General features: G+C 41.7%; 1 long non-coding RNA gene across 1 annotated transcript; it reads right to left on the bottom strand.

The window, feature by feature from the left end:
• Positions 1–54,015: 54,015 nt before the first annotated feature.
• Positions 54,016–119,178, bottom strand: LOC142602272 (uncharacterized). Its single transcript, XR_012835936.1, has 3 exons — positions 119,084–119,178; positions 68,973–69,059; positions 54,016–54,052 (listed from the first exon to the last, which is right to left on the bottom strand). It is a non-coding gene; the product is annotated as an uncharacterized LOC142602272 (long non-coding RNA).
• Positions 119,179–144,179: the final 25,001 nt, after the last annotated feature.

Raw genomic sequence — 144,179 nt, 5'->3', positions numbered from 1 at the left:
TTTTAAGCAAGTAACCCACCCCCCTTTGCTAAAGCATTTTGAAAACTCTAGGTGCCACATCCTTTTTGGGAGATACAAAAGAAAAGGAGAGGATCTGACGTGAGTTGCAGGAGACATTGGAAGGAAATGGGAGACTGTAACAAAATATTCAGTGAAATTAAGGGATTGGAAGGGAGGGAAAATTGCTTCTGAATTTCATGTGGAAAAATGCAAATGCTGAGATGAGTTAGCCTGCAAAATAATGTGACAGGAAAAGTGATGGGGGCACCAGAGCTTGAGACGTTTAAATTACTTTGGATAAAGCACTGGGGTATGGAATATAAAGAGCAGTTGCAAGTGTGCCGCATGTAACTTAACAGCTCATCTCCCTCTCCTCAGGGCCTAGTTCCTCACTGCCCAAGGACAGGCAGGGTCCTTCTGGCCCCAGGACAAGTTTCCAGCGCTGCACTATTCCCTGACACAGCCACGGGTCTGCAGGCAGACGGGGAGGATGGGGAGAGAGACAGGCTTGCCCTGCTGATTCACCTCTAAAGGGTGTTTCTTACCCCAGCACTGGCCACTGCATGCACCAAACAGGATGGAGAGCAGTGCCACTGCTGTAGGACAGAGCAGGGAAGAGCCCAGGAGGACGTTCTACAAACATGCAATGTTCCCTTTTGTCTCTGTATGGGCAGTTAAACCACTTCTGACCCCCATCTGGCTCCCTATCACAAGGGTTTCTCTGTGCTCACCACCCTCTGCTCTGTCCCAGGACAAACCTCAGGCTCAGGAGCCACTGACACATACAGAGCATCTGTCTTGTGAGTCCCTCTCCTCTGCAGAAGATATGGCTGGTTTGCCTTCCCAGCAAGGGCAAAAAGACCCAACCCCAGAGCCTGGCAGCTGTCTGCTTGTGAGTGATTAGCCCAATAAGAAGAAAATCCATAACAAGAAAATGAGGGCAAGCTCTCAAGCTCTGGTTATAGCTTGTCCCTACTGCTCGTGTCTTGGATGATTTGTGTTGTGTTACAGAGATCTTTGTGCTCCTTCCCTCATCCCAAGGGCCACCAGCACAATAAAAGGATGCCGAGTCCCTTGCTTTCTGTAACTGGAGACTTTGAACCAAATCCCACTGGCCATAGACTAGTCAAACTCCTAGTGACTTCAATGAGAGACAGGCTTGTTTCTTCACTGCAAAATCTTGCTCGCTGGTAAGGAAGCCTGATGCAGTAAGTGGTCGGGGTCATGGTAGATATTGTAACATATTCAGAGAGATGTGGGTAATCTGCAGGTATAATTCTAAGCTACAAATAGTTACAGATGCTTTCCGGACTCCATCAAAGTTTTATCCATTCCCATTTTATTCTCAGCATCAGTCTGATAATAGCCTATTGGCGTCTCTATCCATTACTTCTCACTCTGCAGGAAGATAGTGGTGCATTTGAAAATAAATAAATGGTTTCAAAAAAACTGCTTTCCTATTCTTCACCTGGAAAATAAAAGCAGAGTGAGAAACAGAGCACAACCTCCATGACTGCAGTACATTAGAATTGCTAGTAAATGTTCAGAAGGCAGGAGAGGGTAAATTAAAGTGGTATGTGAAACCCACACCCCAGCCCCTTTTTCAGCGTATAACCTGAATGGGGATGAATGCAATTTATCATGTGGCTATTGTGCTGATAAGAAGAAAATGTCTTGTAATATTGCAGCTGAGGGAACCCCTTTTTGGAAGTCTTTACACACCAGGCAGACAGACCTGCTTAATCTGCAAAGACTGAGGAAGCCAGGCCAGCATCACAGTAGAAAGAACTACTCCTGTTCTTTTTGTGAGATGACTTCAAACCACCTTTGTGGGAGCATGTAATAGCAGGACTTACTGTGCTTAGATTCTCAGCAATGTGTTATAGCCCCCGCAATGCTCCACAGCCAAGGAACATCTGCGTGGCACTCAGCTGATCCCAAATCTTTTAAGTAGAAAGTAATTCTGGCTCTTTCCTTGGTATCTTTGCTGCATTTTCTGGACTTTAAAAGGGACCTGATGGTCAAATTGCCTCAGACTCCCCAAACCTGAAAGTCAGTCCTTTTCCAGACTCTATTCTTACTGATTCTGAGTTGCCCTGTTTGGATGACATGCGTTAATGCAAGCATATGGACACCTCAAGACCTCTTTGCTTTAGCTAGTACAAGAAAACAGAGCTCTTACCAGAATAATGTGTGTTTCTATATATTTCACTTCCTCACTTTCCTAGCCATCACAAGGCGTGCCATGACCGTTTTCTGCGTATTAGATTAGATTTCTACAAGGGATCAAGGAACCCACTCCATTCTGAACAGGACCATATGACTGTTCTTTCAACTGACCTTCCTTGCTCAGACCTTCTCAGGCATGGCTAGTGAGAGAGCATTTTTAACCTCCAATCTCTATAGTCACAGCATTCCCTGACAAGCCTTAGCAAGTGGTTAAAATCTCTCAGTATCTGATTCATTGTTTAGTTTCTTCTCACTCCGCCAGGAGTCTAGACTTGAATGAATGGTTCATCTTGAGTTGAGGTATTTTGTTGTCAAGCAGGCTTCATTTTAATGGATGACTATCAAAGTTTATCATCCTCATTGCTAGCTTTGCACTAGCCCTACTCTAGCAATGTAAAAATGTCTCCTTTCTCTCTAGTTTTGGCTCAAATGGGAGGCAAATGAAAGCCAAGAGAAAAGCAAAAGCTCCACATTCCCTTAGAGAGTTTTTTAAAAAAACAAGGATCCACATAGTGAGTTCCCACTATCAAAGAGAATTCAGAAACCAAGCCCAGAAACATTCTCCAAATTGCCACACAGTGCTTCAAAGGTCTTTGCAGCAATTAAAGTACTGATTTGATGTAAGATATTAGACAATTTGTTTTAATATGCTCATTCTGGGAAGTGGTTCCATGATTCCCAACACCACCATGGAAACAGGATCTTCTGAACTACTATTATTTGATAAGACTTGAAAAGGCGCTGTTCTTGGTGGTCTTGTTTTTTGCATCAATGATCTCATACTTTCCACAAGTTACCTGTGTCTTTGACTCCTTCAGTCCCTCATATGGGAGGTCGCAAGCCACGTGTTTGTGAGAAATGACAAGAGCAGAGAAGGAAGCCTGTTGCTTCTGCAAGGTTGTATAAGACCCCAGCCTCTGGAATGAAGCTCTGCATCCTTTGGGATGTTGTACTGCAATAAATTTTATTGCAAAAGACATTAGGTAAAGAACAGTGAATTGCAAACAACTAACTTTCACTTAGAAGAAACTACGAGAAGCTTAGACATGCCCAGCTCCAACCTGAGCTTTGCTGCAACCCAAGACCATGCAGTGCGGACAACCCATATCACCAAGTTTGACACGATGTGGTGCAACAGACTGAGGTGGAAAACAGCAAAAATTAACATTGTCTTTTCCAAGCACAGTCTTGGATAGCTGTAACTTTTGCAACTCATCTCTCTGCTCAGAAGAGCAGCCACATGCAAAATAAAAATTTTGGCTGGGGAGGGTATGAGCTTTAAATCCCTAATGGTAGGAGCCAATGACAAAACAGAGTCTTAATGCATTCTTTTCACAACAGTGAACCTAAAGTAAGCCAGTCAGCATGTGGTAAAGAACAGTGCACTGACTGTGGTTAGAGAGATGTTTTCGCCTTCTCAACACAGACTTTCAACTGTTGAATGCAGACTGCCTTCTCCTTCCTCGTCCCTCCTCAACAGATTGAGGGGCTGATGGAACTCAGTGCCTCATGATCCACACTGAGAGATCATAGACAAATATGCTCCTGCCCAAACAGCAATCAGCTGTTCAAAAAACAGGTAAAATTTGTTCTCCACGACAAGGGTCTCAAGGGTCAAGAGAAGGGTCTGTGCTCCAAAGGGTCAAGAGATGCCATGACTATGCTCTTCAAGTCACTCGTAAGGAGAAAATGTCAACTATTACAGGGTTTTTCATTTTGATGAAATTAAAAAAAAAAAAATTAAAATCCAGAAAAACCTTTTTTTTTAATGCCAAGAAAACAAAACTGTAACTGTCAGCAACTTCAATTTTCTGATTCTTCCCCTCTCACTAGCTACAGATAGAAATGCAATGACTTTGACTCATTTACAGCTATTCCTTGAGGGACTTAGCAAGAAGTGACTTCTACAGAATCCTACAGACTGACACTCCAGATCTCTCATTTGCTTTGAGCCACAGACAAATTCAAATCTGGATTTGCTGCTCCTGCAGAATGGTGGGAACTAAGCTTGATATGGTGTATCCATGACCGGAAGTGCACAGTAAGATCCAGACATCCAGAAGACCACATCCAATGGATCCAAATCATCCCCCCTTTCCTACACACATAATCAATTCCTTAAACTGTATGTCCTTTATTTTATATATACTGTCATCTTCTACCACATCTCTTGCGTGCATTTTCAAGTGAGTAATCATTTTATCTATTCAGGAAGCACAACCACGCCTCCAGTCATCATCATCAGCTCACACCACATGAACACACAACCCTTGAGCATTATGAGTTCAGTGGTACCTGGTATTCATGGTCAAATACTGTAATTCCTGCATGGTTTCTGTAGGATTTCAGCAACATCAAATGACCTTGAAGCCCATCGCTCTACCCAAACACCACTGAAGAGCAATGCTGTGTGGAAGACTGTCAATCAGAGTTGAAGATACTATTTGATTGATTTCAACTCATAATTCTCCTGATAGGCTTTAGGAGGTTTCCCTCTCTGGTTTTGGTCACACCAGTTCTCATTCACTGATTAATTTTCTGTCGGATGCCGTGCCTTGAAGATTGGTTAGCTGCTGTTGAGTGGCAGGTCATTAATCACAGGACAAAGCCAATTGCTCTTTTAAAGGAAATTCATGCATTGTTTTTGGATGCAAAATAAAGTCATATTCCTCCAATGGCCACATCTGAATCTGTCATGTCATCAATAATGACAGGCTTCTGAAATGTCATTCTTTGCAATGGTATTCCCTTGAGGAAGAAAAGCAAGAAGGGAAATTTACTTGATTCTGCTTTTTTCAATTTTATTTTTTTTTTAACTTTTCTTTCTGACAGGTTTTCTTGTGCCTTTTTCCACAGTAACACTAACAAACCCCCGCTAATTGCTGAAATTACCTATGTTGTTTTCTTTACTACAGCTCAGGCAGCTGACACAGGAAGAGCTGGCTCTGCAATGTCTGACATCATGTGTGAAAAGAGAAAATAGAAAGAAAAGCACCAACTATTGAGAGTCAAAGTAGCTCTTGTTCCAACATGTTCACTGATCTGCTAGGTTCACACATCTGGTTGGGTTGAGAAATGTGGGGTGGCAAGTAAGCTTCATTCAGCATTTTTATGTTTATTTTAGGGAGCTACCTTCTTTTTGTTTTTATCTCCAAAAAACACCTAGAGACAGTCCTCAAGATGGGATTTTTTCATTTCTCTGCAATACAGTGTAAGAAATACTGCAAAGGGCTAACTCTGGGTGGAGGAACCAAGCAGAGAAGACACCTATACTAGATGTTACAAACCAGCTTACTGGTGGGACACAAAAAGCTTAATAAACAAGTTTAAACCCTTCAGCCTTTTCACTTGGAAAGGGAAACCTGAGCTTCTGACCCGAGAAGGTCTTGTAGCTCTATGAGCTACCTTGGGGTTTTGCATCACTGATGTGTGAACATATTGGGCTATGAACTTTAGGAGATCAGCAGTTGAGCTGTTCCTGCAACAAGACCAAGCAAAGAACAGCTACAGGGGAGATGCGGGTCTGGGAAACCCTACAGACAGCCCAAAGCAGACTATTCACACCTCTGAATGACAGTCCTGAGACTGAAATAATTTCAAGATGCAGTAGGGAATCAGGAAATGATTAATAATTCTTTTTCTATAGGTCTTCTCTCTTTTTTCACTACTTTTTAAGCTTTGCAGAAGTTATTTAATACCAATGCAAAATAAATTTAGGGGAAAAAGTTTTAGCATTAAATTAACTTTTCATTGCATTTTAGCATTTTTAATCCAGCAGACAAAAAAAATCATTATTTTCTTAAATTTAATTAATTTACTAAACTCCTCATGGTTCATTGAATTCAATCCTGTATCTGCGATCTTTCTGGGTCCATTAAGCTCCTGGGGTTCAACTTCATCTCTTCTAACTCATAAAAATCTCATCAAAATGGAAATAAAATGCAATTTTGAACTTGCTAATGAAGGGAAAAAATGTTAACTTTCCAGTGCTGTTGAATTAATGGATTATCTTTGCCAGCCCATTTTAAAGGGGAAAACTTTCGCACTGGGGCAAACTTATAAAAGTGGGAATAATTGCACAAAGTGGCATTAGATGTGCCAGTATTTTTCACTGCTTTACTCTGCTACTACTAAAGATATTACTGCAGTAAGATTTCTTTCCCCTGAGCTTGCTTTGTCTTCTATCCAAGCAAGATGGATATTAATGTTCTTATAGCATATCACATATTATTATTAACTGCAGAAATAGTCCTAGATGTCAAATGCTCATTATGGTTTTAGTTCAGTAAAACAGAGAATCACCTGCAAAATTTTAAGCCTGGGAAGTAATCATAGGTTATTTGTTTGGAGCAAAGGGGTTTGAGGGATGGAGAGTGAAAGTGGGCTTTAATTACTTAAAAAAGCAATTAAAACATGGGTGGGTGACCTTTGGTTTTGGTATTTTTACAGATCAGGTGTTGGTTTATCACCAAATAACATTTTTGATTCCTTCATATGTAGTCTTACAATTTAAGCTTGGTTTGATATCATCTTCTGATCTTAAATCAGGGTACAGTAACAAACATTTGGAGACTGCTAAGTTCCACTCCAGAAGTATCTCCTTTCAATGCTGTAAGAAACAGTTTGGGGTTCTTCTAATCCTCAAGTATATAAAGGAGAACTCACATCTGGAAATCATGGAAGTAGTCATATTTTTCCTAGAATTTTTTTTTTTTTAAATTGACCCTTCTAACACAAGACTTCATCTTATCTTGTCTCGTTTGTTACCTTTTCTTGAAAGGTAATTTGTATATGTTGGCTGTATTTTTTTCTTTCCCCATAATTTTGTACTGTTTTGCCTCCTTTTAGTCATAATATTTTTCAAGATCATTTCCCCTAAGAAATAACTGGGAAAAGAGGATCTTGGAAAACACCAATAATTTAAAAAATATTTTTCTAAGCCTTCAGAAGTAGGAGGAGGATGTGGAAGAATTGAGAAAAGCATTGAAAGCAGGATAAAAGAAAAGAAACTTAAAGTGACTTGCTTATCTCTTTGAAATGAAAACTAATTCAGAATTCCACAAGGAAAAAAAAAAAGTAATTTCTCAAACATTTCTAACATAGTGCAATATGCATTTATAAATTGATATATATATTGCTCAAGAAATAAGTGCTCACTACATTTTTACTATCGTTATCATCATTATTATTATATGCATAACTGAATCATGCTCACGCACCAAGCCAGACTAGGTTAATGCCTGTGCAAATCATGCACAAGCAGTGATTGGATCAATGAGTTTTTCACATTAATAGCACTTAATTACCATCCTCTAAACACAAAACCTAAATGACAGATGAGCAAGTCTTTAGTAATAACACTGATTATATTTCAGACAGACAAGCAGTTGATCTAATGACCCTAGATCTGTGGTTTTGTCCCCTCCCCATGTTCCTCCTCCTGGAGAAATCACATATGGCTGAATGATGGCTTGGTAGGGTGTGGATGCTGTTCTCTGATGCATTTATCTGTATTTGGTTCTCAGAAAAGGAGATTTTAATCTTCTGCATGTTGGATACAGACAGTTATGGCTTCTTTGGGCGATTGTCAGGATTTCCTGCTTTGGAGAAGCACATCTGAGTGCTGCACAGGATCCCTCCAACTGGCTCACTCTGCCCTGTGCCAACACTGACGAAATGGTCCCAGTGGAGGTGTTAATGTATGAGCCTAAATCTCTATGCTTTTCCAAGGTGGCTGATTTCTGTGCTCTCTTCAACCCATTTGTGACTGTCAGTTAATCAGCTAGCCAGGTTTCCCACCTACATGCATGGGTGCTTTGCCACACTAAGAAAGCTTTGGAAGTTCAGCTCTGCAATAAACATCCAAAAGCTGAACTGTAGCCCTTAGATATGCAAAACAGAGACCACAAACTCTGCAGGAAGAAGTTTCTCCCAACATTTTTAGAATTGACATTTGTGCTGGATGACTGAATTGCAGAGAAAAAGAAAGGACGCCTGAGAGCGCTTCAAAGTCTCCCCCTACTCTGTCACTACTTCTCCGCTGCCCATCAGACCTGTGTGCACTTACCCAGTTCTCAGAGACCTCAGCAATGGAAAAAATCATCATTCTCCCCACACAATTATTTCCAGTGCATAACTGCCTTACTGTAAAAAAGCTTTTCTTAGTGTATAACATAAAAACCTCTTGCTACAATTTAAGCCCATACCTCTTGTCCTTTTCACAACGAATGGGGAAAACAATTTTCTCCCTTCCTCCATGTAGCAGACGGTTACATGCATGCCTACCTTTGGCTATCTCTTCCCTAGGCTAATCACACTCTGTTTCTTTAAACTTTCCTGGCAGTGGCTTTCAAGTTTACAGTGCTCTAGGCTCTTGACTTCTGCACCACCTGAAATGTGCTGACCAGACTTAAGTCCTGGCATCCCAGTGAGGCTTTATTTTCCTTTAACAAAGGATGGTTATGTCAAACAGCCTGCAAGAAACCTTCCTAGTCTATATCCTGGAATCAGATCTGCATTATTTGCATGCCTGAAATTGCTTTATTCCTTACCTTATCTACTCTCACTGTTCTTCTCCCTAGAAATACTACCTGGCTAACTTGTTTCTCCTTTATGTTTGCGCCACAGATTATCCCTGTCAGGCAGATCACCTTACACTCACCTTGTTGAATTGCATGCTGTTTCCTTTCCCAAATCATGTTTCCATCTTGGTTCTCCAGCACATTTGCAGTCTCTCCTCGTTCAGCTTAATAGTCATATTTTTATTCCAACACCCAACCTGTTAAAAATGCAGAGTAGTTTCAGGACAGCAGCTTGTGGAATCCCTTTTAATAAACCCTTCCATTTTAACTACACATAGCTAATCCCCCTCTATGGTTTTCTAATCTTTTTCGTTTGCAGTACAATACTTTCACCCAGTCCACTCTTTCCTAGCCTGTTTACCCATGCTCTGCTCAAGATTTCTTTGAGCAAGCCAAGGGAACCAAACCCACAGCTCCACATACTTATTGCAGTATCATCACTGTTCACCCATCTCATTTAAGTGTGAGAAATCTAGCCCCCTCAGACTGATCTTTAAATCTTCAGTGTCATCACAAAATGGAAATATCTTCCAGTACCAACTAGCTGTTAATTAGTCACTGGTGTTAATATCATTGTTATTGTTATTAAAGCTAATGCCAAGAAGATAAGTTCCACCTGAGGAGTGGATGATTTAACAGCTACTAGCCAGCAAGCACTTGTTGTTTATTGACTTCCAGTTCTCCCAGCTAGTTATATACCATCATCTCTGCAAAGGGTCTGCTAAGGATTTTTATAAAGAAAGTTCTTGTCCGAAACAGGTTGACCCAGCCTGGCTTTTAGTACTCTGATTTAAATGTTAAGGTTAATTTTAGATTATTAACATTCAGTCTCCCTTTCACATTTTTCTCTCTTACCTAGAATATGAGGGAATAGTCTAATTGGACCCAGCCTCTATCACCTCTATTGCTATAATCTCTTTCCTGATGTTACTCTTTCTATACTTTTACATAAGGCAGAGGAAAATTAGCAGATTTTCCAGGAGCAGTCCAATTAATAGTGATGGATTCTGCTCCCTCCACTCACAATGGGAAGTCTTTCACATTACTTAAGTATCTGAATGCACCTGGTACAGAACAGAGATGTGTGCTAGTCCCAGCACTGTGACAGAGTACCCCAGGTATGTCATTTCAAAAGCAGGTGCTCCTTTCATGTGCTTTGTCTCTCTGTGTTATCTCTCACCCTGTGTTTGTACAGCATCTTACACGGTGAGTCCCAGATTGGCTCAGGATAGAAGTGCAAACAATGAACAGTAGGAGAAGGAGATACAGTAGAGTTGCCTGTGATTTAGCAAAGGTGGTGCAACAAAACTCCAGGTTACTTATGGATGTACAACTCTTTCCTTTCCAAATTGGTGTCTGTGGGAAATCCATCCCTTTTCACCTGATGTAGATCCTCCAGCCTGGGTTCAGTCCACATAACCTGCCACTTGGCTGAGCATTATAAGCAGCCTAGACATATTCTGCAACCAGCATAGAAAACAGAATCCATCATAGGACTACCTCAAGCCTACATGGGTTCTCCATGGTTGCCTGCTTCTCCCATTGAGTATAGACACAGGGGTGATCTCACTATCATGTTAAATACTGACAGATAAATCAAATGAATCTAGATCATTTTCTTTTGTTTGCTGCCTGTCCAGAAAGGGGGTGTAACCAGTGGAAATAAAATAAACTGAATGCTCCGATAATCTCTTCTAAATAGAGAAGATTCAGCTGAGATTACCTGGCTATGTCATTACCTAATGTGAGTTAAAACTAAAGGTAATGGGGATGCAGGAAAATAGCTGTGACATAGAGAGGCGATCTGGAGGAGCAGCACTTCCTGGCATGCTCTGTGTTGCAATCCCTGCAGCTACTGCCAACCTGGCAACACGTGCTGGTTGCTTCTTTAATCCTGGTTCTTGGAGTCCAATGAATATTCGGGATCTCAGCTATTGTGTTTTAAAGCACTGTTCTAGTCTGAATGAATGAAAAAATAATCTGGCAACAATGATATGAAAGCAATTTCAAGATTCAAAACTTAGGAGTAGAAGAATCTCCTAAGTATTCAGCTTTTAGAAACCTTCATATCTGAAGATGATCCTGAGTAGCAGGGAACAGCTAATTCATGATTTCAGAATACTTGTTGTCAATACTATCAGTTTGAGGAGTGGTTCAGTGCCCAAACTCCCCATCCAAACACTGTGTTGCAATAGGAGCAGTCAGAAAAAATGCTTCTAAAAAGCAGGTATAAAGATACTTCGTTTGCTGTTTCACCCCTGCTTTGATCACACATAAATTCTTTTTGTCCCTATGGAAAGCCCATAAGTACCAGGCATTCATTTCTCCATAGATTTGCTCAGAATAACTCAGTAATATCCATTTACTTCTATTTCATACCATTTTTTCATTCTCTCATTTCTTTTTCTTTTTTTCGGACTACAATTTTCCTCAGAACATGAGTATTTTGGGAAATAATTAAATTTTCCTAATTTACTGCCATTAGTTTGTCAAAATTCTTATTCACAGACACACATATTCACACACACATACTCCTGTCGACCACTGTAATTTTGTTGGGTTTGTAGTTTTTACTTTAGTAACTGAAGAAGTGTGTTAAAATTACCTCTATCCCACTGGGGTCCCATTGTTTGCCTCATGGAGACTTTATTCAGCTGGTGAATGATTGCAATTAACTTGTGCCCTAATTATTAAATGATTCACTGACATAATTATGTGTTTTATGTTGAGCTACTGATAAACTGATAATTAATAATGCTGCTTAGACAGATAAATCACTTTTTCCAAAAGAATTGTTTGCTACATTTGTACTTTTGGTCGTAATTAATATTCCATTGGACTTGGAAGCAAGCTGTGCACTGTTGATTTGAAAAAGACTCTGTTTTTGCTGGGGGTTATCATGCTCTCTGCAGAAAGCAGACTTCTCTATCTTTTAGAGGGTGGCACTTGGATTCCAGCATCCCAGCTCTGATGCTGCCCCTGAAGGGAACACCCTGGATGAGCCCTGCTGCAGGGGAAGTTCCCCCCTGAAATGGGGTTCCTTTAGGGCAGCTTGAGCTACCCAGCACTGCCAGGCAAGAGACTCCTCAGCCTCATGGCTAGTTCCCTGCCCAAATTCAGTCCCCGTGGCTCAGAAAGTCAGGAGGTTGGCAGTGGCTTGGGGCTGTGCTTCCCAGAGGTCTGCATTCCCCTTTTATGACATTACTGGGGCAACTGGTACCACAGAGGGCAGCTGCCGTCCCCTACCCTTACAGAGCCTCCAAGTCTGCAGTCACCACCTCACTCCCCAACATACCTTGAAACACCAGCATTGGAGCTGGGAAGGTGGATACTTTCTCCCTTCTTGTGCACCTACCCATAAAGAAGCAATGTCTAGCCCAAAACATTATTCGTGACTCAAGTCATCATTTCTACCAGCCCACAGTAATGTCCCAAAATACAAGGCAGGCAAGCTGTCCCTGCAGAGCCTGGGTCAGTTGAACCTTGTACCACTGCACAAGCTATTTATCACAAAAAGCTTTCTTTCAAGTTAATTCATGATGTGTCTTGATGTACTGTCTTTCAAAACCAGGACTATAACTATAAGGAAAATCACTCTGGCAAGTGTATAATGCTGTGTTAAAATACATTACCTTAAATCATATTCTCTTACACGCAGCACTGCAATATTTGAATACATTAAATTTCTGTAGCCTCAGTTTGGTAGCCTTCGCTTTGGAGAAGGAAGATTGCACAAGTTTCCCTGCTAATTCTCTTAACAGGCAATATTTGTCATTGTGGCTCATATCCACATGGGATGAAAAGACACCTTTAGCCCCTTAAAATCAGAAACTAAAGCCACAATATTTACCCTGTTCCTGTGCAACAGAAGTAAAAACTCAATAGCCAACACAAAAGCTGTGTGTCTCTTTCCTAAAACGGCAGGGAGCAGAGGTCAAAGAACTTGCCCAAAGACAAAAGAAAGATCTGTGGCAGAACCAGAAATCAGCTAAACTCTCCCGGGCAATACACTCGTGCTTTCCCCACATGAGAAGAGTTGCTGCAAATGCTTTTAGTCTCTCCTATTTGGGGATTAGTTTTCTTATTACTCCTGCGAGAGGTCTTATATAAGGACAAAGAAGACAGATTGATATTGAAAAGTTTGCCTCCTAAGTGAATAAAATCGTTTAAATTTGATGACTATATTTAGACATTTATTTGAACATTTGAATGACCTCATCTTTCAGATTTATGGCATGGCAAGGACAGACAGATAGAAATACAGACTGAAAAATGAAACAGAAAAGTAGTGATACATAGCTTATCACAGCCAAATTTCCAGATGTTTCTTGAAATTTGACACATAGATTATTTTTTTTCCTGGAAAAACTTGATGGTCTGCAAACAGCTTTCCCAGCCTATGGAATTTTTTACAAAACAAAAATGTTTCCCATTCCAGTTTTGGATGAAAATTTAACATTTCAAAACCTCTACATATGGAAATCCTGAGAAGAAATCTATTAGTGGATTCATATCTCTACACTATACTGATTACATTTCAGCATTTTGGCTCTGAAAATGTTTCTCAGGTCAGAAAATTCACAAATGAAATACTTTCACCATTTCAAAAAATTTTCTATAAAATATTTCAAGGCAGAATAATTATTAAAACTCCCTACCTGCTTCAGACAAATCAAGATGTTTGTGTAGAAAACAAAATCATGGTTTCCTGAGAAAAATTTTCCTTCCATCTCTGTTGGAGACCAACACTAAAACCGCTTAGAAATGTGTAGGGCAGCCAGCACTGATGGGAGCAAAGAGGTTGGCCTCGGAGATGCACAAGCAGCTCTTTCATTTTTAAATTAATTCTGATACAAATTGAAATGTTTGACCCGATTAAGTTCCTCCTGCTCAGCACCTCCCAGCTGCACTGCAAGCTGGGGAACTGTGAAAGATGAATGGTGTTCACCAAAGTGAACAAAGACTCTTCTGCTTAGACAGAGCTCCTAATCCTATGGTCTGATGGTTTCTGAGACCTTCAGATCCTATGACTATAACCAGGCAATTCTGCTAACAGTGAGAGTTGTACAATTTGGCCCAGAGCGAGAAACAGTACATGTTGGTTGTACAATGTGACTGACAATGCTGCTGTAGGAACTTTAATATCGTAAATTTTTTTGTGTTTCTTGGCTGTTTTTAATGTTAACTGTGCAATCTTAATAGAATTGTAATGAACTCCTTTCCTAGACTGCATTTGCAATGCTGTGCTACTAAATCTTTATTTCACACCTTATTACAGCCCTTACTGCATGAGGCTGACCAAAGTCATCAAGCACGAAGTGGTACTATTGTGCAGACAGCGCAGCTTAGCAAAAATTGCCTAAATAGTAGGGCTGATGGTGAGTGCATTACAATACCTGCTTTAGAACAAAAAAAAAAACCCAAACAAACCCTGCCTCATTCTTGTATCTGCTGATATTTCTAAAAGGCTAATAGTTATGAACTGCATTTCCAAGCAAAGTGTGAAATTTTTCTTGTCCCCTCTGGTAGGTGCCTCTATCAGACACCATCACCACAGAAGCCCAGTAGGTTTTTGTCTTGATCGCTGTTTGCAGGTAACTCGTGGAGCCAAACCAACCCTCTCAAGGTCCCCTTCTGCATCCACGTATCTTTCCAGGCCTGAGGACAGTGGCGACACTCTGGACTGTGGGGATCAGGAGTGGTAGGCTGGCACCAAACTCAACAGGGTAATGAGAAGACCAGCAAGTCTGGCACAAGTCTAGAAGATGACTGGTGTCTTTTTTCTTGTTCTCTGTCTCTGGCTGCACAGTCCTACTCTCAACACTGTGCTACAACTGGTATTCACATATGTGGCTGTGCGGTAGGATGCTTAAAGGACTTAATGGAAAACTAAGGAGAGGAGAAGAAGAAGTGTTCTAGCTTTGAAGGATAACTGCCCAGTCACGAGTATCAATGACAGCTACAACAGGAGGAGGCTGGACTGTGCATCCAAGGCCAAAGGGACCAGCACAGCAATGACTTGGGTGTAGACAGGGGGAGCAGCCATGGGACTCTATCCTTCACAATGGTACCCTACTCCTAGAAATACTATTAAACTCTTCAATTTCAGGGGCTTTAAAGGGAGGAGGTGGTGCTTAAAACTTATTGGAGACCTTATTATTAAGCCTAAACCACTGAGGAGTGTTACTTTAAAAGTACTCCCTCCCAAGCATGCTGCTTTAGAAAACTCCTACAGATATCAATGCTACTGCTTCTGCCTGATAATAAGAACTGCCTGCATGTGCTTGGGTCAAATTATACCCTGCTAGATCCAGTGGGCATTTCTAAGGTGCATCAGGGCTGGATTTCCCATGTCAATAGTCAATGCACAACTTTGGGTACAGGTTCCCATACAATTGCATGAGACAATTTATTGTCTCTTTGTAATGTCTCCCCTCTCTCCTCATCAAATATGAATGTTATACATATCATATCCAGGCACTAAATATTTGCAGTTGGAAATTCTGAGTTTCTAAATGCCTGAGATACCCCAGGGAACCCCACAGAAGGAATCTGGGTGGCGCTGACACTGCAACAGCACAGGACTAATCCCATGGAAGAACGTAGAAATGGCCAAGGCAGAGCATAGAGCTGAACAGCATTGACAGAAGATGGGAATTCACATTCATTAGCAATGTGTCATAAATATAGTAATTTCTGATCTGCCTCCCTTTTGCCCCGTGAGACGGTAAAATGTGAATGAAAAGCAACTCTCATGTTCAATTAAAATTTTAAAGAGATACCATTGGGTATTGCTGGTGCAAAAATGAAGTTTTAGTTAAAAAGTAAAAAAACATGAAGGAAAAAATAAATTTTAAAATGTCTCATAAGGATATAAATGTGCCCTCTGTTCATTTTAGTACTTGGAAGAGAGCAGAATTCAATGCTGGTTTCTATGTTATTCTTCTTTTTAAAATTGAATCTTTTATAAGATGTAGATCCAAACACAACCCACTGCAGGTAAAAATGAGTTCTGAAAAATGAAAGTGGTCTGAAAATAAAAGTGTTGAATTTGATATTGGGAGCGGAAAAAACCCATTATACTAGACAAGTTCTATTTTTTCAGTGTAGAAATGAGCCCAGGTAGATTTTGGATATTTTCTACTTTTTCTGGGATTTCTGTGTATCCGGCCAGTACAATAGTTTTAACAGATCTGATCCACATTCAGAAAATTCTAGGCAGGCTCATAATATCTTTGTAAATCAGCTGTAAGCTGGATCTGTAGCAAGTATCACACTGTTGGGAAGTGCTGAACAGACATACTGTATTCATGCTGACAAGCTATTCAGTTCACACACAGTAAATCCAGCTGAAAGCTCTGGATAGATTGCACATGCTCTCGATAACCAGGACAAAATGATGGAAATTGTCCAGTAGCATCTCTAATTTAGAACTAGAGATTCTAGCAACGTATGGTAGAGGTTATTTGTGATTTTTGGCATTTTCTGTAGAACCCTTGTTTCTGACCATCAAGTCACTGTAGTTTATCAGAAAGAAAAAGAAAGCAAGCTTGAAAAGTAAAGGAAAATTTAAAAAAAAAAAAAAAAGCCACAAACACACCTTTCTTCTTGAAATAAAATCTGACTTTTAAGTCACTAATGATCTTTTACTGCTTGGAGTTGTCAAAGCCCTGCCTTCTTTCCCCCAGTTTGACACCGTCTGCATGGCTGCTTTACAGGCAAGTGCTATCTTTAAAGGCTTTTTACATCTGTAGAAAATCTTGGATTTTTAGCATCTAAAAAAGTCTCTGTGGTGATGGATGAGTGGACCACCCACAGGTGAAGAGATCAAAGATCCATGATAATTGCAATTTAGCAACAAAGGACAAAACAGAGGGACAGGAAACTTTGTGAAATGAGAATAAAAGGAAACATATAAAGGGGCTAGTTAATATCTAGTTTCCTAGGTTTCTAATGAGTCAACTTGGTGCAGGATGATGAATTACCTGCCAGCTTTGACGCTACAGATAGAATGGCATCACTCTGAACAGATATTCATCCATGACAGGGAAGAGAAAAGGTGATTCTTCTTAGGAAACAGTTCATTGCCACTTCCAAAAGCAGCATTGCTGTGGATATAAACCTGGGAAAGCTGATTTGTGTTTCACTATAGCAAAGGCAACCCTCCTTTTCAAGCTTTGGAACAGCAACAAAGCAGTGACTTTTGTACCGAGACATCAAGGAGACTAATGCAAGACATTTCCATTACTAGCCTGGAAAGAGCCTCAACAGAGCGATACCTTGAGGGAAGAGTGGATTTGGGGATGAGCGATGCTGCGTTACTGCATGACACAGCCCATGCAAATCTCAGCAGTGTGTTTTTCTCGTGTGTTGACACTGAGCCCAAACTTTCCACATTGTATCTCCATTCACTTTAAACAGCTGTTTGATGCTTCTCACAGGCAAAAGTCCTGATCAGAAGGTCTCTGGGAAGTTACCCGTGAAAATCACATCCTCAGAGTATAGCTCCCAGTCACTTGTTAGAGTCAGTGGCCCAGATATGACTGCAAGCATATTTCCAATCATCCAACTTCACAAGGCAGTAACAAAACCTATCTACGCTACTCCAAAACTACTACTCCAAAACTTCAGCCTTGATATGGCAGAGCCAGACTCTAATCTTGTTGGTACAAATATCACAAATGTTACTCTGCTTTCAAGGTACTCATAAACTAGCCCTTTACTCTTATTTCTCCCTACATTCCTTAACCTCGGACTCATTTTTTTCAGTTCAATGCCTTCAGGGTGAATGCTTGATCCTCTTTTTTTTACTTCTTTTTCTCCAGTATTTCTCTAACGACCTACCCAGAAGAAGAACGAGGGCTAAAATGTTTATGTATGCAGATGAAACTGTTCTTCTAGTTGCTGTTAATGATGTTTGCTTCCATTTCTAATACCCTCTCTCCCAAAATGACATATATGATCACCAGGCTTAATAATATTCATCTCAATCTTAATAAAACTCTACTAGGCTTTCTGTCTGCTAGCACATTTAATCCTTCTAATACCTTTAATGCACCTGACCCTGTCAATTCAACCTGGGTGTGAGCAGATTCTGGTTTTGAATTTATGTACGTCTTTGATAAATTTATTCTCTAGATACTTAAAAATACTCCCCTACTTTAGTAAACACACTGGTGATTAGACTGCAAATAGAATTAAGTTGTTCTCAGCAGCTGGTGTTGGGCAAAAGAGAGAGATGTGGATATCTGGATGAGTCCACTTATTATTTTGATTTAATCTGATCATGAGCTTGCCCACACACATTAGGAAGTAATGTCTGTCTCCCACGATTTTGCTTGGGATAATTATGCTCTTAGGCTTTGTCAGGCCACTTGATGTCTAAGATTCAGCAATTTGCCTCTCTTCCCTACAAAACAACCTGGAGAGATGCTGGAATTATCCAAAGGTTTTTCTTCATGTTTGTTCTATGGTTGGAGGAAGTTCAGGCTCCCACAAAATAAAATCTTTCTGAACACAGAAAGGCTGAGTGAGTACTACTTTTCATGGCGTCTTTCAGAGACATTGAAATGTTCAATCTTAATATATGGCATCTGCGAGCTGTGTGGTACCAACCTACCCTACAACGTCTAGGAGTCTGCAGATGCGTTTCAGAGTAATGCATGGCTGGCAGTTATGGGATACCCGAGAAGGCATCAAGGCTTCTCTTTTTCTTAAACTCATCCTGCAGACTCAGAAACCAGCACAGTTAAATTTGCCACATGAGGAGACAGTTTTATGACATTACAGCTGATCCTGCTTTGAGAAGGAGGTTGGACTAGATGACCTACTGAGGTCCTTTCCAACTTAAAATATCCTTTAATACTAAAGCCAAAAGGGATTAGCTAACAACTTTTGAGCACTGATATTTTGACAATTCTGGAATAATTTCTTAATTTTTAAATATATGTACTATATTCATACATACACATACACACAAGTATGCAGGACATATGATCAGTGTTGTCACAGCAAACGGATAGAATAAAACTTGTCAAGTGTTCAAGCACAATGGCACATGAGGGGGAAAAAGGAGAAAAATTGAAACTGCTGTGAAAGGGAGGTTGTGGCAAAGCAATTGGGATTCTTGCCTCACAAGTGACAGGCAGGCAAGATTATGAGAGGAGGCTGGAAGAAATTAGGAAAGAGGTTGCAATGGAAGAAGATCAAAGATTACTTTGTGCCCAGCTGTTCTGGAGCAACACAAAGGGCTCTGTGTAACTGAGATGTTAATATGACTGTTTAAGCATATTAGTGTTCCAAAATTTTTTTCGAGCATAATTATAACTTCTCTTCCACCAAAAAATTCTGCCCAAAATAGGTCATCTTTCTCTTCTTGGACTACAGAAAAGCTTGTCCTGGACAGGCATTTGTGAATTCATGGCTTTGAAAATGAAGGAAAACTTGCCATTACCTATTGAGAATTCATTTCTACTTGTCTGGCTTTGTGACCTACACTCAGGCTTGCCAAGGATCTTTCTTTTGATGTTAAGGGGGTTTGTAAGCATTTTGCTTCACTTCTCTTTGTTTAGACTGACAGGGAATATAAAGTGGTTTTAAGTGCAGCGTAGCTGCAAGACCATCTCCATTTTTGTATCAGGTATATTTTTCCAGTGCACTGTGAATTGGCTTCACCCACATCCAGCTCCATGTTGTGCCACCTTTGTCAATTTTGTATTCAACAGGCACAAAGACAAACGAAGATTTAATGATCCAACCCAAAATGTTAATACCTGTTTCTTTCTCTCACACAAGCTCCATCTATGTTTGAAATCTGGATGGTTTTCACCTAAAAAGAGCAGAAGATGGAGGTCAACTGACCGGAAAGCAGTACATCAGCTGTAGGTTGCTTGGGACAGCATAACTGGCAACCCAGAAGGCTTTTTAAATTAAAACTCATTTTCTAAAAAATTATTTTCCATGCCATGTATTAAATAAATTAGTTGGACATCTGATAACTTGCTCAGGTCTGAGGCTGTGAAGAGATCAGCATGGACACACTAGTGAGAAAAGAATAAATGCAGTATCACACTAGCCTCATCCTGGCTTCCCAGAGGATACAGAAGAGTTGAATTCATCCCTCTTTCCCTTGTGTCTAACACCGCTTTATTAAATAGAATTTAAATCAGCAACTTTTACCCACTCCAAGAAGGAACGGTCACGTTAGTCCTTAATTAAGAGGCTCACTATAGTTACAATAATCACACTCATTTTAGCAGGCAGCCCAGTTGGAATAAAACAAAAGTCCTGAGCAACAAGATACAGACAATACTGAAGTGAGAATGTGCAGTAAATTTGGGAGAATTGATAGCCTCTGGAGGGGGAAGAGTCAGATTTTTTGAGTGGAACCTCTCTGTCATAGTAATATGAGCTTAAATTAATTTATTTGTGCAGTCCTGACATTATAGTTGCTGTAGTACAGATTAGATGAAAACAACACCATCTCTAGATTAATTTTTTTTTTCTTTCAGCAATTTATTAAGCTGTAAACCCTGAACATTTTAATAAAAATACAGAAGTAGAAAAGAAAACTCTGTGTGGTTCATATTTTATTCAACAACATTGCTGAATAAGAGACATCCCCTTTAGGGCAAAAAAATGCCACTTCCATTTCATACTGTACTTATTTCTCTAATATCTCCTAAATGATTATTTGCCAAGAAGCATATTATGGGACCATTATTTTTCCTTCTACCTCCCAGCACAAAAGCTGTTTCTGCTTCTCAGCAATAAGAGATCAGCTGCCTCTTCCCAACTTTTCTTTTTCTTTTCTTTTCTTTTGTGTGTGTGTGTGTGTGTGTGTGCGCGCGCACCTACTGGAAAATTCATTGCTGCATTATAAACAGCAATTCTACTTGCCAAGCAAGATGCTCTGCAACCTTAGCATAGTGCTCTTTAAGAACAGCATCCCCAGAGGAGTGACTTTACAGGTTATGAGTAACATCCACAGAAATGGCAACAGATATCCCTGTCCCATCCTTTTTATGTATTATTCATAAGGTTCTAGATTTGTCATGATAATTTATTGGGTAAATCACAGACTCCTCTCACTCATACTCTGTGGACCTCGAGGAGAATAATAGCAAGTTGTGGACATTGTACAACATGTATTAAATTTTTAAGTGCCACCCTAACGTGCAGGGAATATGCACTGGAGTTTCTCTCCTTAAAGACAATCCAGATACGAATGAGAAGAGATTCTGCATGTCAGGAAGAATTTATTCTGATTTTGTAATGTGAATATTCATCTGGCGGAAAACAAACTGAAATCCACGAAGGCACCAGAGGAACTAGCAGTTGATAACTTTCCTTTGCTATTAGACTGGGGTGTAGCTGAATCATGGTAGGGAAATGCATCAGATCCCATTTTCAATTCACCAAATCATCAAGAACTGATTTTTCCTAAAAACTGAGGTGCCTTTGAACTGAGCATGTAAATCCCTTGTGCTCTCTTGAACTTCCTTGGCCACATTAAACTGAAATACAAGTTAAAAACTTCAACAGTTCAGAAAAGTACAACTGGATAATATACATATTTTTATCTCAAAAATAAGAAAACAGAAAGAAAACTGCTTGCAAAAAGAAAAGGAAAACATACATATATTGATGAAACATACATACATATGAAATGGAGTGATATTATAAATTAATATACCTCCAGTGCTTTCAGGTCTTGGACCCTAACTCATTTACACTTGTTTTGTGCCCTGTGACTTTAGAGGCAGTAACTGCATGGTGTGAATGCATCAGTTCTCTGTCCACCTCTTGGATGCCACATGCGGTTCCAACACCTGTTGGAAGGGCCACAGAGAAGGGCCAAGAGTGGAGATACACAGATACTTAGGGGTTTGGAGTAGCTTCTTCAGGAAACCAGATTAATAATCTGGGACTCTTCAGCCTGGGAAAAGATGACTCAGGAGAATATAGTAAAGGTCTGTAAGATCACAAGTGACACAGACAAGACAAATAGCAAATAATGTATTTGGTATTTACCAGCACATGACAACCAAGGAAACAATCAGGCAGCAGTTTCAGAGCAAACAGAAGAAAGAGCTTTCTCAGTCAGTACATATTTGCAGTGTGAATATCATTGCAGTTAAAATGTAAATAGATTCAAAAAGAAATTAGTCAAATTCAGGGAGGAGAGGCCCATCAGGAGCTATTGATACTGATGATCAGCTAAATACCCCAACTCAAGAAGTCTTACAGTACATTTTTCTGGATGCTGAATATATGTATCAGAGGAAGGCGTATATATTCCAGTACAAGAATTAAGGAGCTTCAAATTAAACTAGAAGACAAGCTCAAAACAAGTGTGTAGTTCCTCTAGGAGTGTGTCATCAGGCTGTGAAACTAGGGTGTTACAGATGCAAACAGTTTAATTGGGTTCAAGGGGAGACCAGAAAAACTAATGAAAGGCAGGTTGATTGAGGTTTACCATTAGGAGGTCACTGATCTATAAATGCTCGAATAATATTCAATGTAATTGTCATACAAACTTCCTCTATTGTTACTCACTCCTGCTACCACCACTACTGAAGACAGACCCTGTAGGATTTGACCCCACACAGCTGCTCAGATGCTAGGAGTGGCTGTGGGTCTGCAGTGCAGTGAGCGGTGGTGGGGTTGTTGGATTGGGTACTGAGAGGGTTTAAGTGGAGTTGAATTCAGTTCTCAACCCACCAAAGCCTGTATGCACATCATCCCTGTAAGTCAGTTCTCTGCACACAGGATGAAATTGCACGTTGCTCCTGGTCATCGAGAAAACCTTCAACAAAATGAGGCACAGAGTTGCTGCAGAGCTCATTGCCATAGACACAAAACGATAGATAGGGCAGCTTTTAGGAATTAAATACATCATAAAGGCAAGTAATTAAGACAATATAGTCTCTATACAGTCTAGGATTGGATCCATAAAAGTATTTGGCCTCCTAACTCTCAGTACTACCTCAGTAGTTAGGATCCTAAATACCTCTGTACATGACAACCTGGCAGCGCTGGTAAATAAAAAAATCTAGATAAACAATCAGAAGGGTGGGAACAAAACAAAATAAAACAAAATTAATTAAAAAAAATCCCAGTATTAAGTAAGTACAGCAACCTGGGTGTTTCCTAATCAGTGGGTTTTTCCTGTGCTATTTATCTAGGAGTTACTTTGGCTACACTTGTTTGCCACAGATGATATAGCTCCATCTCTGCAGCATGCTGTGGCCAGCCAGGAGGAAAAGAATGTGGTCTGGTAAATGGCAAAAGCAATAAATATATCTGTCTGATAAAGATCAATTCTGTTTTGGCAGACTTGGGCACATCCTACTAAGTGATTATTTCATTGTACTGCTCAGCAGTGAATATTCCAGGAACAGAAAGCTCAAGATTGACAAACAATGCTCTGATTCTCCTCCCCACACAATCTCTCCGACAAGTGAGACAGTGAAGCACGGAGGAGGCCACTAAATATTTGTAATGCAACAGTGCTACTGAGAAACAGGAAGAGAAAAAGGAAACAGGGAGACATGTTCTTGCATCTGTCATCAGGCTTCCATCCTGTTTTTTTCTGGGAAAATGGACCAGAGCAGATCTCTTGGGGCTAGCTATCACAAGTCATGGAGCTGGTTGTGGTTTCCCACATAGTCCTGCTTTGCTTGGTTCTACTCCACATTGTGGGCATCTTAGCTTCTGCCAAATGCCAGCCTGAGGATCTACCAACCCCTCTAGAACAGATGGTCCCACAGATGGTCTTTGCTGTCCCAGATCAATGAACTGGCACTCATCAGCTTTTCCAAGAACAGGGTTTTCTCCTCAGATTCTTCACGCAGGAGGTGCTTGGCCCATAGCAGTATAGCACAAACCCCACACCAGCTTCTCTGTGGGAATAACCTGAATGCATACACTGGCTGGGAAGTGGATATTATCTTTTTCATTCACAAGGCCTACATATTCACCAGGGAGGTCTTTGTCCTTAAGCTGAGAAATTATTCATGTACCAAATATTTGGAAATTAAGCCACACCACAATGGCAGGAGTTAGCTCACCAGCTTGCAGATGGCGTGATATCCCCACCATCTCCCGCTCACAACAAATCAAAGCATTTCTATTTTTTTAATACCTGTGAGCTCAGACACGACTAAGAAAAAAGTGCAGAAGTTTATAACCATACACTGAAATATCGTCACCTTAAATATTCCTTCTAAGTTTTAGCATTCTTTAGCATTTTTCTCATTCTCACATCAAGATGTTCTTGTGAAAATGGAAACATTGCCTTCTGGTTTCCCAGATAGTCCGGGTGTCACTTGTGAAGCACAGTATCTTTCCAATACTTGTGTGTTTGCAAGGGAAGTGAGTATATTTTTAAGGCACATCTGACATCAGTAGATGAGAGAAAGTTAGTTCTGCAGTTCATTAGTCCAAACAGCAGCTCTTCTGTGCACAAAAGGTTTTGTGGGGTTTTTTTTTCCCCCTTAGCCAAATTGCCATGCCCTGTATATATGTTCACGTGTAAAATCTGTGAAAGGTAATTACTTTCCAAGAGTGCTATCAAGGCTCAGGCACTTTCCTCAGCGCATAAATCTGAGGCAGCCACACATCTCTCCAAACTTGAGGAGGCTGCTTGAAGAAATATAAAAACTCTGAATTTCTTTTTTCTTATTTAAACACCTGTGATTTCCTCATAGAGGCAGTGAGTGCAGAAGCCCCACATAAATGGTTTGTAATGCAGTTCTGAATCAAGCCCTTAAGGATTATTAAAGTAATCCATCTTAATTATAGTGAAAACCTGTTACTGGCCTTACATAAGAATGCTTCATTTATAATTTCCACTTAGGTCTGCTTCCCTCCCTCTCACGTTTCCCTCTCTCCCCTGCAGTATTTTTCCTTTATCTGCCTTTGAACAGAATTACCTGACACCTTTGAAAAGTGATAGAATATTCTTAGGGTGGCAGGATGACCCTGTAATTAAGGCAGAGGTCTAAGGAAAGCAACACTTTATGCTTTCTTCCTAGTTATGTCTTCAGCCAAGTGTCCTTGCTTTAGAAGCAACTTTCTGGTCATCCTTCCAGTCCCAGCCAAGATCAGAGATGAATGAAATGAAATACCATAAAGGCTCATCTCTGGCCCAGTCTAAATGCTTTTATCTATCTGTCCTATCATTTACATTACCTGTGCTATCAGTGCTAATAAACTACAGCTTCCTCAAAGGGAGGATGTGTCTCTTAAAGTCTGGTTAATGCAATGAGATCCCCAAAAGGAAGAGCAAATTCTTATTCTGTGCAAGAAGAATGATTAGAGAGCTGAGACTATATTTTGATAAAGGCTTCTGAAGATATACATCCCAAGTGTCTCTGTTGACACCACATTATTATTTGCATTCATTCTTGAGTGAGGTTTTATGTTCTGTGCGGAATAACTGAGATGCCACTTTAGGTTGTGTTTTTGGGCCTGCCACAGGTTCCTTGGGTCATGCCATGCCCAACACTTGCACCTCAGCTACAAAATCTGGGCATAAAATGCTTACTGCCATACACCTCCTTCTCCAGGCAACAAGCCTGTACCCAGAGGCATCCGACATTTTGCAAACATAAAGTGACACCTAAGTAGAAGCATATGCAAACTTTTACTCAAACAGTTTTAAATGCAGAAGCTTTTGGCAAGCCGTGGTTCATTTCTCCTGTTTATAAAATGATGAGCAAGATAACTCAGCTGTCCCTCAGAGTCTGAGTCATCACCAATACAATGTCATGAACAGGATCTCCTAGATGGGTCTGAATCACTGCTGCATTCAGCTGCCCTTTTACTACTCTGGAGAACTCGTAGCCGAACCCCACCTCTTTTCAAACCTATGTGACTGAGGGAATCCTTTTTCCTTTTCCACTGCCTCAGCCAGACCACAGCACAATCAAGTGGCTTGCTACCAGTCTTCACCTCTGTCATCTCAGAGCAGTCTCCTTATCTTTTTGTTACCTTTTGGGTCCTAAACTCTTGGAAGGATTTCATTGCTATCTTTTCTACCTTTTACCTCTCTGTAGCTTCAATAAAAGACTTGCATTTAATCGCTCTAAGACAGCAGAATAGGATCAAGCACAGCAGAGCATCTCGCAGCCAAAAGGTATTTCTTGTTCAGGGACCTCACTGCTGGCAATGCTGAGTGTGCAGCTTCAGCCACAGAACGGAAAGCTTTGGTCATTTGGTTCTCGTGGTTTAAGGTGGTCTCTGAGTTGTTCAACAGACATGTGCTACGTAGCTTTAAAAATGAAAAAAAAAAAAAAGTAAACTATGAGCTCTTCTTTTTTCAGTTTTACACTTATACAAAATAACAAGCGAGGAATTGCAATGCTCACAGACAGCTCAGCTGACCACAAGGGAATCTGATTCTTGACAATTCAGGTGACCTCATGAAACACTCATTTCTTCCAGTCAATTGCAACATTTACATTATTTATATTAATTTCTGTTTTAATTAAAGTTAAGTCATCTATTATCCCTTTATCATGTACAGCAGAGACCTGATCCAAAATGCTTTTTGGGTAAAGGGACTTTCTTTTCCCATCTTCTCTTGAGGTTTTTTTTGCAGGGGAGTGCTTATGTGCTGTATCGAAAAAATAAATAATCTCCATTTTACGCACACAATGCTTGGGAAAACAGGAATACAAAACTAATCCCCTGGGGTTAGCTGAGAATGTTGCTACACATAAATGTCTACCTTGCATAATTTCTGGTCATATTGCAGTCAATATTAGTATGGAGACATCAAGGTTGTATGCCTTGCCTCATCTATGTGGGAAAGGGAAACCTAGTCTGTGGCAAATCCAGCTACAGATCAACATTTCCAAGATTAAAATTTAATTGAGTCAATTATTCTTCTCTTGCTCTCCCATGGAAGAAAAGGTTAAGCTAAATTTAAATAAGCCATGTTGATCTCTACATTATTCATTCAGTCACTGATATATCACTGTCTTGATAATTTATGGGTTCTAAAAACTACCTAGGTGTTCACTGCCCATCCCAACATCTTGGGGAATCATCAATTAAGATGTCCCTTGGTTCCAAATTAATTTCAACTGTGAAACATTTGTAGGAATTGATCAAAATTACTATTCAGTCATTTTTTCACACGGAGCTCTCTGACCTCACCTCATGGTATCAACTTTCTTACTGTGGTGATGTGGATGTCTCCAAGCTGAAGCTCCTCAAATTGAAAACCCACTATTAATTCTAGCAGTGATTTAATACTGGTGCATTTGTAAGTCTACCTTTTTATGTTAGCTTTACATAAAATCTCCTTTCTTTGGGAATGTATGACATTTTGCCTTTTGTTTTTAAGTGCATTTTAAGCAGTATTTTCAAAAACGCATTTTGTTGGCATTTTCATTGGCATCCCACCTACTTTAAGGTGTTTTTAAGGTAAAGGGAGAGAAATTGTCTTCCTAATGATAATCACATCTCTCCTTTGACCACAAAGGGAACATAGACAAGCAACTTTGACCAGAACAGCAGTGCAAAATGCAGTCTCCAACAGCAAAAATACAAAAGATAATTTATAAAGCTGATGTTGTAATCCTTGCAGCAAGCAACACTACATTAAATAGAGGATAAAGTTTCCTCAAACAAATAAAAGACTAATATTTTGATGTGACTTTGGCAGTTGGAAGCTGAAGACCAATTGCCTTCCAGTGGTACCAGGACTTCCAAGGACTCCCTTTGTAGATCTGTCTGAATGTTATTGTGCTTTGTGTTGTAAGATCTAAGCAATATGAATAACTAAGTCCCATTTTCAAGGATGATCTTGGTACTAGGAAAATGTTTTGTTTCATTGAACTGTGGTCCTCAAAACCTAGCTTTTTGGTCATTCTCCTAACATGCACCCTCATGATGCAAAGGGAAATCATATTCCTTACTGCACTGTTCATAGCCTCACAACTGCCAGTGTAGCCAAACCCTCCTTTTACACACTCTTTCATTGGTAAAATAGAGAAAATAAAGAAAACAATGAGAGATATAAAAGATCCACCCAGCACCAGGCAGTCATAATAATGTATTTCCTCTATCACACATCCTACAATGAAATGATTGTTAAAATCAATGACCCGTGCACAGATACTTATCATTTCACCCACAAGAGTTATAGAGGGGGTGGAAGAGGGAGGAAATAGACAGAGGAAGGTATTTTTGGAAGAGTGTGAGGCACATCTCCTCTAGTACGTCTTAATGACAGGTCAAGATCTGCAAACAACCTTCCATTGCTCCTGCTGAGTTTGTCATCCATAGACTAAACAAAGGCAACAGCAACCTTTAAAAGCAAAAGAAGAAGAGGCCATCAGATTTGTGATGGAAAGCAGCACTGAAACTCTCATGAGCTCACTGAGCATACAGAAGCATGTCAGTCATTGTCAGATGCCAAAAAAATTAAAAAGGACACAAAATCAAAGTAAATTACTTAACAATGCAAGTCTTTTAATGACTTACTGGTCATTTACAGTGACATACCAGTGTAAGTCGTTTACAACCAGTAAGTGGGAAGCAGTGGGAAGTAGTGGTTCTGAGCTCTGTAAATCAGTTACACTGCCTGTTAAACCACAGGAGTGCCCAGATTACTACTAATGAAGCTCAGGATCACTACTTCCCAGTGCTAGTGGTTTGTCCAGCTAGAAATTAGAAAGGGAGATATCCTTGAATGACCTAAAAGGCAAGGGGAGAAAGAGAAGTGTCCCTACCCACCAAGATCAAGGTATTATTTGCTCTCAGCTAAGAGGACACTTTCTGGAAGTCACAGGCACCACCTTGCCCCATCCCACCTTGGGATTCAGTGCGTGATGCCATCCATGAGGTCTGACTTGCTGGAAGGGGAGGACACTGCTGTCAGAGTGGATAGCTTTTCCAGCCAGCAGCCAAAATTGTACATCTGGTATGGGCTTCAGAGGTAGTCACTGCAGGGTGGAGAGAGGAAGGAAGAGGAATTTGCCCTTACTGTGCCACGCACTGAATTGCAAAGGCATATGTCTTTACTTGAAGAGCAAAGAGTCTCTCTTCTGCTCTCTGCCCTGCTTTGCAAAAACTTCACACACACAAAGAGAAAAGCCAAATTGCAACGTGCTCAGCTACTCTGCTGTGTTCAAGGTGTTAATAAATAATTGACAGTGGCTCCCAGAACAGACAATGTCACCATTGGCCCCCATCAAGTAGGAGACATTTGGGAAGTTTTTGTTTATGTTCTTTTTGTGTGTTTGATTCGATTTTCTCCTATCCTTCCCCCTCCAGTTGCCCTAAAGCTATAAGAATAATATAAGATCTGTCTCATCCAGTATCTGTGACAGGTACAGCTCTGCACGCATGGCCGTGAGGAAGCAAGAGGTCTCCGAGTCTCCTGCAGCTGGCTGACTAGCATGAATTAACTCCATCTCCATTGCCAGGCATTTCAGATCCAAGAGAATTGCTGCTCAGTAGGATCCAGGCTGCCCTTTTCCCCCTCCTCTTTGGTTATTTATGGGCTTTATTTTCCTATGTACTCTGTGCTGCAGCACTTTGAGGTGGTAGTGGGGGGACATGAGAGCTGCCTCCCTGGGTCAGCACTGGCATACAGGATCCTTCTGCTGTTCAGCACCATTCTACATCCGATACCACACTTCGTGAACTGATCAGACCCTTTAAAAAACCCTTATCCCAAATCCCTCTTTCAGGTTTTCCTTTGCTCACCCGTTTACAACAGCAAAGGATATTGTGAGGGCAGGGTGATCTGTGACCAGTACTTTCTGGGAGCAGGATGGTACTGGTTTGGTATAGACTGAAGAATATGTCAGCTTGTTCAGAAAAGGCAAAAAGGGCTCCAGATTGTTGCAGCCTAAAACAGGCTGATATTAGGATCACAGATTTTATCCTGGTTCTCTCCTTGTATTCAAACATGTGTGGTTATGTTTGCGCCCTGCATGGCTCCTTGAGCATTAGTGCAATGCAATAAATCACAAACAGCATCCCAGTCCAATGACTGGTCCAAGAGCTACTCACCTACTTTGTCTTACCTGTCCCTCAAACTGGTACAGTTCCTATCAGGGGAATTAGGTGTCTCTGTCTGGTGCAATGGGGCTGTTCAAGTCACCAGAAAAGCAGATGGTGTTTAGTACTTCACGTGAAACATCCAGTGCCTCCAAACTGGGGCTTTTGGGGTGTCTGGAGACCCCCCGGAACCCACAGTCAAAAGAAAAACCAAAGATGGGTGCAGTCAGGCATCTGGACTTGTTCCGCCAGAGAAGCCCCTTCAGCTAAGTTGAATCTCCAGAAAGTTTTCAGGGTCTTAAGTGAGTCTGTCGCTAGGCTGAGCACTGCAGATGCCCCTTGACATTTCAGGCTTTCTCTGCGGTGACAGGCACGTGTGTTTGAGGAAAGCTCAGGTGCAGAGGGATGGCCAGTTGTTCCTGACACAACTGCGCTGTTTTTTCAGTCTCCATTTGCTAATGGAATCTGAGAGCAAAAAAGACGTGGATAGTTCTTCATTAAAGTCATCTGCTCTCTCTGTCTGTTTATTTCCATTTTTAAAAGGCCACCTTCATAACTCAGAGCAGCCTGCCCTCCTTGCTGTTACCAAAGAGAATTTCAAGCAGGCTTAGACTTTATCCTGTTTCCAGACTAATAGATCCTCGATTTCAAAACACCACTCTGCACTCTGCAGGACACGGGGAAAAACTGCAGCAAGGGGATGCTCTATAGGAAGAAAAGATTCATGCTTTCCAGAAGCGTAAATACTCAGCACACAGGCTACAACTTTTGGCTTTCCTCAACTTAGCCCAAGATATTTTATTGCAAATTTATGATTGCATCTTGAGTACGAAGGGTAGCTTCTTGACCTCCTTTATTTTTTTTTCCCCCCAGCTGACAGATATCTGCCCATATCTTTTGCTTCTGTGTCTGATTTAAAGTTGTCTTTGCCAGTCAAATTTAGTATTTGCTCATTCCAAGACAGCTGAAAGTAAGGTCAGGTGTGGGAAAGCAGACTTGAGTTATGTTGTGCAGCTTGTATCTGCATGACTCCTGCCAAGGATGCAGGGTAGTTATACTGTTCGCTTCCCTTGGCGTCTTTCGCAACTCTGCATAAAAGAATACAGCCCCAGGTTTTGCAGTCAGCTCAGCAGAAATTTCCTGAGCCAAAGGTTGGATGCTTATCTCTCTGTTAACAGCCTTGGATGTATGAATGTGTCAAACTGTTTGGGGGTTTTGACCCCTTCCTAATTGGTCATACTTGTAGCAGATGCAATTAGTGTTTCACAGCTGAGCTCTATGCTCTTCTGTAGCTTTGTTTTACCACTGCTGCTTCACTCCTCCACTGGATGCTCTTGTGTCTTGGTGAGTTCCTTGTTCTTCTTCAGGCTTCTCATGATGAGATGTCTCTGTCAAAGGTCCAACTCGGTCTCCTCAGTTCTGCATTTTGGTCTTTCCTTTCAGCTCCAGACAATGAGGAAGGGTCTGGCTCTCCCCAGAATGGAAATATGCAGAGAATTTCCCCATGTGGAAGGAAGAATTATTCCAAAGAAAGAGCAAAATTCAACCCCATAGACAAAAGATCACAATAGCCTGGGAAGATACATTAGAAAAAATGGGACCCCCTGGATGGGTTAGGACATGGATGGATTCCCTTCTGGGAGACCTCCTTCACCATCAGCAGTGTCCAAGGTGTCTCAGGTTCTCCTTGTGCAGTAGCAATAGCTATTGGCTCTGAGCAAAGCCAACTGCAGGACTGCTCCTCTTTTGACAGCCCTCACAATGTGCTGCCAACTGCCATTGCCAAGTGACCCGGCATCATTCCCACCTTCACAAGACACTAAGCATGGTGCTATGGCCCCAACCCCAGCAACCTATGTCAAAATCAGATGGGGTGCATGGCTGATCCACCTACAGCTTTCTGCTCCGTGCCAGTATGGCTGGGTGTAACCAAACTGTATAATGCCTGTAAGAGCAATTTTTTGGTGGCAGATGGCTCTGGTAGCCAGGACGGCTTTCTTAGAAAGTGCTTGGTTCTTTCTGTAGAAATACTGCAAGTTAAATTCCAACTGAAGCAGGCAGTTTGTATGGAAAAATGAGCACTCCTAATTTGGGACCAAAAATATATATACCTGGGAACAGTGTGTTGTCATGGAAGGTGTTAGGGAATCTAAGCCAGAGAGCAAACTCCTACAGACATCTTCCATTAAAGGACCAAGCACAAATATAATATTTTTTCTTTTAATTTTTTTTCTTCTGTTCAGCACTAGTTGATTCCTTACAACATACCCAGGTATTTTTCACATATTTGTGGCAGGGTATTTTGGTCCCAACCCATCTCTACTAAGCAGATGAGAGAATAACCCTTCAATTTTCTGCTTTACAGTCACTATAAGGAAACTCATAATTCAGCCTTCATGTACAGCAAAGTTCTGATGAGATTTAATGGAATTGTAAGTTCTCTTTACGTACATACTGGGAACCAATGGCAAGGCTGTGAATTCATTTGCTGAGGGACATTTACAATCCCTCCCCACAAAATAAAGACAGAATGTTTCATGCTTTTTTGGCAGAAGTCTGATGCTTACTTCAGCAAAATGTGAATAAATAATATGAGAAGCATAATTTCTTTTAGACCTCTTGCAATCCTTAATGTATATATTATCTATATATATCTATTATATATTTTAAACCATCCTGGTTAATTTCCTGAGAAATGTATACGTGTTGCAAACGTGTAAATCAGCAGGTATTGACTGTAAGAAGGCTAGAGAAAGTTCTTGCTCAGCCCTCAGAATCTGTTTCCTACATGAGGACCACAAAGCTGAAATGTTTAACCAGCCATGACCTGCATAGCCAAGGAACTCATTTTAGTAAGCATTTTTACAGAGTGTCCTTCTGTTTCATCCTTTACAAAACCTACCCCCCTGTTGAAGAAGTTTGGAGCTTTGAAGATTTGGGTTTGCTAAAAGAATTTTGGCAATAAAATTAAAATCAAAGCAGTTCCTCGCTCTTTCCCAGTTAATTTACAGTTATGAAATTGTGCGATGTGGCATTTTTCCCATGCATGTGTTGTGGTGGAGGCAGAGTTCAGACATGCCGCTAATCCTGAGTAAATGGCCTGAATCATGCAAAGATATGAAGAGATACACTTTGCTCAATGGATAAGGTTAGATAAATGCATAAATCTGTGCCAGATCATCGCTGGTGGGGTTCAATCAATATAGATTCATAAACAAATTAACCCTCCTTGTCTGGAGGGCCTGGTTTGCTACCAGTGCAATTTTGAACTTTAGTGTGTACTGAAATCACAGCAGCGTAAAACCAGCAGAACAGAATGATATCTCAGGCCTGGTTTGCTCTCATCTCCTTCCTATGAAAGTATATTAATAAGCAATTTGTCTTATCCCACAAAGCATTCAGGGGCAAAGCATGAGATTAGACCAAGAAGGATGATAAATTACCGAAAGATCTGCAAGCTATGTTTGTGAAGATTAAAAAAGATGCTGTTATTTAATGTTATGTGCTAACCTCATGACCTATGTTTGGTATGCATGCTTCGGTCTTTCCATGGGGGGGTATTTACTACACGGCTATCTGTAATAGCTTTCTTTAACATTAAATTGGCCCTCCACCCACATTCTGAATTCCTAATCTATTTCATTAGCACTTCATCTCTAATCATTTCAAAGAAATAAAGTGTACTGAGTGATCACCATATGTTTAAAACCACCTCAGTGAGAATGAAATTCAGCAGGAATTTTCTTGAAAGTTTCTAAAATGTTCAGCATCAGTTTTTTTTCTGACGGGAATATAGTGCTTGAGTGATAGGAGAGCAAAAGGTCCATTTGCTGCATGGTCCAAGTGACAGGTTCTAAGTGAGAAGAGGTGGGAGGTGAAGCTGATGTTAATGAAGTATATCTGGTGGTAATGTGACCCCAGAGCACATGCTGTTGTCTGACATGACAGCTAAGGGAAATCTTCATCTCCATCCTGCTGTTGAAGGACAGAATCACGGAGAGATGCAGCTCTCCTGCCACTGGTTTTGGTGGGAGCACAGAAACACACCATACCTTCCAGTATATATTGGTTGTCTCCACTCTGGGGGATCCTCTGGGCTCTTCGGGGCAATCTGATTTTGCCTGCACTGAAGACAAGGGACATGACACAAGGTCACCCCAGCCTTAGTTCACACTTAGGTGCCCTGCTGGGGGGGAGGCACAACATGGAGCACAGCCCATACGGGAGCTATCAGAGAGGCAGTGTGGTCAGCTGGAGGAAGAAGCAGCTGGGACAGCATCGCAAGAGTGGGAACACAGTTTAACCAAGCTGCCTTGGATGATAGTGAGGGAGCATGCGAGAGCAGAACGCAGATCTCAACCCCCCGGGCAGTGTCTGAAGGGCAATCCCCACAGCATGGGCTGGCCCCATCAGCGGTGGCAAGGAGCAGAGTTTGCAGCTCCAAAAGACCCACTGAACTTCCTAACACTGCCGAGCTGGAAGAAGTCTTTTTATCCAAGGCTAACACAACCCGTTAGCAAAAGGTTCAAATGTAGTGCAGCGATTGCCTGCATTGCTCACTCACTATTGCTTTTTTGTGTGCCTATTCAGGGTTGCCAAGCCAGCCGCGTTCCAGAGAGGGGAGATGTGCAGAAAAGCGGGGATTTAACATCACATTAAGAAGCTATTTACTGAAACTGTGAGATGCCGACTGAAACTTGGCATGAAGCAAAACTGACTGCATCTCATTGCCCAAATGCTCAGACTAATAATGGTGTTTATCTGTTGAGTACAATGCAAATTTGTAGTGCAGGGGACAGCAGAGGCCTAAAGTACAGGGTGTTCTGCAGCAAACTCAAGCTGTATTCAAGGCTTCAGATTTGTGAAGCGGTTTGCTGCAATTGCTGGGATATAATAGTCCTATTAATCAAAGCCTGAAAAATCTTCCTTTTTTGCTTAGTCTCAAAACTTTCTGAGAAGCATAAACAAAAATAGTGAGAATGGTACAGGGTCATATTTATTGTGACTAGTATTATTATTTCAATCATCATTACTATTATTATTTCCCTCTACCCAGGATTCAGACTGAAACTAAAGCATCATATTTGAATGTTATCAACCTCTTCAGTATTTTAGAGGTGCCCATTAATGCTGGTTTTGTAAGGATGCTTATCCCACAATAAAACTAATTTCTAATTGACATCATGCTTCTTTAATATTCCCTCTGGCCTTCTGCCCTCCTGGGATCCCAGTGTGCTGCAAATAATTTCATGTTCCAGATTTTCTTCAGCTCCTGCTACATTTGTCAGTCTCATTTTGGCTCTTCAATCAAATTTCATTACTGAGTGTGAGGATGAATTCCACCACACCAAACTCTTCCTCCTTTTCTCATAAAATAGCATGTGTCCCAGCATGTATTGCAAGAAAAGCATCTACAAAAAAAAAATCGTAGTTTTACAGTCTTGCTTTTTCAACTTTATCTGATGTGTGGTTCTTAAATCTTTCTCAAAATCGAATCATCAGCTACACTTTTTCATCATTGTAAGAGCTTCAATATGCTCACACAGCCTACAGGACAGGGAGGGTGGTCATTCATGTGCATGCTTTTCCAGACCTAATCCTTCCAGCCATGTTTACCAAAATAGATGATAAAAGAAAACTTCAGAAACTTCAGAGAATGTCAGCTCATTTTCCAGCCCCAGCCTAGCTGTCCTTTCCCTCCCAGTCCTACTCCTAACACACGCACTAGGGAGAAGTATTCCAGACAAGGTCCAAAAGAGAGACCAGTTTCCATATAATTATCTTTTTGCAGGCTAAGAAAATACCAAAAATGTTTTAGAAATTCTTCTGCCTTTCTTCATTTGAACAAACCAGGTAATACTTTCTGGACAGCTCAGTTCAAAATGCCTCTTTCCTGTTTGTTTGAAAATATATTGCTTCTGCTTATAAAATAAATCATAGATTCATAGAGTGGTTTGGGTTGGAAGGGACCTTAAAGATCATCTAGTTCCAGCTCCCCTGCCATGGGCCAGGACACCCTCCACTAGACCAGGTTGCTCAAAGCAGCATCCAGCCTGGGCTTGAACACTTCCAGGGATGGGGCATCCACAACCTCTCTGGGCAACCTTGTCCACCAAGTCCTTCTCCTCAGGGCTGCTCTCAATCCATTCTCCACACAGCCAGTATTTGTGCTTGGGATTGCCCCAACCTACATTCAGGACCTTGCACTTGGCCTTGTTGAACTTCATGAGGTTTGCACAGGCCCACCTCTCAAGCCTGTCAAGGTCCCTCTGGATGGCACCCCTTCCCTCCAGCGTGTCTACCGCACGACACAGTTTGGTGTTGCTGGCAAACTTGCTGAGGGTGCACTCGATCCCATGGTCTATGTCACTGACAGCGCCAGCCCCAGTATCAACCCCTGAGGAATGCCACTCATCACTGATCTCCACTTGGACATCAAGCTATGCACTCTTCGAGTGCAACCATCCAGCCAATTCCTTATCCACAAAGTGGTCCAGCCATCAAATCCATGCCTCTCCAATTTAGAGACAAGGATGTCAGGCAGGACAGTGTCAAATACTTTCTTTGCACAAGTCCAAGTAGGTGATGTCAGTTGCTCTTCCATTATCCACCAACATTGTAACTCCGGTGTAGAATGCCACCAAATTTGTCAGGCACGATTTGCCATTAGTGAAGCCATGTTGGCTGTCACCAAGCACCTCCTTCTTTTCCATGTCAGCATAGCTTCCTTAGCATAGTTTCCAGGAGGATCTGTTCCATGATCTTGCCAGGCACAGAGGTGAGACTGATCAGCCTGTAGTTCCCCGAGTCTTCCTCTTTTCCTTTTTTAAAAATGGGGGTTATGTTTCCCCTTTTCCAGTTGGTGGGAACTTCAATGGACTGCCACAGCTTCTTAAATATGATGGACAGTGGCTTAGCAACTTCATCTGCCAGTTCCCTCAGGACCTGTGGATGCATCCCATCAGGTCCCATGGACTTGTGCACCTTCAGGTTCCTTAGATGGTCTCGAACCTGATCTTCTCCTGCAGTGGGCAGTTCTTCAACAAAAATGCTGATTTAATTCTTTTAATTAATTTCCTCAATAAAGAGACAAAAGCAACAATAACAAAAAAATAGCAAACAACCCAAAAGTGAGGCATCAGTCAATTGCTAAAGTATTTCACGTTGCAGACTTCTGACTCGTCTGGTTTCCCTTGGTGTTTTGAATTCAAACACATTTTCTTCCAACTTGCAAGCTTAAATGATCACATACTGCCCAATGAAATACCCTCTAGAGTGGATGATACTGCAAAGTACTGAGCACTTAGTTAAATAATTTGTGCCTTTCTTTAGGGCAGTATGGTTCCCAAAGAACCTGAACAATTTCCTTGTACCTTTCATCATCTTTCAAATGTCATATTTATAAAGTCAAGAGCTGATCAGGATTAGCCTCTGCCAGTCTCAAAATACTGTTCATGAGTTAGATCTAGTCCATGCAATTAGCTAAACTGTGGCTTAGGTGATTACACTTTGCAAACCTGAATTTCTCACATCTCCAGCTATATCCTCTCTTTTCCATCACATTCATCACCCCCATCACCGCCTTTGCCTTATGAAAGATGAAGGAAAAAGTGCAAAACTTTCAGTCTTAAGGTAAGAAGTTGAAATGGTGAATTTTTTTCTAAAGAAAACATCTCAGAAAGAAAGGTCATTTGCAACATTTTGGCTCAGCTTGACTCTGAGTTATGTCTGTTTGCGATGCCAGAGAACTGCAGCTTGCATGGCCCATGCCCCTGCAGCCAGCAGCCATGCACCTCTGGCAGCAGAAAGGAGAAACTTGGGGTGCTTGACAAAAAAATCACATTGGGCATTGTGGCAGCTCAGGCAAGCACAAACTGACCTCGAGGCAATCTGAAACAGCATTTCATCCTGATTTTCTGACACTTTTTCTGTCCCTCCAAAAAAGTAAAGTCTACATTTTCCTATGGAAAATATCCATTAAAATACTATAAATGTTTACCTATAAAATATGGAGAAGAAAATATCTTGAAGTCTCAGTGGAGCTAGAGTGTTGTAATCCCACGCTCTGCAAATGGTTAATGATCCCCACAGTGAATCAGTCCCTTTTTTAAGTGAGTTTTTCTTTTTTTCACCTTCAAACAAATAGGGTTGGGTATGTATCATTAAAAGAAGGCATTAGAGCACTTTGGAGGGTAACATAAAAGAACATTATTTCCCCTGAAAAAAATGGACTTTAATTTTTTAGAATGTAGTAGCTACATCAGTTTTAAATCAGACAGCTTGCAGGCCTTTAATTGAATATGATTCTGTGTGAATGCATTTTCTTTGCTGAAGGAGAGATGGTATTTTCTGTTACGGAAATTGTGTGCTGTGTGAAACATTGTGGGTATGATGAATCAGAGAGAGATTTGATTTTTCCATGGAAAACATCATTAAAGAAATCATTGCCATTGTCTCAGAGACATTTGAATGTTTTATTTTTAAAAAAATTTGAAAATAAATTTTTTTATGAGTTTTGCTTAAGTTTAGGGGGTTTTAGGGGGTTTTGTTTGTTTGTTTTGGTTTTTTGTAATGACATCTTCAGATTAGTGCAGAAACCTGGCATATATAACATGTAAAATTTTTACAATCCGATTTTCTGTCAAAAATAGTTTAGATATGATATTTTTCAGTAAATCTTAGTGAAGAAATTTTTACTCTTTGCCTTTCAAGTTATACATCTCACTTGGAGAATACTTTGGTCTCTTCACTGCATACTGCATGTGGGTTTAGATAACTTTGTTGAGAGTATAGTCAGCACACATCACAGAAGACAAGTGAAGGATAACTTTTTTCTACTTACATTTTATTACTTTAAAAATTGAAAGGGACTTTCAAAAATGAGCATAAAATTAAAGGAACATAGATTAAATAATCACACAAACAGAAAAATAAGGAAAACCCACTCTCTTTGGGTACATTTTCTTGTTGCAAGACAGTATTTTTCTTTCTTATTTTATGTAAAGTTTGCTGTATTTTGGAAATACCCATGTGCTTGTCTTTATTAAATATATTGTTTATGCAGGTGAAAAATAATTTACTATGTGGGACAACTTGTCACATGAAGTGCAAAAAATGTATTCCATTCACCGCGTAAGGGAAAGTGACACATTTTGTCTCCCACTTTGCTTTGTCTTTTTTCCCCCAAGTGCAAAAGTAAAGTAACTGTTAGTACAGCTCTGCTGATAAATTCATAACCTGTCCTCTGTCTCACACAGTAAAAAAAAAAAAAAATAAAATAAAGCAAAACTCATTTTGACTTCTATTGAAATGACAAAACTCTCAATGACTTTGATAAGTGCTGATAAGGCACTGAATAAACGTGAGCTAATTCTTGGTATTTCAAACACCAGATTTTCTAGCAGAGTACATGCTTCTAAGAAGGGTTGCTCTCCAAAGAGTATCTGCAGAGGAGTGCAGAATAGAAACTAGTTACTTGTATACACATAAGCCTCATATAGCTGCCTCCTGCCTTGCTTTGGCCCTGGAGCCAACAGCACCTTGTCATGGGTACATGTCCCTTTGCTCACCCCAAGCAGGGCAGCAGAAGGGTTCTCCTCCCTTTCCCCAAACCCATCGCCACCTCTGAGCCCAGGGAAGCCCATGTCAGGAGACTGGAGCCTGCATGCCCAGTGTGTGAATACCTGCCCTTCAGTGGATATAAAATCCTGATTTCCATCTGGCCATCCGTAGACAGCTGCAAGCATTCTTGCAAAGCCATGGATACTTCACTCCCTCTCTTGAAGAAAAGCTAACTGCATGCATGCAATACTTACCCCATCCTGCTGTGGGCAAGTGGGAGCCACGGCAGAGCTTTCTTGCTCGCCACCAGTCCCACCATCATAGTTTCCACAAAAGATACTTTTTCTTTTCAGGTCCCCTTCTCCTAATCGTTTCCAAGTGACCTCTGAGCACCCGAAGTTCCTTCCCACTTCACCCTACCAAGTTATCCTCTGCTGCACTCATCTGACAACCGATTTCCTGAACGCTCCTTGACATTCAGATGCATTCCCAGATGTAAATGTTGATAGCAATCAGCTTTAAATCCAGCCTTTGCCCTGGCAGATCATTAGACTGTGAATAAAACATAGAGATAGATACCTGGATTTCTGATCAGCAGTAGGTATGTTGATGACTTTCATGTGAGGCATGAATTGTAAGTGTGACAGGACTCATTATCTATAAATCACCGGTTGGATTGTGGTTAACTTTCCGTGGTAACAAAGATAAAACACATTCTTTCCCTCATTAGCTGAGCACTGACAAACCACTGCAGGGATCTTTCTGCTGCATGGAAAACATCTGCCTGGATTAAACTTGAGGAGATCACTTACAAAATCTTTTCATCTGGCAGTCTCTCCAGATGAAGTCACACACAGGAGAGCAAGGTCTGTTCTCTGCCCTGGGACAGCACAACCGCCTTCACACACCCAGTTCCACAATGTCCCAAACCCAAAACCAATGGTCCCCACTGCAACAAGCCTCCATTGAGTCAGAGGTACTCGACTCACAGTTGCAAAAGTAATACTCCGGTGGGATTTCAAATATGGCTTCATCTTCTGTGGTTTTACTTACTGAAGAGGCTCCAGTTCACACATGTTCTGGAGAAGCTCAACCCATCTGTGCAGTTTTCTCTCTGGCTCCATCACAGTCTCACCTGCTGCAATGCATTACCTGCAAATCTCTACAGCGCTGTTGGCTGCTTCCTTCTGCCTCTCTCCTTTCAACTTACCTTTGATGTCCATGAAATATTGAACAAAACCGCTTGTGTGCTACATGTGCTGGCACCTCAGCTTTTTATTAGTGTTGTGTTTCCTTCACCATTTCTCTTACCACGTGACAGGGCAGTAAAATCTTTGGGGCAGGGATTGCACATTAGCATCGTTCTTCCATGGGTCGGGGATGAATGCAGTGCTCGTCCTTAACCATAACCCAGAGATGTTGCTGCTGTACAAGGATACCTGCACCCCATTTGCATTCATGAACTCGTACATCAGCCAATCTGCACCCTTGTAAGAGCATTTCTCCCTGAAAATTAATGTTTAGATAACCACATCTCAGAAAATCTACACAAAATCAAGGGCAGAAGCTCTTTTTTGGAAAAACAGCAGAGGACCTAAAGAACCAAAGAAACAGCTGGAGAAGAGAAGGCTATGAGGTAAATTTCCCCTGATATTATCATAGCATGCTGATGATGCTGCTGAATCACAATTTTTTTACAGATTTTTTTTTAAATATAATATTAGTTATTAAAAGATTAGTAAGGATATAACTATTGCTAGGAATACACCGTGCAAAAGAACATTGTGCAAATCATCAGTTAAATGTAGCATCCTGTCATGGGGACCTGGAAGACCAAATAAACTAGTTTTTCTGCTGCTGTGCCCTTATGAGAGGCAGCAAATAGAAGGTAATTCAGAAAATGGAAGATAAGTGCTTGTTGGCCTCCAGGTCTGGCAAGTCCCTTTTCCATCAGAGAAAACCGAGCAAGAAAACGTTTGCTGAGACCAGGTACAAGGAAGGAGGAATGGGGGACAAATGTCTTCCTCTTGTTGCTTGCAGCAGCAAAGTCCACTGCTACAGATTGGGAAGGCAACAGTTACTTTCTCAAAATAATCTTGTAGGTTTTTTACAAGGCATTAATCAGCCCTCACAATCCTCCAGGTGGGTAAATAGCATTTTCCATGTTTATCATGTGGATACACCAGTTACTGGATGACACAGAGATTAACTCAGATTCTTACAGCAAGTTAGCAGTAGATTTATAAAAAACACCTCCTTGCTCTGAGCTTTCACTCCTAATTTTCACAGCCCCTTTCTGAAATGGAATCACTTATACCTCCATTAGCTTTTGCTGAATAACAAATAAAACCTAAGAGCCCTCATACTTGGCCGTAAACACTAGGCTGCTTGATCCTTACCACACTTGATCCTTACCACTTCTGGAGCCAGACGTACTGCCCAAGGGTCATAACTGCCTCTCTCTAAGCTGTGGACTAAGCTCCTAACCTTGCTGTGACTTTCTTCTTCAGCAGCTGACGTGTCTCTCTGAGCAGCCCACAGATCAGGGAAACTGATAGCAAACGGTGGATGTCCTCTTCAGACAGGACTCAGTTTGGCAGCAGGTGGTCACCATTGCATTTGCAATGCTGCTTTCCTCCATTTCTACTAATTAAGAGCCTGATCCTGGGAAGTGGCAAGCAGCTTGAGGTATGCTGAGAACCCCTCCCACCCAATGGTACTTGCTACAGAAGACAGGAGACATTGCTCCCATGTATTACCTGGCCTGCTCTGCCTTGCTTGTTTTCAACTCTGAGAATCAGATCCGGGAACCTCCACCATTTAGTGGCCATCTCTCAAGGTACCTTGACTTTTTACTCCCAGCCTTATTATAACTCACCTGCACCCCTTTCTAAGTTTGTCTTTGCCACTTTTTATAGCTTCTTTGCCTTTGCCGTACCTTTTACTTACTGGTCATGTTGATGACAATATTGTAAAATGGAACCAGTAATTTTTAAAGTGACCAATAATATAGAGAGAAGGCCTAAATGTGAATGAGTGACAAGCCAGCATTATGTGGATTGTCAAAGAGGATCCATGTGCTCATGCAGAGGAAACCCAATAATAGTTAACTTTTATGGGTTGCAACTGTGCTGATGTTCCTCTCTCCTTCCTTAATCACATACATTTACCTTGTATTGATGCTAGGATGATTTGTATGTCATGGGTTTCTGCTGAATTTCAAGAAGAAATGTATTAAACCAAAATGAATAGCATTGTGTCAGTTGAGGGTGAGTATTTATTTCTAGTGTGTTGCATTTCTTTTCTGCTGTGCTGTCAGATTGTCTGCAGGGCAGCAGCACCCAGCGTAGCAGGTGAATCACTGCACTTCATTCCACAGCGTGATTTATACTTCTCCAGTTTTGGTCATGCTGTTTCTGCCTCTTGTATTTATTGCTCTTTTTTTCAGGCATTACACTTAAGACTAGGATCTTGATCCTCTGTGCTCTCACAACTCATGGCACCATTTGTGCCTACCAGGGTAGCAAGTCATTGGATTGGAATGGCTGATTTATACCTAATTTGTACATCAGGACCCGTTTTACAGAGAGGCAGAGTAGGCAGTTGTCTACAGCAGCAGATTATTAAGAGCCTTTAGCAAGCATGAAGGAAGGAGACCATCTGAGACACTCAACAGCTGTGCAATGGTGGACGCCCTGGGCTTCATCTTCCTTGAGGGTCTTGGGATTATTAGACTACCAAGAGCTAGTAGAAGGTGGTACAGTCTTACCAAGCTCTGTTTTCCACCTGCCTCTACCACATCCTGAGGGAGATGGAGGTTTCCTGTCCCCCCACAACCTCTCTTCCTCTGGCTGTCAATCCTGCACTGCCTGAGGTGGATCTGCAGATGTGTTCAGTACCAATGCAGGATGGGAGTAGAGGGAGGTACACAGTGGGGCCAGGCACAGGGCAGGAAGACCTGAACTATGGGTTACAGGAGCCAAGGACATTTCACTGTCACAGCCTCCTCACCTCTTGAGAAGGTCAGGTTTCAGGGTAACCACTCTATTACAGCCTTAAACATTGAACTATGATGAGAGCAAAGATATTACTCCATTATCATCTTTGGAGGTTACACTAGACAGTTTTCCCTATGTACCAATACACGTTGTTTCTTGTAAATGGCAGTGCACGCTGAAGCTGATGAGAATCTGCTCCATGCTTGTGCCTCCCAAATCCTTCAAGGATCATCACTGTTTGACAAAGAACTTTGTATTGCTGGTGGAATGCAGCCAACAAGACTCTTCTTCATCCACTCCAAAAGCATTAAATCAGAGCAGCTACAGCCACTTTTAAAACACCATCATTAGTAGCCTGGTTGCTGGTTGAGTGCAGCCAAGACAAGGGGCTTCATATCGCAAAGCAATTCTTGATGGTTATTAAATTCCTAAGGTCAAAATAAAATCATGCAAGTGAGGTGTGCAGGAAAGTCACCTAGACATTTCTAAACTGCATTATTAATTAACCGTATGTAATTTCACTTGCTGGAAAAGCAATATTTTGCAAACTGTAGAAAACAGAGATGTTTGTGGGTGAAGACTTTCCCTTTTGTTATGGTTATTTGCAGGGGCTAGGAGAATGAGTCTCCTTACTACAAGATAAGCAATAAAGGTGTTTTCCTAAGTCATTAACAGGAGAAAATAGCATGCAGGCACAGAAGAATATGCAGTAGTATTTGCAAAATAGGAACCTTTCAAAAATGTTGTTGAGTGCTCAAAGAGGACCATTTTTTTAACAGCCTTCTCCACTCATAATTAGAGGAGCAGGTTCCTCTTTTTTTTCTCTCATGTAACCAATTCCAGTGAGCATTTAATGTCTTTTGCAAGGCAGGATAGGGCTTACACACTAGCACCCAAATACTAGGACCTATGTGCTAAGTTGAGCTTCCCAATGTCCTATAAAAGTTCTCCAATAGAAATCTGGGAATATTCTTACATTTCTACTAGTCCTTCCACAATTTTTTTTTTTTACTACGCTCCACTTCTGTGTTTAATAATGTGATGCCTGCCCTTACCCAGGCTGGACTTGATGACCCAAGGTCTTATCCATTCCTACATTTCAGCATGTCATGTTTGTGACATTTCCAACAGGCTGCTCCTGATGCATGAATAACCCCAATTAATCTCTTGAGAGATAAGGAAGGAGAGGGCATCAGATCCATGCAAAGTGCAAAACCAGTCAAAACTATCCTAAAACCTTGGAAGGGATAAACATCACTCTTTTCATGACCTTGAAACCTGAGAAATCCCCAATACAACTGAAAATGGATGAGAGACGTTTTGCTTTTTAGTTACCCAGAAAGTGAAAATCCATTTGACAGGTGTCACAACATCCTGACTGTTGGCTACCCACCAAGGACCACAGGCAATGCATTTACTTGGCACCTTGCTACTGCAGGTGTCAATCCCAGCCAAAAGGAAACCCCACACCAATGTTCTTGCTCAAGGTCCAGTGTGGAGGGCAAGCAAGGTAACTGAAGGTGGCAGTGTTCCTGAGTTAGCTCTGCAGATGGAAAAGTTCATATGGTCACTCCATGGCTACTAAAGGGTGGGTAAGTCAAGCCTGGAAAAATACAGCTAGTGTTTCTGTGATAACAGGCTTCTTTATCTATGAGCTGGTTTAAAGGCATCCATCTGCTGACCTGTTCTGGAATGTCAGTGAAACACAAAGAAAAACCCAAGGAATTTTTTTTCCCAGTTTTGGGTGACAATAAAAGTGCTGAGGATCCAGATTTTTCTCATAGGCTGGATATTTTAAATTTTATGCAGGTCCAGCAGTAACACTTGTGTTCAATTTCAAAGAGAATTCCTGGGAAATAATAACTGTCAGTCATATTCATGTCAACTTCTCTATGCTGCCTTGTTCACTGAATGTCCTCTTCAAACTTTTATTCCCCCAGTGCATCCTTCAGTCAACCACTGCCACTGAGCTGCCAAGGTATAAAATCAGAAGAAAGTGAATAGTGAATAATGGGGGGGGGGGGGGCGGGGAGGAGAAAGACAGAGAAACAGCAAGGTGTGAGAACAAGCTCTGGAAAGAGATTGTAAAAATGGTCTGCTATCCTCCTGATTTTTCCTGAAGGCTGCATACCTGCCATCCTCCCTATATATCTATATCAACAGTGTATATCTACAGAGATATTACATTTGTGGTACTCTCTTGAAAAGGTGAATATATTTCTAATGAAGGCAATGTTTTTATCTTGTGTCAGCTGTGCATATCCTTTTTCATCCCTGGCTCCTATTTAGCCATTTGTGACCCTGGCCAGGAACAAAAAATCGCATTTGTACACTGTTCTGTGAAGCAGATTGTCTTGACCAAGAATTTCAAAAGCCACTTGACACAACTTTGGATGTCCAACTTTTTATAATTTTTGCAGGTTTTCATGATTCTGCTGGAGAATCCTCTTTAACATATGGGTGAGGACCCAAAAATCAATTCTTCTCTGAAACTCCTGGGGGCTTTTTTCCTTGTTTTCTTTGTGATTTGATTTGTTCTGAGGCTCTGAGATGACCTGTAAAGAGGTGGCTTTTGGTATTCAAAGCACCAGGAATGATAGTTAGAAATGCAGATTTTTACTACTTAAGGACATAAAAAAAAAAAAAAAAAAAAATTCCTGGGTTACTACATTCACTCCCTGCTGCGTGTCCTATAATCATAAATTTATACAGTTAACAATCTCTAATTTCCTGCTCACGCTGCTTCTTTCCCAGAATAGATTTCCATACTACTGAGAAATCCTCCCACTTCCGCGATTTCTTGCAGTGTTTGTGCAAACACAGAAGAAGAGCTCCCTGCTGTGCTTTGTATTTGGTCACCCTTCCGCTCTGTTTCTTCCGGGCACCAGCCACTCTTCTTTCCACACGACTCATTTTCCAGCCCTTTTACTGTTTTGCTTGATTTCCCTCTCACTTGTTACAACTTGACCCCTCCATTTAAAAAAAAAAAAGCAAACCACATTTTACCCCCAAACTGGCTCTGGCTAAGTTTGTGACGGCAGTGGAATAAATTCCCTCTTTCTGTTTGTAATACATGATACTTTTATTAACACAACCTCAATACAGCATTTCCCTTTTCTGTGACTCTGTCATTTCCAGTTTATCATCCCCACTATAAATCCTGGCTCCCCTGTCCTTCTCAGTGGCACTGCTGCCTCTTCAGGATGATTATGAACTCAGTGGTAGACTACCAACTACTTAAAAGCAATAAAAGAGATGTGTTGCACTTTATCTCCAGCTTAAGATATGTTGGAGTATCTATTCTTTATTGGCTTTATTTCTCCCTTCTTTTTTTTCCAGCTTCCAGCAGCCGCTTGCAACAATAGCAATGATAACAATGAAGCAGCTGAAAATGTTGCTGTTATTTTGATTTAATGAGCCCTCTGTTCTGTAAAAGAGTCAATACTTCCCAAAAATAACATCAATGCTTCCTGTAAGACTATAAGAGGGAGCAGAAAAGTTTGTGAGAGTAGCAGAATTTTTTCTCAGTCACTATTCTTCCTTTGGGGACCGATGGAAGAACAAAAGGCATATGTTGTTTGACGCCCAGCAAACCTAGTGCAGGGAGTAAATGATTGCGATAACTTCTGTGGTAACAGAACAGGATCTTTTATCTGAAAACAAGGACTCGCACTACTTCTTGCATGATGATAAAATGTTTTTACCATAAAGAGGGTTGAATGGTGTCTCTCCACTTATGCAGGTGCCCAAAACAAAAAAACTCCCTGCAAGGAGGGACAGGCCACAATACGGATGTGTGTGTCAGGACACATCAGTCAGAGCCCAGGGCATGGGGCAGCATCCGTCTGTGCTTACTGAAGGTCTGTGGATCATTCAGAGTGGAAACAGTTTGTACAGGAATGACGAGGACTGCGGAGAGATGATAATTCTAGGGGCAGGAACAAATAACAGATTCGCGAGCAGCAAGAAGTGATAGTACTGCTCTGTCCTTGCCTGAGCTTGCAGGTGGCATTGTAAGCACAGAAAACATCCCCGCAAAGAGGAAGAGGGGATAGAAGTCCAAAGGGCCAGTCAGCAGAAAACTGCATCTTCCTTAGATATGGGCAATTTGATGATTACATGCCTCTTTCACGTCACTATGAAAGACCTGGCTTCTCTACGTGTTCATTCCAAGCTGAACCTGACTCATCTATTAACTAGACATACAGCTTTTCATAGTTTTGTAGATATATTTACATGTGATGAAGATTAAAATCTCTTTCAAAAATGTCTTCCATCTCAGTAAAACAATGTCCAGCACTGAAGAACCCAGTGTAACCTGTGGTAGTTTAGTTTCATGACTACTTGCCCTAACAATTAGAAAAACAATTTATTTCTTGTCTGAATGTTAAGGGTGAACTCCTGATATCTGATCAGGGATACTTTCAGGTAACAACCATTTGTTATTCGTAAACTTTTTTTTTTTTTTCATCTAGGCATGATTATTTTTTTCTTCATATTATTGATAACTTATGATTTATAAAGTAGAATTTTGATGAATGGTTTGGAGAAATGGTCGACAAGATAAATAGTCTGAAACAGAATAACTAAATCTAGGAGAAGGAAAAAGATGGAAATTACTTATGTCAGAGCAAAGATGCAGGACAAAACTAGAAGTCATTACTAAAAAATTTATGATCCTGTGAATTAAGACCTCTCCAGTCACCAGAATCAAGCACTGGTGTCCCAGGCTTAAGAGTCCTCAACTGCCACTCTTTTTCTGCTAGAGAGAAAAGCCATCTCTCATCAAACTTCCAATGCATATGTGTATAATTATTATTATGACTCCTTTCTAACCACACTTCACAATGTCGAGGCAGGCACAGGTCGCCTACAGTTCTTGTGCCACCACCACCTACCCCATACAGAATCTTAGGCATGGTACCATGTCCCAAATGGCTCTAGGTTTCTGGCTTAAACAGCTGAACCCAGTCCCTGTCTCACATGCAAACACTTACCATTGAATATTTATATCTAGAGGTCTTGACCTGCAGCTGAATACCACAGAGGCAAGTTTCTGTTATCCTAGCAAAGGTCTGTGGTGCCGCTTGAGACATCTGCTCGGGCTGCCAGAGATGGCTCAGCACCTATAGCAAGGTCATGCTATTCTGGAGCACAGTGGTAAGTCAGGTTATACACGTTACACTGTGCTGTGCAGTGCAGAACTGAAACACCCACACTACCCGCTGTGTGTCCAGGAGATCAGTCCAGTTAAGATCAATCAGTTTGTTGATTAAGGATCTATAATATTATACTAAGTCAGAGAGGCAAAGTTTATGATTCCAAAACCATAACCTTTGGTTTTGTCACAGGTGCTGCAATAGCTCAAAGCAAAGCCAGATTAATATGCAGAAATCTTTAACAGCATTTATCCTCGCTGTTGATTACACTTAACAAACTTTCCATCATGTCACTGAATTCCCGCCTGCCTCCTTCAGAAGCATAAATTAGAATGTCACCTACAAGAACACACTTCAGAAACTTTCCTTCAGAAACAGTCAGAAACAGAGTCAACATTCTTGGAAAAGAAAAGCAGAGAAGAATGCAGAATACAAGCCTCATCTTTGTTTCCTGTGAATAGGAATGGGAATCAACAGCTTCCATGAGGAAAAACTTCTTCACTTTGAGGGTGACAGAGCACTGGAACAGGCTGCCAAGAGAGGTTGTGGACTCTCCTTCTCTGGAGATATTCAAAACCCACCTGGACACAATGCTGTGCAACCTGCTCTAGGTGATCCTGCTTTAGCAGGGAGGTGGGACTAGATGATCTCCTGAAGTCCCTTCCAACCCCTACCATTCTGTGATTTGTGATTCTGCAATGAATTGCAAAAATATTTATTGATACTGTGGTTTGTTAAAATATTTACCCAAGTTCCAAATCTAACTAGTAAAGCATTATAGAAGTTTCGTTCATTGCTTGTCCAGAAAATACTAGCCCTTTATCCTAATTAACACAGATACTAAAATCAACATTGCATTGAGTTTGCATAGCAAGGTTTTGGTAGTGGGGGGGATATAGAGGTGGTCTCTGTGAGAAGCTGCTAGAAGCTTCCCCTATGTCAGATAGAGCCAATGCCAGCCAGCTCCAAGATGGACCCACCGCTGGCCAAGGCCAAGGCCATCAGTGATGGTGGTAGCGTTGCTGGGGTAACACAGTTAAGAAGTGGGGAAAAAAACCCACTAAGATCAATTGTGTCTAGAGAGAAGGGAGAGAATATGTGAGAGAAACAACTCTGCAGACACCAAGGTCAGCGCAGAAGGAGAGGGAGGAGGTGCTCCAGGTGCTAGAGCAGAGATTCCCCTGCAGCCCACAGAGAAGACCATGGTGAGACAGGCTGTCCCCCTGCAGTCCATGGATGTTAATGGTGCAGCAGATATCAACCTTCAGCCTGTGAAGGACCCCACACCAGAGGAGGTGGATGCCTGAAGGAGACTGTGACCCCATGGAAGCACATGCTGGAGCAGGCTCCTGGTAGGACCTGTGGCCCTGTGGAGATAGGAGCCCACAGTGGAGCAGGTTTGCTGGCAGAATTTGTGACCCCGTGGGGGACCCACAATGGAGCAGTCTGCTCCTGAAAGACTGCACCCCATGGAAGGGATGCACGCTGGAATAGTTTGAGAAGTGCAGCTTGTGGGAAGGACTCGTACTGGAAAAGTTCAGGAAGGACTGTCTGCCATGGGAGGTACCCCATGATGGAGCAGGAGAAGAGTGTGAGGAGGAAGGAGCGATAGAGACAATGTATGATGAACTGACTGCAACCCTCATTCTCCATCCCCATGTGTCACTTGCAAAGTGAAGTTGAGCCTGGGGAGAAGGCAGGGGTGGGGGTGTTTTAAGATTTGGATTTGTTTCTCATTAACCTACTCTGATTTGATTGGCAATAAATTAAATTAATTTCCCCAAGTCCAGTCTGATTTGCCCATGACAGTAATTGGTGACTGATCTCTCCCTGTCCTCATCTCAACCCATGAGCCTTTCCTTATATTTTCTCTCCCTTGACCAGCTGAGGAGGGGACTGATAGGGCAGCTTTGGTGGGCACCTAGTGTCCAGCCAGGGTCAACCCACCACAAACATGTCATAGATGAGCCACCAGAGCTCTGAACAACTTAGTTTTGATATCAGAAACAGGTTGGTAGTAACCATATGAAGCTTTACATAAGCAAGCTGATTTTGTTCCTCTATGGCTTTTCAATTTGTGCTCTTTGTTTACGGCCATCTCTGGCACTGTGCAGTGTAGACACAGCTATAGAACAAGATACCTCATGGTACCATCCCAAGACACATCTCCTATAGTACAGCCATTCATGTCCTATTGAAGTCAAATGCAAAATTTTCATTGATGCCTATGTTTATTGCTTTTGCTTCCAGGTTTTTCTGTGCTTCTTTATCTGCCACAGAGGGATGGTGTTGTGACAACAGATGCTTTCTGAGCTCATCAGTTAGTGCTGCATATTCCCACTTGAATCCCTGGTTGTCGCTTTGTCTGGCTGTCTGATTTGTGTGTTTCTAAGGTATTCATCTACAGCAGCATCAGTTACTCTGGAAATGATTAGAAATGGAACAAATATCCAGGTTTTTTGTTGATTTTTAAAAGCAATCCTCCCCTTCAGACTGAATGAGGTGTTGGTAGCCATTGGGCTCAGAGCCATGCAAGGGCAGAATTAATCTTTTGTGCCATAGGACTATGTCAGATGCCGTTGACCTTTATGGAAGCACAAACATATGGGAAATATGACCCTAGAGGAGAGATTGAAAGAATTAGCATTGTTTAGTCTAGAAGACAATAATGAGATACATGACAACAGCATTCAAATATGTAAAGGGTAGCAAAAAAAAAAAAAAAAAAAGGTAGGCAATCTGTTCTCCAGAAGCAACTTGAGAGAAGACAGGAGGTATTGAGCTTGAATGGCAGTAAGGGAGGTTTTAACTGGGTATTAGGAAAACTGTTCTGAAGTGCTAGGAAGCACCAGAAAATTGTTTGTGGGAGGCTGCCTGTCCCACCTGTCAGACAAGCATTTCCCAAGAACAGTTCAGGTCAAGCCACTCCTGTTCAGGGGCAGCAGACAGGACTGAACGACCAAAGGAAAGTTTTCCAATAGTGTCTGCTAGATTTCTAGGACGATGTGGTGTGAAAGAGGGAAGGAAGGGGTGGAAAATCTGTGAGATGTTGATATCCGTGTGAAATGACTGTTACAGGTGCTCCCATGGAGAAGGCTGAGGCTATGCACATGCACCTAATTGTTATTTCTCCCTCTGGATGAACAGGACATGTGTCTCTGAGAACAGGATCCACAGCCAAAATCCACAGACTTGGACCTTGGTTAATTTGAAACCTACTGCCAGACCTTTCTAAGTTACGTGTTGTGTTGGAACATTAGTGACAAAGAAACGTCTGAAGAGCAATTTGGCATATGTCATATCAGGGAGGGTATGTCTCCAAACACAATATAATCTAAGCTTTTTGTGAAGTGTTTCTTGGTCCCCTTGCATTTTGCCATGCAGCTGGAGGATGTGATCTTAGCCAGGGAACTGCTAAATGTTGGCAAATTCACAACACAAGACAAGCTCTACCTCAGCAAATGTTTCATCTTATCTAGGTTTATCTTTCTTCCTGAACCTCCTTTGTAAACAGAGAGGGGCAGAATATAGATTCCCTGTCAGACAGCTGAATCCAGTTCCTGTCACTTTCCAGCTGGACTCCGCCTTGGAAAAACAGGAGGAAAACTTTTATTACTGAAATTGCGGAGCTGAGTCCAAACCAAGCTGGTGCCCTGGTGACATTTGAGTAGCGGTGATTTTTTTGTTGTTGTTTTCAAGTACGACTTTGAAGCAGCAAGATTCAGTGCTCCACATTTCTTATTGATTTTGGCTGCTGAATGTTTTATGACAAGGAGTCACCCTGCATGAATTCTGAATAGGAGATCAATAGGCTGCTTAAGATGTCGTGCTGTGTTTAGCTGACTGACGCGCTTCCTTTCCATCACCACCACCATTCATAACCCTTTTCCCTCAACATCTCATTCCAACTCTCAGGTTATTTCCATGTGCATCCCTTGAAAGGTTTCACCTGTGGTGTTATAACCTTTCAGATGTACACTCTAATAGATCAGACACTCAATTGGGCTGTGACTTTTCTTGTTATCAACATAATTATCACCAGGGCACAATCTGTAGGAAGGCAAAAAGTGAGTTTGCAAAAAGCCTGCTTTCCTTTCATCTTCAGTTTCCATCCCAAGAATGGGATTCCTAGGAAAAAAAAAATCCCTTGGATAAGGAGTACATGATATCTCATTCTCTTTTCAAAGAAAGATAGGTGTATGCCTCATCCTTACTTGGGGACATTCTTAGGGATTTCACTAGACTAGAGTTGTCTAAACCAAATGCTCTTTTGAGCTTGTGGAAACAGCTGTGCTGTTTCTCAAACTTAGTTCCCCCAGCTGTTCTGGGTCTGGGAACAGAAGTGCTGTCACCCAACCAGAGAATAGCTCCCTCCTCTGAGAATGAGGTCTAGTTCCCTCATGCCTGCCTCCCCATCTCTGAGCTCAGAAGATAGTGCAATGACAAGAGAGACGTGAAAGGAGCACCAGTGGTGAGACAGACCCTTTCAGTCAGAACTGGACCCAGATCAACTCACGTCACAGAAATCAACACATCACATGGTCAGTACTCGACACAGCTCAGGTGCTCACCACCACAAAGCAGTGCTAGCCCCACAACTTGGGCAAGACGATCTGCAAACCCAGGTTTCTAGGGTTTCCCCACATCACTTTGCCCAGATTTTCCATTTCTCCTTCTTATGAGCAAGCTCAACTGCACTCCTTCATCCTTCGGGGAAGTAAAATGCAATTGCGTCACTGCTGTGAGTCAATTCAGGTTCAGGAATTACCCATCAGATTAGATTTCCTCCCATCGCTGAACTCTTCCATCCCCTCCTGCTTACTCAGAAGGATAAACCTTGGTTCAAAAGCTACATTTGAATTTATGAGTAGTGAATAAATATCTGAATGAATTTTTTATAAAGTAATGGCTCAGAAAAAAATCTTATTCTATTCTGTTACTTACATTTATACTGGAGAAGGGATTAAACAACATAGCTCAGTTCCTCTCCCAGACGACTGTCCAGGATCTGGAGGCTACGGAACTTCATCCAAGACTATTAATGAAGCAACTAAGAAGTCATTTTAGTGACTTTTGTGTTAATTAGCTCCTTCCAATTTAAAAAAAAAAAAAAAAAAAAAAGGCACAACATGAATCTGAGGAAGGAGGAGTGTGTCAGGCAAAAAAGTCAGAAGAGATTTGACATCTAAGTATATCTCTTCTGCGCCATTTCCAAGAGTAATAATTAGTCATCAGTCATTAACAGCAGCTGCAATCCCCTCCTCTCTCTTGTCACTTCTTCATCTTCATTTTCCCAAGAGGAGACAGAGTAAGGAGAAGAGACAGTTCCAGATAATTCTCATAGGAATTTTTTTTATTTTCCCAGGAGTAGCTGCATTAAAGCCTTTATACAATAGAATATTGTATAAATTATTATACTGACATGGGACAACACGTCACAAAAGACACACATCATCATTTTCAAATCTCTCTCCAAAACAGGTTTTAATTTTCCAGCCAGGCTCTGTAATAGATCAGAAAATGTGATCAGTCTTATGTTCAGAATAGAACCAGCAAAATTAAAATCAAACAGCATTTTGTGTTTGCAAAGTGAATCAAATGTTTGCCCTTTATGAAAAATTTTTACTTACTTTAAAAATCTTTTTCATTAAAATGTCTTGTTTTCTACATATTAAAAACTACAAAACCAAGTGTTTTGAGGTTTTCAAAAATTTTTGAGGTTTTCAGTTGGGGAAAAAAATAGGAACTTTAAAGAACATTTTAACACCATTCTCATTCTACCTTTTACATTCCAAAATCTTATATTTCCATACAGTTTTATTTTAATCATCAGTAATCTCAAGAAGAAATAGTGCAAAGGACATGTCCCTTCAGTTGTGAAGAAGCAATAGCATCAGCTCCAACTACCACGATGCTCCACCTAACCCTGGATCCTGGTGGGGTGGGCCACACATACAGAGCATTTCAGCAGAGGATGTAAAACAGAGATTACTAAAAGCCTTTAGCAGCACATCAAAAGCTGCAAATGCACCTTTTACTTAACCAGTGGGAGGTGTTGTATGAGACAATGTTGCAGGTCACAAAACAGACCAGCCAGGTATTTGCCGGGCAAAGAACTGGAAAAAGCTGACCTTAAAAGAAAGACTGCATTACTTACATGTAACCTCACTTACAGTGTGTAAACTGAAAACTGAACTAGGCTGAAGGATTTTGAATACTCCAGCATGTAGATGGAAACAAACTTAAGAAAGCTGATTGAATGGAAGAAATCATTCTGCATAGTGCCTAGGAGTCTATAAGGAGTGACTATGGTGGCAGGCAAGCAGAGAAATAGTGAAAAAAAGAGGATCCTGAGCCTACAACATCAAGGAACAGCACAGGATCAAGGTAAAATCGAAGGATCTGAGAAACAACACCATAACCCTGTGGTGGGTTGACCCTGGCTGGAGGCCAAAGCTGCCCTATCAGTCCCCTCCTCAGCTGGACAGGGGAGAGAAAATATAAGGAAAGGCTCATGGGTTGAGATGAGGACCGGGAGAGATCAGTCACCAATTACTGTCATGGGCAAACCAGACTGGACTTGGGTAAATTAATTTAATTTATTGCCAATCAAATCAGAGTAGGTTAATGAGAAACAAAACCAAATCTTAAAACACCTTCCCCCCACCCCTCCCTTCTCCCCAGGCTCAACTTCACTCCCAATTTACTCAACCTCCTCCAGCATGGCTTGATTATAGAAAGAAAACAGGGATCATGGAGCCACCAAGAAGCCTTGTACCTTAGTCCTAAACTGAAATCTAGATGTATTTCTCAAAGACAAGAGATCCACCACCTTTCATGAGCAGGAGGACCCCTATATAGGATCCTCTCAAGGGCCAAATACCTCTCCCCGGACTGGAGAAGTAGAAAGAGTTTATGTGAAGAGGACTTCACAGCATTTCCCCCCCCGCCCCTTTACTACGCTTTAGTGGTGTTTTCAGGAAGGCAGGTTAACTGGTCTTGAGAATGGAAGAAGGACCTACACTGGAAGTGCAGAGGTCCTGAGAGCTCAGGAGTAACTTGCAATGGTCTCAGCCCAGCTTTCCATTTTGTCACAGCAATCGTGCCGGTGTCCCACGTGTGCTTTGTAAAACTGTTGATCTCACCTGAAAAATCTTTGTACTTATTTAAAGTTCTTAACATGGCTTGATTGTTACTCCAGTGTTTCTGTAACAGACACAGGTAACACATTTGGTAGATACCAGATAAAGTATGAGAGCATGCCTAGGAGTCTCCCTTGGATTTGCTGCTCTTCAAGTAATTACCTTTTGCTTGCATGGTTGCTTTAAACTTGGTGTAATCCTAGCTAATGGGAACTGGCAGAGAGAGCACAGAAGGGACCCCCCCAGATGGAGAAGCATAAACTAAGCATGAACTCTACACAACTCCCCTTAGATGTTAATTGTTCTCAATTGAAATACAATGTTTTCTGAGCTAACTGATTCTCAGATGAAATCTTTTTAAGCTCCTCTCTAGAAAGGAGCTAAACTGTCTCCTGCTGGGTATAATCCAAACAGAGTCTGTGCTCCCCATCCCTACAAAAGGATTTGACCAATCTCCCTCCCAGAGACACAGGTGGTCTGACACAACAATTCTGCTCTCCCCCACAGCATGCTTAGAGATGTTTTGATATTCCTTGATATTTCTACGAGGCTCTAAATCCTCCAGCCTTTTAATCTCTCTTCAGGGGCTTTCTCCAGATCCTCTGAATATAAAGAGCTACTGATATATTCAGGCAAATATTTACAATGTCACACTTTACAGCAGGGCTGAGACTTCCCTAACTGTCTCTTGGAGCTGAATGACCAGTATCTATGACTGTTAATGGAAATCAATTGCCTCAATGCCCCACAGAGCTTTACAAATAATCACTGGAGTACATTGACTTATAAGAGTTCCCTGCTTTTTGCCTTTCTCTGACTGGTAGTTGTCATCAGTCACTGGAACAGGCTCCCCAAGGAAGTGGTCATGGCACCAAGCCTGTCAGAGTTCAAGGAGCATCTGGACGATACTCTTAATCATATGAGTTAGTTTTAGGTAGTCCTGTGAGGAGCAGGGAGTTGGACTCGAGGATCCTTATGGATCCCTTCCAACTTGAGATATTCTATGATATCAAGCAAGTTAAAGTCATGGAACATGTGTCTTTCTACCACAAAATGGTTTTGAAATGCTATACAAAATTTCTACCCATGCAGACATATGTCTGCTTCAGTGAATTTTTTATTTTTCCTTTCAAAATATTTTTTGTGTTTGGAAATATATTTTCTTTGATATCACAAGTGGCCAACACATCTCCTTCATTCTTGTAAAAAGTGGCAAGAAACTGGGTACAAAGACTAGTGCAATCAGTATAAGACCAGAGTTACATGAACAGAATTTTGACACAGAGATAAATCCCTTAGCTTACAGGTTTGAGGAAATTGCTCCTAGTTTTTCTCTCCCCTAGAAAAATGGATATGAAACGTCTGTGCCTTCTTCACCCCTAGAAATTACTTCAGTCATAATTTATATGGAAAACCTCAAGTTTTGGTCAAAAGATAAAAGACCTAATGTTTTCAGCTGCAAACCATGTCAACAAATATTGACAAAAATGCAAGAATGCACCTACAAGAGACATCTAAATTTTCTCTAAAAGCAAGTATCTTCATCTCACTGTCTCAAAAAGAAATTTCCTGACAAAAGAATGAAAATATTCTGTCCTTGTTTATTATTTCATAGAGTCATATTTTTCTGCATATTTCAACGGGATCTGGAGAGAGATAGGTTTTTACATTTTTTCACCATATGAGGCTATTGACTTCTAAAGATTAGGATGGGGTTCATCACAGCTCCCTGAACATTCAGCATCTCTCCATGGTTGACCATGAAGATTCCCACCACAGGGAAAGGAGGAAGAAAAGTATATTTTCAGATGAGATTTATTTGAAGGCAGAGGTACGACACTTGTAGGAGGAATTACACTGAAGTTGCTTCTTTCTCTCTGTTAATATTCTTGGAAAAAGTTAAAGAGCATGTACATGTGGGTGATCAGACCAGACTCTTTCAGGAAACCTAACCAATGTAAGAGGGAAAGAGAGAAAAAAAAAAAAAATGTTTAAAAGATGAGAAACAAAGTGTAAGAATAAACGAGGAAGTCTCACAAGGGATGAAAGTATAACAGAGGAGTTCCACAAAGATCTGTGCTAAGAGGTACGCTGATAAACATATTCATAAATTTTGTAGAAAAGGAGACAAGCAAGAAAAAACAAGTTTGCTGATAATATGAGTTATCCAAGGTAACAGGGGAGAAAAGAGATTGTGAAAAATTACAGAGGGACTTTAGAAAATTAAGTGGCTGGATAGTAAAATGATAGGTGAAAGTCAATGTAAATAAATATAAAAGAAATATAAAATGGTGCATGTGGGGAAAAACAATCCTCACCACATAAAAAATTATGAACCTTGAGCTGACCATTACTATTCAGGAGCAATACCTTGAAGTTATGACAAATAGTCCCACGAAAACATCAGCTCAGTGCAAGGTAGTTGTTGAATAAAAGCAAATCAAATGTTAGGCATTGTTAGGACAAGAATAATAAACAAAACAGAAAATGTGACTCTGCCTCTATAAATCCACATTTTGACCACTGCTTGAAAAGTGTGTGCAGTTCTGGCCCTCACACCTCTAAAAATGTATAGTAGAACTGGAAAATATATTGGTTTTCACACGGAGTATTCTAGACCTGGGGAACTCCTTTCCAAAGGAAGGTGAAACCTCAAGTCCACAGAATTTCAAAGAGAGACTGGACATGTACTTAAGAGATATATCCACTGAGAGTTCAGAACAGTCCAACCACAAGAGGCTCAGGCAATCCCAAGCTCTGAAAATGATGGTACAATATCATATATGTGTCATACATGTTTGTCCTGTTATTGTTTGCCTTTAAGTATCCTCTTATGGACACTACTGGCGAGAGGATGCTGGGCTAGATGGACTCTTCGTGTTCTTTGGTGGGTTGCTTTTCAAATGAGTTTAAAGCCAGCACCATGCTTTGACAGAAGCTGATGGTAGAGTTATGTGTGTGGAGGGTTTGTATTGAAACTGAGGAGCTGCTGCACTATTGTAAAACAAAGACAGTCTCTCTCTGTCTACTCTAAGTACTTTAATCCATTATCCCTTTCTAATTTACTGCTAAAGTCAATGGGTCTAGTAAGTTTTAGAATTTCCCTTGGGAACAATAACAGCATAGATATGTCTTACAAGATTTCTTGAACCTTTCTCCTAAGCAGTTGGTCACCACCTATGTTAGCCAACAGCCTTTCATTGACAGCCTCAGTTGCTGTCTCATCTACTGTATGGTTTTTGCCCTGAAAACTCATTGCAGTCAATAAAAGTGGACCATTGAGAAAATCTGTAAAACTCAGCTGGATAGTAGAGACACAGTTCCTTTACAAACTAGCGAATGCTAAAAACCCATTGTTTTAATGATTTACATTACTCTTATTTTAGTTTAAAATGATTCAAGAAATCTTCTCAGATAACTAAAGACTTCTGAGTAGTTCTTTTGGAAATGTTTATACTGAAAAAAATTACATTCAAGTTCACCGAAGACTAGTTAGTCCTGCTGTTATTAACCTGGGGCTAGTTCTTCATTTTTCATATTCAATTTTTATTCCAATAAAACTCTGAATGACTTCTGCCTGGGATATAGCTCAGTTCAGCTCCAATTGACTTGCAATGAGTATAGTGCACAACTGTGTAACATAATCACTACAGAGAGGATTGAAGAGAGTTCACATGAAGCTCTATTTTTAACACCTAACGTGGCAGCAAATGCAATCAGTGAACCTCAAAAAGGAGATAAAAATCAGGCTCTGATTTAAAGAAATGTCAAAGTGAATATTTTCCAATCCAGATTTCTTGTTTGAGCATGCAAACCCAACATAGTAATAACTAGCTAATACCATTAGATCAAGCAAGATGTGTGTGGTGTGCAGTGGAGGTAGGAGCTCTCAAGTACAGTCCAGGGGTGATAGGTGGTACACCCCAAAGAGGGGGATGCTAAGGAGCATTAAGTGCAACACTTCATGGAAGAAGGACCAAATCTGTCCAGGCACGTGTTCATTTTTCAGCTTCAACATACTGCTGGGTTATTGCAGATCCTCTCTGTTGGTGTCTCTGGTAAAGTGAAGGAGTAGGCAAATAAGGTGAACTGTTAGGGAGTAGCTGCATCACTCATCAAAGAAAGTTATACTGAGCTATCAGATTTTGCTGTGTAATAGCAAGTCCAGATGTGAGAGAGGACCAGTAGTCAGACAGCAAGTGATAACATTTTCGTAGCAATCCTGATGAAAGATCAGACCCGTTTCCCACCGCCGTGGACTCCAAAGTCTGCACTTTTCCCTAGTAAGGATTTGAGCCATACCCTCATGCTTCCAGCCATTGAGACAATATTTACCTGGCAAGAGAAAGGCTTTACACAACAAGCTTTGTGACCCACATGCTTTTCACCTGCTTTCCTGACTGTGGCCCAATTATATACAACATGATCAAAGTACATGATTAAATGTAGATGTCCACTTTGTGAATGCCTTCATCTGAACTAAGCACGTGAGGAAAAGCTATTTATCTCATCCTAAAATAGACCTATTAAAGAAAATTCCCTGAAACGTCTATTTCCCTCTGTTGACTAGACTATGAAAAGAGTAGCTTAAATGGAGACATCTCAAGTTAGGTGAAACAATCCCCACCCAAGCATCGTCAGTGTTTAGGAATGGACAGGACCCAAGTATTTGTTGGGTGAAGTAGACTTTATCTATGCCTGATCTGTCCTTACCACATACATGAGACTACAGACAGGCTAATGTGCTAAGCTGTCCATCTGCTTTGTGTTCATCTCAGGATGCAAGTGTGATGGTTCACTATGGGTGGTAAATCAATCTAATCCTGGGGGCAAGGTTGGAATTAGAGTTAATGAGTTTGTGTACCCTAAATCTTCCTCCATGACTCAATGATCTGTCAGGGGTTCACAGCATCCACTTGTAAGAGTGTTCCCCTTCAGAATCTTATCGCTTCAGCCTTTCAGCCCTGGTATTACCTGCCATCTTAGCAGGAATTGTGGCCTTAATTGGGAATAGCGCGGTCTGTTATTAGCCTACAATGTGCATTACTGAAATGATTTGTACAACCTGACTGCCACGTACATCTAAGAAGAGTCACACAAAAATGTCTCATTAAGTCTTCCAATCACCCAACTCCCACACTATTTGGTAACAAGTAATTATTTAGGTAAAATGCCTTCATGAAAGTTTTGTTCAGTGCCGTGTCATCATTTATAAAGCAACAAACTTTTCTTCCCTGGGAGTCAGACACAATTTAACAGAAGGGCTATTTATCTTTTAATCTAAATTCTTTCCAGCTCTTCCTTAGTTCATTACTCCTTTTATCACGTCTTTTCTGTACTTAAAACTGAAAATTTATAAAGCTCAGGATTCTGTTTTAACTTGCATATTGCATTTGCCATTGACAAGCAGAGATGATAAGATATTCTGCAAATTTTTAGTTTTGAATGTTGATGAGTCTTCAATATTCAACATGAGAAGGATCTTCCAAACTATCATGTCTTTTGTTTAATTTCTTTTTTGTGTTTTCTCTCTGTTGTTTTTTATTTTAAGAACAGATTGATCGCTGCTACTCAAATTTAAAAAAAAAAAAAAATGCTCAAATACAATAAAATAGAAAGGAAAAAGAAGTGTAATACAAATAAGTAATTGGGTGCAGATGGCTGGGGAAAAATTTCTCTGCTGTCCCAGGAACAAATAGTTACATTCTATCTTCTAGGACACTTCTGTAATCCCTCTGAAACTGCTTGGGTAGTTTAGTTCACAAATATTAGTTCACAATGTGGTTGGTTTAATTTTAATTAATTTAATTCTATTCTTGCACCAGGATAAATCTAGAAAAATTAATTGGTTTTACACTTACATAACTGAGATCAAAACTTATCTCCCTATAGCTGTGACCATCTGAAACCAGTCCTGCTCCTCAACTCTCCTTGTAGTCTATTTCAGATGGGAATAGAGAATAAAAAAACCCATGTTACTTTTACAAACCTGAAATTGAGGTTCTGCTCCAGTGAAGTTCTGCACTGCAGTTACTAGTGACCTGTCTATAAAGTACAGGGGGTGAATAAATTCACAGGACTTCATAGATCAAACTCGCTACAAAGCAAGTGACCACAGTCCATGTCAGCATGAGTGAATAATTTTGGGTAGTCATCAAAAAGGAAAATGGCATACTAAGATGTAAACAGGATCATCTTTGGCAAATTACATCAGTCCTGCTCGGTACTGACAAGGTCTTGACCAAGGAATTGTGTCCTCTTTTGAGCACTGCACACTATGAAAGATGTTGACCATTGTGAAAGAGCACACATCAGAGTGATGATGATGGTCAGTTATCTGGATATGATAACTCATGGGCACAGACTAAATAAACTGGTGCTCCTCATTCTAAAGTACAGAGGGCAGAAAATATGTTTTTACACACATGAAAAACAGTTCCAAAGAAAGAAAGAATTCTCTCTGTGGCCACTGAGAATAGGACAAGAAGTAGCCAAATTAAATTGCAGCTAGGCATAAGAGGAAATATTCTAGCAACAAGGAAAATGAAGAGTTGGTCTCAGTTGTCTGGGGACGGAGGTTTGCAGCCTTGGAGGTCTTCTTTAAGATGAGACAAGATGAGACAGTCAGCAGGAAATAAAGTTCAAACAGAAAATTCCTGCAAGGTGAGCAGAAGGATGAATAGCGTGACCATCAAGAGTCCCTTCTGACTCTCTTGATTCTGCAAAATTTGCGATCCCAATGTCTTCAGCTCTTGTACTTTAATACTTTTATACTTTTTTTTAAACTGTATGGCTGTGTATATACTCACAGCTGTGCACCACAGTGCCATGAACTCCAAAATGTGCAACATTATCAGGCTTTATTAAACCAGTCTGTTCAGCACAGGCAAAGGACCACTTTGTTGACCAGTATGCACCAGATTTATTTGAATCTGAGATAATTTGTCAAGCAATCATGAGTCTCCATGTCAGAGTCCTTACCTGGAAAATCTCTAAAGCATGAAATCAGCAGTTATCTGTCTATAATATTTTACTTTATGCAGTAATATACGAATCTGTACTATTTCTTTGGGATGAAGCTCACAGTATTAGGAAGCTTGGTCAATCATGAAATAGGGGGAAGCACACCTGTAAGAGCAATATTTACATAGCAGGTCAGAAGAAAGTAATCACTAGACATGATAGACAGTTTTGATCTGAAGCTAAACCAGCCATCAAAGGGCCATGTCACTGCTCAGGGATTTTTATGCATCTGTATTTATTTCCCTATTTACAGGGTAAGTGACTTGGCAGCCATTCTAGGAAGGCTCCTGTTGCTCATCTCTACATACATACTCTGTAACTAAATGCAGTATTTTCTGTTGTCATGGCTACTGGGCCCTTTTTATATTTTTCCTCCCTTCTTTTGCCTCCACAAGCAACAATATCTGCTAACCAATTAAATACCAAATAATACAGGGGAAAGTAGGAAGACAAGGGTTTCACATGTGGCCTCACCTCTAGCTCATTTGAATGCTGAGTCGCTAACAAGAAGAAGAGGACTTTCAAGTTTAGAGGCTTCTAACTGAACTAATAAAAGAAGCCACAAGAGATTTCAGAGCAGCAGGATGCATGCAGGACTTTTGATGCAGGATATCATCTTAGGCAACTAACAAAGTACCTGGAGAGGTGCAGTCATTCCAATCAGGTTTTAACTCTTGGATTCAGACAATCACGGATTGTCTCGCTATCCCCACCTCGCTGGCTCAAGCTCATTATGTAAATAAGCTCCCTTCAGAATGGATCAGGCTTCTATATCCTTGTTTATCTGAGTCACTAGCTGTCAAACCCAGATAAGACTGAGCATTAATGGTTTGTGTCTGCATTGCAAAATTCTACTTTTCACCTGCATAACTGAGCAGGCCAAAAAAGTATGATTTAAAAGAACTTACTTTTTTTACCAAATACATAGGCAAATTCAGTAATAAATTTACACTGAAGGAATTCATTCAAAGAGAACACTTCTGAGCTGTTTAAGACACATCTATTAGTATCAATGTGTTTTTCAAATAACATTGACCAAGTGGACCAACAGGTGCCACAGCACCCTGAAGGTGCCATAGCCCAGAGCCAATGCACACCTGATCACCAAGAGGTGACAGTGCAGCCTGTGCACAGCGAGGGCCTCCGTCTGCCTGCCTAAGAAGGGCAGGCACAATGGGACAGATGGGACAGTAGACTGGTGAAGGTCCTTGAGGGATCTCCCACAAGCTGATACTTCTTTCCTTTCCGTTCTGGAACAAAACCAAAACCTTTGAACTATTCTTCCAGAGCAAAGTTTTATCAGTTAGTTTGGTTTGGGATCAGAACCTTTGTTCTGAGGTTGAATGAGACTCCTGCAATACTGTCTGGTGCTTTGGGGCATTAGAAGAAGTTCTGTGGCCAAGGAGGGGTAGATGTGTGGAGAAGATACTTCCCTCACACAACCACATTTTTAAAACAATAGCCATTCTTTCTATTAGCCCACATAAATGTTATTGAAATTGCACCCAGCCTTTTTATGTTAAAAGTTACGCCGCCCAACATAAGCAAGCCACTTTGTGCTATGGACCTGAAAGGTTGAAATTCTGAGGTCTGTGAAACATTTTTACATATCCTGATTACCTTTTGCTGTGCCTTCTTAATCCTGTCCTGTCCAATAATTTTTTTGTCTCCTTTTAATACCTCTCCTAATATTCTTACAGAAGAGAAACTGTATCTCTACGCTTGGCCTGTTCTCTGCTCAGACAGCTTTAACAGTACCTAGAAGCCCAAGCTGCATCCTCTCTGCAGGTTATCTCCCACTGCTTATAAGTGATGGTTTCTAAGACTTTTCCACGCTCACTATATTTTAAGATATACCTCATATCATATATATACTTCGTATACCTCAGAAGATATATCTCATGAAGTGTTTGAGAGTCACTTTTTGATGTGTTTGTTGGCAGTGGATGCCAGAGTAAACCATAGGAGGTGGAGAAAATCAATAGAGAAGAGCAAGGAATTGTGCCCGAGTGGTGTGCTTTCTCCATTCCCCACCTACCCCAATATAGAAGAAAGAGTCCCATAATGCAGAAGTCATTGCAGTATGTTTTTCTTACCTTACCATTGTTTCAGGGGGAAGTCTACCAACGCAACAGCAAAATCCATCCTCAAGTTTCTCTGGAAAAACAGGTCTTTTTACTGCCACAGTCTCACAGCTGACTCATGCAGGCATAATCAAGCCCTTTAGCAATTAAGCTACTTTGGCATTTGTAAGGCAGTTTAAGAGACAGATCCATTTCAGCACAATTCAAACAGCACAAAGAAAAGCTTTTATTATCCTGATTTATTGAGGTTTTTCATTTCTCTTTTATTTAAGTCCAATGTCTTGCATTCAGTTTAATGACAATGATTCTGTAAAGCATTAAAACATCCTATGACTATTAAAGGAACATTTATTGAGGGCTAATAAGAGACAAATCAACTTTTCATTTAAGCATCTCAAAAATAACGCAAGCAATAAATGGCTGATCTTATATTTAATGATACTGTAACTTATACTGTACCAACAGAAAAAGCTTTTGCATTTCCAGTTTAACACTATAGCCTGTTGTTATCATTAGGGAAAATGTTTATTATTATTCTAATTGGAAGCAGCAAGTTCAAATCCATCTTCATTTAAAAGCAAATAATGCTGCTCAAATGCTTTATATATATATATAAAAAAAACTCTTGGGGATTTTTGGGGGAATGCTTGTGTTTATTAAAGTGGTCTGTTTCCAACCACAGATGTAACACAGGACTGGACGATGCCATTGGAAGGCACTGCAAGACTCATTTCAGAAAAGGGTGTTCCAGTAGGAAAACCATTACAGCCCAGATTCTGACATCAGACTTGTATATATTAGGCCATACAGAAAAGAGCATGAAAAAATCATTTCCAATGGTAGAATCCAACTTTTCTGCTTAGTCCTGGAAAAACTACATTTTCAGAGTGTCTCTCACTTGTTAAGGTGAGTGTTGAGACTGTCTTCCTGTGTTTTCATTCTATTGCTCTATGTAACTTTTTATTTCTCCATTGGGTAACTTTTAAAACTTTGCCAGCATGACAAAGTCACAAAATTTCTTTTTGCTAATCTGCAAAAATTTGGAGACACCAAGAAAGACAACCATAGAGATAAATCTTTATAGTGCATTCAGTTGGGAAAGAAAGAAATAGTCAAAATTATTTCAATCTCTGTCCCCAAAAAGAAAGGAAAATTGGAAAGATTTTCAGGAGAAGTTAAAGTTTTGAAAGGAAACCTTTTATTTTGCAACTGAAAAACTGAGGCACAAAGAGATTAAGTAGCTGGCAGCAAAAATTACAACTGAAAGAAGCACTTTCAAATCTTATTCTGTTGTCTTGACTTCCTCCTGACACAAAGTGACTAATGTGTCTTATTTTAGAGGACACAGGACCATTTATCTGTATTCTGATTCTAGCTCAGTTTGTCCCTACAATTTAGGTCCTCAAGTCCAATGCCCTGCAATCCCAAGAACCAAGGCAATAGAAATTTCATCCAGAAGTGTCTTTCAGGCATCCCTTGATAAACCACCCCCTGGTATCTCATGACAGACTAGATCTTTAGGAAAAGACCAAAAGCCACAATTACTGAGTAGTACAGGAAAGGGAGAGAGGTAAAGCCTATCCCACTTTCTTATGAAGAAGACCCCAGTGCTACTTGATGTCCATCACAGTGTTGCCCAGGACACAGATGCATTACCCAGTGCTGAGGTCCTTCTGTGGAGTCAATCCCCATGGAGGTTTCTCTTGAGGAAGGACTTCCAGCCTGGACCTAAAGAATCTCTAAACATTTTAACTTTGTACAAGAGTTGTCCTACGTTACTTCATACATTTGCACTTTACTTACAAAGATACTGAAATGAACAGGCATGGTGATGGCAACCACTCATTGTAAATGACAGAGATATGACTGGCTATGGTGATCTGCTCTGTGTTATCGTGATGGCAACATATCAACCCCGCACTGCTTCTGGTTTGCAATTCCCGCATTTTTTCTCTTCACCCCCTTCCATTGCTAAGAAAGCTCAAAGTTGATTTATTTTATATCATCTGCAACTGCCTCTAAGGAAGGTTAGACCACTGTGGGTATGATTCACTGACAAGCTTATTTTCTTTCCTAAGAATTGATTTAACTATAAAAGCAAAGGGTAAAAGACAGCTATTGAACCAGTTAAATGATTTAAAAATTGGGGACTGAGTGTTTTATCCATCAACAGGCATCAGCACTGAGATTAAACCTACAAGAAGTAAGGACTTTATTTAATTATTTTTTTTTAAAAGCCCATTAGAAGTTATTTACATTTGAGACAAAGATTAAAGATGCTGTGAAATTTACTGTCCCTGCACTTAACTGGGGAGCATAGGAGAGTGGAGTCTTGGCGTGGATGCTGCCATTCCTGACACCCTGATAGCTGCTAGTATGAAATACATTCAGGCAGTGCAGTAATATTTGTAAAGCTTATTGGGAAGGATATCAAATCATTCTGTTATTTATTCAGTGAAGCTTAAGCACATCACCGTTTAGGTTATTGTGTCTCACACATTTTGACTTCCCTATGCCCTTCTTTTGCAAAGTGTCTCTCTCATAAAAGTCTTGCATTTACCTCCATGTTCAAACTCTTTGCACCATTTCACTGTTCAGTAATGTAAATTATTCAATTCACAGCTAAGATTCAAAGCCATAAAAGCGGAGATTTTCTACAATCCGCATATGTTGCAGAAAGGCATAGAGGGTCTGGGGAGAATAAACAGGCAGTGGGCCATGTGATTCCTGCTCTCCTGGTGATCACATTTTACTTGCTGTCGACCTCCTACACTGTCCTGTTTCATTTGCGGCATTTATCTGTTGCATTCTGTTTGTCAGTGAGATTGAAAACTTACAGGGACAAAAAAATGTTGTTTTGATCATTCAGTCTCATAATCAAGTTACTAACAGCATCAGCTGATACATATACATTTGCTGCAGATGAAAAGCATATATATTATTATCCTTTCCTAAATGTGGTCTAGATTTTCAGCAATTACAGTTGATATAGAGTGCCTGGTATCTGAGTTGTCAATATGAGCCATTTAAAAAGGTCCTGATCTCTGAAAGAAGGGAAGATTGAGCACTCCTTGGGCTAAAAAACCAAAAAACAAACAACAAAAAAACCAACAAAAAAAACCAACAACAAACTTTTAGAGGTCACAAGCTGAATGCTTTAATGGTTTGAAAATAATGCATCTAAAAGCATGCCTGTTTCAGACATTTCAAGCATGAACCACACTGTTACCGCTCAAATGGCAATAAAAACTTTCCAAACAGAAATGTAGTTTAGAAAGCCAACTGGTTTCTTCAGCGCGGGTGCATGGGGGATCTCTGCTGCTAACATACACACCTAGTCTTTAATCCCTTATACATTTATACCCTTAGGTAACAAAATAATTACAAAATTACATTTACATCACATAGTTACCTTATTGTGATTGGTAAAAAGTTTTCTCGCTTCGATTTAAAGCTATGTGCTTAGAGAAATTCAAAGAGCATGCCCAGTGAGGTGTGGTCATACCTCAAGGGTGGGTTGCTTTTAGAATGGAGGTGTGTTTTGGTATTATAATTAGATTATAATGAACAAAGTTCAGTCAAAGGACATGATTTTGACAGAAAATTAAATATTACTTGCACCCACTGCCAACTACATGCTTTATCTATTCTATCGTCCATGTCAAATTGGGGTTATACAATGGACATAATTGGCAGCCACTAATTGGTTAGCAACATCAAACGAAGCGCAATCACCCAACCATCGCCATACCTTTCTGCTCAGAATGTTCCTTTCCCATCACCACGATTATCCATTCGATTACAACACCTTACTTCAGAATAATCCTCTACTGCACACAGAGAATTACAAAAAACTGAAATGCAATCAACAGAAAGATAGCATGTAATATGAAAGATGGTACATCATGGTAAGTGGTACACTGGAGTAAATTCATATATTAATTTAAAGGTGGATCCCATTAGTGTCTGGGGGGGGGGGGCATGTTTCTGTGTCCGGTTATTTATTAATGCTTTCTTGCTTCCCAGAACTGATATACCCTGTATTGACAAGATGACAGAAACACCACTCCTTGCTTGATTTCAGATAACCACATCCACTTCTCATAAAACACATAATTAACCAAGGTGGGAATACTTTTTAATTAAAGCCAGCTTAAATTAATCAAACACTGACTTTGCAGGGTGCTTCTGGTTCATCTCTAACTTCCTTGCTTGCTCAGAGTGAAGCTCAGCTGGTTGTTCAAATGTTCTCCTTTACAGCCTGTTAAATGAATGACAGACAAAATGGCTCAGCAGAATGGATTGAAAATAAAAGTCAAAGAATCACAGAATCATTTAGGTTGGAAAAGACCTTTAAGATCATCAGGTACAACCATTAACCCAGCACCACCACTAAACCATGTCCCTAAGCACCACATTTACACATCTTTTACATACTTCCCTGGGCAGCCTGTTCCAATGCTTGATAACACTGTCGGTAAAGAAATTTTTCCTAATATCCAATCTAAACCTCCCCTGGCACAACTTGAGGCCATTTCCTCTTGTTCTATTGCTTGTTACTTGGCAGAAGAGACCAACACCCACCTGGTGACAACCTCCTTTCAGGTAGCTGTAGAGAGCGATAAGGTCTCCCCTCAGCCTCCTCTTCACCAGGCTAAACAAGCCCAGTTCCCTCAGCCATCCCGCATAAGACTTGTGCTCTAGACCCTTCACCAGCTTCAGGCTCTTTGGACGTGCAGTCAACACAGAGTGGCATAAGAAAACCTCAGATTTTTTTCATTTGTTGAGATATACTTCCCACTGGAGAAAGTTTTTGGAGCAGCTCTACAAGCCCTGATATGCATGGCCAGTGAATAACCTCAAATGGGTTTGAGAATGCTGGTAGGCTGAATTCAGAGGATGCCATGAAAAAAATTATTAGAGTTTAGGCTTTCAGCCAAGAGACTGGCTGCTGTGCCGAAGGCTCCCTTTTGGCAGTGTCTGTGAGATACGGCATCACCCTGAGGAGATACCACAAGCAAGCATGGATGGTTAATGGCAAGGTCTTAAAATCAAAGTGCACAATCACAACAAAGGAGGACTTCAAAGGGTCAGATCTCAGCAGGTGCCAGCTCTGTTAACAGCAGAAACATTGAAATCTCAGGAAAATAATATGAAAGACATCAAATCTGGAATATGCAATAACTGAGTCATGCAGGGAACAGGGAAAGAAACTTAGAGGTTTGGCTTCATTACTAGCACTTAAGGCCAAAATTCCTCAGGACAGCTTCAAAAAAACCCTTGTCATTGTCTCTCCAGGCCTCGCTCTGCTCAACATAGCCCATCGCCAGAGTCCCCCATGCACTGGTGTCACGATACAGAAGTGCTCAACTTCCTGACACAGCCAGGGTGGTTTCGTTTTACAGTTTGGGACAGCTAACCCTCCAGGTCCTTCTCATCAGTAAAGGCAAGCAAGGGAGACACAGTAGTAGCCATGAACAATGCTATGGTTTCTGTATTGAGGATTATTCCGACTCCTCCTTTGCTTTCTAAAACCATATGGGAAACAAGCCCAAAGGCTGTTGTCCAAAAGCAGGGAACTCTGGGCCTGCCTACTCAGTAGGTGCCGATGCTCCCAGGGGAGCCTCATTGCAGGGAGAACTGGGGAGGTCAGTGAAGGTGCACATGAGCTTGCCCTAGGAAAAGAAGCCCAAGAGATGCTGAGCAGACACTGACACCACCCTGCAGCACTGGAACAGGAAGGGAAACTATTCACAAACCACCTCTGCTCTGGTAGGACAAGGGCAGCCCTCTCTTTCTGAAATCCAGCCAGTACCTAAACTCTGCATGCGCTACAGGGACTGTGGCTAGCTCAGGGGCTGCATGATGCAGACATGCCATAGCAAAAGTAGATCATAGGGGCAGGGTGGTCTGTTTGGCCATTCCGTGGCAGCAGCAATTCCACATCCAAGGGCTGTGAAGATGCCCTTGTGAAAATCAAAAAGAAAGATCAAAGGCAGGCCTGAACAAGGAATAGTGCTCTCTGAAGTTACTACTTTCATTGTTACTTTTGTGCTTCATAGCCTAGTACATCACAAGGTTTTTTCCAATTTTTTTCATTTTTTCTCTTTTTTTTTTATTTGTGATGTTCAGCAGAGTGTCTTCTTTTCATCTTATTTGATGGATTTTCCCCTAGTTGTTTCAGTCCTTTTATTCCCTGAAACACAGCTCAGGGCTACCTTGTTTTCTCCTGTTAAGGTGCCATCATGAACCTTCTCACTGTATCATGGCATGATCTCACACTGACAGCTCTTGAGAACAAAGCCCTGCTTTAACTCTGAGTTCAGTCTCCAGGGCTCCACACCCGCAGAGTTCAGTTAAACTCACTGAGGTCTTGCACCTTTCCATGGGGGAGAGGACAGGGTAAGAAGCTGCTGAGTGGGAGGGAAGGAGAGTACCCTGAGCTGAAGTCGGGTATGTGTCATATTCCTCTTCAATTCCACTTTAAATTCAGCCTCTGAGCTTAGTGAGGGCATGCATTACGTTTAGTACCAGCTGGTACTGGTGCACGGTAGCTCCAGGGGTAACCATGGCATAAGGAATAGAATAGAAAAGAACCAAACAGAACAGAACACTGTATTCATAGAAAGAAGAGGGGAAAAAAATTACATTTTTTCTAAGGCAGAGAGAGGATCCCACAAATTCCAAATAAACTATTTCAGGAGGAGGATACTGAAATCTTCAAGGGGAAAAAAATATTATAAACTGATACATATATTTTATATATATATACAATATTATAAACTTACTGCTTAAGAGACCTTAACTCTGCCCCAGAAATGAGCACAGGACAATGGTAGAACAGCTGTGTGGCTCAACGGGGTGGTGTGTGCAGTGTAGGGTCTGCGCTGTGGCACGTGCCTCAGCTCTCCCAGGCTGCGGCAGGGACACGATGCTGCAAACCGGCCTTGCAAAATGCATCTTACAGGTACAGGATCCAGGGAGGTGAGAGATGGGGCATTGAACCCCTTCAGACAAGGGAGGAACCCAAGTGCAGCACCACCACTTTGCGATCCCCCTTGCCCTCCAAATCACCATCCCTGTGGCAGACCCAGCAAGGACATGGCTAATTTGGGCTCCTGATGTAACGTCCAGCTCTGTGGGACACTTCTCCTCTTTTAGGGGAGTTCTCGTGCTGGTCCCACCTGTCTGCCTGTGTGCTCCCATGGATCTGGTCTCTCAGAGCAGGGGAGAACATATCTGGAAACTACTCCTGATGCTGCAGGCTCCACTTCAGGAGGGCTGCCCAGATGCACAGGCAGCAATGCAGAGGAAGCAGAATCTCACACACAAGTTGGGCATAAGCATGGATGTAAGCTCTCCTCCTTTTCTCACCTTAGCCAAGTCAACATTTGCCTTCTCCCTTTTCAGCAGGGACAAACCTGTTTGGTCTTCATGAGAGTAGAAAGAGCACAAGACTTCACTTGAAGCTGTGATGGGATAACTCTTCTGCTTCCTGAGCCAAACTTCCTAAGCCCCCAAGTCTGTTCTTCTCAGCATAATGCACCCCACCATGTCCCCCTCCAGCCAGAAGGGACCTGCAATGTCTTTTGCTCCTGTGCTCCCTGTGTTCCTCACAGCAGAGGAAAGAGAGAAGAGACCTGTCAATTGCACTGCAGGACCCAGAATTTCCTCACTCCAAGCAGTGACTCCAGGGCCTCTGCTTACTGAAAAGGATCATTCTCTGTGCTCTTTGATCTTTCCTCCAGGCTGGCCGAATCCCTTCATGATATACCCTTCCAAGCATATGCTTTTTTTCAGCTTTGCCAAAAGGGAAGGTCTCCCTGGGACAAGACTTCACGAAGAGATTTTTGCTATTTTCCCAGCACCAGAACTCTAATGGAGAATAAGGGATAGGATTGCTACAGTGTGGGATTCTGTTACAATCATGCAAGACTGCCTTAATCTCATATGCACACACTCAAATCTGTTCCACTTTTATCCTGGTATTTTATCCTTGTTCAGTCTTAGAACATATTATTGCTATGAGTTCACACTTGCCATACCCTACCAAGGTATCTTTGTGCTTTTCTTTTGCTTTCTTTCTCTATCTGTCTTTCTCTGCTATCTCATCTTGATGTGGAAGATGACTTTTCCCATGCACATAGACAAAACTTTACATTTCTTTTCAGGGGAAGGTTATAGCCGTGTTAACCATTGATTCTCCTCTACTGTGATAGAAGCACCAAGGAGCTTTGGCCAATGTTGGGATCCTCTTGTGTGATGTGCCCACAGATAGAGATACTTTTACTCCAAAACAAGTACAACATGACTGTTATCTCCTCTTTTTACATGATGAACAGAGGCACAGGAGAGTTAGAGTGAGAGCAGAAGATCCTCCAGCCTGGTCCATACAATGCAGCACTGTGGCTTCTTCCCTGTTCAAAGGAGAAGATAACCAGCAGCCCTCCTGTAGCAATCAGTGGCCAGCACTGCCAAAAAAGGTAGTTCCCTGGGGACCAAATGGCTCCCTTGAACAGCATCTTTTCATTCATGTTTCTAACTATTGAGAAGCAAAGCATTGGCCCTGCCTGCCCAGGGAGGAGACATCCCTGCTTTGCCCACTAGAAGTGTCACACACGTTTGGTTTCTGTATTAACAGCTTTGGGAGACAAGGACCTTTATCTACAGGCTAACACCCAGCACATTTTCGAGCACTCAGTCATGAAATAACATCCATCCATGAAAAGAGCATGAGGGGGCTGGTTTAATTATTTTTTTTAACCTAAAGGGAGCTCGCACCATCTGTCCTGCTGACAGGTTCACTGAGGGGAGACGTCCATGGTTTGTCAGCTGGGTTTCACACACTTGCTTGTGACTTCTGTCCATGAATGGGATTCTTCTCTCCCTGGGCCAAAGGTATTTGCTGCTTTAATTGAAGATAACACAGAGATCTCCCACATCTGTAATCATTAGGAAGTCTTGGACTTCCATTTCCCATAAGCATTGCCTTTTTTTTAATGTCCTGACCAATTTTAGCTACAGTCATTGCTACTTTCTAACTGCCCAAAATCTTTCCTGTACTTCTCATTAAGGAGAGCTAATTTTTATCCTTCTCTTCTCATTCAGTATCACTGAATTGTTTCTACATTCAGTATCACTGTATTGTTTCAAATAGCCACAAGGTTTCCCCCAAAGGTGTCTGTGTTTCAGGGTATGGAGGACCATCATTTCATGAGCTTTATATTTCCAGTGTATGAAACACTGAATGTCAGTACAACCTACAGCAATTGAGCACTGTAAGTGGCAGAGCCTTGAGAAGGTGTTGGGTACCACTTTTGTGTTTCCGCCAAGATATTCCTCTTTGATTTATAGGAAACTGTTGGTGTCCATGATGATTTACTGTCACAACTTTGCACATGGTTCTGTGTTCATTTTAACAGAAGTCACTGCCCAATTGATGAATCTTACATAAATAAGGGCATCTGCAATACCTCACCCAAGATGTGAAGGGTATTTTCCTGATCTGACTTCGATGTCAAATTTTAGACATTTTAGTGCTGGGGAGCCCAATGTATGGCATGTTTAGAGAGGACTCCAGCAAGTTGTGTATAAATGGAAGTGTTTACAAAGACACAGTTCTTGACTTGTTACAGAAAGAGACTCCTCCACGTCTCAAATTCAGATATTGTGTCTTTCTTCCATTGGCCCTTCTCCACATTCAGCAGCTGCCCAGGATGATGAAGGCTCCCCCATCACAGTGCCCCTGTCCTGCTTAAGAGTAAAATTGGTCTCAGCCCAGTGTCTCCTCTGTGGGAAGATGCAGTAGAGGCAAATCTCTTGGTTTCTCCTTTCACTTCCAGGAACAGGAAAAGAGCCAACCAAGGCCTTTATTGCAAGTGATACCATTCAAGCCTTCTGCAGGAAGCCAAACTGGTATAATGATTACATTGAAGAGCACCTCAGAGAAAGAAATGAAGACTGAAAGCAGTAGCTGACACTTAGTTTTGTATTATAGCCCATGGGACAGAAGGCACAAATACAGTAAATTACCTGTAAGGTGTCTCTTCCTCCTAGAATGAATGACTTCTAAGATACTGGCAATACAATGAAATGAATGAAAGATTCTCTCTTTCTGTCTTTAGAGGACTGAGTAATAACTTACATGCTTCCTTGTACAGCAATACTTTAGTCAATATTTATAGAACAATGCAGTAAAGGAGCTTCAAATTTGTTCCCTATTCGATAATAAATAAAGATGGTATTCAGATTTCTAGTTGCCTTTAAAACTGTCTAATTTTCTAATTTTATGTGATTTCAGCCTGAATAATTTAGTACCAGAAGAAAGCTTGCCCCAAACATATGAGGTCTCAAAACATCCAGAGGGGAAATTTGAGAAGCTAAAGAAAATGTTCATCTGTGCGTAATAACTACACATGGCACATCCAGATATTTTATCCAGACAGATCAAAACTCAGGGAAAAAATCTTATTTTATATCCCTGTTGCTGATTATGGCATGACATATAAGAAGGTGCTAATTACAGTTGATACTGTGGTAAAAGTTTCCAGTCCTTCACTCTTTCCAAGTACCTTGCTCTGCCCTGAATTCAGTGGTTTCCACAAAATCCACGTGTCTTTTCTGCTTCTCTTCTCAGTTTGGGCTAAAACAATTCTTGCAGCCAAAGAGCATGGGTTACATTTGGATATGATAGCCATGTCTGCAGGAACAGAAGAGCATAGAGCTCCTTTATTTTCCTCTGTCGTTGTATACCTGTTCCCTGTTCTTCCATTATGTCCTATGCTCATTATTTCAACTTCATGCTTCTTGGTCACTGACTAAATCTGTAATCTTAAGTGTTTGAAGTGTTGGAATAAAACAGAGATATTAATTTGTACTGAAGGTGTCCTCAGCACCATTTATGTTTTAATATACTGTATTGTTTCCTTCATCTAGTATTCACCTCAGGTCCTCCACCTCTTTCTGTTCTGCCCATGTGAGTGAACTACCAGAAATCTCACTGCACCTTTCCCCTCTCCAAAGCACTTATTATATCACATTGTGTTCCTCAGAAGTAAGTAAAGCTATCCATATCCCTACAAAAGGATTCCTTACATTACTATTTTTCTCACAGAAACAGATAAATCCACTCTATTTCTCTTCTGAAATATAAATTCATTTTAAAACTAAGGGAAGGGAACAGATATGAGCAGGGTTAGCTGCACCACCAAACTGAAATGACCATGTCAGTAAAAGTTAGCAACTCTACTTGAAAAGGCAGAAGTTGGACAAACTGCAGACCAATCCTGCAGAGCTGCCACACACAGGATGGCCCAGGACCAGGGCACTGTAATCCAAATCAATCTTGATTTACGAGAGCTGTGTATCAGACCACGAAGCGTCAGCCCATTGCATCACAACAGCATGGTTTTCCACCTCACCAGCTGTGCTGCTGACCTTTAGACCATGCACGTCACCATGTAAGCTGAGCAACCGCATTATCAATCACTGCAATAATAATTGAAGTGTAGTAGTCAGTGATACTCTCCCTGACTTAATTTAGATTCATTGATGGTGGATCTGTGTAACTCAGGGTCTCCTTCCCCAATGAACATATCACTGCCATTTTATTTCTTTTGTTCATTCATGAGTTTGACTAATGTATAAATTTCTTGCAAAAACACTCAAAGAAAAGCCAGAAAAAGAAGCTTTTTGCCTTGGTCTATTTAAGATAGTTAGTTCCCTCTGGATAGATAATAGACAATTAAAACTCCCCAGCATGAGTTAACCTTTAACAAAGCAGTGGGGACGTAGCAGACTTCAGCAGGAAGCAGCTGTAGCAACATGGTAATAGACACCTTCCTCTGTGCAGCCGGTCCCCACTCTGCACTGTGATGAACCATCTGTCAGAACTGAGGGTCTTTGGCTCCAGCGTCTGAGATGCTCATGTACCATCTGGACCTCAGTGACAGCAGCCCAGAGGGAAGGACTGATTTGTTAGTCAGTGTCTTCAAATCTTTAAATCCTTCTTACATCTCTCCAAACTGGTAACTTAGGTTTCATTCATTACTTTACTTCTCTAAGAACTATTGCTTTTTTAAAAATATGATGTTTCCATCTGTTTGACATAATAGCACTGGCAGCAAAGAAAGGAGTGCAGAAATGACAACAGTTTACTGCCTAATCCAAAGTCCATCAGAATTAATAGAAAATTACCCATGGTCTCCCACAGGCTCTGGCTCAGACCTGAGAGACAGAGGGGTTCTAGCAGTCATGAGTTATTTTTACACTGTCTCATACAGCATCCAACAAGACCCTGCTATGGTATCTCAGGAAAGCAGTAAGCAGCTCAGCCTGTCCAAAGCTGTGAGGACTCAGCATCCTCAAGAGCTGTGGGAGAAAGGAAATCATAACACACCTAAAATAACATTCAATAAGGCAACCACAGTCCACAGATAGCAAAGGGAGCCAGGACCTAGCATTGGTGTGTGTCAACATGCATAAATCTGTCCTCCCTGCCAAATCCACACATCACTTAGAGTTCATCTAAAACCAAAAGAAATGGTTTCTCCCCTCAGCTATGCCCCAGCATCCTGTCTGTGACATTTGGGCTCTTGAGCCTCCATTTTCCTGCCTAATGAAGAGGACCTTCACAATATGTTTCCCTGCCTGGTCCCTTTAGGTTGGTAGCTTTTTAGGACAAAAACTGCTTCTTACTTTGGAATACAGAAAATACTTTTGCTTGGGACCTAGTCTTGATAAAGGCTTCTAGGTGCTTACTATAGTAATATTTGGTTAAGGAAAAGGTTTTGACAACTTTCCTCACTCCCTCCTGGTTGGCTGCAAGTCCAACGCAAGACACTTTCCAAAAAGGCTATGAGCAAAATCTAAGCAAACACTCCCCCATTTAGGCTTTCCCTTTCTCACCTGTGCAAACTATAATCCTCAGTCAGGTCTGGGTCATGGCACGTTGATGAGTACCTGTGTAGTCATCAGTAAGTGCCCACAACACGGCACTCAAGAAAGGTGCTGCAGTTTCACCAGTGCATTCAGTCAAGATGTAATCGCAGGAGCCATTATATTGCAGACAGCTTCTGCCCTCTGCTATCAAGGTTGTAGTGACACCTGTTTTGCTTTTCAGCTATCATTTTGGTAATGAATAAAGGCTTGTGGAAGCATTCTACTTGAGAGACAGGTGACAAGCCAGAATGTAGACTCTACAGTGCAAGGAGGCATCAAAAGGCTATGAGAAAATACATTTCGTGTGCACTTTGGGGGTCTTTAGGGGTTTTAATTATGAAAAAGGATTAGAAATCAAATTTAGACCCTAAAAGAAACATCTCTTGTTTCGTATATACAGTCCAATTACAGAAATTCTCTTATGACAACTTCAAATATTCTGCTGAACAGGGAATGGGTAGAAGGACAGGTCAAGGGATGAAAGGAATGAGAAAAAGACAGAGAACGTGAGTGACCCTAGCGTTCACTGTTACCAGCAACTTACAAGAACTACGCTTGTCAAGTTGTGATCTGTCTTGTTAAACACCAAGCACGTAGCTCAATGACACTGCATCCTAATTACTAATCTTCCCTAAGTTGTTAGACCTGAACAGTGCTTGTCAGCATTCCTGGAAATAGGGGGAGTATTTGTAAAGGAAAGGGGGTTGCTCTGGGTTTGTTTCTTTTTCAGCTACAAGGAAGAAGGCGCAATTTTGATTGTTTTAGGAGCATGATTTGGCAGAGATAAAGATGCAAATGCCTTTTGCACACATATTTTTTGTCCAACAAAAAGTGATAGGCTCGGCCTGTTAGTATCTAACCTGACCCTGCCACAGATTTCCCAGTTATTGGGACACATCTTTACCTTTGCTGTCCTGCAGTGAGCAGATGATTGTTAAATTTGAGGAAGCTATCTTGGATAATAATCCCAGTCAGCAGATTACTTCCTTGAGGAAACATAGAGCCTGAAAAGAAGAGCAGGCTACAAAATGGAAATTGTGCTGTGCTTTTTCGATGCTCTGCTATGTCTCCTCAGACTTTTTTTTTTTTTTTTTGGACTGATATATAGTAAAACAAAATAGATGGGTACTACTGTCTATTTATAATGAACTCATCATTTACATAGCAAGGTTCTGTAGGGTTTGTGCTTACAGTGTCTTTGTCTCACAGAATCAGCAGTTACTGCTGTTTGCAGGAAATCCTGATGAATAACATCATGGCAACAAGACTGCAACACTGATACCTTGTCCCTGGATGTACCAATCCAGTCTGTTTCAGGATGCCTAATAAATAAATACACAAAGAAATCCTAACTGTGATGTTCACATTAATTGGGACTGAAATATATACTCTAGTCAGCAACCATATATGCAGCTAGCTTACTTGACAGCTTCTGGCCCAAGCTGTGAAAATTTCAAGGCTGCGGTTCCCTCACAATCCACTGAACACTTTAAACACAGGTGATAATGAATGGTAGTTTTGCAATGACTCCCTAAAATACCCCACTTCTGTAATGAAGAGATCAGTGCTTGAAACAAAGGGAATATTTCAGCCCAGTCACCTGTGGGGCCATTGGTCCTTCCTCTAAGACAAGAAGTATGGATCAGGCTGGGGTTGAGTGGCTTTGGGTTTGTAAGGTTTGGGGCTTTTGGCAACGGGAGTATTTAGAGAGCAAATTCTGCTACAAGTCAGCTCAAATGAGGGCTCAAATGTGGGACCCTGCTGAGGGACTCCCCTCCCGCATAGTGATGGGACAGGTCTGGTGCTGAGCCAGGTCCCTCCTGGGATCCAGAGGACAAGGGATCACACAGACACCAACACAGAGGATGAGGCTGCACTGCGGGAAGCTCATGTTCATGGCACTCAGCAGATGGCCACAATCCTGTCAGGTCCCACCCCTGCCATCGAGGAGGGGAAAGGCTGTGATTTGATAGTTCAAGCTAGGAGCTTGCTTAGCATTTTCTTTAAAAGAATAAATAATTTCATCTGGAAAAGCAATGGGGTCGCACCTCTTCCTGGCAATATGGTGATCACTGTCATTTCTTCAAGTTGACAAATTTCACTGAGCCTTTGAAACTGGTAATTAACCATTTATTATTGTAAAGGGGGAACAAAGGGGAAGAACAAATTGAATCTTAACTAGGTTCATTGTCTCAGCACTAAACACAATTACAACTGCTTTACTGGACACCTTCAATTTTCACCATCATTAAATAGAGACGTATTTCAACACTTATTGAATACAGCCTAAAATGAGACCTTTAGTTTAGAAAAAGTCTTCTCCAGAGCCAGAGCTGTGCTCCCCTGGGGAGCAGATTCACCCATCCAGGCCGCAGTCAGCCGCAGGGCTTTGAGTCAAAACCATAACAACCGGAGTCAATTAGTCGCTTCTTGATTTGAAATTCATGATGTTTTACCTGGTTGGAGTTACTCAACTCTTCCCTTTCCCACAGAGGTGGATTTGGTCCTTAGATAGATTTCCAATTTCTTTGCCACAATGTGGACCCTGCTACATGATGTCATATGAGAGCGGTAAGCCTCCGGTGTATGGGGATCACCTTCTAACAAGATTTCTTTAAAATTTTAAGAGGTTTAAAAGATTAAGAGGGGTTCCTGTGCCATCAGTGCCAGGGCAACATTGTGACTTTCCCCACTTCAGGACAGCATAAGCCAAAACCAGTGGATCAGATGTCAAACCCTGGCTCCAGAGAGCCAGGAGCTGATGCAGTGCTGTATGCACCAATGCAGGGGATCCACAGCTGGCCAGCAAGGGGTGAACTTCCTGCTTGGTGCCTGAGACTGGACATGTCTAAGAAATGCTTAAAACCAAAGCCAACTCCTGGTATATTCCTCTGCAGCCACTGGAATTATGCTTATTGAACCAATATCTAAAGATTTATTCTCTTTTCCATACATCTGTCTTTGGCAAAATGTCACACGCTTACTGAACTTTTAGTGCATGTGTGAGTCTATCTCTGTTCAGCTAAGTACCTGCTTAACTTTGAACATAAGGTTTAAATGCTCTTAAGGATGCTGGGCATCCAGAGCATGTGCTTAAAATTAAATATGTGATAAAATATTTCACTAAAGCCATAAAACAATCTAAAATGAACACACACAGAAAATGTAAGTGCGGTGGAGCAAATAACAACAATAACAGCAAAAAATTCCACCAGTAATTGCTATGCTGAACTGAAACATATTGTGACAGCCTTAACACAGAACCCAGGGGACTCTGGCATCCCACACCAGAATATGATCTGGGAAGAACCTGTTGTGCTTATGCACTCTCATTTCGGAGAACAGAGTGGTTCTTACAAAGCTGAGCCAGGACATAGGGACCTCCGTACTAGCCCTGACTTTGATGCTGCTCCACCGGAAAACTTGGGCAAGTTCCCTATTGTGTTCTGCATCAGTTTACTCATCTGTAAAATACCAATCACCTTTGTAAAGCTCTGTTGATATGTATGAATTCAATAATGAGCACGGCTGATCACCTCTCCAGTTGTCTGCTGTGCAGTGGAGGTCAATGCAGAGAGACATCTAAACTTGTGCCATGACTAGAATAGCTGCATTAATTAAGAGACTGATTGGGTGAAGCTAATTACCTCTAAAAAGTCACAAGGTAGTGCTTCTTGATTCCAATGCAATGCCACTCTCATGCATCTCTATTGCTTTCAGATAGCTCCATGGCAGCCAGCTCCTTACACAGTGCCCCACACTCGTGCACAGCCCCTGGTCACAGCCTTTCCCAGTGGTCCGTTTCCATCAGCCCTCACTCCCCAAATCCTTTTCTCAATATATGAGTGCTGACAATATTTTTGCACCTATTTTGAAACTGAGCTCTAATAAACTGTATTTGTTTTTCTCCTCCCATTAAACTCATCAGCAGTAGACACTAGAGGGTGCAAAGACAAGCCCCACGTCCCTGTTACAGCCTTTTCCCCTGCATAAGAGATTAATTCAGGTCAGATCCCAATTTCCCTAGCAGCCTGTTGAGCTGAGATCCGAGACTGCAGGTTAAGCCCACTGATGTGGACTTCCAGGAAACATTTTGCACTCCTGTTGCCTTTTCGACAGGAGGATTGACAATTTCACAGATTCTTTCACTTCCATCTGTCTCAGCCTCTTTCTCCTTGTTACCCCCTGCAGAGAAGTAAATGAATTCAAGGCAGTAAGGGTCTTCACCGGTCAAATGCACTTAAACTGCCAGAGCCTCCTCAACAGTTGACAAGTTTGCATTGCTACAAACTTGACTAGACACCTTGTGACACCTCCCCAGCAGGAGAGCCATTGGTCTTCAGCAGCAAGATTGACCTTGGAAAGTCCACACTGACCTCCCACTGCGTGAAATACAGCAGAGATGCAGGGGATCCTGCCACGCGAGTAAACAAAGGTTAAATTCAATTTGTGTGATTGCTGCAACAGGCAACAGAAAGAGCATTGCTAAGCCTTGAGTGAAGTTCCTGAACAATCACCCAGGCAAAGCAAATAGATTTTTTTTCCCCAAATGAATGCCAATCAACTGCTGTTAAAAACACTGTTATTCCTGATTATTATATTGTGTGAGGGCACAAAGAGATTTCTCTTGTAAACTATTTGGATAGGAAGGGGGGAAAATAAACAGAAGACCTGAAATTAAGTTTACTTTGCAAAGCCAGACATCATTTTGGGATGAAATACTGTAGCCAAAAAAAAAAAAAAAAAATCTAGTACTCAGGCTTAGAGCCTTTCCTGAAAAACACAGCTTTTCAAGCACCAAAAAAAATCCCTCAATATCAGAGGAACAGTGTGCAGTAAGTATTTGTTTAAATGAGCTTTTTTGGCTATAGGATTTCTTCATTTCAGCAGTGAAACATCCTGCGTGGAAACTCAGAACAGCCTCTGTGCCATCTGCAGGGCAGGGAGAATATTGGAGGCTTTCACCTAGAAACAGCAGATTAGGAGTCAATGAATTAGGGCATTGAGCAACCAAGTACTGAAATTCCAGGTAGCTCTGCCTGATGCACCTTCTTCTTCTACTCGAAATTCATTTGAAATTTCTCCAGGCTTGGTCAGTGCCAGGAGTCCCATCGGTAGAGGCCTCCATGATAAGAATGAGCTGATGCTTCTTCATTTGCCTCCAGATACCAACAAAGGTGTTCCAGTGGAAGAAACAAGAGAAGCCCCAAAAGTCTGCACTTTGGTTAGAGCCTGAGGAAGCAGAGCAAGGAGGTGGTCTTCTGTCTCGCTGTGCCTGAGCCCTCAGCACCACTTGCCTGGCTTTTCATAAAACCACTGGCCTTCTACATGAACCATTCATTTTTGGACTTCTCACTGATAGGGCTGCTGCGCAGGCTAAGATGCATCTTACCTGCCATAAATATTGTGAATTATAACACTTACATAAGCAAGCTACTGAGGTGTAGTCTTGGTGGAATTATTGAAAAGTGTGAAACTTTTTGGAAAAGTAGTTCTTTAGGTCAAACATCAGTCCAGTCCCATTCAATTCTACATTAATGACCTGGCTGAAGGAGTAGTGGTGCTACTTATTCAATTTGTGGACTGATATCAGGCTGGAAGGGTTGCCAGCACTTTGGAGGAATGGATCACTGTCAAAATTATCTTGAAATTAGTGGAGAAATAGAGGCAGAAAAATAACTCAAAGACAATGAAAAATTCTGGGGTTCTGTAGGAGCAGTCACAACTGGATCTGCAGGTTAGGAGAGATCACAGACTAAATCCAATAATGTTGTACAGGAAAGTAAACTTTATTCTGAGATAAATATATAAGGGGAAGGTCACAAGAAAGACCAAAAAATGGGTAATTCCACCTTTCTGGTGTGAATTAGCAAAGAGTGGTGCGTCATGTCCAGTCTGGAACAACATATTTAAAAGGAAAAAAAATGTGAACTGAATGACAAAAGAGGAAACAAGAACAGAAGAACAGTCAGTAGACTCAAAAACATGAGCTGTGAAAGAAGAGGTTTTTCATTCAAGTAAGGAAAGGCACAACAATCTTCACATAAATAAAAGCTGTGTAGAGAACAAAAGATTGTTGGCTTAAATTGTGACAAGCATGATTTCTAGGCTCAATTCAGTTATATAAACATAGATGTTTGAAGCCATTTCAGATGCTTCAGGGTACGTGATACATTTCTACAAGGCTGCAGATGTGACACAGGTACTACAGCAGATCAAGCCTTTCTGGAGAGATAGCTGGAGATGGGCTGGCAAGATGAGCAGCCTGAGCACGGTACCAATTAAATGGCTTCCCAAAGGCTCTGCCAGCCAGCGTGAACACCCCTAATTCAGTTGGTATCCTCTCTCTCTTACCTACAGGTAAGTGGGATTTACTGGGAAACCTGTAAATCCTGTGCCAACGAAGCCTGCTAGAGGAGCACCACGTTTAGCCAACCAGACACGAACTCCAGAACCCTCAGAGTACCTCCAGCCTCCATATTGTTGCCGATGCAGGCAGATTGACAGGGATGAAATGCCTTTGGTAACTATTATTGAGCATTACAAGCCTTAACATGGCTGCAGCGTGCAAAATGCGGCTCTGCAGTACGAGAATTTCCCCCACAGCTGATACATTGATTCAGTGTGACGGCTGCAAGAAGGGGCTGCACGGTGCCATGTGGACTGGTATGAGGGGGACACTGCTAATATGTTCCTTACTGATGTGGGTGGCTGCAGTTAGAGGGTGATAAACCAATATATAGAGGAATAGAACCAGATAGGACACAGGGAGCAGAAGCATGAACAGAGCACAGCAATCCACCCTAAAATTTACTTTTCCTGTTCCAACATTTCTAATTCTTATATTAACTCCTTTTCTCCCTCATCTACTTTCTGGCCTACAAGAGGAGCAAGATAATTTGAATACAATTTTAAAAGAATATTTGCCTTGAGCTGGAAAAAAATGGAGTATTCACTCTGGTTGTAGAGGAAGGAGAAGGACTCCACCTTAAATGGCCTTAGTTCAAGCTACTAGCATTGCTTCTGCTGTAACAGGACTACGTTTTCTTCTCTGCCTTCTCATCATTCAGTCCAAAAGGTTGGTGAGAAAAGAAAAAAGGAAGAATTTATTTGAACTTTGCAGCAATCCCAAAACCCCTAGGTTTTTGTGATCTGTGAAGGCATGAGTCATAAGGGCACATGAGGAGTTTCTGGCTAGCAGCGAGGGCTGGGGAGTGTGATGGCTGCTTGGCAAGCAGGGCAGCCCCACTGGGAAACATCAGAGAGGGAGAAACTCCACGTGCAGAGATGGTTCAACATATGGTTACAGAAAACAGTTGCCGATTCCTTCAAAAAAAATTAAAAAACAAAAATCCCACGTTTCTTCAGCTTCTCAGCAGAGACAGCAGCATATTTCCTTTAAAAACAAAAACATACTGTCTCATTTCCTTCTCACTGCCAGGAGCCTTGCAGTGTGCACGATTCCTGCGGCCAGGTTTGGCACCTCGTAGCAGCCCTGCTTGCTGAGAAAAAACTGCCTCCCATGCTGCTGAGCACTTTCAATCTCATGTGGATGGAAATCAAGAGTCGCATCCCTGAAGGAAATAAAGGGGTTGAAATGGAGGCAGAAATTCAATGCTGTGCAGCCCCTCAGAGGCTGCCTGTGGGCAATAATAAGCCTTGCGCTGGCCGCTACAAAGATGAGAGCTCAAACTCTACCTTTTGCAGGAGCAGCAAACATTTCTCAAGCAGCAAAGCTCACAAAATATCAGAATATAAGGTGCTTCCGTCAAGATCCAAACAGTCACAGCATGTCCAACTCTACGCAGGAAGGTGACTTAGTTTTTCCTCTGTTTCTTCACTGTCCAATTGGTGCATAAAACCCTCTGGCAACTCTGTTTCTAAAATGTTATTTAGTAAACCTGGCATGAAATGTTGAGAGGGAAAGTGCCTAGGTTGGCTGAAGTAACATTTGAGACTGAAAAGCCATGTAGATCTTCTGTATATTTAATGTTTCAATCAGAAATACAGTCTCCACGCTTCAATTTAAAGACAGAGAAGCTCTTATCTTTGCAGTACTGTGGGCTGGAGATCACAGTACAAAAAAAAAAAAAAAAAAAAAAGAGTGAGTAGGGAAGACCATCATAACCACTTAATTAGCTGCTAGATCAGCCACTGTAGCAGAGCAGGATTTATTTGGGAGACAAATGGGATTTCAGGTTTCTGTCTTACAGTTTTACAATTCTCATCATGAGATAAAACAAGTAAAATAACTCAGACTAAAATACCAGAATAGGTTTTACACAATGGGTGGTTTCCCCTCCTTCTCTCACCATTTTCACCTGTCTCTACCGACTCTCCTATTTAATGGAAACTCAGCACATTGCAAAACTTTTCAAGTCTGAAATCAAAACTAAAAACCATTGCAGAAACATTTGGGTAATAAAAATCTGTAGCAAGTTTTCATGTTTCTGGCATGAGTAAGTGTAGAGGGCTCACAGCATACTGAGGAAGTATTTGTGCATCATGAATTGGCTTCCTTTATGCTCTGGGAAATACAAGAAGAAAGCTGGAAGAAAGATCATAGCATCTGAATTTCCTACCTGTCATTGTTATGAGGTAGCAAGGGTTGGATGTGCTGCTAGTGCTTGCCTCAGAAACAGATGTCCAAGCCATGGCTGCCCCCCCGCGCTTCACATATCTGAGCTGACACCTGATGCTCCAGCCCTTCAGCTGTCACAGCTAGAGCCAGTACAAGGCTGATGTCCAGTTGCACTTCCCACCTGATGAGCCTCATGTGAAATGTCACCTGCTGTCCCCATGGTGGGGACAGGTCACGCCTTACAGAAAGCCCATCCTGCCCTGGAAATTACCCTGCAGCCTTTGTGCCTCCCTGAATGTTTTGACCATTGCACTGTAATTTTCCTCTGCACACTGCAATCGCTGCGCTCCTCTCAGATGCTGTAGCTGTATCAATAAGTCGCGCAATCCTTCTTCGTGGGTTCACTTCTTCATGGCACCCCTTGCAATGGCCTCGAAAAGCAATATGGTAATAACACTGTGGTAATCTGTTTTATGCCCATCCACAACACTCATAAGCCAAAGAAGTCAGACTGCTCCATGAAGACAGCCTTGATGCAGATGCACCAAGAAGAGTTGGCCTCACCTTTCAAATATTTCCAGCATCTGGATTCAAACCTGTGATGAACCAAGAATGGTAGAATTATGCGGACCAATTTCAGGACTGTGTGGTTGAACATGGGGACTAGAAGCAAGTGAGACAATCATGTGCAAAGATAAAATTTATTTTCTGTGTAATGTAGAACATGTGGATATTTAGCTCTGGTAACTAAGTGGGTCAAATCAATGACTTGGTTTTATCCTTAAACTAATATCTATCTTCCCAGTCCATTCCCTAACCTGTTATTTTAAAGGGTAAATGCACAAATAGAGTTACTTTTATTTCTTTTCTTTTTTAACTCAGGATACCTACACTGCTATTGTGTGGTGTTCAAATGTGTGGGTTTTTTTCCTGTTCTCACTGTGTTTCTAAATAACCCTACCTGCTGAAGAGCAATTGACACAGAAAATTGCCATGCACGATGATGAACCAAAAGTCTGTCTAGCCCCATATCCTGCCTCCTTGCCAGAGATCAAAAGCAGATCTCTAAGGAAGCGGATATGTAATAATACTTCCTCCAAGGACTCTTCCATCCTCTAGCAATGTACAGCTCAAGGGTTTCAAATGCTTTGTGTGGAATTGTTTGCAGTGGAGAAGGGTGTCATTTTCTGCATTGTCTTCTGATGTTCCTTACTGGAACTGTTTTCTGTCTGTCTTTCATACAAACCACCTTTCTCTTCATTCATTCTTTGTTGTGATCCTCACTTGAAAAAGAAAATAAGCTTGGCTAAAAATACTTTGAGTGGAGTTAACAAAACAATTGGAAATTATCAAAAGATATTTTAGAGATCTGATTAATGTGATTTTCTTCATGCACAGACTTGAGGCTCTCTCATACACTTACTCAGCACAAGCTCCTGTGTCTTTCAGTACTCTTGGTACTTCAGACTGGGCAAGAAAGCTAGAAAGATCTTTGCTGCTGCCTTCTAATTTGCAGCTGCTATCTTGAATATTAGCACTTTGAAGAACTCTGCCTGTTCTCCTACTGTTCACAGTCACTATTTCTATCAACTCTCACAATTTTCTAAGCCTCTCATTTCAAAATGCTGGAGAAATTACTTGCTGGCAAGGCATGGCTAAGCAGGGTATAGTGATGGTAATTTAGGAAAACTATACTCATCAATGAAGCAGCAAAGTTTGGACCTCAAATAATTAAGAAATGACAGAACCCTCTGAAATATACAGGATGCTTCAAGCTCCCATCAGCTCACTCTCAGCTGGAAGCAAGCCTTTTTCTAGCAAAATCTGCTTTACTACATGGTTTTCTAAGTTTCAGATTTATAAGACTGCATTTATGACAGATCCCTGACTGCACAGGACAAGCAGCAGTTAAAGAATCACTTAGTTTCACTCTAGGCTCTGGGGTGTATTTTGGAGCAGACTGGGGTAGATGAACAACTTTGACGAACGTGAGGATGCTGTAAGCCGTGTCAGCAGGTACGAGCACAAGAAGAAAATGACGGCCATTAATACAGCACTGGCTGTTAAACTCTAAATGAGCCTGAATGCAGTTCTTTGAAATGAATCTATTTCCTTTTTCCGCAAAGTGTAAAAGGTCTCTGTGCCTGAAGAAAAGGAGGGACGCTATCACTGTCAGAGGAAGAGTGTTATCTGTAGGGAAGGTCTTTGCCTCATCTTCACTTTCCATTAATCAAGAAGTTTTTATGGAGAGGTCAGGAAAGGCTAGTGATACAGCTTCTTCACTGCAGGGAGACAGCAGGGCACATTGGGTTGACATAGAATTTGTGGGTTTATAGGTTTTTGCCTTATTGTTTGTAATTTACAAAAAAGTAAAGCATTTCAGTGGCTTTTTTGCACAGTGAGTTTCTATGTCCCACTTCAAAGCAAACTGGCTTTTCCAAATCTCTCTTAATAAAAATCTTCAAAGTAGGTCTAAAGAAAAGAAGATTGAACACTGAAATATCTTTCAGAATAATATAAAATTTCTTTCATTACATGTTTGGTTTTGGCAGATTTTTTTAAAGTCCTTTCAGAATTGAAATAAGTCTTATGTTGTATGGTTCTTTGGGGTGGAGGGCAGTGTTACTTCTTCCCGTCTGGCTACCAATTCAGAAATTTACACAGTTCTAGAATAAGGCTGTTTGGCCCTTTTCACTGGAAAGTTTTGAGAGGACAGCTGTAAACCTGAACATGTGTTCATATAAGTATGAGTGAAGAGGGGAACTCTTTGGGGAGTGATGTTATCTCAGGCAGCTCGCTCTCTCTTTAGTGTCTTCCATGCCTGGGAAGCACACAACTGCACACAAAATGCTGTAGCCACACCTGGCTGTGTTCAGGACCACCTGCAAGAATGTATTGAAGTTGCACCACAAGTGACTGGTGGAGGTTGTGCACTCACAGAAATTAAGGTCTGGATTTGGATTATCTAACAGCCCCATCACAACTGAGATGTCTGAATTCATAATTCTGCATCTGAATCTCCTTTTCTTTTTCTTCCTCCTGCTGGTGTGCCTGACAAAGGAACACAAAAATAAATCTTCCCAAGAGACCAGACTACAGCATCCTCTCCGTGTCTACTGAAAAGAAACATATGGTTTTATTCTGCACCTTGAAATCTGCACCATACTTTCAGTCTGCCTCCACAGACTCTGATTCATTTTTTGAAGGGCTTTATAAAAAACCCTCTTAAACTTGTTCCTTTATTACTGAAGAAATAGTGAAGTTGCAAAAAAGCCAAGGAATTCAAAGGTAAGGCAAATGCACTGTTCATTTAGACCCAGATGTTGCTGAGAGTTTCTGAACAGTGGGTGACTGTGGGTACTTCAGTGTGCTGTTGTCGCATTGTATCCCTCTGCATCCTGCCTTTATCACTTCTCTTTTCAGCTGGTCTGTGTGCCACTGAAAAGGTCCATCTTCCCCCAGTCCTCTCTCTTTTTGTCTGCTGTTGTACGTAAAGATTGTGTTTGCAAAGAGCTTTTCTTTACACACGCACCTTTTCTGCAATTCCTGCTGGGTAAAATAGCACATCCTCAAGAAAAGGTGTTCCCTGCAGCCATTTAGAAATTCCCTTTGCACACACCAAAGGCAAGGAAGTACTTATTCTTACTGTTGGCGTTGCCAGAAATCAGTAGAGGCAGTTATTGCTGCCTGACAGGGCAATTGAATGAAGAGGTTTTTCAGAGGTGGTACTATAAAGGACATTGACCATTGATATAAACTACTCCTTAATAGCTTTCTCCAAGTTTCCTTATCAAGGTTATGTGCCAAATAGCAAAGGTCTCACACTACAATCAAAAATCAGCAAGGGGTGCATCTTCTAGTTCAATTCTCCTGGTAAACACAACTAAAAAGAGAAGTATGGTAGAATAATGAGGTAAGGGATCTAAGTGATGTTTAAGATAGGACCTGTGGTGTTAAACTAGCTCAGATAGATACAAAAATAAAGAGCAGTGATACTGAAAATAGTTCTTATGCTGAAGGACTAGACAAACCAGCAGACACACTTAGCCCTATAAATAACTTGTCAGCAAACTGTGCTGTGGAGGTGTCCCTCTTAGAGGGGCTCGAGGGAGTTTGCTATAATAAAAGCAACCAAAAAGACTGCAGTATGATTACCTGACACAGGCTGAACAAAAGCAGACTTGCTGGTTTGATGCTCTTTGGGTTGGCTGTAAGAGATCATTATAGCCTATTTTGTCTAGGAAAACAGGGTTTATGGACTCCTATTATCAGTCTGAAGGCTCAGACTCCGGGTCTCCCCCAAACAATAAATTCTGAAAGCATCATTTGACTTGAGCCAAATTTGACAGGGGAGCAGAGCTCTCAAATGCCCAGCTACAAGTTTATGAAAACCTGTGCCATGAAAGGAGAAGAGCCTACAGATGTCCTCACTGGCAAAACCTCAGTGGGATGGACACGTCCTTCCCTAGACACCAGCAAGCTCAGTCACAAGTCACAAAGCTGTGCAAATAAGGTTTCGCTCATTGTGCTGCTCTCAGCAATATTTGTTTATCTAAATAAGCATGTGTGCTGAGATACTCTGTAGGAGACTCAGGGGCTGAGTGACATTCATGAGCAATCAGCTTCTCAATGAAGCTAGAAGGTATGGACCTGTGATTAAGGTGGACAATCAGGGAACAGAAAGTGAAATTTCATCATCATGTCAGCTGTGTGCTCACAGGGCAAGACAGGCACTTCATTTTCACCTCTCTATTCTGTCCCCGTATCCAGAAAATGGACACAGTCATTCAAGCAGAAAGAAGAATTTGCAATAAATGATGTATTTGACTTTGGTCCTTCTGACTTACAGAAAAGGAGACCACAGTTTGCACTTTTGAAAGGATTTAGTGTGTATCCTCTGGGATATCTCCTTTGGTCACCCTGTCACCTTCCTACAAAGGGAGAGAAAAATGAGTAAAATGTTTCACCCAGAATGATCTGAGGAACTAAACTCAGGTTTGTTCATCTACTGTAAGGCCCGTGCTCAACCAGTGGCACTCCATAGATAGAAAAAGGTACCTCTGAACCCAAAAATAAGTGCTTAAAACATGAGGTCCCATTTGTATTTCCAAAAAACCTATTCAGAGATTGTTTCACATGTTTCCAAAAGCAACTTAATTAAATTTCAGTTAATAACCAAAAATGGTCACATAAATACATCTGCCAATGATTATTTAATTAATTTCACATCAGTATTGTGTGCCAATTAAATGTCTAACACCATCTCTTGATTTACCATATTAATAAGCAATATGTGTATAATTAGGTGTCGCAGTTCAGCCCCAGCCGCAGCCGCAGCTGAGCACCACACCGCTGGCTCAACCCCCCTCCCCCGGCGGGATGGGGAGGAGAACGGGAAGACAAAGGCAAAGCCTCGTGGGTTGGGGTAAGGACAGGTTACTGGGTTGGGGTAAGGACAGGTTACTGGGTTGGGGTAAGGACAGGTTACTGGGACGGCACGGGAGAGGGGAACAGCAACAGCAGTACTGATAACAGAGAGTCACAGCGGGTGATAACAGAAAGCAATTTACCGATCCCACGACCGACCAGACGCTCAGCCCGTCCCGGAGCCACGGCGAACCCGCCCCTCCCTGACTAGCCCCCTTTTGTGGTGAGCATGACGTCACATGGCAGGGGATAGCCCCTGGCCAGCTCGGCTCACCGGTCCTGGCTCCTTGTGAAGATTAACTCTGGCCTAGCCAGAACCAGGACATTAGGTTGGTTGTGAAACTCCAGGCCCATCTAATATTCTGGAAAGGCGTTCTGTCCAAGAAGCAGCAGTTGCTTTGTCCTTACCAAATTCACGCTAGGATCAAATTATCCAGTGATATAATGCCACGTCATCAATGTAATTATGCTGACACAAAAAAACACCTTCTCATCTTACATTCAGCTATTTAAGAAATGTTTCCAAATGTGAAGGACACATCTTCATTTATGCTTTTTATGCTTAAATTTATCATCCACTTCTGTGGTGTACTAGATACCATGAGTTCCCTAAAGTTTAGACTGGAAATGGACCTGAGACTGAAGAAAATCACCTATAACAACGGAGCCTGACTTACTCTGTTAACTGGGTATTTGGCCAGCTTGGTTGCCTTTGCTTCTTTGCTTCTGTTGAGCATTTGAGGGGGGCAAATGAGGCTTGGTTGCTCTATGCCTTGACTTTCAGCATTATAGCCCCATTCCTTTTTTGCCACTCAGTACCAAAGCTCTGTTGATTTCTGCTGCATTCCTAGAAGAGTTTTCTCCTGCATGCAGCAGACTCTACTTGCCAGTGCAAAGGAGGTGGGATATAAGAAAACACCTCCACAAATCAAGCTGTTGAGTAATCCCAGTGCACCAGGCAGCAGGAACGCTGGCAGATCCAGAGCAGGGAGGAAGTCTAAATTTTAATGGTAATGAAGGTGGGCAGAGAAGAATAAATACTGTCAGAGCCTGCTAATTATGAAAAGAGATGGATGGCTGCTGTAAATCAGTGTGCTGTGGGGAGAGAGTCTTGAGACAGATAAAGTTATTATTCATACTGGGGCTGTTCAAATAAATCAATGGAAATTCCATCAGCAGCAGGTTCCATTTTTGTTTCGCTTCTTGATTTATGGGTTATGCCTTTGGTCTTTTTATCAGAATCTCTTTCTGCTTTATTCCTAACAGGTTGTATAATCTAATCTGAAGACACCAGATACTTCCTTGTGCAAAAAGATTTTCATAAACAGCCAGGTAACGTGAGAATTCACAGCGCAAGCTGCTTTTTATATTTCAAACCCTTTCAAAGTACTTTACTGCATTGCTCTCTGCTTATATTCCTCACCATAAAAGCAAGGATTAAAATAGTAATTTCTTCCATGCTTTTTAGCCTGGTCTTCTAATGAAATAGTATCAATGCAGTCACTCCATGTGACTCAGCCCTTACACAGCAGATTTTTATTTTTTTTTCACCAGTTTCAACCAAATTTGGTGAAGGATAAAGGTCTCAGGGACACTGAGTTCCTAGTGGAATGAAAATAGGCAGTTGGGTAGAAGACCCCATGTGTCCTTATGAGGAAAGGATAGCAGCTCCAACTCAGATATATTATAAATAAATAAGAACCTAAGTGGGACCCAGGTCCTGAGCTCTGACACTCATAAGATTATTTGCTTGCCTATTTAGATGGCAAATTTTCTGTAACAGTGTCTGTCTGTGTTGATGTACAGCTGCTTACATGTCATGAGAATCTCTAAGCACTGCCATGGAAGAAACAATAAATGACCCAGGGCATGGGGTCAGGAAGGCTAAAAACATTGCATTGCATATTTAACCTCTGCTTCAATTTATAATTATGTAGGCAGCAGCCTTACCTACCACACCAGCGATGTCTCAGGGTCTAAATATAGATAATGCGGTAAAGTCTTAGTGGGTAGTTATGTCTACCAGCTTTTCTAATGGTGGTCCAGACACAGGGGGAAATGTGTGGCTTGTACAGTCACCGGATGAATGCCCCGGTGGTGCCTGGACAGCCCAACAGAGCATGGCAAGTAGAAGCATTTCAAGGATAACCTGAAGTGTTTGACAGAGGGCAAACCACGACGTCTAATAAGACAGGTATAATGGGACACAGATTCCTTTGAACAACAAGAGCAAGCTAATGGGCTGGGCATGGATGGCAAGCAGTTAGGGACCAGCTCACATCTATAGAGACCCAGGTTATCATCAGGTGGGTGCCTGATGAGTGTGTGCTTGCATGGTCCAACCTCTACCTGTTAACAACTGTTTAAAATCACCTCTGACTACATTAAAGGAACAATGATGCAGACAGTGGTAAAACTGGATGGAAAGCATTTATCTGTTCCTGTCTCTTACTAGCTTGACGGAGTCATTCATACTAATCAAAGAACCTGCCATACCGTGTGCGCTGCTACTAAGGGCCCTCTTGCTTTGCAATTGTAAAAAAATGTTTTGTACATTGCAGCAGTCTGGCATAGTGTGTTTAGATGCCCCAATCCCAGCAGAGTATTTGCAAATCCTGTAATTGCCTATCATTACGTCCTTTTGTTGCTGATGTTGTTGCCTGTGCATTAGTTTACCTGTGGCTTTGGACCACTTAGTGTTAGGGCTATCTTTAATACTCTTCTCTCTAATGGTTTGTTTGAGGCAATGTCCATACATCTTTGAGCCTTGCAAGTAAAGTAGCATGCCGCAGAGCTTAATTAAAGAGGAAATAAAAAAAGAAGTCTTTCCACAGCAAGCTGAGAGAGTTGCATACTGTTGATGCTGATGGGATGAGATTGATTGTCTGATGTTAACAGGGGAAAAAAAAGGAAACTTTTGACGGAGGTGGGAGAGCTATACTTCATTAGGGACAGCACCATTAAAAAGGACATTCACTTATACTCTACTTAGGGTTTTTTTATTATTTCTGTATCCAGCAGTGTTTTAAAGTAATTCTCATCCTGCCTCCTGCTGTAAGCTTGGAAGTAAAAGCAGCCAGTTTTATACATCAAAGCAGTACTAACAGTCCCTTTTCTCTCCCATGAACCATTAGTATGGGACCACCAATACTGCCAGGTCATGGCTGTGCTATGTCCATCAAACATCAAACCTGTGCTGGAAATGATTGGAGTATCTCATCCAATTAGTCTGGAAAAGGCACTAGGACATTTCTTCTAGATGATTCCTACTGACAGCCAGGTCTACTGTTTCCCATTTTCTGGAGGTGCCTACACCAGGATTAGTATTCACCATTTCAGAGCCCTCAGGACTGTCTTTGTTCTCTGCAAAGGCATAAAGCAGCTGCCTATAGGACTTTGAAATGGTTATACAAGGGAGTTTGTAATTGGCCAATGACAATAGAGACACAACTGTTGGAGTTGTCCTTTCTCTCCAAAGTAGCAAAGCACTATTAAAAGAGATATTTTTGCTGAACAGAATGCCACTATGGATCGCCAATAAATGCTGAAAATGATCCTTGAACCTGCTGGATCCTGGGCTGTAATGGCAGAGGATGCACACCCAGTGAGTGCCGACTACACGAGCCAGTTGTGCAGGAGGATCGGTCCCTGTGCCCACACTGAGAGGCAGCTCCCAGCAGAGCTCCCTGTGTGCATGCTTCTCTATGATTGTTCACCCTTGATAGGAGTGACGTCCTCTATTTTAGGAGCTTCCTTCTTCCAACATCAGCTGTATGGGAACTCACCCCAAGAGTGTGATGCTCTGCTCTATCTTCCTTGCTGGCCAGCCATGTGAAAGGGATGGTGAGGGTTAGCTTTGGGTGAGCCAGCTGGTGAACCTAAGAGGAACCCGGCACCTCAGAGTGTGCTCCAAGGATAACTACGCTGCCATGTGGATGGGTTCTGTCTCTCCGTGGGGTACTTGCTTGGCAACTTCCAGATCTCCCCTCTGCCTCTGCAGCAATGTTGTGTGACCGAGATCATGCAGGCTGTGCAGCTCAGGGCCTTTCCTGCAAGGACAGCCACACTGCAAGGACACCCCACTCCCAGGACACACAGGATAAGCTGGCAGCCTGAACCCCAGCTAAGCTCAGGCTGCCTCCAAGAGAAATTTGGAGGCATGGTAACCCAGTTCTTGCTGCTCTGTATACTCAAAGCTAAAGAGCACTTTGGTGACTGGACTTTTATGCAGCCACAAGCACCAGTACAAAGACTGCACCTGAGCAGAATGTTAGTATTTCACAGCAGCGTAACCACCAGCCTTTTGGCAGTAGTTGGCAGTAACTCATTCTTCTCCCTAAGAAGCAGAAGAACAGACCATGGCCCAGGGTGGGTGTCTAATCATTTTCCTTAGGTGACAGTAACTTTGCTCACAAAAACATGCACAGAAATACTCAGATGGGTCCTCTGCTCTACCAGCAAGGCCATCTCTCCACCCAGGGTTACGTACTTTAATGGTACGTAAACTGGATTTAAGCCCTTCTATTGACATGAAGCACCAAAGGGAAGATCTCTCCCTCTCCTTGCTATGTCCTTACAGGGATGTTTTCCCACACAAGCCAGATAATTATGCACCTGCACCTCCAACCCTCCATGGTCATATGGATTAACAGCCCATGTGGCTTTTTCTCTTGGTTTCTATCAGCTAATCAAGAATCTCTGGTTTTGTATCATTTCACAAATATCACTCCTTTCCCCGGGATCATTTCAGCTGCATAATAATGACCAGTAAGTGCCAATTGTAATATTCAGCTGACCTTCAAGGTAAATTGTGCTTTGCATTTGCCTTACACACTTTCATAGAAACGTAATCCACTGTCTAACATAAATGATCATTTCCAAAGAACATAATGGTTCTGAGTGCAGACAATAACTGGCTGCAATTTGCTTCATGAGCAATTTTATTTACATCGACAGCAGAAGAACTAAATTGAAAGGTCTGCTCTTTGACTGTGGCTGTATCTGTGCTAACGCCAAAAGTCTGTTCAGCTTCAGGAAATCAATTCACCTTTGATTTAGCCCTCTGTATTATTAACACAAGAATAATACAGAATATAGATTTCCTGCCCAGATGAAATGTGAATGTCTCTCTTCATGCCAAGGCAAGCACCACCCAAATTATTGAGAAATAACCATTTGATGGTGGGACAGTGCACCTCTCAGAAGGGCTGTGGATAGGATTCACACAAATGGCGCTAACTGGAGACAATTGCCATGCAGGCATGGTCAGGGTGCCATGTGGTGTTGTATTGTGTGGCTATTGGGTCATCTTCATTGCATGCTAAAGGTAGCCCTGAGGCAACCTTCACGGCCACATTTGACACCCACATAGACTGTAAGTGGCAAGCTAGGTCTTAGATGTGGCTGGAGTACCCTGCCTGGAGCAGGCTGTGTACGACACAGCCATGTTGGGAAGGATGTATCACACTCACTGTCCTTCAAAATGTCAGAAGTCACTTTTCCACAGCAATATAAACAAAGCCACTACACTGCACAGTCTAAGCAGGCTACTCAAGTGGACCAGTACCTGCCTGACATGTAGATGGGGTGAGATGTCTCCGGTTCACAGTTCTCTCGAAACTCTCCATTCCTGGTAGGAATTCATGGCTGCAGAGGGAGGTTGTCTTGATGCCGAATACACCCCAATTTTGACAAAATACTTTGTTTAAATGTTCATATTAATTTTTTCCTTAATCTGAATGATAAATCTTGGGTGGGTGCACAGAAATTAAGGGAGACACTTTGCCATTTTATTTGCACAAAGATACTGTATGAGGGACCCGGGGTACTCCCAGTCCCAAAGAACTGGCAAATTATGTAGAAAGTGAACAGCATGTAAATAGTGTAGAGAACAATATAAAAGCTTTGTGGATTATTCAAAAAGAAGGAAGAGCGTGATGTCCATTTTATGAGTGGCAAATGGAAGCAAAGAAAGACTTAATGAGTTATGCAAGGTCTCTTGATACGTATGTCACAAAGCATTTTAATTGTTAATCTAGTACATTAACATGAAGTCCATTGCTGTAAGCCAGAACCTAGTAACAGTGGGGATACTGAATTTAGGAGCTATTCCAATTTACCCCTGCTGAAGATTTGGTAATGGTGAGGGAATCACATAGTAAATTACATTTAGATTTTGCTGTGATGAAAGTCTATGAAGAAATAAGCCCAGACAAATTCAGGGTAACCCAGTCACAACAATTTGCAGGCTGACACCATTGCTAGTAGAGCACTAAAGAAATATTAAGTGCATCAAAGTCAGGAAAAAGAAACTCTCATTGTGAAGGCTGAGAAAGGGAGAGGAAGCCTGTCTCATGTGCTCCAGCAGCCCCTTGGACTGTCACCAGGAAGACGTAAGACTTTGCAAGTACTCTTTGACCTCCATCATAGGCAGTGATTGAGAGCTGGTGGCAGTGGTGTGAAGGTGACACACCGCAAGGAGGAGAGCAAGAGAGGGAGCTCTGTGCAGCAGTGACACTTGCACATACAGTCATGGGCTGAGGTACAGCCTTACTTACTGGTGCCTCTGGTGTTCTGGAAAAGAACAGTAAAAATAACTGTTAATAAAAATAAATATACCTTAATTCAATACTGGCCTAATAAAAAAAGTATAGGAAAAATATATTATTGAGTTTCCTTTTTTTTTTTTTTTTTTTTTTCCCAGCAGAAAGTATATAAACAGCCATAAAAATGTCAGTGGAAGAGAGGGAGGTGAGCAAATAAAAAATGAAACATCTGGTCATCACAAGAAGTTTATAACCAGAACCCCAAGACTTTCTGTTGTAATCTTGAAGGCCAGTTTGCACCACAACATGGAGTACAACCCAGAGAGAGACCCCAGAGCTAGTGACAGCAAGGAGGCAGGCCTGTCAGACTGTCCACAGCCCCGTGCTAACACGAAGCTGTGCTAGAGCGTGTGGGTATAACAGTCAGTTATAACTGAACAGTCAGTTCAGCAATCCATTGCCCCAAGGAAAGTGGCCATGGCACAAGCAGGTGTACTAAAGGAGGAACGGAATGGAAGGACAGATGCAGCAAGGAAGCAAGAGTGTGCCTTGAAGAAGGGGGAGGAGGTAGTGGCGCAAGAGCTTAGGACCACCCCCAGCAGCATCATGTCAGAGGCCACCCAGCTGTGTGCTCGGGGAAGGTGGAAGTGAGCAGGACCAGATAAAATGACTGGGTTGGCACTGTGCACAGTCACTAGACCAGGTGCTGTGCCTCATGTTAGGGTAGCAAGGTCTAGACCAGCTCCTTCTTTGCCATGGGGTGGGAGTGGCAAGGAGAAGGCTTACAGAGAGCGGACCATCCCACCAGGTCTTTGTCCCTTGCATAAAAGCTCCCTGAGACACATGAACCCACCCTGGAGTTAACAGTTCAAGTAAGCAGCCCATAGCCCTGGCAGTCCTTCACCATCTGAGTTTTACCCTAGAGTGCTAAGACACTACTTGTGTTATTTCTAAAGACAATTATTCATCTCATTACCCACACCCCTGCAGATTTATTTCAGAAAAATGCTTAATAATTACAATCGTTATTTTTTTAATATGATTAAAATTTTGTATCTAAACCAAAAAGGTAAACATTTGCTGGCTTCCTTGATGACCATTTTCATTTTTGTATTTTAGATCAGCTCTGTTGTCAATTAGCCACTCTTCTGATGTGAGGATTCTGACAGCAAGAATAGGAGAGATTTGCAACAAATGCGTTCAATTTAAAAGCAGAAAAAACACAGCAGGAGCAAGTGATGTCCAAATTATGAAGACCACTTCAGTTCAGGCCAGGATGGTAATCATGGTTCCATAGAGAGAAGGAAGATGTGTGTCCTACCATTATAATAGGGTATTATGCTATCATATATTGAATATGTATTCCCATAGAGGGACTTTTCCTTTATCAGGCCTTCAATTTAAAGGGCTCTGCTCTATCAAGAAGTGCTGTTCATGTCTCAGCAATGCCACATGATTTAGACATTAGATGCAATCAAATCTATTAAGGAGTGCAGTTTAATAATCCGCATCCTCTTTCACTTCATTTTGTATTTATTGCCACAGTATGCAGCAAATGTGAGGCATTTCATGGCTAAGAAGATTCAGAAAGGTATTAAAAAAAAAAAAGAATTTAAGAGGGTTTTGTTTTGCTGGTTTCACACAGTTCATAATGGGACATTCTGCACAACATGGGGTTCACACAGCTGGGCTCATTCCAGGGGGAAAATAGTAAATGTGTAATAGGTTTATAATCTGTGAGATACAGCTCAAGTGCCCTGCTTTCACCAAATGGGTCCTGGAAAACTTTCCTTTTTTTGCTTGTTTTGCTGAAACACACTCATACACATATGATTTATTAAATCTTTTTGCATCTTGTTAAATTACATTGAGGGGAGACAACCAGAACAATTCCCGTGCCTGCAGAATGTTTAACCAGTGCTGTATCTTGGCCTATCCACCAGCAAAGGACAGTTGCATCCCCAAAAATCTTAAGGATAAAAAGCTGTTGCAGCAAAGCATTTAAAGTATTTAAGGAATGTCTCAGCTGTGCTTGCATCTCCTCATAGCTACTTATTTGTATATTGTAAAGCACTTTCTGACCCTCAGCTGCAGAGCTCTAAAGGAGTGATGGTGAAGGAATAGGAGGAGAGCAGTCTCCTTCCCACAGACCTACCTGAGCACGGCTGCTCCAGAGGAAGAAAAAAGAGGACTGGCAGCCGAGTCCCTGCCTTGCTTCCCCTGCTCCATAGTTACCTCTGAGTAACTATTGACATCAGCAGTGCTTCTCCCAATTTTGCATCCATCTGAGGGGAGAGCAGCATGAATAATTTCTGCTCACTCCCTGCTGAGCTGGATTTGATCATGTGTCCATCAGGAGAAAGCCTCCATCCCATCGGAGCCATCAGCGCCTCTGTTTCAGGCTAGTTCCTCACAAAAGAAACTTGGAGCAGATGGTGCCTCTGAGAGGCCAACATCTGCAGGTCAGATGCAGCTACCTGCTGGTCTTCTAAGAGCCATAAAGTAGGGAATGCTCCTTCATAGCCAAGTCATGCCATAAATATATTGTGGGGATTGTTTTGTCTCCTGCTCCTATTTCCTCACCTCCAGCAGTGACATTCAAAACAACCATACCCCCCCAAAAAGCTTTAAGAAACATCTCACTGAGCTTTGCTGCCAATAAATGGCAGCATTGTAAAGTATTGATTGATACAGAAGCTCAGACCGATAGAGGGGACAGAAGGTGCATGTCCTTCTCACTGCGCTTTACTCTTTCACCAAGCATGGCTGGGGCTGCTGTTCAGCCCTATGGGAGTTTCAGAAGAGAAAGAGCAGTTGTGAGGTTTCTGCTGAGCTTCCAGCCTCCAGAAATGCCAAAGCTAATAAATAAATAAATAAGTTGATTATAAAGTAGTGGGGATGTTCAAGGCGGAGAAGCTTCTTCAGATACTGAGCTTTAAAGCCTGGCTAGTAGGTTTGACTTCTGCGCTTAAACATTTGGCCAGTGTAAGAACATATCCAAAGTCTGACAGCAAAGAGTTTTTAGCACACAGAAATCTCCACAATGAATTACTAATGGTGCCTTAACCTAAGCAAGCTCCTTATGCAGGGGTTTCTCCAGACAGATGCTGGAATAAACAGCGTACGGGGCTTGAGCTTTCCTTCCAGTCTTACAGCCCAGGCTTGAAGATGCATGTTCCAAGGGGCCTAAACAGGGACTGCAGCAATCCCTCGAGCTGTGGCCCAGGGCAGCCCACCCCTGTGGTGCGTGCTGGCGATGTAGCCGTTGCAGCAGGCAGTCCCCACCACCAGAAAGCTGGCTGAGCTGTGTGATGGGGCTGGACCGAGGAAGGGTATCATCTACAGCGATAGCAAACCACGCCTCTGGTTGCTGTATAGCTAATGCATCCACCCCCACCCGCCACAAACCAAGCCAAACAAGGAAGATACATTTTCCTAGGAAAAGGGAGGTTTGGTCTGTCCTGCTGAGTAGCTTTCTAATTCCTTCTGGTTGTAGCTGAACAGTATTTCTTGGGAGACCCCATCGAGCCAGTAGCTGTTTGCCTCAGCACTCAAAGCCTTTCCTATTTGCAGTTATTTCAGTTGCTGCACCTCCATGACAGGGCTGATAAATTCAATTCTGACTGCAGCGGGACCGGGTGACAGCTGAAAACAAAAAGTACAAGCGAACCTGACAGTGCCTCACTTCAAAGAAAAGAAAAGGCAAGGTAGGAAAATGTTCTTGAGGCAATCATCTGGTGAAAGGGAGCTGCTGCTGAGGCGCTGCATTCACCAGGGTTTTCCAAAGGTCACTCTCATCCTCCCTCTTTCTGCAGTCTCTCATAGACCATCTGTGCTTCAGATAACACAGCCTTTATTGGGCTCCCCACCTGTCTCAGCAAAACCTGATTATATTTATTTTCCTTTTGTGGACATTTCCTCTCCTTGTTCTCTCCCTTACCTCTATTCTTTCATTCATCTCAAGATGGACAAAGCTGCTGTAAACTCAAGGACAGCTCTTTTCCCAGGAACAGCTGAATCCAAACCCACCAGAACTTTAGAAACAACATTAACATCTATCTTTATTGGTCTGCCCAGATAGTGACCTACAATTGTTGTATCCTGCAATCACAATTTATGTCAACAGAAGCACACAAAGCAACAGTATTTCTTATTTCTTATTGAGATAACACTAGCAAGACAATAATATTTAGTTATCGTAAAACAGATAACAGGAAAAATGGCTATTACCTTGCACGTTGTAACTCTCCTACTCACACCTTTTCAAAGTCAGCCCAGTTGCTGCTCTATAGCGTGTCTAAACAGTGGAAAAAATAGTATCTATGGAAACTTGTTGCTACATATAACAAGATTTCATATACGTATATATATTTACATAGATTTATATTAGCATATATGCATGTCTTTCACTAACTTATGGCAGAGCCCCTATGCATTTGGATGCCTGCACTTGTGGGGGGGAGTTGCTGGCTGCCCTGAAGCTTGCAGACAGGCAAGTGGCAACTTGGGTTGAGTATGGAAAGATGCACATAAGAGAAAGTTCAAAGTCCTTTACAAGGTAATGTCCATTTCTAACTCATAATAATATTTTCAAACATTCTAATCTTGTTATGTATTATTTTGACACTTAATAATCTATATTGATCTTATTTCATATAGTATTGATCTCTTAAACTTCCTTTGCTTTATACTCGCACATGTGCGTGTGCATACACGTGCAAAATTCTACTACAGAATTTTCTGTTGAGATGCCACCAGCTAAAAGATATTAGAGACACCGGTTTGTATTTCCTCGCATGAATGTCATAGTTTAGCAAAGCATTCAAACACACGCTTAGTCTTGGAAGTGTCACTGATTGCTGTGCGACTGTTGCTGGGTCTAGAGTTAAGAATAGGCTTGAACCAGACATACAGGTGTGTCTTCCTCACAATCTCCTATGGGAATCTGAGCATTACAACCTAAAAAGGTATGCCTATCTTTTTTTTAACTGTGGGATTTAGAAAAAAAAGACAGTGAAAAATTACTTATACAAATAAATATAAACAAAACACTGCACCTTGTGTATATTCCTGGTTCTCAATATTTTAAAAAGCTCTGTGGAGCCCTAGGATCCTGTTGTGTTGTTACACAAAATGCAAACATCAAACTGTGTGCATTAACAGGATTGCTGTAGGACAGATGTGTGAAATGTTCTCTCTCTTCCCTGCTGCAGTGCTGCACCCAGATTTGGAAACTGTTCTTTGAGAAAGATGTAACCTAACTAAAAAATAATTATCAGTGCAACAACAAGGATCACCAGATATCTAGAAAGTCCGACTTAATTTGGAAAGACTGAAAGAAATGAACTGGTTTATGTCTAACAATTGAAAAAGAGAGGAACTCGAATAGCAGATTTCACATGTGCCGAAGGTAGCTGCAGAGTTAGTCATAAATAAATAAATGCGTGTCCACTGTGGATAGAAGGTATTGGCTTAAAAGCAAGCAAGAAGGATTTAAGTGAGACATCAGGAAAAAGCTGGCAAGGCCCTGAATAGATTAACATCTCTCAGGAACAGTTCAGGTAAAGCTGATTCTGCCCTGGGGATGGGTCTGGGTGAGGTGGTGTGTCACTGTCCCTTCCTTCTGCATTTTTTAATACAGAAGGTGGTACCTCTCAGAGGAAGTTATGTCCTAGAAATATTTTTCCAGCCATTTTTCCAGCCACTGGAAGTAACATTACTCTTTGGCAGTGCCAAAAGAGACTGAACAATTTAATAGCACTGCTTTCCTCTTTTATAGGCAGGGATTTCAAGGGGATCCTAGAGTTGCTCAACTTCCTTAGGCTTTTAATTCGATTTTGGCCTTTGGGTGCTTCTATTTTTGTGTTTCTTAATATAAAATTGCATTTTCAGTGATAAAGACATTAATATTAACAACACGTTATCTAAGTAGCAGAGCACTAAGCAGGCTACTGGTTCACTGTTCTGGTTCACTTTTTATCAAGGGCATGTCTTGATGACGAGGAGGGGATGGTTGTGTGGGTCCAAACAGTGGGAAAAGCCAGTCCTGGTGAGTTCCACATGAGTTACTAGGTCCTACTCTCCCTGCTCTGAGGGCGGTTATGAATGCTGAGGAGCATAACCAGCTGCTTTAGCCATTGCAGAAACGGGAAGCAGCAGAGTTGGACACTGCAGAGTGAACTCCATTTCGTGTCTGACTCTGGGGTCTGTCGTGACTGAAAAATGCTTAACTTTTTCACCTTACACAAGCAAAAGACATACTGGAAAGAGTCATACAAACTGTGATACAAACTTTTGCACATTACCACATAAAGCAGCAGGCACTGCTGGTTTAGACCACTTGTCCCTGAAATTTTTTCCTCTTTAGTAAACTGTGTCATTTGTTTTCTACCATTCAAAACCATCCAGATACATCCTCTTATGCTGAAATAGACCACCCTGGGCTCTCCACACAAAAAAGTAATTGGCTTTAAGTGCAAACAGAGAGCTACCTAAATAAAACCTCCTTCCTGGTCCGCATAGATAGGCAGCAGAAAATGGGATGGCTTTGGGGGTGAGGTGTCTTGCAGAGAAAAGAAGTTTCTGGAAGGTCACTCCCAGCAGGACAGAGATGCATTAGAATAGCCTGGTATTCAAGCACCACTGCTTATTTCCAAGGAGAATGGCAATTTCACTTTGGTTGTCCCAGGAGATAATAACCTCCTTAAAATAGAGTATTTCCCTCCTCTGTAGGGTAACCATTTGACTCTAAGGAAAATGGCCAAGCCCAGAGCAGAGGGCATCTCTGTGCTGTGCAGGGAGCATCTTCACCAGCAAAGGGGCACAAAATCCACTGCAATGCAGAGAAGCCCTCACTCTCCCTTGGTGTTGGCTTGTGCTGCTTCTCAGTTCTGTACCCGTAGTGATTTGGCCCTCCAGTGGTTCATGTGGCTCCAACGTGAAAATCTATTAGTAATCCAATCATCAAATTCACCTTACTTGAGATCATATTTCTACAGCAATCAAGCCACTAATATTGGTAATAATAACAATATTACTAATATTACTGTTAATACTCTGTTTCTGAGATTCAGCAGAGCTGCACATGGGTTTGTTCAGAAATAAGACACCCTCCGTTTGTTTAGAAACATCCTGTTGAAACCCTCAACACACCTGAAGCTCCTTTTTACTCCAGTCTATTACTTCACCCTATGGGAAAGGCAAGATGTAGGGAGGCAGAGAGGGTAGGAGGATAGGAGAGCCAGCAAGAGAACAGAAAGATCAAGGAAACCTGTGCAAAATCCAGGCACACCACCAGCCTCACCTGTGTGATCCGTACCATTGTCGGTCACAGCAAGCCAATTAGAGTTTCTCAGCACAGCGCCCATTCATGAGCCTGAATACCTTCTCTTGTTCAAGCACTGTCAACAAAGAACTTCACTCTGGGCTGTCCAAATATTCAATAATTAAGATGAATTAGCAAGTGGAGAAACAACTGCAGCAAGAAGAAATAAGAAGGAAGCAATTGTGCAGAATACTAAATTCCTTTCTCAAGCTTTAAGTCTGAACTGACAGACCTGTGCACTTTCTTCTTTACTGGCTTTTCCTGGTCTCTTTTCTTTTTTCCCCTTCTCTTTCCTCTGGTAAGAGAAGAATAAAAAGGACACAACTCAGTAGCTACTACATTGAAGCACTATTTCTTTTGTATCTCTTTTTCCCCATGCTACTCTTTACAAGGCCCTTTAAGCCCACAGAACTTCTCCCCATTTTTTCCCTGAAACACTGATTAAACCATAAGAGCCAGGTGTGACAGGAAGCAAGCAGTCAGAGGAAATATGTTCCTGTCACCTAGAGTCTGAAAGCACCGCTCTGGTTGTCAGAAAGTAAGTGCCCTTTCTCTAGGAGAAAGCAAAGAGTTAAATGGCTTTCAACCTAGAATTTGAAGTGTCCATAAGTATCCTCCAAGAGATGGGAAGGTGGAAGGTGATCTTTCCTAGCCTAGATTTTCTCTTCTCTCATCTCCCTTGTGGTCTACTAGTAAAGATGTGATGTTTGGATATGTCAGACTCATGTCCAGGAGCAGCTCTTTCTTGGCTTTCCCCCCTGTATGTCCTATCACAGTGGAAAAACTGAGCAACCAAATGGCAGTGACAAGCCTACATGGACATACCTTATCCTTAGAAGATTTTTCAGTCTTACAGGGTCCTCAGCCCTCAGGAAAGGGCTGTGAGATGCTTCTTCTCTAGCCTTGTTTGTGCTGTTGGCTTCTGGAACTGCTTCACCCCATAAACAGCAAAACAGAAGATATAATAGACAAGATAAACACTTTGGATCTAATCCTGGGAGCAGAGCATATTTGGGCTGAACCCACGGATGGCAGAACCCTGCAGTTCTCTCGTTGAGCATTATTTGAGTGATCATGGGACTTTTAATCTGTCAGCTACATGTTTCAGAACAGCTGCCTGACACCCCCAGGAATGTGGGCAGATGAAGGTTAGTTTTCTGGCCTAGGTGAGAACAGGTTGCCAGTCAAGATAGCTTCTGGCATGAAACTTCTCTCAGGAACTACTACCTAAGTAAAGAAAGTCTGTGACATGAAGGCAGCAGCTGAAGTGGGTATTTCTGAGGATTGCAACTCAATATGGAGTCCCTTCGATCATCCTTTAGGGACATAAAACCCAGGATAGTCCTTAGGCTGTTCTTAGAATGATTTGCTAGATGTGATTGAACTGTGTCAGAGGCACAAAAAGAACCTTGCTCAGCAGGGGTTTCTACTCACAAGAGAAAGGGCAGTTCTGGAGCTGGCCTAGAGACTAAGAAAAGACATTTAGTTTGTTTGGGGTATGCAATAATATTATTCAATTAAAAAAAAAAAAAACAACCTCAAACTGTTTAGAACTTTATTTCCTCTTGTTGTTATGTTTGGGCTTTTTCTCCCTCTGGTGGATTTCTGCTTCTCTGATGCAGGACACATCTTTATTCCTTGGTTAATAAAAGCTCTTCATTTGGCACATGAAATGGGCCATTAGTCTTTAAAAAGAACAGTAAGATGTGGCTTTAAGTGTAAAAGACTGTAAGTAAAGGCTTATTAGGGCAAGGTGGACCTTTCAGTGTGGTTTTGCTACACATTTCTTAGCAGGAGGTAAAAGCAGAAATGGGCATGAGGCAGCCCATTTTGGTGGCAAAAAAGTTAAAGAGTCTAGAAAGCTGCTCAGCCTCTTTCACCTTGGGAAAAAAACTTGCCCAGTGCAATCCCCAGCACCCTCCTTTCCCAGAGAGCTCCTGTAATCGGATTCAGCCATTCGAAATGCTGAGAAGTAATGGCTGCATGGGAAGTTCAATACAGAGAACATTCAGTATCCAGCCACCCCTGGCCCTGAGGTTCATCATCATTGCAGAAATGTAGCTGTGTTCCTCATTACAAGCAGGATTGATGTATTTAGATCGCCCTGCAGCTCTCCTTAATCAGCTATCTCATTTCAGGCCTTTGCATCGAGACTGGGAACGGGAGGAGGGAGGTTATTGACAGAGTTCTTAAAATACTGTAGCAAAAACCTACACCTGTTAATCATTCTCTTTATCTGATTTATACCCAAAAGATATGATCCATTCTTCCCTCCCTCAACTCCTTCATTCCCTCCAGGATTCACATGGCAAAGAGCTAAGATCAACTGCAAAAAAAATTTGATGAAGTTTCACATTGGATTTAGGTTCTGTGTACGGGATATCTCATTGCAGCAGTATGCTCACTTCACCCTTTCCTAGCTTCTTGGCTGCAATAGAGAAAGCTTCCACTCTCAAGCACTATTGCTCTGTCCTATTGTCAGTCACAATCCCAGCAACTTTCCTTCCTTTCCGTTCATTTCAACTACATTTGATGAAGGAGTTTTTTCACAGCAGATAGCCAGAAATGTTGGGTAGCTCCTGCTGGGAAACCCAGGGACTGTGGTCCCAGAAAGCATGAGAGCATTCTGACTCCTGCAGGCTGGTGGTTTATTTCTATGTCTCTCTGGAAGAGCAATGTCAATAAAAAGTTGTTACATCTCTTTTCCTATAAAACCAAGTCAATAAGATATTATTGCGGTGGCTTGTTTTAAAGGAAAGTCTGGGAGTCAAAACCACACAGTGACATAAGAAGGGGACTGGGAGGAATCCCCTAAATACAGAAGGTCTGTGTTTATCCACCAAGTGTGTCTGAGGCAGCAGCTCAGGATCCGAATGTCATAAAGATGGACTTCATGCACAGCCTAGATGCTCTTAGGGTCTTTCACAGCAGAATGAACTAGGGAATAGTAACAGAGCCTCCCAGCTATAGGGCTGCTGCAGTTCTCCTCCCTTTGGGCCATAGACAAGATCCTCACAGACTGAAAATCACTGCAAGAGATTATTCATCTAGTGGTGGATTTGATTATTTCCAAGCCAGAACTGACCTAACTTGATTCTTTATTTACTACAGATCATTCAGATTTATGCTGAAGAGCTAGTGCACTTTGGGCTGAAATCCAAACAGTAAGCAGAGCTGCAAGAAAGGTATTACACATGCTCTACAGCTGAAGTAGCCTACAAAATCTGTCCAAGGTGATCTCATTACCTGTTTTGTGGGTGTTCCCACAAAGAATATGAGAACAGATGAAGTAAAGTTAGTTGCTTCACACTAGATGTACTTTACCAAGCCTTCACTCTCTGGATCAAGCAAAGCACTTGGAAAAGAGTGGAACAGAAGGAAGAAAATTTATGAAAAGATTACTGTCCAAGGTGTCTTTACAGATCCATGGTTTGTATGTATACTACAGGTATCATAGACAGAGGAAATGATGCAGGAAGGAGTAGGTCAGGAGAGAGGGTCTGTAACCTTTCAAGGTAATCCAGGTGACAAACTTTGCTTACATATTCCAAATGAAATATATACATTTCCCAGAGTAGTATAGAAAAAAAATTATCAGTCTGGTTTTCACTAACCTCATGACTGTATAACAACTGATGGCAGAAAGAAGCAGGGATGGGCTGGTTACAGGTCCCTGGTGAAGCATCTCAGCTAGAGTTAAAATTAACGTTAGCAAATTAATCGGGACTTCCTGATGGAAACCGCGAAGCATATGGTGTCAGCTAATGGAGAGGCTGTAGGGCTGAAGCATCTGAAACTTTGTGTCTTCCTGAAATCTAATTAGACCCTAATGGAAGGAAGACTGAGTGAAGGCTCTTAATTGAAAATTACACTTCCAGTTCAATCAAAGCCTGCTTCCGTGTTGCTATTAACGGCCTTTTAAAAATAGCTGAATTCTACAGTGACCTTGCATACAAAGTGTTCACTTACAGAGAGTAGCTGTATGGATAATCAATGGATGCCTCAGTGATGGATTTGGACCCATTCTGTAATAAATTATGACTAGTGTGTATTGACCTGGTTACTGGGATGTTGTCTGTATGAATGAATATATGGTTTAATTTAATAGGAGCTGTCCAGAAAGAACAAACAAGCACATAAAAAAGTCTCAAGGCAAGCCACTCCTTGGCAAACACTTCAGAAGTATTAAGAGATAATGCTCAGACAGGAAACAGCCTGGAAATAGTCACATACCGAAAAGGGAAAACTTTTTCCAGAGAAGGAATAATTGTTCTCTAGGTGGTATATAAAGGCTCAGACTCAGTTTCACTTAACTTTGGACATGTAATGAAGCTATACAGATTAATCAGTGAAGGTACCCAAGTGCAATTGCTGTAAGCTCCCTCTATAACTTCTGGGCTGGTGCAGAGCCTAGTACCAAACAACTTACCACTAAATGCCACTGGAAACCACAGGACAGAGATAGCAAGCTGCCTTCAGAATAGGCAGCAGAGCATCTCCATCAGAAGCAGCAGGAGTTATATGACTGTGGCACTTTGAAGATCCAGGCTAAAATTTGCTCAGCAGGGACTGCTTGGTGAAAGTAAGGTCAGAAGTACTGGCATCATCTCAGACTTTCAAACTTCAAGACTTTCTGTCTACCTTCCTGAGTTCTCCGCCCCATGCCTGAATCTTTTCATGTCAAGACAGCTGAAGGCAACTCTGCTCAACTGTGTGAATCATTTCACTTTCCCCTTTGGTACACAACCTAAAAGTACATCTCATATCTGTCTGTCTATGTGCTCTGTGAAGCATCCTCTAAATTTCCTTGCTTGCATTTAGCACTACAGCAAGTTTGTCCTCTATTTCCCTTTCCTACATCTCAGCTTACCTATCTCAACATCCCCCCAGCCCCAGCACTCCCCAAGCTTTGCCACCCCACTGCTCTGCCCTGCAGGCTTGGAGACCTCCTTGCAGCTTCCACCACTTCTCCTGCCAGTTTAATTTTTATGGCTTGGTTTACCTTTACTCTCAGCAGCAGATGCTGTGCTCCTTCTTGTATCAACCAATGATTATGACGCACCCTATGAAGTTTTGCTCTCCTGAAACAGCCTGCCCTATCCAAAAGGCAATGATTCTTCCTACATTAGGATATTTTTTCCCCAAATTGTGCTTGTTAGTCCTGTATAACTCACAGATTTTTGTCTACTGTTCTGACTCTGGCATAGCGTTACATAAATGGTCAATGATGTCACTCATTGCCTCTGCTGTGAATTCTCCCTTGAGTATATTTCCGTCCCTCTCTTTCCTTTGGTCTTGAGGTTTTACAGTCTGTGACAGGAGATGTACAAGCGATCATTTGTTCATGGTTTGTCTGACACTGACAGATGGCTCAGTTTGGTCAGCTCAGGCTTGGAATGGAGCAAAATGGGTGGAATTCTTATATCAGCTTGAGAAAGTAAAACTCAATATTATCCTTTGAAGTTCTGGGCCATCTGGGGAAACATCTTCTATGTGTCTAACAAACTAGGTAACAGAGAACAATTTATATCTAAAATCAAAATACTTAAAACTGTCTGGATTATTTCATTCTGTATCCCCTCACTCACCTCACAAAATAGGATTCAACTGCTGCTTCATGCAGCAGAGAAAGGCCAAGGCAGTCCATCGACAAAACCCCAAGAGACCCTCTCTATTTCCACATAGGGTATTTTCCTCCTCCAGGGCTGTGCAGTGCAAAAAGCATAGAAATAATTCTCCAAAGAGTCTCTGCAGTCACTAGTGAGCAGCTACAGGGGCAGTTCTTCTGCTTCAAACAGGGAGACCTTAATGAATCCAGGTACTTTACTGGAGACTCACTGCAATGCTAGATAGTCTTTTGAAATGCAGCTGGAAGACGTAATGACAATATCAGAAACATAACCCTGTGATAACTTGTAAAGGCTTAAAGCAGCTCATGGAATAACAGTGAAGTAAATACCTACCCAACCAGAGTTTTGCATAAGGTGTCTCTATATATATTCCTGGAGTTCAGTATGTAATTAATTACCATGCCACAGGTGATTAGCAAATTAGTTAAAATAACTGTACCAACAAAGGTAAGTAATTACTGCTAATAAATATTACATCTATGTATATTTAAATACCCAACAGCCAGCTCTGCATTGATTTACAGATGGTGTCAAGCAAGCATTACTTCCTTCCAATGCAAACTGAAGAAGCCTCTACTTAGGTCAGTGTGATCTTACATCTAGGCCAGCTCCACTCAAGTGATTCACATCCCAAGCTTTAAGATAAGGTACATTCCCAGTCACTCTCCTTCCCACACACACCCCAATCCAAAAAACCAGTCATATCTATCCATTACTGTAATGCTCAAATCACCTTGTATCTGATTAAGTAAAAAATGAGACTCCTCTTGGAAAATAAAAGAGGATTTAACTGTCTCAGAATGACAAAAGGTGGACAAACACTAGCCATTGCTCTTTTACTCTCCCTGTTGTAATTCTGTTCCATTGACTCTATTCAGGAGTGAAGTCATCTTACCAATATTTTATTACATAGTTGAGAAACACCTAGATGTGCCTGTCCATCATCCATATATATATATATATATATACTAGAAATACTGCATAACAACACTCCATCATGCAAAGTATGGGCAGTGTGTTGAGTACCGTATGCCAGCAACATCAGACAGAGAGATAACTGGGCCAGTGCCAGGATCCTGAAGGCAGGCAAATTCCAAGCAGATGCAAAGTGAACACTTTAAGCCATGTTTATGGCTATTAAAACACTAACAAATCAAAGGAAGTCATGGTTCCTCCATCTCTTCATGTCCTTAAGTCAAGACTACACGCACTTGATTCATTGAATTTCTTTCTTTCCCTAAGTTTCCAGGGAGAAACTAGGCAGCTCCACTCCTGTGAGCTATTGTTGCTATTCCTATCTAGCAATTGTCTCTGCTACTGCTTCTTCTGAAGGTATATCTTCTGGGTAACCTCATATCTTCTCTGATTTCCACATAACCCCTTCATCTGCATTTCTGGACATTGCCAAGTGCAGCTAATTCCAGATATTTTCGTTTGATTCAAGTGAATAAACAACTGTGGCGGGGTATTTCTACATCTCTTTGTTGGTGGGAAAGTCTTCCTACCTGGTGTTAAGATTACTTCATAAGTTTTTATTGCCCAAAGTGTCTGTGTTTTCCTGTCTAGCACTTTGGCAGTTTCCCACATCTCACAGCAAAATGTTATATTTGAGATAATATTTAAATGGCAAATTCTCTTGCTTGTTCTAGAGCTGTAGGTTTCCAACTAGAAATCAAAGAGCTTTGATCTATTTCAGCATGTTTGAGAAGAAAACAGGTAAAATTCTGCAGCCTAAGTTGAACAGGATGCTGGAAAGCGTGGTCTAGTAATCCACCTGTCTTAACTAGCCCACTGAAAAAACCTCTTATTCCCTAAGTTTCATTGTAAGACTATTTCTAAGCTTCATAAGATTGACCCAACCAATCTATAATATGTAAAATGAAAATGGAATTGGACATGACATATTGCAGCTCAAATGCCCCCTTCAATCCAATTCTGGGCTACCACCATCATGTTTCAGGTCCCTCATCAGACTGCCAAGGCAGCATCTTTTTTAGGGGCAAGATCCCCCATCTTTATTCACTGAACCAACATCACACTGGGATCCAGTGAGAATAAATGGCTCTTACCAAGTGCAGTGGAATGTTCTGATGGTTTGTGTATCTTCATAGGGCCCACAAAATTTGGGTTCACCTCTTCCTGAATGACCTTGGTCAATTAATTTCACACTTTTGTCTGTCTGCAAAATGGAAGTAATGGAAGTGATTTCTTTTGTAAAGTGCATCAAGTTGTTTTCGTGAATGATTTGGAATAATAGAAGTTTCAAAAAATGTTTCTTATTATAGAATCTTATGCCTTTCTCCATCAGATATTCACCCGCAAGCTCTAAAGAAAATGTTCCTTTGCAAATCTACATCATAGTTGGGGGGCAGGTAATTATCCTAACTACAGGTAGTGGTGTTTTTATTATTACATTTTACATAACAGTGGAAATATAAATATGGTCTTCTGACTTCTCTGTCTTTTTCCACTTCTTTTTCTGTCCTCTAATTGAAGCCTTTTTCATAACAACAGCAAAGAAATATTGGAAGAAATGAGAAAAACAGCTAAAAATTAGAAATCAGAGCAAGGCTTTCACAAGAGCTAATCTCCCTTTGCCAATGCAAAACCACCCTCAAAAAAAGCCTAATCACCTGCCTTTGCCACTGCTTCTGTGAACACAGAGGGAGCTTTTCCTTCATTTTAATTGTCCTGATTCCTTTTTAATTATCCCCCTTCCTCTGTTCTGCTCAGTGCCATCAAATACTGGAAGAACACATTGGATTGCAGCCTAATGCGTTTTGGCTGAATCAAAACTCCTGAGTTTCAAGTTTCTTTCCCCACTCACAGACACACAAAAAAACGTTTCTTACTTAATGAAATTTTTTTCAGAGGCCTCTTGCTATTTGCCCAACTGCTTGATCACACATTCTGGTTTTGCAAAGGTTCACATCTACTTCTCTGGGGTTAGCTTCTCTTCACTGCCTTAATAAGTAAAACCAAAGCTTCTAACTAATTTGATACTGAGTTCCTCAAATTGAGTTTCTCAAATTGAAGATAAGCATTTTTGTTTATTGCAAGTTGATATATTGGGAGTGAAATTACAGCTACGCAACAGGCAGAAGAACTTTACAAATTGGTTGTGTTTCTTAACACATTTCACATCTGGAATTCAAACCAGGCAAACGGGCTGCAATGCTTTGCTTCTGGTGCGTGGGGAGTCTGAGTGAATGACAACACTGATCCGTTCTAGTCTAATAAATCTCTGACACTATTAGCTATAAAATTAAGAATTAAAAAGCACTTTTGCCAAGAGCAATAAACAAACATATGTAAGGGTAAAAAACCTTCATACATATAGCGTTAGTCTTTTTCTTTCAATGTTTTCTCTTCCAATTTTGTCTCCATACTTTGAAGTTGGATCCAGAACAGCTTATTGGAAAGTTGCTTAGTACCAATACGAGAGTGAAATCACAGCTGGATCCCAGTATCTCCAACTGTACATATTCGACAATGCCTGGGATCCTAATACCTCATGCACTCAGAAAATCAAACCTATTGTTTTAAAGCAGGATTTCTCCCACACAGACTAAGCTTTACAAATCCCCCATTTCACACATCCTACAGAGTTTCATTGCCAGTCTTTCAGTTGGTCCTGAAGATATTAAGCACAAAAAGCCTTGAACAGTATCCCATCAAAAGAACAGATACTCAGCTGGGCAGAGAGATCTCAGGCTTTCCCCTGCCATGGTAGTATCTCTATTGTAAATCTCCTCTGTGCTAAAGCCAAGAATTATCTCAGAATACATGTGCTGCATCAGACTCCCACAAGACCAAAGTTTTTTTGAGAATGCCAGGTATGTGTTTTCAGTCTGCTTTCCCAAAAAAGACATGGGGTGATGATAGAACCAGTAAAAACAAGGCAAAATTCATGAGAAGCATGCCTCTTCTCATACTACCCTTTTCCATAGCAAGATCGAGAAGGACAAGGCAAACCTCACAAGGCAGATGTTACAGGACAGCACACAACTGAAGGGCATTCAGGTAGGATCCTAGAAATTCATGGCTGGAAGGAGCTCAATAGGATTTGCTCCATCCCCTTAACTAAATGCATAGCATAGACATAGTTCATCCCTTGTGAGAGGTTTATCTATCTCACTCGTCCTTAAACTTTTTCAGGTCCGGGAACCTACAACCTTCCCACATTACCCATCCCAATACTTATCTGTGCTTCCATTTAGAGAGCAGGACAAAGTTCCAGGACAAGAAACTAGCACAGAGTATACTGGAAACAGTTGCAAGTTTTAGTAATATGATGCTGTACCTCAACAAGCAACAGTCTTCAGGAAGACCAGCTCAACGTAATGGATTATTAGACCAACTCAAAAAGATTAAAAAACTTCCATGCATACAAAGCCCCTCACATCCCTTCATGTTGTTATTCACCATCTGTGCTCAGACCTTCAAAAATGCCTGTGCAACTCCAGCACCTACATCCAACAAGAGTTCAGTGAGACTCAAACTCCTAAATCTCTTGGCTGATTCTGAAAACTCTCTTTTTTATGAAAAAAATCATCCTGTATGTAAAGCAAAATCAGAATTTTCACTTCTCCCACCATCGTCTCATTCCAGGAGCTGTCTCCATAACAGCACTCAGTAAAAGTTACTCCTCCACCTAAAATGGTCGCTGTCTTCCATATGTTTCTCTCATGCATGGATAGATTAAAAAGCTGCTGCTCATTTGTTTCTGAGAGAGTTAAAATTCACAGAGGCCCACTATACTGAAGAAGTTTTACAGGGATTGCAGAAGAATACAAGCAGCAGGGAGACATTTAAGCCTCTTCCTTCTTTTTAATCTAAAAACTGTTTGCAGTTATGAAACAGGGACTAGAGACCTCATTTGCGCTGCTTCTGGCAGCATTTCTGTTCTTTTTAGCTCTTGGCAATGCCTACATATACCTAGAAATGCAGAAAAACTTTCTGAGAAGAGATTCTTCCAAATCACGTTTGTAAGTGGAGTAATCCATGCTTGACCTAAATACAAACCATTTTGAGCCTCACCACTGAAATTCAAAGTGGCACCTGCCAGTTAACAACAAAATCTCCTTATTACTTGAACAGGAGAAATAAATTCAATTTGATTTGCAAGTTCACTAAGGATACATCTATGTTGCAGGGCTGTAGAGGGAGAGATGAGTGGCATTTTCCTGATCAGTCTGAGTGCCCACGTCATCTGGCTGGCTTTCTGCAGTCCAGGCTGAATCCTAGGAAAAGCTGACCCTGAGCACCAGCAAAGTAAAGCAGTTGTCAGGTAGGGCAGCAAACAGAGAGGGGCAGGAAAATCACATCCTGAGGTGTGGAAGAGATGCAGTAGCCACAATTCTGGGCTGCCTGAAAGAGGAGGTCTCTCGGGTGACACTCTCCCAAGCGGAGAGATCATCCAGACCAGCCTCCCTACCAGGCAGCCACAGCCTCAGCACACCCATGCCCTGTCCCAGGCCAGCAACGAGCCAGCAAGGGACAGGCCATGCAAGGAGCAGCCCTCCAGCGTCGGTGGGTCTTGTTCCGCATGCTGAGAAACAGCAAATGGCTCGTCTTGTTTCCGCAGCATTACTGGTACTCAAGACAAGTTGCTTAAAATCATTAGAGCTGCCTCCCCCCGAGCTAGTCACACGTTCCAAGAGAGGTGTGCTTTAGGCAGCTAATAGGATATTTGGCAGCTGTCAAAGAAAAATAAAATCAGGCACTGATTGCTGTGATAAAGGAACCGGAGTCTGAAGTGCTTCACAGACGGTTCTTATTGCTGACGAGGAAACAGCATTTTTCAGCTCCAAAATGGACTGTAAGCTTTAGCTAACTATGTCTTATGAAGTACCTCAATGGCATAGTGGCTTCGCCTATTTTAATACATTGGGAAACTGAGTTACAGAGAATAAACTCATCAAAAAGGCAAGTTGAGCCTTTCTTTGCAAGTTTTCCAGAACTCCTGCTGTTCCGCCAGCATGCGTCATGGGAGGTGTAGTTGAACAGTTTTCTCCTAGAAGAAAACACGTTATGAAGTACAGCTGCCTGGAGGTCCCACAGAGGTACTGCTAACTTAGAAAAGAAATCAGTCTTCACAATATTCACATTTTTATCAAAAACTATTTTTTCCCCAGAAAACTGATACATTTATTTTTTAAAAGCTAATTTTTTAACAGAAAAGTTGACTAGCCATTTTTTTTAGTGTCTGAGCCCATTCTTGCTCTGGGAGACAGAACTTCAAATTACTACGCGTTCCACAGTCCGCCAGTGGGAACAAAACCTTGCGCACTCCCTCCCTCCTTCCTGTCCTTCACAGTGCTGAGAATATGAGTCATTCCCTTCTGTAATGCCGGCAAACAGCAAACCAAAAAGCCATCATGAAAACAGAAACACTCTCAGGGCTTAAATCAGCAATATTACTCAGCCCAAGGTTGGGGTGATGAGTTAAAATGGAATTCCTTATTACTTCAGTTTTCTTTTCATAAAAACAAATAGAAAAAGAATAGAGATTCCACCGTGTAGGAATTTCTTGCCACATTGAGTCTGCAGAACCAAGAATGTGCTGTGCTCTTAGCGAACGTGATCAGAGGAGACTGGTCCTCATTTTTTTCACAGGGAAGTGGTTTACTTCGAGTGCCTTCTCAGACAGCTGCCCTCCCTCAAATATACTCACAGACCCCTCCAAAACAGTGTTATCTACAAAGTCTGCCGAGCCCGAGGTACTCCCACAGAAAACTGCAGACCAAGACAAGTCAGCACGGCAGAAATTAGTGTGCATGAACAAAAGCATGCTTATTTAGCCTCCAGTTACAATGACAAATCATAAACCATTTTCATCAGACGGCTGTGAGCACATTTGCAAAAATTAAGACCTGGCCATCGGCTCCTGCCTTTTAAGGGCAGACATGACTCTCAACAGATTTGTTTCCCACTCTTTCTTTAATTTCATCCGTGCAGCTAAATTGCCCTCCTTCAGACTTCCCACCTGAGAGACAAGCTGTCAGTCTTTGGAGCTGACATGGTCGAGGCAAAAGCTGCTGCCTGCCTTTCAGTGCTTGTCTGGGGAACAATACTTGGCTAACATGCTCTTCAAACCAGTAGGTTGGTACAAAAGCAATCCCCAGAAATAGTCACTGCAGGGAGATAACAAGAAGGAAACACATAACAGTTCTGGTAATTAAGAGCTATGACTGCCTGCACTTCTGATGATTTTCTATCACTGGGAAACCTGGAATCAAGACTGGACAGCTTTTCCAGTCAAGCTGTTGAGGAAACAAGAGTCAATACAGGGAAGCGGTCTGGTCCACCAAACAGAAAATATCAGAACAGACAGTCACAGTGGGGGTTTTTTGACCTTCTGAATTAAGAAACAGCCACAACGCAAGAATAAAAGGCATAAAAAAACCTGGAAATGACCCCCTTAGAGCTCTGACAACATTAGCTCCAAGTGTCTCCTTCTGTCTGTTCAGTCTTCCAAGCTGAAGGCAAGATTACTCCCTGTGTGGAAATCATTTCCCTGTGCCCATGTTAATGGCAAACCTCTCCAAGCTGACTCATCTAGATCCACAAACCACAGGCCAACCCCGCCTGGAGCCAGAGCTTTCACTCCAGCACAGCTGTCTGGTGTGATGCTCCCAGCAGAGGCAGATTGCATCGCACCGGTGCATCTACCAGCAAATGCCAAGCTGGTTTGCAGTAATTCCTTACACTCCGCTCATATTCAAAACCCAAATGCCTCCGTGTTCCCAGTAGAAAGAGGAAAGTTCAGAGTAAAGCATGAAATTCTGCCCAGGGAGCAAGCAACAGCTCTCTCCAGGGCTTTGCGGCTGGTCTCACCTGGAGGGAGATTATCATTGATGGGAGCTGTCAGTGAGCTCACTACCTTGTTCATTGTAGTTGTTTCTGAGGCTTCCTGTACGAAATGCTCTGGGACAGTCTAAAGCTGACTCCAGATGAAATCCTAAAAAGCCCAGAGACCACCCCTTCTGAAGAGTCATCCATTAGTTGCAATCATTGATAATAACATATCTGGTGCCTATCAAACTGCTTGCAGCATGGAAGTATCCTCGGGGTGGCCAGGAAGCTTTTCTCAGTAAATCATGGATAAGAAGCCTATTTTACTCATAGCTTCCATGTTTTCCTTATTGTTTTGGCATGGCAGTTTCATTCCTTGCCAAGAAGTTTCCCGGCCCAGCCGCCAGGATCACACTGCCTTGGAGACATGCTCTTCCAACTCGAAACCTGAGTGATAATTGTCAAACAGACAATGCACTTCAGAGAGCGAGCAAACTGAACAGCAAAGCCCACTCCTGCTGAGCCCATCTGTGGAGACAGTGTTGTTTGGGACTTTCCTTTATAGTCATACCCATAATAAATCAGGACATCCTCCATCCTCACTCCAAAGTTGACACTCGAGCAAGAATTACTAGGACATTTTTGGACTGGCATCAGCCAGGGTATTGTCACATTGTGAGCACACCTGCTTACTGGCAACTAACAGCACCACATTGTAAGCATGAAGCTGCCATAAGTTCAGTTCTTACACATCCTTTGGAATGTTTTTCCTCCATGATGTCCCATCCTATGCTGATTGCGAATGCAGATCCATTTCATTGTTGATGGAATTATTTTTCTTTATTAAGCTGTTTATTTAATAGTCTCACACTAACTTATCACAGGGAGTTGTGTTTGCATGGGGAAAAAAACCCCAAACAAATTATGAGACAACTTCCTTTATTGCTGAAATCAATGTTAGCACTAATGACAGATGAGCTTTCTCATATTTACACCCCCAGTACAGTGGAAATAAGGTGAACAGCATCTCCTCCAACATCACCTTAGGTAACCACTCAAGGCAGCTATTATTTTTATCTTCTAAGAGTCTAATTTACATAATAATTAATCAGATAAATATGGCAAGTCTGACACCACAAAAACACTCAGGATATCGTATTCTATTGGCTTAGCACAACTGTGTTTCTGGTTGATCTAATTGTAACATTAAACCATATCATTATTTACTTAACCTGAAAAAGCAAACAAAGTTGGAAGCTAAAAAACAACCCTGCTCTTATGGAATGCATTAACTGTTTTAAATATCAAAGCATTTTTTCATTCAATTTATTTAAACTCATTCCAATTACAATAAATTGACACATAAATTTTATTGCTATGCAGCCTACTTAGCAAAACAATACGGACATAAGATCACAGAAATGTTGGTGGGATGGGACCTCTGGAGGTCACCTAGTCCTACCTATTGCTGGGAGCAGGGCTATTGCCAACACTAGAGCACATAAGCTGTGTCTGTCTTTGGCCCCAAAATGCCTGCTCTGACTCTGGTGCGCACCTACGCAATAGCCAGCCAGGGCAAAGTCAGTGCTCCTTGCTCAGGAGGAAGATCAGCGGAAAGGACAGAGCTTAACTCAGGCAGTGCAAAGTGCCCGTGACCTGCCCCCAGTACACCAGCCTCTTCTCTACCAGACTACTCAGTCGCTGTACTGAAATGGTTTGGGAGAACTGATAGGATTAACTCTTTTCCTTCTCAGCAAAGACTCCACAAAGCCAGGCAATATGCAGTGCATCTTTCCTCCTGCTGACTGCATTTTTAGACACCAGGTCCCCTGAGGAATCAAAGAAATGCCAGAGACATTCTTCTTGAGCTCAACCACACATGCCAGAGCAGCTGTTGTGGACACACCACGCCTCTCAGATCATTGCAAACTAATTAAGGGTTTCCTTCCCCACACAGATTATTATTATTCCAAATACATTGATTCATGAAAGAATTAGGCTTGGAAACAATAACTCCCTTGGTCCTAGGTAAGGAGGCTGTCACATAGCTCAGCCTTGGCTTTTGGTCCTTTCTGCTAGTTTCAGTGTCTGTCTGTTCCCAGGTTGCTTCCTTAAGATTTCTTGCCCTTAGAGGAAGCTGTGCTGGAGAAGATGAACCAAAGTTGGGGTTTCCAGAAGGAACAGCAGCAGCAGACTATGTCAAATTTTTCAAAAGCTTGCCATATTCAAGGAAATCAGGTTTGAACTTCCCTGAGTCATGCTGCCAAAAGCCCAGGCCCAAGTTAATAAGATTAATAGCATCAAATACTGGAGACCCCAAGGGAACATCATGTCATCTTGTCCAATCCCCTGCATAATGCAAATGAGATAAATCCATCTTGCGCTCAGTGTGGCACGAAAGCACATTGCCCAAAAGGCAGCTTGCCCTGATTTGACAACTTCAAAAGAGGCCAAATCCGTACAAGGTTAAAAAATCCTCCTCTGTCACTTCAGAGAAAGATGGGAGATATGGACTGAACTTTGCTTCATCCTATGCTTCAGTTATCTGCTTGTCACAGTTGGCTGCTGCCCAGTTTAGCCAAGGCATTTGGCTAATTTCTTCCAGGAGGTGGAAGTCAACGTACACGTGATTTATTTATAAATATGCATAAAACCAACTTCCTCTGAGTAAGAGATGACTTGGACAACCCTTTTTGCCTGTCTCTAAGCTCCTGTTTGACATTTTTGAACCAAAAAAGTTCACTCATCCCCTGCTTTTCTCTCACTGCATTCTGGACCTGTGTCTTATCTTCTTTTGCTTCCTTTTGTCCATCTCTGAGGAGTTAATTTAGCTTCTTTCTCCTTCTTACACACATACAAACACAAACAGATACACGTCTGCTAAAATGAAGAGCCAGACAAGACCTGTACCTCTCACCACCACCACCCATTTCTTGAGCATTCCCACAGGCATCTTGTACCATGTTCCCATACTGTGTGGATGTTACTCTCATTGCTTATAGAAACTTAGTCACCTTCTACATCTATTTTATCTACTGGGTTAACAGTAACACAGAAGAGTCAAAAGTTCTTCATCCAGACAGCAGTCTCACCTATCTAATTGGGAGTCCAAACAGCTGGCTAGATCTTCAGTTCTGAATACCAACGCCAGGCCCTAACTCCTCAAGGCACCTCTGGGACCAGCTGGCCATCTCAGGTCTAGTGTAACTAGGCTGGGATATCTTGGGATCTTGTAGGAGTTCACCACCCTTAGGAAGAGGACAAACAGCACTGCAAATTAAAGGTTTCAGCCTGTGAAAAGAGCAGGATAGCATGGTGATGTCTTCCTAAGTGTCCCTCCCATGTTCAGTGGCCAACAGACCTTATTGCAGCACATCTTATGTTTTATAAATGTTCTACATCATGCTGCCATGAGAAAATACAAACACTGGCTACCTCTTGTGGCTGAATTCTGTTTTCTGGTGACTGGTAAATCTGGCTACAAAGTACCGCACAAGACTTCATAACTGGAAGCTGCTCTACATTTCTACCAACATTCAGTTTCTTTCCATGTTGCACATCCTAGCAAAACACTTCATTCTTGAAGGCACACGTTTTTCCTCAATTAAATATCAAAGCTATTCAGACACGAAGATGACCCTTAATTATGGTTTTAAACACACTTGGTTAGAATTACCTCCTTGCTCATCCTGGGAAAGTATAATAAGAAGTAACACGATAATATGCAGTGCTGTAGTTTTGGAGTAACTGCCTACTATGCTTGAACTCTGTGAGGCCTTTTCCAATTACATTTGTAGCTTGCTAATGTTTGGGGATTTTCCAGGATAAATTACGTTAATTGTGTTCCTTGGATCTGTTTTCCACAAAAGGCCCAATAAACAGCAAGAAGAGGGAGGGAGAGAATTAAGTGGCGGAGTTAATTAGATTAGGCTTGTGCTGTAGTGAAGCAGGAAGATTCCACTAAATCCTATAATAGGGCCTAATGAGGATTTTATCATGCTTGTTAAACGGGTCATTTAGTTGTGTGACGGGGCCGCTGAGTGTAATGTAAAAACTGGTTAATAAAAAAAAGTCTTTTAATTGCACACACAGGCAAAGCAGTATCAGAAGAGTCCGGCCAAATGGAATAGCCTCCAACCAAATACAGGAAAAGCTCTGCAGTTCCTGTAATGGTGAACATGTAATGTGATTAGGACACTTAATTTTCCTTGACTGGCACAAAAATTAATGCTCCATAAGTGATTTACACTGGGGAACTTTAATAATCCAGATTGATCAAGATAGAAATTACTTATTTTTCCTGCTTTATTTTGGTTTTTTGCTGAGGGGGTAAAAATGAATGTAGATCTAGTTGCTGTTGAATCATTTGTACCTGTCCCTTTAATTAATATTTGTAGAAAAATCCTTAAAAGAGCCACTGACTACTCTGACTAATCTCCTTCCAGGGGTGGGATGAGACAATCTTTACATCTTGTTTTCAGGTAGCAGACATCACAGAAAAATAAGAGTCCTGGAAAATGCACTCTATAGAATATGCTTTCTTATCAGTTTTATTTTTAATTTGAAGAGAAAGCTTCTGGATGTCCTGCTTAATACTGGGCACAAGAACCCATCTGCCCAGACTTCACCAAGGGATGTAAATATCCAATACTCTGTTGGTTCTCTGCCCTCCTACTGATGAGACCAGCTCCAAGAGACTAACCTTAACAATGCAGATATGTTTTGAGGCAGTTTTAGTAAACATGAAAAGAAGCAAATCTAGGCCGTCAGCAAAAAGGGTGAAGATATCACTTGGTCCACCTGCTTGTCAATTTATCAATTTGAAATGAGACACATGATAGGGGCCTCTGAGGTCAATGGTCTCCTATTTCCTGGAAGACTGTAAATGATTGTTCCCTACAAGCTACTTTCTTAGGTGACATCTGGCCTCCATGTCTTCAGAGGCAGAGTCCATCCCTTCCCATAGCTGTTATTTCAGCCCAGAGCTCGCCACCACTATATACAATAAGGGAAAATGTGTCCTCGGTCTTGCCCTGGCCTTGTATTTGGACTTAACACTTGCAGTTATGCTCCCAGAGATGCTCCCACTTGTTGACCACTTCCTTCAGCATTCAGCCCGAGCAGTGTGACAACCCCCCAGCTCACTGGCAGACTGTTAGGGCTGCATCTCTGACACTTCCTTTCTTGTGCTTTAAAACATCAATTTGTTTTCTCAAGGCCCCCACTGCAGAGAGGGTTTGATTTATATCAATCTCTGTGGCATGTGACAGGGACCAGGTGGTGACTGAGCAGAAGACCACCGTGACTTCCACCCGTCCAGCAAATGACAGCCATTACTCTGAGTACCCCACTGAGACATACCAGCTGCTGCTGCCTCCAGCCCAGCTTGGTGGCACCCCCAGAGGCAACGGTACGGGATAGCAGGTCATTCATAAATGCCTCTTCCAGCATCCGGTGGCTCTGATGCCTCAACAGCTGAACATCTGCTGGGGAAAATGAAAACAAGAAGTTCTACTCTTTCTTGTTTATTCATTCTACGCTAGTGATTTTTCAACCTCTTTCGGTTTGCAGGGGTCTAAGAGTATTCCAGTGGCAGCATGAGAAACCCCCTGCAGTGATTCGAGCCAAATGTTAATAAACTTTCTTTTCTTAGTTCCCTTTTTAGCGATGTCCTAGAAGTACCTGAGACCCAGGACTAGCTACAGTAAAATATCACTGTGCTGATCAACATTTTCTAATAACAACATAACAAATAAGATAAAAGTAAAAATCCCTACCCATTAAAAGCAAAACAACACCAACCCATATATTATTGGCATAGTAACTGTACAATCAATTGTGTTTGAGCTTGTTTAAAATCCAAGCTTTAACTGTGACAAGTGTGTTCCTTAAGGGCAGCTACCAGAATTGGCTTAATTTATGAAAGCTACCTCATCTTCCTTCCTTGAGTCCTTCTTACAACACTCCTGTGCCATAGCACCTCCCCAAAACTATGCAAACATTAAGTAGTTTCATTGCTTTGCAAGATTTATATCCTAATTTTACTTAGTCCCCCTGTATCATTCCATTATCCTTTATTCAGGCTAAGTTGTGATTACTAAATTCACTGCTCTGTGTTTCTACAACACTTGACACAATGGAGTGCTATCTATATCTGGATTTCCTCCACACTGCAAATATGCAAATATTAAAATAACATTATCTCTGAGAAGCAGTTGCATCGTAGCATGGCTCCTGGGCCAAGTTGGGGTAAAGAAGCTTTTACAGATAAGGTGGCTTTCATATAGATAAACTAGCACTGTAGTTTGGCTTCCTCGCTTCTTTGTTCTATGAGTTTTCAGAGCTACGTTCAGATTACTATGGACCAGTTCTCCTGTCCATCAAGAAATCTGCACAGCCATGCCAGTCAACATACAGAAGTGAACCCTGTTGCTCTCAGCCAGGCTCCAAAGTGCAACCGTCAGTGATCCTGTAAACAGCACCAGCTCCTGTTCACAGTCCATTTCTTCAAAATCACGTTATCATTGAGCATAGGGATGCTGAAGAGCTGGCTGGGATAGCAGGTTAAATTCATGCTGATGGTCAAAGCCACAACAATGCCAGACAGACAAGTAGGTAAATACGTTCTGAAAGGAAATTTGAGAGACCCTTACCTTCAGCAGGGACTGCTGAAATGGTTAAAGCCAAGCATATGTTCTGTTACCATACCAATAACCGTGTTACATCCGTCATACTACAAGATGTAAATGCTTCTAGTGGCCAGATAGCATATTGCCATTTAATGTTTCATTGCATTTCACATTGCACAACTCGGTCTGTTACTCCCAGCATGCAGAATTAAGTTCATTTTACCGAATCATTTTGCCAAGGAAAGGCTTCTGCTCCTGTTGCTCTAGTCATCAAAATTAGCTGTGCCTGTGTATTGGTGCACGCATGTAGTTATGAGAGCATCCATCAGATATACAGCTATGACTAATAACACAGTAATGACTAATAAACACAGTCTAGCAAATGTGATCTATGGAAAAAGACTCAAAGAACTGATGCCAAACTGCTTAGAGGAGAGGCAGAAGATCTGGTAATGGTATTCAAATAAGTTAACAGTTGTCACCGAGGGAGAGAAAGCTTCTTGCTTTGACTTTGGAGTTAGCCCTGCTTTGAACAGAAGGCTGTTCACTCAGCTTCTGCCCAGTTCCATGATATGACATCTCCTTGTGTCTATTATGGACAGAGCAAAAACAGTGGGTGTAAACTCTTAAACTGCAGCAAAGGAGATTTAAATTAGATATCAGGAGAATTGGGAACAAGGTAGCTCAGGAAAGTGTGATGACTATTGCAGAAGAGTTTTATGAACTGTGTAGAAAAACCTCTCCCTGGAAGAGCCTCTGGGGTGGAGGGGTGGATTAGGTGATTTCTTGAGTCTCTGCTATATGTCTGGTATCTGTGATTTGATACATTTTCTGGCAAAAGCTGGGTGAGTAGGATGTACTTAAAAGGATTGTATTGCTTCACAGCAGAGCAGACAGCCCTGTGCCTTCCCTTCCAATTGATGAGGCTCCCAGAGCACAAAGTGCTGAAATAAACTCAAGTAATTTTAATTGGCAACTTTCTTTGTTTAAACAGTAAAGAAGTAATATGGGTCACTTCTGCTGTGAAGCAGCTACCTGTCAGACACAAAAAAGTCTTGTATAACAACGAGACGGGAAATGCTGACTTCATGTTCTCTTCTATTATATTTGTGACCTGGACTTCTTCCTTTTCTTCCTTTTTTTTCTCTCTCTCTTTTGCTTTTTTCCTCCTAATACAAGCCCTGAAAACATCCTGACTAGCCAAGCTTTCTTCCTACAGATAGTTGAAGCTGCTAATTGCATTCCCATCACTGAAACACAGACCTGCCCTTCATCTGTACTGTACCATTCCCATCTTTCCCCTGCAGTTAATGAAGTGTCTCACACTGAGGAAGGAGTAGTTTGTAAGCCTGGCTTTCACCAAGATACTTACAATACTGTTCTCACAGCAAGGAATTTGAGCCAAAGCTCTCTGAAAATCAAAGGAATGAAGAACTATCCACTCTTTTGTAACCTGGGCAGGCAGTGGGCTGAGAATGACTCCAGGTAACTGGGGATGACAGTATTGCATGGGCTTTGGATGTTATGTGCAGCATCTACCCTGAGCCAGGGACTGTTTATTTGCTTTGTCCCTGATGTAGCACAGCACGTCCATCATCCAAGATTCATCTCTTTGCTATTTGTCAACAGGTCAACAACACTCTGTGGATAAAGTATGGCTTTTTCTTGAGAGGCAGAAGAAATGTGCTACCTGGGGAAGAGCGAAGTACTTTGGCGTGAGAGTAGTGATGCACGGGGAGGGGACCTGCCATTCAGCTCTGTTGCTGAAAGCTATTGACAGAAGCTACATTTGTGTCACCCAGCAAACTGAGTGAGCTTCGTGGCGTGGCACGAAAGCGCATGGCCACACGCAAGTTCTTGTTGTTTGGAGGTGCAAAGGTTACCTCTTCCCCAAGGGTTTGATGTGGCTTTGAAGTTTATCCTTCCAGTAACAGGTTGTACTGAAATAACAACCTTAAAATTGCTACCTAAATCAAACTGACTTGAGACCCTCTCTAAAATTCCCCAGAAAAGTGAGCCTCAACATGTAAAGGGGAAAAATTGCTCATAGTCTTTCTTCAAAATCCAGCAGTGGTGGAGGATGTGGCCATGGATGTCTCACAGCAGCATTAGTTTTAGACACAAGAAAACAGAATTGCCTACGGACCCTCTAGCCTAATCTGTGTCACACTGAAAGTCACCTAGGAAGAAAAGAGGAGGAATAATCCCTATGAATGAACAAACTTCTGATATGCCATGACAACTGCCTATTTTCACACTGAGTGCTGGCTCACGGGGTCCTTGCCTGTCTCTGCTGATCCATGCCTGTCTGCCCCTGCATCTTCTACACAAGTTCAGAATTTGTACAACATTTGGGCCCAGAGCATCACATCCCTTCAATCAGAGTATTTATTTAAATACACAACTGATGAAACTAAAAGAAGCAAAACCAATTCTGCACCCTCAGGGGAGAGGTGCTCTGGAGATTAATGGATGGCAATATTTATGTTAGCACCTGATCTCTTCAGAGATGGAAAGCTGGCTGTCATTCCTATCATCACAGCTGTCTCTGCTTTCTGTAGGAATGGTTGAAAGGGCCAAACTTCAAACAAAATTGCAGATCCAGGCTTGCAAACAGAGTAAACAAAACCAAAAAACATACAGGATTTTGAAAACCAAAATTACAGAAAGATTGAGGAATATTTTATTGCCTTTTTCTTCCTGCAGGTAAAGGTCCATTTTTAAGTCTCATCTCCAACTATGAAAGCTGAAAGCTATCCACAGTCATCCCAAGGTTCACAGCTTAGCTATTCCTTAAGCATGTGTGAAAAGCTAAGTAAAAGAAGGTCATGCGTGCTGTACAGTAACCCACAGATGCAGAATTTCAGAGGGTCTCTTCATCTCCATGGGAAATGTTTAGGAGTAAACAAATTGCAACTGCTTGGAAATGCTTTTGGTTTATAAAGCTGTGAGCACCTAATCCATCCTTGTATTCTGACATCCATCTATGTGCATGTTTCTGGCAAACTCCTCTCAGGTTAAAAGTCCCCAGATCTTACTGGTTGAATGTAACAAACCCAAATTGTGCTGAAAGTGTTCCCAGCTGTGGAAAGAAAGAGGCCATGTGTCCTCACTGACTGCTAAAGCCCTCCTCAGATGCAGCCAGCTCAGCAGGGAAAGTACAAAGCTTTGCCATGCTTCTTGTCACCAGGTGCTAAATCCAGTCCAAGGAGAAGTGCTCCCAGCCAACAAAAGCTTTAATTTTCGCTCCCTTAGTTCTGTTAATGTGAATGAGATGCATATATCACCTGCCTGAGACAGACCTCCAGTGCTAAATGTGGGCAACAATTTCCCCACAAACAGCTCTGCCAACACATCTCAGCCAGGGCTGCCCTAGGGCTCATCTGCTGTCCCAGGTTCAGGACTGTCTGTGCTGCCTAGCTCTATGGTGTCCACTAATGTCCTCGGGCTGAGACCACCTTCTTCCTCTGCTGTATCATATAGCTTTATTCTCAAGTGGTGAACAACCCTAAAGATATCTCACTGCTGCTAAAAATCTTAATAAGAACACACGCTTACACGTATACAGAGAAATCAAGAAATTCATCAAATTAATGGATAGCCCCTGCAGCATTGTAAATCCAAACATATGAATTTTAACATCTTCAGGGGTTTTAATGCCATTTTTCCCTTCTGTTATCTGAGCATTATAAAACACCGGGCAAGTCAGTGAACCAGGGAATGCAACTGATTTGAAATAAAAGCAAAATGACTCAGGAGTTTAATTGTCCAAGCTGGGCAAAGTGGAAAAAAGTAAATAAGCACTTCGTTATACATGATGAAAAACAAATTGGAGCTGAGTCCAATTCTCCAAACTTTCTTCAGGCAAAATTCTCATCAGTTTTGCTGGCAGGGACATGTATGAGTTCCCAGAGTGGGACTGAGTGGCTGGAAATCATCAAGAGTTTCCAGAGCCACAGGGCATTTCTGAACATCTAACTTGAAACAGCCAGAAGGTGAGTGATTTTCAGAGAACTGCACTTGTAAAAATCTGGTCTTCTTAAGGTATCTCCACCAGGGCAACAAAAAGTCCGATGCTGCAGTGTGCTACCTAAAACACCGCTTGGGGTGGTGGCTGATGAGAAGGATGTGTAAGTTACCACCCTACAGTGGGTTGAATTCTTTTGATAAAATAATTATTTCATGAAAATGAAGAGTTGTTTTTTCTTTTAATTACAGGTGCTATTTTTCACAGAAAAACTTTGTTTCAACTTGATATCCTTTTTTTTTTTTTAGTGGAGAAGAGGCAAATAAGAGGATTTTAGCTTTCCACTGACATTTAAAAATGCCAAGAACATCAGCATTTATTTATATCAAAGATGTCACTATTCATCAATCTGATATTTCAGAATTGGGATTTTCCAGAGCAAAAGCATTCAACAAAAATTTTATTCTCCTTACAGTTGAAAAACACCTTTTCAAAAAGCTCTCCCAATCCCTAGCAGAAATTACTGCGGCCACCACTGGCCGTGTTTCTCAGAAGTCCCCAGAATGGCCTGGGTGGGGGGAAACCTGCCACAGTCCCATTCCTGGGCATTTGCACAGTGTAGCTGCAGTAGCACCCAGCTCTACTACAAGTGGTAACAACATAACATGCTCTCAAGTGCTCACCTATTTCATAGAATCATAGAATTGTTCAGGTTGGAAAAGACCTTTAAGATCATCAAGTCCAAGTGTTAACCTAGCACTGCCAGGTCCATCACCATCACTAAACCATGTCCCTAAGCACCACATCTACACATCTTTTACATACCTCCAGGGATTGGTGACTCAACCACTTCCCTGGGCAGCTTGTTCCAGTCCTTGACAGCCCTTTCAGCGAAGAAATTTTTGCTAATATCCAATCTAAACTTCCCCTGGCACAACTTGAGGCCATTTTCTCTTGTTCTATCACTTTTTACTTGGGAAAGAGACCAACACCCACCTGGCAACAACTTCCTTTCGGGTAGCTGTAGAGAGCAATAAGGTCTCCCCTCAGCCTCCTTTTCTCTGAGCCAAACAACCCCAGTTCCCTCAGCCGCTCCTTATAAAACTTGTGCTCTAGACCCTCCACCAGCTTCATTGCCCTTCTCCAGCACCTCGATGTCTTTCTTGTAGTGAGGGGCCCAAAACTGAACACAGTATTTAAGGTGCAGCCTCACCAGCACAGGGGGGCAATCACTTCCCTAGTCCTGCTGGCCACACTATTTCTGATACAAGCCAGGATACTGTTGGCCTTCTTGGCCACCTGGGCACACTGCTGGCTCATATTCAGCTGGCTGTCAACCAACACCCCCAGGTCCTCTTCCTCTAGGCATCTTTCCAGCCACTCCTCCCCAAGCCTGAAGCACTGCATGGGGTTGTTGTGACCCAAGCACCCAGTTCTTGTTGAACCTCATACAGTTGGTCTTGGCCCATTGATCCAGACTGTCCAGATCCCTCTGTAGAGCCTTCCTACCCTCAAGCAGATCAGCACTCTCACCCAGCTGGGAGTCATCTGCAAATTTAATCAGGGTGCACTCGATCCCCTCATCCAGATCATTGGTAAAGATATTAAAGAGAACTGTCCCCAGTACTGAGCCCTGGGGAACATCACTTGTGACTGGCCACCAATTGGATGTAACTCCACTCACCACAGCTCTTTGGGCCCATCTCATCTGAGCCAAATAGCTGCAGATCCACTGAGATCAACAAGAGGCTCACTTTGAGCAGGCAGAGGAAGAGATGTGCAACATTCTCTGCATTTCAGGACTGTCAGCAGATAGAATAGACAGCACAGCCCTTGCAATGAGGTTATACAGATGAGTACCTATAGTACCTATAGGTGGTACCGTGATGCAAAGGCCCAGAATGAGTACAAGATGTTACTGAGGACTCAGCATTACCAGCCTTGACTGCTATCTAATGTCACCATGCTGTCACCTTTCCTCATTTCTCCATCCAGGCAGGCACTGCTGCTTGCTACCCATCCACATGAAGAGAGAGGGCCAGGAAAAGGGTCCTTCCCTGTCTGGCCTGTCTGGTCCTTCCCTCCCCAGACGTGTGTGGGACAGCAGAGCAAAGCTGCTACACAATAGTGCATAGAGGTCTGCAGTCAAAGACGAGGTGTCTGACATAAAGTTGTGCTTTACCCCTGGGAAACTGAAGGAAGAATAAGTAAGCACTTCCCAGTATTAAACTGGGCAGGTAGAGGAACTGGGAATTCATCTGTTTTTCCCAACCAACAACAGCTTCTTTAGAGGGCAGATCCATCCCATCTCTCCTTTCTCCAGGTGGTGGCACTAAGAATGAGGCACATGATTTCCCTGAGGCCCGTTCATGTCACGAGGATGAAAGCTCCTCCAGAATTGGCAGCACCGCTAAAATCTAATCAGGTGCTTGTGCGCAACAGACCCAGAAGCAATTGCAATCAAGCCAATTGCTGCATCTGATTACACATGAAAACCCTCGTGTTTTGCAGTCCTTAATAAAATGTGCCTGTCTTGCCTCAAATTACATCAGGCAGCATTGGTTTAGGGTTTTTTTTAATATTAAGAATTACCTAAAAGGGGAGAGGGAGGCAAAATAGGATGGAATTAGAAAAAGCAACCAGTGAAAACAAGGTAAATAAATGCCTAAAATACACTTATTGCCTCACATGCCTTCATCATAGCGAAATGGGATATTCAGGATGAACTTCATAGAAATCCCAGCAATCCCAGGAGACAACATGGCCAGATACCCACAGCTCCTTCATTGGCCTTGTGAGAGACAGTTGCACAGGTTGATCAAAGACAGTGATCAGATTCCTCATGGAACAGCAGAGTTTGGGTTTAACATGCAATGGGTTTTGTGGATGATTGTATTTGGCATTGCACACAGAGCAACCACAGTGCACACACACAAAAATACACACAAACACCCCCATACAAAGGCACTGCACAAGTCAGAACAAACAAACCCCCCAGTACTTATATCACTTCTAGCTGAGTTTCTGTTTTTCCAGATATTCTAACAATCTGCACAAAGACAGGATGACAAATCCTAACTCCAAATTACTCTTGTTGGCTCATCATTGAAAAGTTGTTGATTTTGCAATTGTTACATCAGGACATCCCATACTAGAGCCCCTAAAGTTACTCTTGATTTAAATTAGGCCAGCTGAAGAAAAGAAACTGCATGCCTGTGATAACACTGGAGAAATCTTGCCTGTGCCATGCTTAGTCTAAGTGGAAACTCACCATTTCACAGACCCCGCAAGCCACACATCTCCTCCATCCAGTCCCACCACGTCCTCATCTCCCATGCATGCAGTGCAGCACCACCGCCATCCCCTCCTGCTGAGGCCCCACATGCTCGGTGCAGCCAGTCAGTATTTCTCAGACCTATTGTGACCATTCAAGTGCCATCCCTTGGCTGTCTGGGCGCCCACTTCCACATCTGCACAGCTCAGTCTTGCTACCTGGGGCAAGCACCTACAGCAGTACATGTCTCCTGAGGTCAAAGAAACATACCCACCAGACACACAGAGCCTCAGCAAGAAGACCGGCCATTTCCAGAAAGTCCCAGAGTGAGGGAAGCCCCAAAGAGGCTGTCTTAGCATGTGGGAGATGGAGAAGAGGGACTAATGAGAAAAATGCCAACTGCATACATTTTATTTTTCAACAGAAATGTCCCAGTGTAAAATAAAATCTAGTCATGGCAGAGGAATTTATATGGCTGTAATAACGAGTGAAAGCCTGAGGCTGCCATGTGTCCTGGAGCAAGAGGCCACTCACCCCTGCTGCAATAATTTGCAGCTGTGAAATGTAAAATTCTGTAAAGGAGTCTTGTCCACCCGCTTTGACAAAGGTGGAACGGGAGCAAGGAATTGCAGGGGGAGAAGGAAGCATCAGTTCAACAGCTATTTCCACGCATGCCCAACCTCTGCCGTGATTACAGCAGAGGACTAGATTCCATTTCCTGGATTTCAGCAAGGGTGCAGTTGGAGCCGATGAATTAATACCTTCTAAAAGTTGAACCTGTTCCTTGCAGCTGCTCATCAGGGTTTGGCAGAAGAGCTGCAGAGATCCATGTCTTGGAGGGGAAGCTGCAGCTGGAAGCTGGGATTTGCAGACACCAGAGCATGTCTTCTTCAAATAGTGAGAGTCCCTTGAGGCAAGACTGAGATCAGCAGCCAATTCCAGTGCAGGAAATTGTACCCTAGTACAATTAAAGAAATTAAAGCCATAAAATATTTCATGATACAATAAAGATTACTGAGAACAGGGAATCATTAAAATCATTATTATTTTAATTTAAGAGCAAGACAACTAGTAGCCAGAAGCACTATTTTCCTCTTGAAATGACTCGGCCTCCAGGAAAGTGGGGAAATCTGGATGCTCTCACTCTTCTATACAGTTCCACAGGTCCAGCTTATCCCTTTGGTTTCCTTGTGAAGTCCCCTGGGTCCTCTTCCAAAGTCCACCAAGACAATGCTGGTTTTGGAGCTGCTGCTGAAGTCTATTCAGACCCCAAAGCAAAGGCGCTGGAAGGGTTAATGCATCCTGAGTGCTGCAAAAGGCACAGCTTAAAACATTCAGCAGACGGATGAGGCTGTGCATGCCTGTTCAGAGCCTCACATCAGGAATTAAGCCTGCAGTGCTCATTAATAATAATGGGACCTAAATGCTGTATTGCATGTGTCACGGTGGGAACGGACTCCTGCTACAGCATGGGGCTGTCCTAAACAGATGATTTAATTAGTATATTACAAGTATTGATTCTGGGAATAAATATGAATTCAGCAAATATTGCTAATGAGCTTCTTAACCCAGCAGTATGTCCTCCACACAAACCAGAAGCACTTGCTAATTTAATATATGCCATATCCCAATACTGACAGGAAATCTTAAAACCACTGTTAATGGCAAGAGCAAAAACAACGGTTGCCTCCCTCAGATCTCTGTTTAAAGTTAACACTTCTTACTAGCCTTTCCATATTCTCATTTTAAGGGATAGGTTTGTCTTCTAAAAGATGCTATTTTCTTAGCAAGCAGAGTGTAGGTCTCAGGACTGGGAACAGGCTTCCTGAGAGGGGTCCAGGAAGTAGGTCTCTGATAGTCCTTGGACTAAAACCAAAGATCTACACAGTACTCAGTTTTCTCTGGGCACGAGGCTCTTCCCTGGGTAGAGATGACACTGAGCCTCCATAGACACCTCTCCCAGGTACCAGGACCAGCTCATGCCCTGCATTAAAATAATGTGTTCAGAGCAGTCCTTCCATACCTCCTCCAGTTCATGCCTGCAACGCCCTTTCTTTCTGCACTTCCTCTCATTCTGCACCTCATTTAAACTCATTTGGGGGGCTAAACTCTATTGGTTGCTCACTCCTGTTGAGTGTAGCAATAAAGAGATCAGCACAATTATTTCAACCACCTTACTCCAATCTGGCAATGCACCTGAGTGCTCACTGAGACTCCCAGGTCTAACAGTGAGTCCTGCTCTGCTATCCGTCAGCGAGCCAGACCTTTCCCAGATAATCCTACATCTCTTGATTCAGATTTCTTCCTCCTGATGACCCATTGCACCACCCGATTTTGCATCCATCTTGCCTCATACATTTGAGTAGTTCCAAACTGGGAAGGAGTGAAGGTTTCTTCCTACAGCAGTGAAGTAACCCTATGCAGTAAACAGGAGAGGCTTTGCAAGGATTCTGTACAATGAATTTGACCTTCACTTAATAGTTACTCATAAATATATATATATATATGAATAAAACCTTTTATCTGGAGTATCTGCCTTTTTGCAAAGGAGAGATTCCCAAGCTTGTACATACAGTCATTAGCCGATGCTTTCCCATCTGTTCTTTGCAGGGAATATGCAGGCTTGTTGATAGTATTAGATGTGGTAGTCAAGGGAAAAATCTCTGATGGTTGTGCATTAGCTCAGCTTTGCTCTGCTCTGGCAAGTTTGACTTATCATTAAACATCCCAGAAATGCCAGCTCTAAAAATCATTTCTACTTTGATGTTATTTTCCACCTCTGAGAAACTGATGTTCTCTTTCTGGGATTTGATTTTTATTAGAAACTTTTTTAAAGGCCAGAAAGCTAGAAATGCATCAGCAAAATCAAACAACTCCATCTCTAATCCGGAGCCAAAACCTTTCCACATTTTGGCCAATTTTTTGTGCACATTTTCCAATCCATCTCATTCTCCCCTTTTTTACTACACAAATGTATGAGAGGAAAATAGATTTTCTACTCAAAGTTATTAGCTGTTATGTTAGATAAGAACCTAAGAATGGACAGTTTGGTTTTAAACAAGTGTCTAGCCCAGTATCCTTCCACAGCACATAAGCAATGCCCATTGGAGGTCAAGTGAGCATATACAATATTTCCTCCCAGGCAGTCCTTTCATCCGTGCAGTCATTAGCATTTTCTTTGTGTTCAGTAACACTTACTTGAGCATAATAACTAATTACATGTAGTTCATGCAGCTCAAATTCAGTGTTAATTTATGATAACTAGCTGGTGCTAATCTATACTGGTGCTGAAAGAGGCAAGTGCTCTCTTCCTTTTTCCCATTTATCTAAATGCCAATTCACACGCACCTATACAGAGATGTTGAGCAGAACACATTTCTCATCATTTCACATCTCCCCTGAGAAGAGTTTTCACTGCAAATGTTCCCAACCTTGTGTACCAATTAGTTGTTCCTGTCCAGTCATGTCTCCAGAGTGATCTGCTTGCTATCAGCTGAATGGATCTGTAGGCCAGAATCACTCATGAATAATACAAAGGCATGGTCGGTTATCAGGAGCATCAACATGCTGGAGAAGAAAGCTCACTAGGGGAGGAAAAAAAATGTTGCTATTACTTTTAGATGCCCTTTTGATCTTATTAGAAAGGAAACTATGGGACTAGAAAGTGAAGGGAGATAAGGGAGGGCTGGCACAGGTTGATTTGATTTTTTTTAAACCAGGAAATATATATACATTGCTAAGCTCCTGTTCCCACCTGGGAAATCCTCTGTGGCCTTTAAGCCCTGCCAAGTGTTAATGCAGCAGCACCAATTCCAGGAGGGGCTGTTAGCACCGGAACATCTTCCCAGCCTGGGTTTGCTAAGGACCAGGAGCACCACTAAGCCCATGTTTCAGTCCCAAAGCTGCAGCCAGTTTGCCTCCCTATAGCCATTTCACTACGGGACTGGTGCTGTCCCTCCCTCCTAGCACCAGCTTATTTCATTGCACTCAGCTGGATGCTGGTCAGAGCAACCTGGTAACTGAGAAAGAAGCAAAGGATGCAGAATCTGGTCTCAGGTGTGCTTGTTATTCCTACCCACAGGCTGGAATAAGCTTTTCTTTTTCCTATTGATTCAGGTATTCTAATGCAGGGACTTCAGGGCTTGGTTGTTCTGTGCAAGTCTTTTCTATAGACCTAAATAAAGAACTGAACTATATAAAAATCATAGCATAGAGGCTCTGCAGAGACCAATCTTGGATCATTGCTAAGAACACTTAATGATCCTTTAATTCAGGAGGAGGAGAGAGGGCCTCGCTTCTCCCACGAGTCCATTTTTGCTAGGTAGAATCAGGCCCAAAGAAAAAGGTAGCAATTTTCTTTCAGGGAAATTTCTGCAGGTTTGATTCTGCAAAGAAAACACTGAGATTAAAGGTAATTGAAATTAGTTGTTTGGTTGGCTGTGTCTTTGGCTGGATTTTCTGACGTCTAATAGAGTGTGAGCTCTGAAGCTTATTCCTAAGCTTGGACTGTAATGACAGCGTACTCTTATATAGTCTCTCTACTGTTTAGCAAAAGCTGTGATCATGCACTGACAATACAGATAAATTCTTCTTTACCTCTTTCAGGCCACTTCTTTTTAGAAAATGTGCAGGAACCAGCTATATTTGAGATTTCAACCCTTCTGCCAAATTGGAGATAACTCAACCCATTAAAAAAATTCACACAGGCAGAAGGTGTACACATATGCCTAAGCACACACAGGTAGCCTGGTTTTATAAGCCAAGAAGAGCAACATAGAGGATTAGCTGATTCAGGATCTTACCTCCAATGTTGATCAATGCCAGCTATTTTAGGAAATATATTAGAACCAGGCAAGCATTCAATGATGCTTCTCCAAGTATTTTTCCAGCCTCCAACAAACCTCATTAAAGGTTTTCCCAAAGCAAAGGGGATACCCATCAAAGGAGGTTTTTCCCATGAATTTGTCCACTTATGTTTTACATCCATGTAAATTTCTAGCATGTACAGCATCAGCAGCAAGGAACTCTATAGCCTAAGGATATGTTTTGTGAAGATTACTTCTTTTTGTTTGCTGTAAGACTGCATCATGACAGTTTCATACCCCCATATTGAAAAAGGCATGGGGCTGCATTTCAGTAGATTATTTAAAAAAAAAAAATCATCCTAGTCAGTACAAGAAAGTATCTGGCCTGTAAGATACTTCAGACACCAACATCACAGCCTCACTAGGCATGTTAGATGTTCAAATATGTGCAAATCTGAAGGTTATTAGTACTTAGTTTACCCATCCCCCATGTCAAGAGCTCTGAAAAAATTCTGAGACCCAGAAGAGGAAAAGTAGGGGAATAAAAGTTCTCAATCTGAACTCCCTTTCTTTCTACAAGCTATCCATCACATTCTGAAGCATCAGATACTTGATTCTGGCTTTGGAGACTTTTGTAAGCTCTTTTCCTACATAAATAGCTGGATCATCTTGTCTATGTACGATATATTAAATATCATCCAGTGACTACTGGAATCAATGAAAGCACTCCAGCTCGAAATAGTTAATCAGTCTCCAAAAGCTGATCTTTATTAATCTGCTTTGAAAATCTAAAAATCAAGATTTTTTTTTCTTTTGAGGTTTCTCAATATCTGAAAGAACTACTCAGTCAGACCCTCAGAGTAGATTATTTATTAATCTGCTCTGAAAACCTAAAATAGAGAAAAAATTAAGATTATCAATGTCTTGAAGATTGATGAAGGTGATTTTCACTGACTCTCTATGGAGGAAAACTTAGGTCTGCTAATACTGAATATAGGTCAATAAATCATTCTAGTAAGAGTGACCTAATTAACACTCAAGCCCTGATTTGAATGCATGAAGCTCATCTTGACACAAAGTTCACTCTCACAGAGAAGAAAAAAAAAAAAAAAAAAGACAACTGAAAAAACTCATGGAAAACTTTGCAGGAGCACAGTTTCTGGACAAAAAAGAGCAGCTGTCTTCTGTGCAAATGTTGCTGCTGGTTTCCCAGTCCTAGATTCTTCCTGAACAAGGGGAGATAATAGGAAACACTTTCAATTAGTCTGGTATAGCAGAGAGGTGGAAACATCATTAAACACAGATGGTTGTTATATTCCAGCACCAGAAACATGCTAGCATTACCCAGGAGAAACTATAACCTTCATTGGTTTGGCACTCATCAGTGATGAGTACCATTTGTAAGAGCGCCCATTGCCTGGTTGTAAGGATCCCCAGAGTGCAAAGGACATCAAACCACAGAGCGGTTGTTGCAGTACCCAGGCAGCACCTCTGCGGTCACCTACAGCTATGGAATACACAAGCACGCACCTGACATTGCAGTCGTACAGATCTCAGGCACTTTGTCTGGAGGAATCAGAGAGGCTGAAGGCCAAAATCAATTGTACAATCTGCGTAGTTCCTTTTACAACCCCCTCCTTCCCAACTCCAGTCAGTTGAAATAAGAATTTTGTCCTTGATTTTGTTCTACAAGATGAACAATGAACAAAGGAATATACTATGGCAAATGAACAGAGTTGTATTTTTTCTGAGTATCACATGTAAATTCACAAAGATTTAGACCAGAAAGTGACCAGATCCTGCTCTTTGACAGGCAAGGTGGATTCTCTCTGTGATACAAATGCCCACCAGTGCATCTCCAAGCATCAGACATAAGGGAAGATAGCTCAACCACAGACACTCAGCTTTTGAAAGAGCTAAATACAAGGTAGTTTAGACAGTTAATCTGGAAACTAGGAAATTACTTCTAGTAGGTGGAGGAGAGGATTTCTAGAACAAGAAAAGTAGACATTAGAGGTTTTGAAGTTGAAGCTTGATTATGTCACAGGGATTACACAGTGTGAAAGAGCTCTTCTGTGTCCTGTAGTCCTGCCTTTAAAAAAATACAGCTGTGAGGCTACACTTAAATGTAAACTCATGTACATGGTTCTTTTACAGTCTTTGGGGAATGTGTGTGAAATTGGGAAACTGAATCCGTTTATCTCATTAAGCGAAAAAACCAAACTGGAATCCTTTTCCATATAGCTCACTTGACTTAATTAACTAACATTTGAATCAGTGCTTGATTGCAAAGATTGCCATTCTAAACCAGGAGCCATAACCAGCAATTGTTCTTTTCCTATTAGAGTAATTGAGGAGGGTGCCATTTGATTAGCCTATGGCTTTATTGATTAATTTATCATTTCTTTGTTTGCATTTGATTTTGATTGATTTTCTGTGCTCTTTGCAAATGAGCAGGTTGTCATGAATATAAAAGCGCTTCACACACAACCACTACCACAGCTCATTCATCTGTTGTTTTCCTCATGTCTTCTTCACTGAACCTGCATCCTTTTGCTGTCCACCAACTTTTACTCACAGCAGCTGCTGGCTGAACTAAAGAATGCACCTGGGCTGTAGCGTGCAAAAAAGCAGTGTCCTTACCAGTGACACAACAGGACAGAACAGCATGTAGTCACAGTGCTTCTTTGGTGTGAAATTAAGGTCTATTTAGACACAAGTCTCAGTGCAGCACGACACCAGATTTCTGTGGACCTATGACATTTGTAGGAATCTCTGCTGATGCACAACAGTAAATACTTTAGGAAGGAACTAGAGATATGGTGCTATTGTAGGGCAATACCATACCCATATGGTGGCACCACCTTGTCCTGTTTGGTTTTGCAATGAGCACAATCACATGCCATTGCTAAACCTTATTCCAGTTTTACATAACTAGCTAGTACGCACAGTGAGCTCCTGGGGAAGGTTGCAATGCGGTATTGTAAGGCTCGCTTCTCATGGCTGGATTAGCAAGGTGTATTAGCAGAACTGTGAGATGGTCTTAGGCAGAGCATTGGAAAGAAAGTCCACTGTACAAGCTCTGAGGAGTCTTGCACAGCTTTTCTTGATCAACTTGCTTCTTAAACTTTCTGAACTGCAACTTGGGACTCAGCCAATGATAAAGGCTGATCCAAAAATCTCCTTTGAGCCTTTCCCATAAGGCACAAAGTTCACAAAGTGAGTATGCTGTCCTCCAAAAGTAGTACTCCACCTTGTGAACAGCTAGTTTTGCAGAGGGAGACTTCCCTCATGAGCAGATTACCTGAGATTGTGCTACAGTCCCTCCATGCATTTCTACCACTCCTCCAGGTCACCATCCCTGATCACGGACCCATTTGTAAGCTTCTTGCAATCACACAGCTAAATGTGTTAATAACCAACCAGTAGGACAGCTTGCAATTGTACTGAGTTTGGGACTTTGCTGCAGATCAGCTGGTCAATGACAACTCGAGCTATGGTAGGTCTAGCACTGCTGTCACCCGGGCCTAACCCTGCTCATGCACTACCACATTCTTACAAAGCCAGTGGAAGAAAGTAGACAGATCCTTCCAGAAAACCGGTGTCAGAAAGCTCAGCACCCACTGTGAAGGCTTGTAGTTTGTAATACAAAAGAGAAATCAAGCAAAAAGTGAAGGAAGTGCTCCAGACTGTCAGTTCACCACAGAGTTCGGGTTTGTTTGCTTTCTGGTAAGACAGTGATGAATTGCAGCTTACACTAATGAAGGACAAGGGGTATTTGGGACCTGAAACCAGCAGCCCTGAAACCTTTTGGTGTTCAGTGAATGGAATAGCTCAAAAATTAAAGCAGTAAAGAAACAATATCAAAATATCCATGTTTTGTATCCTGCTTGGGGACTAAGATTTGTAGGCAGAGCTGTTCACTTCTCCACTTTGCTTTTTAGATCTGCGGCAAACCATTTAGGCTTTTTTGTGCCTAAATTTCTCCCATAAAATAGACGATCTCATTTTCTGACTTTACCTGGGGCTTGTGACGAAGAAGCATCCAATATACTTTATGACTGGGATTATATGAGTGAATGGATGAGGAGTAAAACAGAGTAGTAACAATCATATTACATGACATTACGCAGAACTTAATTAACACTTGTTGCATTGGTTATGTTTGATTCTGCCAGCTCATTTTCTCATCATCTGATATGAAAGCAGCATCAATGTCCTCTAAACACATTCCAGTTGAACAAATTAACAGAATACATGAACCTCAAGTCTTGGACATGGAAGAAATCATTTGCATTTGTTGTGATTCCTATTTCTGCAATGCCAAACACTGAAGTTTCTAACAAGACAGAATCTTTAGAAGTTGAGTTTCCTCCTATTTACTGTTACCGAAAGATATTAGTCCAAAATTATAACCAGCAGTATCTGATGGATACACAAACAGAAAGACAGAGGATCTATTAAATACAAATACATGAGTTATTGAGAGGAATTTGGTCTTATGGTTAAAAGATCAGCAGTCAAGAGGCTGAGGTTTGACTTGTGACTCTTTCTTATGTGTCATTAGGAAGTCAATTAATAGTTCTGTGCATCAGTTCATCATTAGCAAAAACAGATATTATATGCTCGCCTCCTGGGGGAAGTTGTCTTGAAGATAAATACCTCAATGCTATGAAGCGTTCAGACATTACATGGACCAATTTTCTAGCAGTTTATGCAAATATCAGTACTTTGTGCTCAGTTTCCTGAACCAGTCAGTGGTGTTTAATTACTATTCTGTCCACAACGCTGCAAGAAATTAAATCCCAAGTGAGAATAGCTATTCTTTTGTTATCTCATGCTGCACTGTTGGAAAAATTAGAGGGGCTGTGCTAACAGAAAATGAAACTGACTGTTAACAAGAAACAAACTTGAAGACCAATTAGGAAACAAAAAAAAAAAATCAGGAAGAGAGGGAAAACCTGCAGAAATAACCACTGTGCTTTCAACCATGTGGCAGAAGCAGTGTCTTTTGGAACAGCACCATTAAGAATTGAAGGTGGGAATTATGATTTTGTATATATGTGCTTTTGTGTATGTACTTACATATATGTATTCATGAATTTACTCACATTTGTACATCAGTATCTCTTCAACCGGCAGTCGTGAGTTTTTTATCCATCCCTCTAACACAGTTCATTGGAACTGGATGTATCGTAACATAGTCTCTTGCTAGTAGTGGTTTTAAAATATAGAACAATGGCCAGCTTGAAGCAGTCCCCATTCATCTGTGATGGAAAGCAGAACAAAGACTATAGATTCAAGCTAGTGAGAGAGAAAGCATAAATGTGGAGCAGATCAAGAGTCTGAATTTTCTTCCATTTACCCCAATAGAAGTTCCATATTAAATTGAAAGGATTACACTGAATTTTTAACAGTATGCCTTAGCACTATTCTAATGTCATTTCACACAAACCTAATAGTAAGCAAGCCAGAGAGATACAGAGAGGAACAACCCAGGTCTTCAGAGAATTAGAATCTCACTTATTAAGTTAATGGAGTAACGATTAAAAGCCTTTGGAGTGTGATAAAAAACACAAAAGCTACCAAGAAGTTGGGTATCCAAATACCATCTTCTAACATTTATTTCTTGATTGGACCCTGATGTACCCAGAATGATTCTTAGAAGACAGATAAGTAACCCTACTAGCTTTTTCAACAAAAGATTATACAACACTGAATGAAGCCAAACTAATTTTCATTAAATTTAAGGTTGCTGGTGAAATAGAGAGAATAGGATACTCTCCTTTTCATCTTATGAAAGAAACTATAATGATAACAATCCTGTGATAGCCATCCGTGCTACCTGGCATTATAGAAACCTCACCAAAAAGTAATTAAAGAGCCAAATACCATGCTATCTAATTTAAGACATCTTTTTAAAACTTCTTAGAGCCCCTGTTGGGCTAATTCTGTGATCTTAGGAAAATAAAGCACTTGTCATTACTCCCAGACCCACAAAGACGTAGGCAGGACCTAAGCAGCCCTTTTTGCCTGAGGGCTAAAATAGCATGTTGCTTCCAATTTTAGATCTGATACACAACAGAAAATGTCAAAAGGTTGACAAACATAATTAGATCCAAACCACAGACAAGCAGATCTTCACTTCAGCCCACATCTCCAGACAGCAGCCAGTTGGCAGAGAGAAGCTCAGCAGGTTAGCCATGTCCTCTCTGCCCACTTGCTAGAACAAATGGTGCTTATTTCAGTCTGCCACGGCTGCAGGCGAGAGATTAACTCTCAGGCTGATGAATTGAGAGCAGAACTAAATGAAGCAACTCAATTTTTCCATTGGGTTCTCTAATCACAATTCACCACATAGTAGGAAGAAGTGTAATCTCAGATTTTTGCAGCCTTTCTGCTGGGTAACATGATTATGCTGTAAAGCCATAATACAGTACAATGGTACACACCTTTATGGAGC

This window comes from Balearica regulorum, chromosome 6 (genome assembly GCF_011004875.1).
Source record: "Balearica regulorum gibbericeps isolate bBalReg1 chromosome 6, bBalReg1.pri, whole genome shotgun sequence".
In the NCBI taxonomy this organism is placed as follows: domain Eukaryota; kingdom Metazoa; phylum Chordata; class Aves; order Gruiformes; family Gruidae; genus Balearica; species Balearica regulorum.
Note: the sequence above shows the minus strand (reverse complement) of the source record. Positions and strands in the feature narration are given on the sequence as shown.